Source organism: Sebastes umbrosus, chromosome 12 (assembly GCF_015220745.1).
Source record: "Sebastes umbrosus isolate fSebUmb1 chromosome 12, fSebUmb1.pri, whole genome shotgun sequence".
Classification (NCBI taxonomy): Eukaryota; Metazoa; Chordata; class Actinopteri; order Perciformes; family Sebastidae; genus Sebastes; species Sebastes umbrosus.
In genome coordinates this window covers 16,670,843-16,815,021 of record NC_051280.1, presented here as the reverse complement: position 1 = coordinate 16,815,021, position 144,179 = coordinate 16,670,843, and the positions used below count along the sequence as shown (strand labels likewise).

Sequence of the window (144,179 nt, the reverse complement as noted above, 5' to 3'; positions counted from 1 at the left end):
GCACACAGTATCTGCGCTATGTCTTATATTCCTGAAGGTATGTATGAATGTGTTTGGTTTCGTTTTCTCTCCCTTTACTCTCTTTTGAAAAGCAGTGACTCTTTTGGTTTATTCTGCCTTTGAGTAAGAAAATATTCTCTGTTTAGTCTCAAGATTTATCAGTATCTGTAAGAGCCCTTTTCCACTGCAACTTCACACGCATCTGTTATCAATTTCCCACAGTCATGCAGTCATGATGCTTGACTTTTCTTTTTTTTTATACTGCATTGATTCCCTAAGAATTCAATTATGGCTTGTCCCTATCCAGCGGGAGGTCAGAAAATAGTGTCAACAACTGTCTCTCGGGTAGAGAATCGGTGTCCTGCTCAAGGACATTTCCACTGGTGGATATTTTCTGTCAGTTGAGCTTGAAACTGTGTTTATAAGTAGAGGATAGTCTAACTATTCTCTTAGCCCCCCTGCATCCTTATCCTGATGGATGAAAGGTACATTTTAAAGCTATCAGATCTTTAAAATATATCCAAATCACAAAACAATCAAAACACAAAAGTATATTATCTTACCTCTAAGCTAGATCTTTCCATCTGGTCTTCTCTACATTATACTGTATATAATTGTGTGTATGGGCAGAAACATGTGTCACTAGGAACTGAATTTGAAACATTTGTATAGTTTAATTTGAATAATTACATTAAAAACTCAATTTAAATATAAATAAATTAAATATGATAATTTTAAATTGAATTCATTAGTTTTAAATTATTAATTCCAATAAACTTCTCACTGAATGTAATATTATGAAATTGAATTCAGTTGCTCTAAAACTGTATTTGATCCTCACGGAAAATTCAACTCTCTTTATACTTTCACATTCAGTTCTCGCAATTCAAATTCAGTTCTTGCAGCTGTTTTACAGTTTACTGAGACACACGTCGAGTCGTTGAGGAAGAGCAATCAAGCGCAGATTCACAGAACTCCGGTCCGTGTACGTTTTGATAGTTTATTTATTGGATTGAATCCGAAGTGGCAGAAACAAGAAAACCATTTGTATCTTTGTTTTGTCCAGAAGGCGGGTGGCAGCCCTGAGACAGACCTTCAGTTAGCAGCTGTAGCAAATCAAATTCAGCCAGCGTAGACTCAAATTTGCTGATCCCGGACCGCCCCGACGCCCTGCCAGATCAGCAAACTTTGTATTGCTGCTGTTACACAGGTTAGACCCGGTGCTGCTGCTGGCCACCAGCCCGCTGTGACCCCAGGAGCGAGGGTTTGCGCTGGCTGAATTCAAGTTACTACAGTCACTAAAAGAAGGTCTGTCTCTGGCCTGCCGCCCGCTCTTCTCCCTACGAGGTAGTCTCCTGGGGAGGACGAAACAAAAATACAAGTGGTTTTCTTGTGCCTGCCTCTTTGGATTTAATCCAATAACAAATTACCAAAACGTACACGGACCGGAGTTCTGGAAATCTGCACTTGATTGCTCTTCCTCAACGATCGGATGTCTGTCTCAGTAAACTGAAATATAATTACAAGAACTGAATTTGAATTGTGAGAACTAAATGTGGAAGTATACAGTATAGAACAGTGGTTCTCAACCAGGTGTCCGGGGGGGTCCCCATAAAAATGAGGAATAGATTATTTCCACTATTTAATTCACCATAGAAGTGAGTCCAATGAGAGTAAGAGTCGTAAGAGTGAATATTCTAATCATAGTTTTCACTTCCTCCATGGTTATCTCTTCAACTGTAGTTGACAACTATAGAGTTATGGTCTAAATCATATCTAACAACCAAAATCTTCTCAGATGGAGGTCCCTTAAGTGAAATCTTATCAAATGTGTATCAATTTAGGGGTCCTTGACATGAAAAAGGTTGAGAACCACTGGTGTAGAGTCTCTTCAGTGCAATCTTCTTGAATCTTCTGTGAGGATCAAATACAGTTTCCGAGCATTTCAATTTCATAATCTTACACTCAGTTTCAAGTTTATTGGAATTCAATTCCAAACTAGTAAATTCTTAAATTTATTCTTACATTTTTAAATTAAACTATTCAGATTTAGTTTTTCAATGCAATTCTTCAGGTTAAACAATACAAATTAAAATTACATGATTCAAATAAATTTTTTTTAATGCAATTATACATTTGAGAAATTCAAGTAAATATGATTGAAATTCAGTTTCTAGTGGCACATATTTCTGCCCATATGAATGTATGTATTAGGGTGAGGCGATATGACGGTATATACCGTGTGACGATAGAAATGTGTCCACCAGTAGAGATTTGGCAATACTGTTTCCACCGCGGTAGCAATTCTCCGGTGATATTGTGATTTGCGTGTGATCGTGCGATTTCGGGAATCCAGCCGCCTTGCAAGGTAATGTGAATTTGGGCAGACATGGAGGAGGAGAGTGAAGTTGTGAAAACAGAAAAAGGAAAAAGAATTCTGGTTACATGATTACCAGACATTTGCACACTGTAGTTTATTTTGCACAGTGTTTAGTCAGATGAAAGAAAGAAAGATGAGCATATCCTTCAGTAAAAGTCAAGTCTTTTTGCTTTTGGTATGACCTTAAGTAATTTGTGTGATTTTTATATTGCACTGACAGGCTGTATTTATTTGCACTTGTTAACCTTGAAGCTAATAACACTGAAATAATAGTTCTCAGGAACCTTAAAGCTTCCATTTTGAAAGTCTGAGTCTTTTGTTTTTAGTGTTGTCTCGTGAAGTTTTTGTTTTTGTTTGTATGGGTTTTCAAATGTGATGAAGTACTCTATGGTTATTTCTTAATTGAATCTACAGAACAAATGCTGTATTTTGATATATACTGTTACCGTGATATAAAATGATATATACCTTGATAGAAGATTTTGGTCATATCTCCCACCCCTAGTGTGTGTTTATGCTCTGAGGGCAATGATTGCATTTTTAACGGCTTCTTACATAATGTCTGCACTAGACTAATTTTAGCCTCATTGGGTGGCTGCTTATCTGATGTTTGTCTGATGGAAAAGATAAGTTTCTATTATTACCACACCTGTAAATGACCTGCCATGTAATGGCTCTGTTTCAGAGTGATTATGTGTTTTTCAAATCCAAGAATTATATTCATATGCAACTATTCAGAATTATTGATTTACTTTCAGTGCAAATCTAAAATGCGTAGACAACATCGACATTTATATTATCTATCCATCATCGTGACCTTTTGTGACCTTAACCAAATGATTGATGATCTTTACTTAGCTTTAACGGAGACATCTGTCTAATAACCATACTTCAGTTGCCATGAGTGGAGACATTAATATTGAAAAAACCCAAGCAGTGAACATTCATGCAGATATGTTCAATATGAAAGTTCTACATGATGCTCTTTGTAGGAGAAAAATGTACTCCAGGTGGCTTCACATGTCCCTTCAAAATGTATTCTGTTAGAAATATCAAATGTGGGAGATACGGTTGGTGTTTTCAACAGTCCTACACTTGTGAAGGCCTCTCTTGCTTCTTGTCTCTTCTACATCACAGTAGTGTCAAAACCAACTGCTTCAAATAGTCACATTAACAGCAATTTAATGAGGGCTCGGACTGCCTAATACTATTACTGCTCTAATTATTCTCAAAGTGCTTGGTGTGTGAATATGATCTGATCTTCCACAGAAACACGCAGAGGTTCTGGAAGTGCATAAAATCTTAAAGGAACTCAGCCTCTTCAGGGGATAGAGACTTAACGAGCTCAACAGCCTTTGAGTTGCCTGGAGACAGTGGCAGGGTTATAAAGCATTAAGGAAGGAAATCATGTCCCCCTGAACACGGGAAAAAAGAACAAAGCTGCAGAGGTTCAGACTAAGCTGTGGGCGGTGGCTGCAGAGGCTACAGGGCTGTTGAGGACGATGAAGGACCCTGAAGAAGAGGTAAGCATCAGGATCAATACAGGCAACATAATCGACAATCACTAAGGCAGTGACATTTAAATAAAGCCCATTTAATGCCATATCCGGACTTAAATCTTTAGGAAACAATTCCCCATAAGATAGTACTGTTCAGCGAGTTGGAGGCTTAGAAATGACATTTCAAAGTGCCATGCTACTGTGCGGACCATTTCCTCTCTTAATTATAGAGTGAATCACAGCAGTGTTTAATAATGTGCGGTGTCAAGCACTGTCAAGAGGTATATTTCTATTACTAATCTCTTTTCCCTTTTTTTTCCTGCTTCTCTCTGTCTTCCACCTTTACTTCTCTTAACAAAAACTCCTAAATGTGACAGTTGTGTTGATGGGATTGTAGGATTCTGTACTGCCCTACAGGCAAATCTTCTGTAGTTTGGCACCCTTCTGGATTTCTCCCTCCCTCTCTGATGATAAACTGGAAAGCCTTTGGTTGAAAAGTCAAATCCTATTCCTCCTCCTCCTCCTCCTCCTCCTCCTCTTCCTCCTCCTCCTCCTCCTCCTAATTTTCTGTACGTGTTACTGGAAAAGCCAGGAGCATGAGAAACTTTCTCATTTCACATCACTTTTAGCCAAGCCAGCGGCTCGTCTCTAGGCATGGAAACGTCGGTCAACTGGTCCACCACTTTTGGTCCAACTATCTGATGGATTGCAATGTCATTTTGGACAGACATTCATGGTCCTCAGAAGATGAGTCAGAATTAGTTTGGTGATCCCTGACTTTTCCTATAGCGCCACCATGAGGTTGACATTTGTGGTTTTCAGTGAAATGTCTTAACGGTTACAGTATTTAAGAAGCAGTGTGTAGGATCTGACGGTATGTAGTGGTTAGGTTGCACATTGCAACATGTCTGTAAAGGGGAGATCCGGGGTACCCATAGAACATATTTTCATTCACATATAGTATCCTGAGGTCAGAGGTCAAGGGACCCCTTTAAAAATGGCCATGCCAGTTTTTCCTTGGTAAAATTTAGCGTAAATCTGGAGCGTTATTTACCCTACTTCACGACAAGCTAGTACGACATGGTTGGTACCAATGGATTCCTTTCTAGGTTTTCTAGTTTAATATGATGCAAGTATCTTATCCTAATTATTTGTATTCAAAAGAATAGATTGTTTTTCATTTAAATGTCTGGAAGAGCTCAATAATAAGATTGTCGAATCATATTTTAGTTGCATTTTGTGAGTTAAATGTAACTGATGGTGTTAAATGGGCATATGATATTGTGTCATATCGATCACAGGTCCCTGAATTGAATCAAATTGAAATTATATTGTTGCTTTGTGATATCAGCAAATATCATATCGTTGTCCAAAGAATCAATATAATATTGTATCGTGATGAAACTTGTGATTTGCCACCCTAGCTAGCATTTGAATTTAGCTCAGAGCTTGCAATGCAAACATTTCCTCACAGAGCTGCTAGCATGTCTGCAGACTTCTAGTCTTGTTCTATTATGTTTTCATTTATTTTTAAGGTTCATGGAAAAGGCTAACTGCTGATACAAATCCTGGGGGCATTTTCTTCATTAAATTTCTCAGAGGCTGTCAGTCGTTGCTGCTGTTGAGCTCGTGCTTTCCTAGAAATGCCTCGTCACTCTGTATTATATCCATGAGGACTGTTGTTTAAAGGTTTATTTATCATTTCTAAAAATAGTTGATCTAGATTTTAATATTGTATGGGGTCAGTTTTGATGACCGCATATTGTCTGAAGAAAATGAAACCAATAAATCAGAGGGTGAAGAAACCTTCAGGGGATGATTGTGTAGTCTTGTCTTTAGGGAGAGAAACAAGGGAGAAACACAGACCTTAGCTAATTTGATTGGCATCTATTTTGATGGCTGCTGAAGTGTCCAGGTGCCCTCTTATCTAATTCTCTGTTCGGCTGGGAGGCTGGAGTCTATAATGGCCTCGTTATGGAAGCCTGTTAAATTCATTATGAAAGAAGGAAGCAGGAGCGACAATGGGGGCCAGAGCTCAGTAGTTCTGACATTCTTCTGGCAGAGACTCTGCAGGGGGAATTGTGTTTCTCATTTTCATTAGATTTCATTAGATAACACCTCGCTTTTCACAAGCAGTTAAAAAGATGAAATGCTATTTTGCACTTTTGCTTTGTCCCCTGCCCACACAGAGCTGCTTCCAAGGCTGTGTCATTTGAGAAATGGAGAAATATACAGTATATTTAAGATTCAAGAAACTAAACTTGTCTTGGTTTTGAATGTTTGGGGAGATGATTTGAATATCTCTTTATTTGCTGCACGTAAAAAACTAACAAGCAGCACAACTTTAACAAATGTATTAAGCTTAATATATCATCCGGACAGAGCAAATGTAAAAATGTATTTGATACAGCCGCCCACATTGTATCACTGAATACATGCCACAGTCTGCACCTCCTCAGTCACTGCATAAATTATCATGGTTCCTGCCAGATGAAGATGGCACGCTGTCTTTCTTTTGGAAGAAAATATGTTGGATTAAGTTTGACAAGGAAAAATCATATTCCTGTTTTATGAGCACTCTGGTCCTGTCAAACACACTGAACAGTTCTCAGTACTGAAACTACTGTAAATGTTATTAATTAATTGCATGATTGTCCAAGTTCGGAGCATTATTAACCTCCTTCGTGACAAGCTAGTATGACCTGGTTGGTACCAATGGATTCCTTAGGTTTTCTTGTTTCATATGATACCAGTATCTTCACTGTAGCTTTAAACGCGTTAACACGTTATTATCACATTAACTTTAACAACCCTAATTTGTAGTGAAGCAGAAATCATTATTTCAGTTAGCCTGTATTTTACATGTTCTTGGGGAGTACAGTTATAAACTTTATTTGCAGGTAGCAACAGGCAGCACATCCAGTTGGTCCTAGTCCAAGCAAACATTCATTCACATTTCCCCTAAAAGAAAAAAGAAAATCTCCTTTGAGAAACTGTTTTAACTCTTGCATCTTTAACCCACATTAAATGCAAATGTTGAATTTAGTAAAAAGTGAAAAAGAGGAGCTTTGTGTACAGTATGTACTACGGGGCAGAAATGGCTGCTAACTGCTGGATGAACATCAATGTGGTCATAAACTAAGCCATGAATGAGGGGCAGTAATTACAGCCCATAAAAATACATATGTCCACGGATCTTCAATTATCGCTGACATGAGCAAAACCTTTTGCTTAGGGCTTGATCAGACTCAAGAAGAGATGCAACAAAGGAAGGACTTAAATAAGAGAGCACATCAGCCCAGATAGTAATTAGTGACAGGACCAACATTGGCACGAACAGGCATAATTACATGACATATGCAATAAATACAAATACAGATATGGCATGTCACCAATTAGTATCCCTACGAGGAGAAAAGATGGCAGGCACTGTGTGGAGCCATCACTAGCAAAACACATAATTATTCTTCCTTTATATTTCCATGAAATTAAAGTTTATAGAAGGAAGTGTAAGTTCTATTACCCTAAAGGCTAATCTGTGTTCTATATTTGTATTCATGTTACATTTAAACACATATGACTGGCAATATTTAATGTGTAAAAGGTGGCCAGAGTTGAATATGTGTTGGTGTTATTTGTGCTTACTGTGTAACTTTTGGTGAACAGCAGCCACTGAGGCCACGTCTGGTAGTTAGAGAAAAGCAGAGCATGTTCTCCAGTAGGTGACCTACCGGTCCATTGGAAAATCCTTCCTGCTGTTTTCTCATCTACATTGGTCAAGAGCTTCTTCACTGAAGAAAGGCTCTGTGGCATCCATAAGCGCCAAACAGCTTAGCCGACTCATTTCCTTCAGTCCAGCCGGCTACTTTATTATATTAAATTTTGACAACAAGTTGTGTCACAAGTTGTGATTCACTTTGCGTGCACATTTTACGACCACTAGCCTCCGCTTCTAAACAATGTGTGTATAATGATAAAGAAACATGCCTCTCTGTCTGTATCAGTCCCAGTCAGCTGAGAGGTTGTATCCTGCCGAGTAGAGCGCAGAGATGTGTCTTGTCAGTGTTTGACAAATATTAGCCTGTCATTAGGGTCTGCCGGTGACTGGGGGAGCGCTGAGAGGTTGCTGCACTCTCACTCAGACAAATCTCAAAATAAAAGTGCTTCAGGTTATTGGATAAATAAAAATCCAACTGAATATGAATTGCAGTATGTTCCACTTTTTTCCAGCTTTATGTTTTCTTCACTCACACTGAAGAACTTCCACACCGACGACATGATATGTGTGCATGTTGTGTATGTGTGTGTGGCTGGGATTTTACTGTCTGTGCCGCTGTATGTGCAATGTAAAACCATGATGCGGCACGTGTGTAAATTTGCAAAAAATGGATATATGAGACTGATCGGCCGGTCACTGGTCAGGGCCGATCAGCTGACAACCGTCTGGTTTTGACCGGTGGCCGATTGATCAGTGCATCTCTAATTACAAGGTTATTTTGTCACTGGCATTGGTCATTTACACAAGTTACATTATTAGATTTACAAGAATTGAGGGTCAGCCGTCAGAAATAAGTCAATCTTTAAATTTTCTATTAAGGGTGCCCCAGTGGTGTAATTGTTAGGGTGTATACCACAAAACTACAACATCACTGGTTTTACTCCTGACCAGGGGATCTTTGTTGCATGTCATACCCCTCTATTGAGCTGGTAGAAAGGTGAAATCTATTCTGTTTAGCTTTTACCTATCAGAAAAGGGTTCATGTTATGCTGTAACAATTAGGAACAACGTTCCCTATCTGTTGGTTTTTATTTCACATTACATTTCACTGCTGTCATACATACATTATGCTCCTGTCTGTATGCAACTGAAACCTGCAATAGGCAGAATGTTTTTGGCATCAATGGGCAAAAATTGCCCAAGTTGCAAGTGCTCTGAGAGATAACTAGATTTCTGCACCGCCTCATGGCTCTGTTGTCAGACTTTAAAAAATCTAGCTGGTGACAGGGGGACTTTGGCCAATCACAGGTAATTTCAGAGAGAGCATTCCTATTGGCTGTTCATTCAACGGAGGCAGCTGTGAAATCCGTTCAAACGGTCAAAATAGGCAGCATTGATCAAATATGAATTAATATTCTGTTACTGTAATGCTTTTTTCTCAACTCTAATGTTTTCAGAAACATATGTAGGGTACCGTTTAGCTGTAAAATGAGAAAGTTTGCTCCAGCTGGCGGGCGGTGCTTGGTATTTCCTCAACTGATCTCAACATGGCTGCCGGGTCACAAACTTTCTAATTTTACAGCTTAACAGTACACTACAAGATATTTCTGAAAAACATTTGAGGAGAAAAATAGGCGTTACAGTAACAGAATATTGATCTATATTTGATCAACGCTGCCTAGTTTGACAGTTTGATCGGAGTTTGCGAGTGATTGACAGCTGCTCAGAGACTGCATGCTCCAACTCGGCTCTGATTGGTTGTTTTCCTCCAGTCTGTGAAATCTTGCAGATGCCATTAGGAGCACCGGAGGACACCGGAGGACACAGAGGCACATGATTTTCTTCAGATTACCTGTCTCTTGCACTACTGTCAGGATATATTGGCCGTTTTATAAAAATAACTTTTTTGAATCATATTTGCTCCAGTTCTACCCACTGCTGCTTTTATGTTCCTTTCAGCAACGTAGCTTGTCTTTCAAAACAAACTTAAGTGTTGCCCATTGAGCCATAAATAACAGCCCTCTCAAACATCTCTGAGAAAATATCAACAGAATTCTTATTAAGGAGAGCACAAGTGCTGATACAAATCCTGCCTCAGCACTTTGTGCTGCTGCAACCCTCTTAACCTCCAAACACCAACCTTGGTTTCCTGGTGTTGCCTTGTCCTGCAAACCACCTAACCTCTGCAGAATATCAATCAATCGGGCTGTAGCGTGCTTCATCATTTGGCCCTCCTCTACTTTTGCTCAAGCAATCAAATTGATTGTTCTCTGGCCTCCTAAACCGTTCCTGAGTCACCCCACAGACTCGGGCTGAAATGTCAACCAAATTAGCAGCCAGACTACCTGCGAGCATCACTAGCACACAGGAAGACATTCTCAGCCACGGAACTGCTATCACATGGAGCTAACAACTGTGCAAGACAAAACAACTACGCAGCTACACCACTTGCCATGAAAAAGTTCCTGACAAGTTGCTAATGTCAAAAGTGCGCCTGTTCGAAAGTCCAAACAACTCCTCTGCTGCTATTGACAGGAGCTTCCTCCATCTCAGCCTTATATGAACCCTGGTGTCTCTTTATTTCTAAGTTTATTCCCATTTGGGGATTGTTTGCAGTGACCCCTTGCATAATATTTATTATGTTATTGTTTCTCTATGCTGCTTTGCTATGTTGACGCAGCAGGGAGCCAAATGTAGAACCATACTGACATGTCATAGTGTGTCAACATCAATATCTACAGCCTGGCATGAGATGTAAAAATGTTGTAGTCATATATAATGATCAAAAAGGTTATCTTTCTAAAAATAGAAATTATGAAATGAGAATTAATGTCAATTTTCTTTTCTATTTTGGGCTAAATAAGCTCATGGGCAAAGCTAGAACTGTCATGCACTTCTGATCATTTGAATGGAAAATGAATATTTCATAAAATGATTTAGTAGTTCTCTTAACTTTAATTTGAGGTGTGTTTTGAGTTGTAAGGAATGAATCCTATTTTTGTCTCCTGATATATAATTTTCCTGTTGCAATATAAATACCCATATTAATAATAATGAATAGTACTTATACTAAATTTGAACACTATGAATGATTCAGCTGAATAAAGAAATGCAGCAGCATTGTATTTTAATTCATTCTAGCCAGCAGGGACACATTTTCTTACTTGTTTATGCTTGTGCCATAATTCTCAAAGGCCCTGTTCAACCCCCTCAACATGTCATGTTTAATCAGCAGTTTATGCCATGAAAAACATGTAGGCTGGTGGTTACCTAAGACAAATGGCGCCCCTTTACATCCTTAACTTACATCTTCTAAGTTTGGCACATGAGGCTGCCGTTCCATGCTATTCCATGTTTTCCAATGCCGTAAACAAAATTATCCCACGGCATTTGTTCCCTGCCATAAAATGTCTGACAATCTGTCCGATATCATGTTTCACACAAACAGCAATTTCTTGACAGGACTTGCTTACAATGACAGCCATATTTCATAAAGATCGAAGCTGCTATCGGGATTTCAGTTCACAGTAACGCTGTTTATGTTCCTGCACAGCAGGGAAACAAGAGCGTTTCATGTTGTGTGTTTCATCGAGGGCTGCTTATTTTTTGATGGTGGGGGGAAAAATTGGTGCTTTACTACAACAACCAACCTATCTCAGCTATTGAAAACACAGAACCACTGAAGTGTAAAAATGCAAGCTTCAAATAACACACCAGCAGGCTTCTAAGCAATAGCCCGATGGCCTGATGTCCCGGGGGTCAGTAAAACAGTAAGTCGGGCCAACGACGGTGTTTCCGCCAAACAGTCACGAGTCAGTTCACCTGTTCATCTGTAAATGCGTACATAGATCTGTAAATGTGTAGACAAATCTGTAAATGCATACAAAGTAGTGATGCACGGGTCGACCCACAACCCATGGTTTGGGTGGATTCGGGTGAGCTTACTAGAAAATATTGTGGGTTCGGGCGGGCGGGTCAAAAAGTGACAAAGCAGCATGACGAGTAAGTTATTAATAACTTACATAAACATTGCATGCAATGCAATACAGCGCTGTGAAGAGGTTGGGGTCATTTCACATATTCCTTTCTCACACAACTCGTGCAGTATAATCAAAGTCTCATTAATCCAGTTGCATCTCATTTCTTCCCAGACACATGCATTTTTCCCAAAATCGTACTTATTTAAAATACTTATGCCACTACCGTCTCATGCTTGCACAGATACACTGCGAATCCGGACGAGTAGTGCGTCTAGACGGTTATCAAACAATACTGTATGTCTCTGAAGTAATGAATTAATCTGAAGTGATAGAAAAACAATCTGTATCTGTGAAATATAGCACAGGCTCACTATAACAAGTGGTCATTGAGTTGTCAGCACAATTTTGTTCTCGGAGCAAATGGAGTTCACAATGAAATGATGCAATAAAGAGCAACAATGTTTTCATTATCAGTAAGATACCTAATCTACTGTATGAAGGTACTGTGATTTCCTACAAATAGTTCCCACACAAAAGTGCCTAATTAGTAATCAGTACAAGTGCTCAGTGCTGATAAAATACAAAAAGATGATCTGCAAAATACCTTTCATTTTTTTTTTTTGCTTTTTTTTTTCACTGTATGAAGCCGGGGCTTTCAACAAAGTGCTGCTATTTAAATCAATACATCCCTCATTACAGAATGATGAATATTTCATCAGCAAGACTATTACTTCAAATGAATAATTTAACTGTGTTATATCAGTCAGGGTTGGGGGTTCAGCTGGTACCCTGGTCCCTCAGCTTTTAAACCCAACCACTCATTATGAAGCTCTTTAAAACACTGCGTAACCCCACCAAAAAGGTCCAGGATTAGGTTCAGAGATTGTTCTCTCTGTAAATGCCAGGGTAGCAGTTCAAACTACTGATAGTAAAAGGTATCCTCAGCTCCAATTAGTCATGATATATACATTGTATTGAGAGCATATCTCTTTATTATAATGAGCTCCATTCATGGGTAAATCCTATATGGATGTATGGTTTTTGTGCTCATTATAAATACCAAAACCCACTCATGACCTAAAGCAGTAATCTATCAAATATTCAAAGGACTAAAAGTAATAACCGCAGCTGGCACTGGAACAATTTCTGTGCATTCTGGTTTGTAATGAAGACTGTATTATTTTTTCAACTTGAAGATTTTTGTTGTTAATTTCTTTGTTGTTTCAGACACACAAACAACATATTGTTGGGACTTGTGTCTTTTGTGCAAACGGATGACAAAAATGATCAAATTCAATTATTTTTTGACTTGCTTAATGGAACATAGAGCAGCTGTAACAATGAATTATTTTGATAAGGGATCATCCAGATTACTCTGACAATGATTTATTTACTTCATCTTCCCAGGTCACTTTCAAGGAAAATTATTGGTTTTATTCAGTGCTGGGCGATATGGCCAAAATCTTCTATCCTGATATGCTGTAGGTCATTTCATATCTCGATAAAGAGTATAGGAAGAGGCAATAGTTCCCGATACAGTAAGTGTCTCCAGAACCACATTTTGCCATGATGACTCACACACAGACTCACAAGGTGAAAACAATAGCAGCATCGTTGTCGCGGATGGTAAAAATACACGAAACTTACAGGCCAAAAAGGACCTTTGAAGCTCAACCATTTGAGTGTAGTTTCAGTGGCATATACTATACCACTGCGTCACTGCCCTTACCAGAAAAAGCACAGCATTGTTCGATTGTCAAGTCAATTTTATTTGTATAGCCCAAAATCACAAATCACAAATTTGCCTCGAGGGTGCTTTACAATCTGTACAGGATACGACACCCTCTGACCTTTACAGTACAGCCCACTCTATCCTAAACAACCCATGTTTACGACCTCTTGTGTCCGTACCAATAATGACAGAATCAAAGGCAAAAGTAGCCTGATGTTGCTGTAGTGCTGCAAAAAGCTTTTAGAGAGGAGTGGGGTTTGGGTGAGTGGACGGTTGTGTGACTCTGATGTTTCCTACCAACAGTCAACATTTTCTTTTAATCATTATCACATTTATTCCCTAACCATAACCAAGTAGTGTATGTGTCTTACCCATAACCAAACCTTAACTATAGCTGTGGCAAGATCAGAAAAGAGCCACATTAAACACGATTTCTTTCTTTTTACTTCCTGTTTCTTATTTCCGTTCTAGCCCCTTTCTAACCTTTCCCAGTTTTCCGCTTACGGAGTCAATACAGTGTCAGCTCATGTGCTGCAGAACCGCTCCGTGATGAAATGAAGGTTGAAAGCGGAGAATTTAAATACAAGATTTGAAATGAAAATCTCTGAGTTAATCGTTTAAGCCCTGAAATACAGTACCGATGCAGTGCCAAAGCAAATTCTGGTACCCTAAACATGGACTGAGCACGGTAATGATACAAAGAGGATAGCTTTATTATCGGTGACATCAAATTCACTATCATACATTAAATATCGAGCGAGTAGATTTTAACCTTCGGGATTTCCACAGGGGAAAGGGATGAATCCACTTACCCCCTCTGAACTTCATCAAAATGGAGATAAGAGTTCTTTCAAGTGTTGAGCTGTGCTGGGTATTAAGTAACACAAGGTCAAATTCAGTGTTCATGTAAGATTATGGAAATGTCAGTCTTTTCCCTTCCCCTCCACTCTGTAGTTAGGAGCACTGACACAGAGCACACTGGTTAAGCATGTCATACACAGATAGTGTGTGTTGATTGTATGAGAAGCACCTATTTCAGTCACATGCCTGCTCGTTTGTAGTCTTTCACTCAGACAGGTTATAATTTCTGCGTAATTGCTTCCATTAGCTTGAATTGCTCTTCTGAAGCTCGAGTATGTAATGACATATTGTGAATGCAGATAGTGGAGCATGGGCATCACAAGCTCTGCAATCTTCTCCTTCAAAAGGCTGCACTGCCTCTCTGCAAATAAGGCATTTATCGAGTTAATTCCTCAGTATGGAAGCACAAAAATCTAATATATCTGCAGATATGCAGGAACTTTATCCTTGCGGGGAATATATAAAAATGTAGGCTGCGGTGGATGAAATAGCTGTCTTCTTTTACAAACATGAAAAGACACTCACATTCATGCCACATTTAAATCACAGATCTACAGTAGCGGCCAAGATGTCGTGCTACCAAAGCTGATCCCTTTATCCTAGGATTTTCATAAGAATAATTAAATGTGTTATTATGCTTTCTTCTTATTATCATCATAATTATCTTGAAATTATCATGAATTTTAGCTATGACATTCCTTCTTTTTGTTTTAATGTGAAATAAATGTTTCTTTTTTTAGCATCAAGTAATGGCTCGCGGCTGTAAAAAAGTCAGTTGTTTCCGCCTTTGTAGTGAACAGCAGCTGTGGTGAGCTTCTAGGTTTTTACAGTGGAAAAAAAGCATCAAAAGGTCATTGAAACATCTCAAACCTCCCCTGCAGCATTATAAACTTCTTGTCCATCTGTAAGCTCAGTATGTCATCATGATTTCATCAAAACATGGCCTTTGATGGCTGGTATAAGAAAGTGTTTCACATCAAAACAATAATCTAATATCTTTTCACAAAGCCGTTGTAAGAGCATACCTTTTAATATTTATGGCTAAATAATTATTTTATGAAGAAAAATCATTAGTTCAGCAAGTGTGTAGAGAAGACTTTTAAAAGGGACAGTGTGTAGGATTTGGTGGTATCTAGTGGTATAGTTGCAGATTACAACCAACTGACGCGGCTCATGTTACCACGGTCTCACAAGTGTGTTAGAGAACTACGGTGAGCTTCAGGTATTTTAAAAAACGTGAAAGGCTCTAGAGCCAGTGTTTGGTTTGTCTGTTCTGGGCTAATAATGATAATAATAATAATATTTTTTATTCATATAGCGCTTTTCATGAAACTCAAAGAACTTTACACGGTTAAAATGATCCTAAATAAGAACATCATAATATATAAAACACAAAACATGACTCACACATTAAAAGCATTTTCTAAAAAGGTGAGTTTTGATTTGTGATTTGAATGTGGACAGGTCGGTGCAGTCTCTAATGTGTTTGGGGAGTGAGTTCCAGCGGGAGGGGGCAGCTATGGCGAATGCTCTGTCGCCCCAGGTCCGGTGCTTTATTCTGAGTGGTGGGGACAGGAGGCTGGCATCAGAGGAGCGGAGGCAGCGGGAAGGAGTGTGATGGTGGAGCAGGTCGGTGAGGTAGGAGGGGGCCGGGTTATGGAGGGCTTTGTAAGTGAGAGGAAGGACTTTGAATCGTGTTATCTTACTTCATGTATCTTACTTTATAGTTATTCTATTAGGCACTGGTGCTAGAAGTAGTACTTTTTATTTTATACACTTGAACTTGTAATTTTGAGCAATCTCTGGCACAAGAATTTCCTTCGGGATTAATAAAGTTCTATCTTATCTTATCTTATATTTAATCTAAGGAAATAACTGTCAAATAAACAAATAATAAACGTCTTAAATTACAAAAAAACACATGCCATTGTCTATGTCTGCCAAATAGTTCAGACTCTGACCCCTGAGCATCTAAACCAATCTATTTAGCATTGCTGGCAAATCTCTTTAGCGGCGAGTCATTCATATCCTCTCTAACAGTATGTCCTCCTAGACTGCTCTGATAGCGATGGCGGAAGTAACTTATCTGGATCTATCTCTCCCCGGATTCCCCCCTATCTCTCCATCCTCTGTCCGAGAGACCTACTGAATGACAAACTGTACTGTTCTCTGTGGATCAATGGCTCATAAGTATAAACCAATTTCCTTTACAAACGGCACTCTGGGAAATAAACAGACACACTGCCTCAGGAGTCTGACACTGTGTGAGCTGCAACAGCCCATTATTCATTTTAATGTTGTGGAACTTTGGCAGATACGCCAAACTTCTTAGATTAGGTTAAAAAGTAAATCTTGCAAAGAGTACAACTCAAGTAAAAAATTATGTTTTTTTATAAGGGACATCAAGAAGAAATAACTATTGTACATACAATCACAGCTTTTTACAGATTATCTCTCAAAACAATAGCTGTGGTTTTACATGTTTACAATCATTTTTTGATTTTCATCCAGGAATCCATTTTCATTCCATTTATTTCACTATAGCATGAGAATATAGATTCAGAGATTTTAAATGTGCTTTAGATTAGGGATACACCAATCCGACTTTTTCAGTCCCGATACCGATAGAGATACCTGGGCTTTGGGTACCGGCCAATACTGAGTACCGATCCGACACTGGTGTGGAAGTGATTGGGATCACTCTTTTTTGTGTAAGCCAACATCAGGCTTGACTTAAACATTGCTTTCCTAACTTTGTAATACAAAATGTAACCAATAAATGCATAGTATATAAACACATAATACATTTAATAGATCGGCCCCATTGTCACTGATACCCCATCCAGCTATTTTAGTCAGTATCGCCCTGATATCCGGTCCAGTATCGGTATCGTTGCATCCCTACTTTAGATGGTTCACAAAGTTTTCGTGAGCAGAAACTGTTTTCGTGAGCAGAAACTGTTCTGAAAATGTGTTGATGTGTTCAAGGATGCTCTGACATTTGAGACTTGTAAGTCAGCTGCTGAACATAAATCTTTTAATACAAAAAAAACAATAAATTGATGTCATCCTCTTCACAGCAGTTTTGTTGTTTAGCCTTTTGAGTTGGACGTTCTGACAATATAGCTCATCAGTGCAATGCTCTCTGGCTGTCAACAGCCTGTTATGGAGAATTGAAGAGTCCTTGAATGCACCACCAAAGAGAGACTTTCTGCAGCTGCAATACAGTACCACACAATACGTCTCTGTAGATTAATCTCATTTATACCAGTAGCACAATATTGAATCAAAATGAAGCAATCCACTTGAGTAGACTGTTGTGGCAGAATTGGATGTTTTGCTGTTCTTTGTCAGTTCTACTAGAATAGAGCTTGATGTGGTTTGTTTTTTTCCTATTCTTTCATTTAATAGAAAGAGGGGTTTTGGTTTGGCTCTGTACGAGTATCTTCTCCCCAATTGTTTCTTCCTATGTCATCAGAATAGACAGCTGGTGGATGTAATTGGTGTTTGTGTTTTTTTTAGAAAGCCTTTTTTATGGCCAGGTTTTACATTCCCAAGAAATGTTGCTGATGGGCGGACATTAAAAGAATGTCCGTATTTTCCAATAAGACTGATCTGTGTTTTACACGGTTGTCTTGGGACTAGTAAAAAACATATATATCCAAATATTGCTAAACAACTGCTTCTGATGATGCAATAATGATGAAATAACTATGTGGTGATATTCTTTGACTTCACGAAGAGTGTTTGAAAAATACAGACATTCAGTTGATTTTATTTTATTTAACTTTCATCTAGACAGGATAATCCCGTTGAGATTTTGAATCTCATTTCCAAGGGGATCCTGGGCAAGATGGCAGCGTAAAAGTTTCACACAAGCACCACATAAAAACACAAATATCTGACTAAAAAAACACAACATAAAAAGATTTTAAAAAATCACAATAAAGAGACAACAGACTTAAAACAAGCAGCAAATTGCATCAACCAAAGAATTGTCATTCAGTGGTCAAATCATCCTTAATCCTGTTTTTACAATCTTGCATGCATATGAAATAATCTATTATCTATATATTTATCTATATATGAATGACGTACCTAATTTATCCACATGATCAGAGGTTTCCGCCTCTGATGGCGTCAGTAGAGAACATAGATAGCGAAGAAGTGAATTATGCGTATGGTTTTTATAGATATTTTTGGTCTGTTTAAAAAGTAAATGGTAAGTGAACTTTAAATTATGGCTCATATACAGTGTATATATATATATAAAAAACTATTTAACACCTTTTGTTGGGTATGGCATTGTTCTTTTTGCAGCTTAAATCACCTCCACTAATTAGTAGGAAACTCTGTGATCTTTAACATCCACCTACACATCATCTCTCTCCTTGTAGATTCACTGTTTGACAATTATCATCACACTCATACTTAATGCTCATCTATTTTTTCACCAGTAATAATGCTGAAGCCAACTTTAGATTATTAAACACAAGTCTGTGTCAAATAAATATCTTTTAATCAAGACTTCATTATTACCTTCAAATTCACTATGGATTTCTGATAATTGAATTGTGGCTGAGTGACGGAGGATTTTTTCCCCGATCGACTGAAGTTACTCTTAACTATCTAGGCTATTTGTTCATGTGGATGGATGGATCTTAAATGGTATCCCTTTGTGCTCATTTTAAACGTCTCATTTGAGTAATTTGATTTATTGATTAATGACTAAATCCCTTTGTTCTGGACCCCTAAACTAAGAGCCATAGCATTCTATATAGTCTCATACATTCAACATTTATATGTATTGACTTTTCCAATGGTTTTTCAATTACTGCCTTTTTATTTTACTGACAGTTGTATTAAAGACCATATCATCATCATCATCATTTAAAAGTAAAGATCTTTGACAGTAATGCCATTTGGACTCACCTAAATTAATATTGAACTCAAAGACATATGTGTAGCTGACCATATGGTTCATTGTTTTTAGTTGTGTGGTTGCCCAGCCTCTCCATGCACCTGCCTAGTCCTATAGTTTTAACTCTCCGTCTGCCAGCACATTTACTGAAGCTATTTGAGCCCTTTTTCTCTTCCAACACTACTTCAGTGCTTCCACTCAGTTCTGAAGTGTTTGTTGATTGCTTTAACAGCATTTGCTTGAGTTCTCTTGATGCTGTTGCTCCTTTTAAAAAAAACAAAATTATCGACAGCAAAAATCGCTGCCTTGACTAAATGAAACCACTTCAGCCGTGTAGAGAGGATGGCTTAATGTTATATCATGGATTGACATAGTGTTTTCAATTACTCATGAATGCTCTTCTGAAACGGACATTATTGTTGGGGTGACTTGGGTTCAAAATACTTACTGCCGTATTTGAAAGCATGAAGTACAAACATTTTCGCAGTTATGCACAGTTATCGGCTTTTTTCCCTCAGCGCCATTAACATAAATCAGAAAAACTCATCCTTCTCATTTACCTACTTTTGCCACTACAGAATGATAGGTGTCTTTCTGACATTGCAAACCCAGCGGCGAAAACATCCACTACCTGCTTCAGAACGGGTATTTACCGATTCATAGCTTTGTATCATAACTCTATGATCACAAGTTGACCCCCGTGGTGGGAATCTCCTCCTGAGCCCAGAAAAGAAAGAAGGACCGAGATGACTCCGGGAACTTTAGCTGCTCATCCCCGCGTCTCTGCGCACAGCAAGATGGCAGTCTGTGAAGATTCTCTGTCTTACAGATCACAGGATATTGAGAATATCAAAAGGTCTGGGGAACTGGACTTGGAAGTTTGGTTTTGAAGTTTGCTCATTAAAAAGGTTTCAATAGCTCTACACCACTTGTCCTTAGAACTGACTGTCCAAATTGGGACTGTCAACATCATTTTCACAAAGATGTCATCACAGGGACATTAAGACATAAGAAGCGATGATGATGTCTTCCTTACTGTGTGCTATGACGGCTCTTCAGTACCTGATCCTTTACTGCAAATAGAACATATTCTTGAAAGATAGTCAACATAATCAATTGCAGAACTCAATATGCTCATATTATTTACAAATGAACATTAAGTTGAAAATAACTTGGCATGGTCTGATAAAGACCATAAAGCAGTCGTAGTGATGAACCATAGACTGTATATAAGAAGTGGACGTAGTCACCGTAACGTCACCCATTGGTTTGTGGACTGACGTTTTGAAGCTTCAAGTCGCCATCATGGTTTTTGGCTGTCACCATCTTGTTTTTTTTGCAACTTGAAGTGACACGAGAGGGTGGAGCTAATTACAGCCAAACGCTGAATAAGACATTTTTAGGCAACCAAAATGTGCTGTGAAAGTGCATTGGCTTCACTTTTCAGACCGGGAGGTTGCCCACTGTGATGAACCCACTGAGGGTTACCACCCGACTCTTGCAGTTCCTCTCAGCTCTAGGAGCTTAATGAGCATCTTCCAGACCTTTAATGTCATCGCTCTTGTAGAGTTGTTTTTAGTGAAAAAGCTCTGAAATCTGACTACTGCTACCTGCCCAGCATCAACCAGCAGACAGACAAAGTTAGCAAGTGGCTGGTGAACAAAGTGAAACATTTAGCTGCTGATGAGCCAGATCATTTTGTCAGGGGTTGGTTGAGACCAAAAACTGAGCTGAAAAGAGAGTGAATTTTGGACTTGTATTCATCAAGTGGCATGAAACATGACTCCAAAATGGATGATAATGTTGGTCTGAAGGCAACAGTTTAGGTAGACGTCACTGTTGTACAGTTACTGTGATACAGTTACTGTGATACACATTATCATTTCCATCTTCATAAAGCTACCGTTGTAGTTGTACTGGCCTGTTAGAAATGGTAGTGTATTTTTTCAATTTCATTTATTGTACTGTAGGGTTGGGCGATATGACGAAGAACTCTGGTTAAATGATTACCAGACATTTGCATGCTGTAGTTTATTTTATTTTGTCAGCTTCTTTAAATGAAAGATGAGCAAATACTTTTCTCTTCAGGATTTGCTCTATACTAATTTGTGTGATGTTTATATTGCACTGACTGAAGTCAGGCTGGTATTTATTTGCAATTGTTAACCTTAAAACCTGTAACAATTGAAATTCTTGTTCTCAGGAACATTAAAGCTTCCATTGTGAAAGAATTTTAGTTCTGCTGTTTTGAGTCTTTCATTTCTTTCAAGTGTTTTCTCATGCGAGGCAGTTTTGTTTTTGTTCCGAATAAAAGAAGAAAGTAATCAAATGTGATGAAATACGGTATGGTTGTTTCGAACCATTTCTTAATTGAATTTACAGAACCATTACTTTGTCGTGATATATACCATTACCGTGATATAAAATTACATATACCATGATAGATGTTTTTGGTCATAATGCCCACCCCTATTCTAGTGCAATAAATACTCTTATAGTGCAAAATCACATTGTATTGTTTTTATTTTACTTTATATTTTATAACCTTGTTGTTGTCGGCTGTGGATGTTTGTTTTTGTGGTGTTTTTCCTGTGTCTATTAACTGCACTGATCAGGAGTAGTGCTCCTAATTTAGTTGTATTCTGTACAATGTACAATGCTTTCTATATATTTCTATAACTCCTGTATGTTGCATATCAATTTAATAGTTTGTCGATGTCTGTTGCAAATGACTCATCCAAAGTAATTGGATGGAGAAGGGAAAGAGAAAGTAAGATAAACTTCAAAACCCTGATATAAACACTGCATTTTTTATGAGCATATCTAGGTTACACAATGCATTTCTAGACTTAGGGGGAGACCAGTTCACACAGAACACTGAGAGGTTTTGATATCCTGCAAGAGCCATTTTCTCTGAACCTCCTACTTAATGCTTTGACACCGTTATCCATGTAAATGCTCAGCGCAGTGCTTATGAATACTGAGAGCTCTCTTTTGCACATGAATTGTCAGAGTGGTTGGAGATCATTTAATTCTTAGGAGATGGTGATTAACACATGCATTCATTTCAGGTTATGCATCTCTTTGATGCTAGCGGAGGGAGAGAGACCAAAAGAGGAAGAGGGGAAAGATGGAGTGGGAGAGAGGCGAGGAGGAAGAGAGGGGAGGGAGGGAAAGCCGAAAAGAAAGAAATACAAAGAGACAGACAGAAAGCCACGCGGGGATGAAGGAGGCAAATCCCTCATAACCATGTATTACTGATGTGTGGCAATGTGCAGGAAAGAGTCTTCATTAACACTGTTGATACTAAGCACAGCCTCATTCAAAAGCACAAAGAGCACTTTGCATCGGCAGACATTATCAACACTGCTCTTAGCTCGACAAAGAGTGGAATGAAAAGAGGCAACCATGTATTGTACAATAAAAGCTGCCAGTAATTGCGTTCCAATTTCCTCTTTAACAACATTGTCCTTCATTGACATCATGTTCAATTAAAAGCAACATTTCTGCACATTTCTTGCACGCAGTAAATGTGGTATTTGTGGCGTTTGTCTGAGTGGGGGAGGGGGCATTTTGAATAAACACATCTGAATAAATTATGTGTATATATATATGAGAGGGAGGATACATAGGAAGTTCTTGATTGTATGGAGAAAGGATCAAATATGGGCAGATGAGAGATTTGATTGGTTGGTTTTTGCATTATAATTATAGGATTCAACCACTTAAAGAGCTGTTGAGACAGTCATTATCCTCCTCGTAATGCTTTTCAGCCAATCTCATACTGCATGGAGATATTTTCATCGCTTCACCACTGATAATATGCCAACACCTTCCTTTGGGTAAATATCTCATTGTTTTTAAAGGTCATGTCCCAAATACCGATTCATAGCTCATGCAAAAGGGCAGATGTTCTTCAATGAAGCCACAGCTAAGGTCATTTGCACGGAGTAATATCCATCTATACACTGCATCTGCTATCTGTAATCTTCTAATCATCCATGCAACTTATCTGTTTTCCATCTATACATCATCTGTGTGGATCAGTGGCTTGCAGCAGGTCATGGTCTGATTCCAGTGAAGCACTTGAGTTATGTTTCCAACTGCAATAGACAAAATACTTTATTTATTTACTACTTTAGTCTTTTGCTCTAGATCTCATTTGGTTGAATTTTATGTATTATGCTATAGGCATAAAATTATGGGAAATGCGCCTTTGTTCATTTGCTGATGTTAATTTAGAGCTCTAAAAGCCCAGACACACCAACCCGACATTAAAGAACTAGCGGCGACAAAGGCCGCCTATTGCGTCGTCTCACGTCGCCTTTGTCTTGGCCAAAGTTCAAAAGTTGCACTTGAACGCAAAGACTGAAATAACTCTCCACACCAACAGGAGGCAGTAGTCTGTATTTGTCATTCAAAAAGGGAAACCGGAAGACCGAGGACGGCGGATAAATAAGCCGTTGTTATAATACGTACATGAAACGAAGCGGCGCTTGCCGACCATTTTCACACCACTCTCACTCACCACTTAGCTTCATTCCAGATGGCCATGTCGTTGTGAAAATATCCGTGTATTGGAATGATCAGATGAGATGAAGATGAAAATTGAGAAGGGCCTCCTGTGTTTTTCCTCTTGACTTCACTTGTTTGCTTGCTTTCCTCACTTCCGTTTCTCTTCTTGTGCACTGATTTATTTAAGCTGAACAGCCAATCAGAGTGATTTCTCTCACCGACTAGCTCGGTTGAAGAAACTTTGACACGGGCAGACTACAGCCAACGGTGCGGGAAAAAGCGAAAATACTAGGCCGCTGGACGCACACCGACGGCCCAAACTGTCCAACGGACGACCGTCGGCCTGGTGTGTAAGGGCCTTAAAGCTTGTCGTTCTACAGTAAGTCAGACAAATTCTCATGCTCACCGAGACAATACAGGAAGAACTGACTTGGGCTCCACTCAAACTGTCAAACTGCAACTTTAACTTGTTTTTACTTCAGTAAGTGCAGTCTCTGGTTTTGCCTTTGAAATGACACACTGCAGATGATTCACAGATTTAAATATTCAGCCTTCACATTTAGTCACTTGTTTATGAAAAAGGTTTGTGAGGGAGTTGTTTTTAAAAGCTGTTCATGAATAATGCACAGGAAAAGATGAGGCCGTAATAGAGCTATACCGTATAATCCCAGTGCAGTGGCCCTAGTGATTTAAATTATAAACAATGCCAATTTACAGCCTTGTACAGTATTCTCCATGATAAAGAAACAACTAAGCCCCGCCCCCTTAGTTACTGTTGCTATACACACGTCAGTCTTTCCATTCTTGCAAGTTATACGGTGATAATGGTGGCAGATTAACCACCCAAAATTATAAATACAATTTGAAACAGTTGGTTCTTGCTGTCAGACAGAGGACGACAAAAGAGGTTTCTCATTTCTAGCTAGCTAACTAATTAAGCAAACATTAGATTAGAATAGAAAAGAACTCCTTTATTGTTATTGCACAACGAAATTAAATAGCAATCCTGACAGTGCATACACATATACAGTGTTAAACAGTTATACAAATAAAGAAGAATAAAGAAAGATATTTTATAAATAGAACATATGCATATTCTTGACCTATAAAAACAGTAAGATATTGCACGTTGCTGAGTTGCATTGGCTCTATATACAAGTAATAAATAAATACAGGAGTAAATATGTACGAAGGAATAAACTAAGGTGCAGTTTGAATGTAAACATCTGTAGTTCTATATCCACATAGAAAGGGTGTAGTTGAAATGTAATGTAAAGCTGTAAAGACAGGTACAAAGTAGCTTTAACTGCAAGTATTGTAGTGCTGATATTATTGTTGGCAGACAGTCGGTGTCAGTGTTTGACAGTGTTCAGTTCACGTATGGCTCCAGGGTAGAAACTGTTTTTTAGTCTGTTTGTCCGTGATTTGATGGACCTGAAGCGTCTGCCAGAGGGTCAAACAGATGGTGTCCAGGGTGCAATGGGTCTTTTATTACGTTGGCTGTGAGTTGGTTGAAAACACGGTCTTCAGACGACTTTTTAATGTTTCCAGCTGACTGATTTTTAAACAAGAACCCTGTAAAAGGCGTCTTAAATATGCAAGTAATGGCTACATAGATAACATGCTAAAACAAAAGCATCATCACCAGCTGGTTATTCATATAGAAGACTTGTAAACAAAGCAATGTTCTTGTAGGCTATCACTGGGAAGAGCTAGTTAGGGTTAGTATTATAAGTATAATAAGGTAAACTCTAAGACCAGACTGTTGTTAGGCTGCTTAGTTTAGTAAGTTTGTTTGTATTTTTAAATAATGTTTCTACTTTTAATGTTACCAGCAGGAGCAGCTAAGCTGTAGGCTACAAAAAAAAGGGTGCGACCAAATCATGTGCTGGTGCGATCAACTGGGAAATTTGGTAGCACCAGTACTACCAGTGGAAAAGTTAGTCTGGAGCCCTGAAATCTATGTCCTCTTGACAATGAAAAAAGACACTGACTTTATAGAGAATGTGATAGAGCTATATTCTGTGGATGCTCATTTTCTTCACCCTCCTTGCTGTGGGTGTAAAAGCTCAGACTGCCAGTTCACAAAGTCAGCCTAACGTGCCGTAAAATATTAATAAATAGTTTTATCATAACTTCAAAAAAGTTGCCCCTAGTCTTGTTTGGATTTTAGCTCTTGCAGGATAGCTTTTTTGCCTTGAGTGACTCACATAAAATAATTTACATTTATATATATTTTTTTCCTCTAAATTATACTGTCACAGTCGGAGCTTGATACTGTGAGTATTACCATAATACTTGGGAAGTTCCAAAGACAATTTTATGATAGATGTCTTTTTAAATAAAGGGGGATATTTTACCGGTGAACTTGTACTTCCAACGTCATACATTTTGATCTGGATCAAGGGATGACATTAAAATATTTATGATGAGACATTTCGGCTTTCACATAACGCTATCGCCATTTGCTCTAATTTGTCACATTCTCTGCTTTCTAACGGATGCCTCAGAGCATTCAGTGCTGTGTATCTCTTTTTCCGTGGGTTGGTAAAAAATAAAATGATAATTTGTAGCGCACCTTTTAGTGAGAAACCTCTTTATATTTTACAAGTGCACTTTGACCAACTGCAGTCTTTATAAACCAAATTACCCAGTCGTTGTCCTTGAATGTTGATGTTAGCTTTTACAGAGGGGGAGGTGCAAAAACTGCCAGCGTGTGTTAGCGTGTAGTGCTTATTTATTTGTTAGTTTGCAAAAGAAATCCATGCTGAATGTTTTTATTGCTTTAGAAAAGAGAAAAATACAATTTCCTTTCATCAGTTGCACTCTGCTATATCTGCATGCAATGGTGCATGGAGGAAAATACGATGGTGATTGGGGACTTGGGGAGCAGGAGAAAGAGGTGACGGGGCTAGTATCATCATGACTGGCCTGTCACTATGTGTGGACAAACTGTGTGGGGATGATAGGGGACAAAGGAGGCGATTAGTTGGACAGAGCACTCGTAATACACTCTCGGGGGACCAGTAAGTCAGGCAGCTCAAAGCTGCAGCCAGGTTCACTTGGCAATTAAGAGAGCCGGGTGAGTCAAAGTGGCTTAGCCTGATGCTCTGCAGCTCTGCGCCAGTGTTGAGAGCAGAGGGTCACTTTCAACCCCTATCAGTCCACCTGTGTGTCTTAATGTACCCATCCACTCTGGCTAGACGAGCCGAGAACAGAGCCAAAGGGACAAGTGGGGCCAAAGCAGTACATGGGGGGAATTATTCTCCCCTTTCCCCATAATAGTGTCTGACATATCCTTTGGCTTCCCTCCCAGATAGCTAGCAATACATATATTTTTCTTTATACCCTTGTTATCCCTGACTCCTTAATGAATTATTTATAGTGGGGGAGAGCATAGAGAGCATTTCCCTCGGAGTAAACATACCAATAAAAGGAAAGATGACTGCAATAAAATGATATGGAAGGCATCATTTGCCCTTTTACCAAAATGGGTTTCAAAGCATTATGGCCTACGCCCCATTTTTGAACTTCAAAACCAGCCAAACTCTTCACCGACATGATTCTCGGGAAACACATGAGTGGAATTGTAGAAACCTTGAATCAAAATGGATGTATTAGTATTGCAGGGGCTTTTGTAATAAACTCCATCATAATTAATGAATTATTTAAGCAATAGCTTACGACGGGTTGCGGTATGTTGTGATTATATCACAGCTAAGGGGCGTTGTTCGGTCATCAAGTATGGCAGTATGAAAGTCGGAGACACATTCCAATTTGAATATTTTTTTTATTAATATAGTCGTGATGACGCTGCCACCTTGTGGTTTCCCGGCGTGCCCTCGGAATATGCGCATGCATGAGCAAGTTGCAGTATTTTTTCCATCATATTACATAGCCTCCAGAATAATATCAATGTTTTAAAAATGCCCGTTGCTCCCCTTTAACTGTAATAATCCTGGCTGCTGCATAAACGGAATCGATTAAATCCTCTTACATATTGCATTTTCTAATGCAGTTTGACCTCCATGATAGAGTAAGTTCAAACATAGTCATCAAATTTGCAGGTTTCTCCCAATTCTAGCGCGAGTGTCAGATACTACCTGCCATGACTATACCTGGCGATCAGAAACACCCATTAAAACCTTACTCTACTGTAAGCATTTTAACAGCAGTGCCCGTGGACAATCGTCAAGAGGTGTTTTTTTTTATTTGCTTTGTTGTCTCTCCACCAGTCTGCAAGATTACAAGAATAAAGGCAGTGATGCCTTGAGGGCAACAATTTCCAACTTACTGGCAGCACATTCATGAGCGCTGTCTTCACCTAAAGGTCCTCAGAGAAATCTGTGCACCAATTTACAGCTTCCACAATAATGTGAGAAATAACTGTTTCGAAATGAGGAATCAAGCTCTTTGTTACATTTAATTTATTTGGAGGAGAAGCCATCAGCTTTCATAGAAAGATCCCAGAGTCCAATTTGAACAGCATTCAATGGCTCCCCCTCTCCCTATGCATGTATATGTTCTGAAGTGTTAATTTACAGTCATTCTCATTCATTCTTAAGTCCCCTCAATGATACGAAGTGAGTTATTCTCCCACACATTAATCTGCATCAAGTTTTTGCTCATTGAGACGTACTAGCTTGCAGAGTTCCAGTGTTCCAGTATTGCAGGGGAGGGCAGTGATAGGTCAAAGCAGAAAGGCTGCTAATTGAAGTTGTGCATAATAAAAGAATGGAGGGGGGCTGGGGTGCATGAAGGGGGGATCTGTTCATTAATAATTGATCAAAGAGCCGTTAAATCGAAATGTGTTTGCATCAATTAATCATCCCCCCAGATGCCACTAATCAGCCTTTTCCATCGCAGCATCATAGCAGTCCTGCAGACTACACCGGTTGTGCTGAGCCTAAGCCATCATTCATCATGTCTCACTGTGCTCTTAAAGCTGGCCTCAAGTCTGTGACAGAGTGATTAAAACACTATTGCCATTGAGCGCTGCGGGCTTTACTCACAATCTCCTCTGAAAATTGGCTGCAGTCTACACTGTGTACAGTGTGAAACTTGATTACCATGTTTCTCCCAGTTATTGATATTCTTTGAACTTTAACAGGGCGGTGAGGCGTTCTGCAACAGTCGGCAGCGACAGTTTTACTTCTCAAAATGTTCAGTTCGATCACTGTCAGGCTCTACAATGACCTGGTTTGTTGAGGGGGTGGACACCCAATAGGAGCTAGTGAACAGAACGAAATAGAATTCAAAACAATGACTTTAAGGATGACTCAATTATAGCTCAAGATGAGAGTAAGTGTAATTCTACCCACGCATATGTTTAAAAAAAAAAGGTTACATCTATTAGGGCTGGGACGATACACCTATCTCCCGATTCAATACTATCATGATACTTGGGTGCCGATTTGATATGTATTGCAATTCGATATTACAATTTATTGCAGTTTTTGTTAACTTTTTTAACAGTAGACCGTTGGGAAAAAGTTGAATCATACACTTCTAGGGACTTTTACTTTGGAAAATATCTCAATGAATACAGTAAAAATGTTTGATTTTCAGCATATATGTAGTCAGAGATGTCCTGAAGTCAAATATATCAGTCATTGTTTAACCCAAAACCCCAAAATCTAAGAATAAAGATATTTCCCTCACAAATTAATGATATTTTCTTTTTAATTTATAAGGGACATGTAATGTTTTACACCTCTGGTGAATATAGTCCAATCAATCTTATTTCCATAAATGTATTTTGTATATACAGTTCCCTTTGTTAACACCTTATTTTGAAAAATGGATGTAGTCACACGTGTATATGATACTTCTGCTAACTTGGCCAAGTCCGTCGCTAGCTCGCCCTCTTTATACATCCATGGTCAGCTGTTGGAATGCATTTAACATAAATGTCAGTATATGGGTGCTCAACAGTTGTAGCGTTTGCTGATTTGACCACAGAGATGCGACTGGCGGCTGGCTTGACCGCACGTTACCGAAATACGATAACGTTTCCTGTCCATGACTGAGTTAGCATGCAGCTTTAGCCATCATGTCTAGCTCTGCTTTTCCTTACAATGTGTGAAACCCAAAGTGTTTCCATTCTTAACTGTATGTGTAGTGTTTACCACTTTGGATTTAAAATGTGAAGGTGCAGGTCGTATCCATGCAGACCCTCTGCCATTTTCTGCTTTGTGGTTTCAGCCGGCTACGGTTTGTTTTGGTTTAGACGGATACAGAACGGATATGATGTCACGTTACTCAGACTACAACAATAAAAGTGGTAACTTCCTTCTACCTACACATAGACTCAAATGAAGCAAATAAATCTATTCTGCCATTAAAAAATCAATTTCAAAATCGTACAAAAAACGATACATAGGTGAATCGATTTTATTTCCGACCTCTAATATCTACAGTACTTAAAATCAATGAATGTTAAATGCATCATATGCCGAGCATTCTGCTGTACATTACCCAAATCAAACACACCCACAATGGTATTGTGCAGTTAACAGGGGCATGCATCAACAACCACACGCGCTACTGAGCTGTTCCTTAAAAGAGCTACGCTACTCTAACATATGCGTCAAACTGTGTCAACACCCTACAAATATTGGATTGAAACACCACGTTTGAAACACATATATAGGAAGATATAAATTTATACAGAAAACATAGCGGCACCAAAAATAATGATATTTTAGAGCTCCCCAATGAGGCTTTCTGGAGAGCTCATGTATCTTTCAGGGGAGCCAAGCTCCCAGTAACTCCCCCATATTTCAAACCCTGTTTTAATGGCATTGTATCTTGTGCAGTTTTATGTCTTTTACGGTTGAAAAATAATTTGGCCAGCAATTTCTTTTTCAGTTTACCAGCCATTAGACCAAAAACGTCATTTTGGACCCTGGCTGCAGCTGATGTGGAACTCTCTGTTGAAGCCACTATCGTTTCAGCATTGAACAAACTGGACAGTATATTTTTGCTAAAAGAAGAACAAATCAACTGCCAATAACAATCACCTTTTATCTTCAATAGCTAATGGCAAAAAACTCATTCACAGACATATTGATGCTACACCATCACAGCTGATCACTGCACGCTGTTGTCTGTTTCCATTTTTCCATCACTCTGCGCTACGTCACATCTTTTGTTGCTCTAATTGGTTGTAGGTTTCTGTGCTTGAAATTAAAGATGTCCCATTTTCCCGGGGACAATAAAAATAGCACCTGTCTGGGACACAAAGATACAGTGTGTTAGACAGTACTGGGACAGTAGAGAAACGTGTCATTACAAAATTATTACGTTCATGCCTCATGGTTGTTTACTTTAGAGAGTGAAGCCCAATTACATCCATTACTTTGGTGGATGCAAAGTTTTACCAAAGGGTAACGGACATATTGCAACCTGCAGAAGGTAAACCTATTTCACCTACCTATTTCAATGTAGTAGCAGCTAATGTTAGTGTGTTGCTCGTACAGTATGTGTTAACGTTGTAATGTTTAAAGCTCAAAGGAATCCGGCATGAGAACTAAAGGAGCTTTGGGATGAGTAAAGTGACTGAGACTGAGAGTCATTACGCACGGCTGTGAATACATTATATAGCTCCTGTGCCATTAATTCATCACATGCACACGCAAACCATCACCGTGGTGATATCTCGGTCATCATTATTAAACGTCAGAAGGATGATCAATGATTAATTTGTAGCGCTCATATTAAAACAAATGGCTTCACAATTTAGAATAAAATGGAAATATTATTGAAATGTACTATGACTTATATTCAAAGTGTGTGTAGTTAAATATGCATTGCTATATACCAATCAGAAACAGGTTTGCATTTTTGCACTGCAGATTGCAGTGATGCATTTATTAATCAAACAGTTAGAAATAAAAAGAGACAGTAACTCAACCAATGACTAAACAAATAATGAAAAGTGATTGTGGCTACCTAGAGTGATTTCATTTTTTTATTCAGATATAAGTGCAGGAAACAACTATGAAAACTTCCATGGTGAACCAGAGTGAGTCATTGAAGTGATGCGAGTTAACTTGCATAGTTTATAATAAAACTATATTTATTATGTAGAATGAAAGAAAGAGAATTTCAATTTGGGACATTGGTTGTTAAGTCTGGGACAGTTGAATGTAGAGTTCGAGCCTTGGTAGATCTATCCAATTGTGTCCAGAGGCATTTTGGTCTTTGCCTGTTGATGATGCCCCTTGGAAATCAAAAATGAACTGAAAGGTTCCAGACCAATTAGCATTTGCGATTTGGTCTGGCGATGTCAGGCTACCTTACATTCCTTGCTGAGAAAAGTAAGCCCATTACTTTTACAGCCCAACACTGTTGTTGATGAGGTGTTATTTAATCAATGTATTTATGAATGTTGGGACCACTGTGGTATCCATTGCCTTTTTTATTGATTGCTATTTAATGACATGAGCTGATTAATTCTAGTAAGGTTATACTGAGGGAAGGCTGTTATAATTTGTAGCATGTTGTATGCATAAATTGCAAAGTGCCCATCTATGTAGAATAAATGAATATCTGGTTTGGACAGATGGCCCTGTGGTGCAGTTTGCAAAGCGTGACATTGTTCTTTTTTGTCCACACAGAGAGATAAACACATCTAACAGCAACAATTATTATTGTAATTATTACGCTACGTCTTTTTATGATAAATATTTTTATCTCAATGCTGCTGATTGCTACCTGAGGATAAGGTCATGACAGATGTGATGTGTTCCAAAGAGTCACCTCCATCTAATCTGCCTGAAATCAGAGCCCCCCATCTTTAATTAAGATGAAAGCACAAACTGATGCCTTTTTATATTTACTACATCAGTGAACATCCAGGTTAATCCAAGAAGGGATTATCTCCGCCGACTGAGAGTGACCACTCATGTAATAAACTCACAGGTATGGTGACTCAGTTTCGGAGGGCCTGTGGAGTCACAGGATTGCCCAGCCACAAGTCGTAATAGTCAGTCCCACTAAGCCATGTTAGGAAATGTCCCCATCATCTTTATTTAAAGTTTAATATCTCCAGGCTGTGTCTCGGGCCCGTTGCTGTTGACATGAAAATGATCAATGACAGTAGATCAGCCCCACGGGAAGTGCAAGATACACATCACATGATTAATGGCTTTGCTAGCTGTCATGAACTATACTGGTCCAATACAGTGAAGGCTTCATAAATCATAAGTGTTCTGACACATGAAGTTTTTGTGCACTTTATAAAAGCCACCATTTGGTGCGTTTTCATTGTTCTTTTTTTTTTTTTTCCCTCCTTTTTTTCTGCAGTACTCTCAAGAACATAACAGGATCAATTTTGCTTCCAATTTTGTCTGTTTATAGTTACTGTATTCTGTTGACAGTGTTGCTATTGCAAAATGCCTCCGGTCTAATGATGAATTAAACATGAAATTTAAGAGTACAAATAAAATGTCCCTCAGGAAAGTCTGTCATGCGCTGTCATGCGCTAATGAATGTCTCTTAAACCTGCATTAAGTGTTTACCACTAGAGAGAAGAAAGATTCCTAAACAAATTCACAACAACAGAGTCCTGATATACCATCAGCTTATCAAGTGCTTCGGGCTAAAGGATGAAAATTGGCTGCTTTCACATCCAACAGACACAGAGCAACATGGGCGTCGCATTCGAGTCTTTTTTCTTTATACCTGTCAAACGTAGCTCACATTTCAGCCCTGGATGGTGCATGAACCCCTGAGGAAAATACATGGATTTTACTTGGCCTTCTAGATGCTTAAATGTAAATGAAATGATTGCTACTGAAAGCTGCAAAAAGCTTTAGAGCTGGGTTTTGATTTTTTAAAGTTGTTATCCTTTAGATTTTTGTCCCAGTTGATTTGGTTATTGTGATATCAGCAAGTGCAGTTTAAGGGCCCTTTCGCACATACCTCGTTTGGTCTGGACGTTCTGACTTTTCAATTTGATCTGAACCAAAATTACAGCTGTGAAACCTCCCCCGGACCACGGTCTGGACCAAACAGCCGGACCTTGGTACAACGAAAAGAGATGGTCTCAGTCCGCATCAAACTGAACCATGGTCCAGTTCGTTTCTAGCGTGTAAGCATTTTTTTGGATGGTTCTGACTTTCGGACCGATAACAGGAAGTTCTGGTAGGCCAGTGTTAGGGATGCACCGATCCGACTTTTTCAGTCCCGATACCAATAGCAATACCTGGGCTTTGGGTATCGGCTGATACTGAGTACCGTTCCGATACCAGTGTTTAATTAATAAGCTTTATGACTCACTGTGTGGACGTGACTGGGATCCTTCTTTTATATGTAAGGCAACATCAGGCTTGACTTAAACATCGCTTTCCTAACTTTGGAAAACAAAATGTGACAAATAAAGACATAGATATACATTTTTTTAATTGTTCTTTATTATTAAAATAATAAATCATACAACAGCACCTTGGTAAAAATATCTTCAAAATTAACAGGAATTAAAATTCAAGTGTAAACCTTTTTAATGCAGCAAACAAATTGGTCAAAACTTAAACAGGATTTAAAATTACAGTATATAATGTATATAGTATATAAACATAGAATTGAATTTAATAGATCGGCCCCATCGTCATCGATATCCGATTCAACTATTTGAGTTAGTATCAGCCCGATATCCAATCCAGTATCGGTATTGGTGCATCCATAGCCAGCTCACGGTATCAGAGTAGCTTAGCTCCTTTAAGGAATAGCTCAGTGCGTAGCGATTGTGTGGTCGAGACAGAGAGAGACTGTGGATGCGCTCAGAGCAGACAGCTGTTGCTGATCAGAGAAGAGGAGAAATTAGCAGTAAAGTTGTGAAGTGGAAGTAAGTGTACGGTGTAGGTTTCAGTTTGTCCATGAATAAACACTGCAGCTCCTGTAAAGTAAAGTTCCCGTGTCTTTCTTCTCATCTGCCGGGTAAAGTGAAGGAGATTAGTCCAGTTGGAGAAAACTAAAATCATTTTCCAAGGGAATTAGAGAGAGATGGAGGATACTAGAGGACGGGAGAGCCCATTTACAAACCTATCTAGTACAGGGAGACGCAGCTCACGTAGGTGATGACAACTTTGTTCGTTATTCTGTACATGGAGCAGGTAGTTTAAGTTTTCCACACAACTGCAGGGCACAGTAAAGTTGGTTGCCTTGCTGAGGAAGTGGAGATGTTCAGCCCGTCGCCTGCAGCTCTCCATCTAACAGCTCGCTATGGCTGCTCTGACTGTTCCATTACTCCCTGCAATATTTTTGTGAAAAAAAAATGCCAAAAATGGCCGTTGTCTGGTTTTGTAGATGCATTTTTGATGAACGACTGCGGTCGGCGCTAACCTAGATGACAAATACATTGCGTTTTCTGTGGTTGCCTCACAATAAAAGCCACCCGTGTTTTGCCGGTTGAATGCTTTTAATGTTAGGCAGCAGCAGCGGTTAGGGATGCACCGATCCAACTTTTTCAGTCCCGATACCGATAGCGATACCTGGGCTTTGGGTTGTCGGCCGATACTGAGTACCGATTCGATACCAGTGTTTCATTAATAAGCTGTATGCCTCACTGCGTCGAAGTGACTGGGATCCTTCTTTTAAGTGTAAGACAACATCAGGCTTGGCTTTGCTATTTGCTAAACATTGCTTTCTTAACTTTGTAAATCAAAATGTAACAAATAAATACATGGAAATAAATTTACTAAATTGATATTTATTATTAAAATAATATATCGTACACCAGCAACTAGGTAAAAAATCTTAAAAATTGTCAGGAAGTACAATTTAAGTGTAAAACTTAACACATTGCAACACATTGCTCAAACAGGAATTAAAATGCCAGTATATAATGTATATGGTATACAGTATAAACATAGAATTGAATTGAATAGATCGGTCCCATTGTCACCGATACCCGATCCAGTTATTTGACTCAATATCGGCCCGATATCTGATCCGGTATCGGTATCGGTGCATCCCTATCAACAGTAGGAAATGTACCGTTTGCATTAGCAGTAAGTTTTGCTGTAATGTAAAGAAAGTGACAGTAAACAGTGCAGTAAAATTACGGCAGATTACATACTGCATCGTTTCCAGTGAATCCAGCTACAGAATGGTGGACTCCGCCCCTAACAACGAAAACTATTAGAGAGAGAAGTGATAACTGAATGTAAATACATTGAGTGGCTATTGCAGAAAAATGCCGGCCATAAATAGTATCAAGAATGGTGTTATTATTATTATTATAACTTTAAAGTGAGCAGCAGTAAAAGCCACCCCATGACATTTCAGGAAGCCATTTGATTCAGTGTAAATCGAAAATGGAGCTTTAAATGGTCTATAATGCTTTATCAGTAGTCATTTATATTCCTTCAAAGTGCAAGGTGTTAATTCCCCAGATTTCACTGGTGATTATTAGTTTCTAGAACCAACTTTCTGCATTCTTCTGTGTCTGTGAAAAACATTTTCTTGCTCCTCATTATGATAATGAACTTGAGATGCTATTCTATTCCATTTTTATGCATTTGCATTCCACACGAATCGTTATGCTGCCATGTGGTCACAGCATCTCTCCTTAATGGCCGTATTAGTAAGATAGGTCACCAGGGGTACAACTTGGGAATGATTACATATCCACCCACCCACCACCTACAGGACAGTACACATATGTATGCACAAGTTCATTACTCAAACATGCATGTGTGCACACAGTCTGCACAGACACTAAAAGGATGACAGGAGAGAGGGAATAAGAAAGAAGGAGAAGAGATAGAGGTCAGAATTAATAGAACATTGAACCTTTACTAACACTGTACAACAGTGAGGCCATTACGATTATAATTATGCTCATTAGCCTAATATCTCCTCCTCCATCCTGTCTGGGATGATATGCAACTCTATTGAGATCCATCAGCCTCATACCCGTTGGGACTCTGTGAACATATGGTGCATTTAACGATGTGGAAAACAATTAAATAAATAAAATAAATAACTTCACATGAATCGGAAATAATTGTTTATCTGACCATGCCTTCGGGAATGCATGGGATTTCAATTAACACTGAGAAATATAAAAAGAAAAGTTATTCTTTTTTCCTGTGCAAGCCATCAAACCTACTTATTACTTTCCTCTGTGTTGATTGCATACATCAAATCTGTTACTTCACTAATTGAACTTTGTCATTATCGTTGCTTCATAAGGAAAGACATGAGTGATTGTTTCAGAATGGAAAATGAAATATGTGAGGAACTCTTAAGGATGTTTACTTGCTTTTAGGGTTCAATTCATGATTTGCCAATTTCTACAGTACAAGGTTACTCCTCAAACCGTCTCTTTCCACCCTCTACTCAATCCAAACAACCGCTTGTGGGAATTTACCAGTGTTAAGTTTGAATCTAACACGGCAAGGTCAACACACAATGAAGAGCAGCTCTATCACTAAGTGGATCTACAAAAATATTTGCCAATGCCAAGAGGCAAAACAAAAAATCACTGAAAAGACATCACGATATTAAATAAAGCATGTCAAAAGCAATAAATGCATTTCTCTGAGACCTTGTAAAGGTAATACTTTCAATCTGTATGTTTACCTTATTTTAACAACAGTGTATCCGTGTCAGATGCCCATGACTGAACCCATGGTGAACTTGGTCGGCTCTTTTTAGCTCGTGTTTTCACCTTATATATTTTTAGAGCCTTGTGATAAACTTGCAACCCTGTCCAGGGTATATGCTACTCTGTCTCAAGGCCATTGCATGCTGGGACAGGATCTAGCCCCATTGGGACTCTGAAAAGGATAAACTAGTATTGAAAATGGATGGATGGTTGGATGCAGTGGAGTCTCCCAGGAGAGAAGATGTGTGCTATCTGTTATGAGAATGACAGGCAATCTGTTCTTACCAGCGTGTAAGGCTACAGGTATTCTCAAACATAAAAGTCTGTGTGTTTATTATATTGCTATGTTACATGATATGTTACAGAGAGAAGGCTGGTTAGTATGGGGCTTACCTTGGGTTGGCTTTTGTAGCAGCTAGCACAAGCAAGCAGCAGCAAAAAGCAAATAGTAGCAACCAGCATATACCGACACGTCGCCAGGGAGCAGATCTATAGAGCACATGGCAGCCTACTGATATTGCAAAGCACACAAATATCACAACAGAGCCAAGAAAAATGACAGTTGCATGTTAGCACAAGCAGGAAATAGTTTGGTGAAGTGGGCTTGGTGATGTGAAGTAGTGATCCCTGGCATCTCTGCAGAGAGCCATCTGGTAGTTGCATTTATCTTAAATTGCCACAACACAGAGAGAGGAAAACGGTCTTCTGTCTTCTTGAAGTGCGTCTTTGAGACTGAGAGCTAATAGAAAGAACAACAAATGGAGTTGAGGAACTCCGAGCAGCAGCTATGGCAAGCGAGGTGCAAACACAATTATTCCTCCACAAAGCACAATTATTTCCTCCAACAAAGCACAATGATTTCTTCCAACAAAGCCACCCTGAAGCAACACGATTGTACTCTTAGAAGGTGAGGTTTGTTATGATAAGCAACATGGACAGTAGTGGTAGCAGCAAGTGTTACAGGAGACTTGGCTAATAAGCAGGGCAGCCCAACAAACTGAAAGCATATATAGACCACACTCTGGTTTGCTTTGGATGTATATTTCAGCCAGTAGAATAAGGCAATGTGGGGGCATGGCAGTGCAATTTAAGTTGTTTGTCTGAACTAGCTCGCTGGCTTTTCAACTGATATAAAACAGAAAAAGAATTGTTCTAACTTTGGGAAAAAGACCAATTTGCTGTGGCTATAGGCATATGTATTTCCCATGAGTCACAACCATGCCTTGCATTCTGCTAGTTAGCTTTATGCTGTTCACATTGAACATATACCCTAACAGGAAGCCGTTCAGATGATTCTGAATGAACACTTATTGCTTAAATGGTCAGTTTATCCACAGGTTTGATACATATTCTTTTAATTTATTGGCATAAACTTACTAACAATTGACCGATCCTAAGTCCCGCCACCCTTAGTTACTGTTGCTAGGTCGGACAAGCTTGACAAAAAGAAACATGGCGACGCCGGTTTTGTTTAGCCTGGCGCCGCAGTGTGTAATAGTGTGTTTCTGGACGCCAGGCAATATAGCTTCAGGAAGCCGACAGCAAGGACTACAGTATGCACGATGGAAGGATATATTCACGATGATAATCTTTACTCGGGTGTCGTAAAAAAGGTCAATTATTTTGAAATGCCAGGTCTTGCACCACAACAATGCTCCATGTGAGGAATGTCCCGGTATTTGGACATCCATCATGATAGGTCTTCCTATCAAAAGTCCGTAAAAACTGGAAAATAAACTGCTGTAATCTGCACTATTATGTGTCCAGTGGCCGACATTGAAGAAAGCGTTAGTAAGACTGAGGGAGCCCGGACACAACATCCTCATTAAATGTTGTGTCTCAGGCTGTGAGCAGCAAGGCCTGACCCTTTGATTACACCGGAGCCGGGGACAAAGGCAATCCAAAAAACCTCCCTCCCCACAGTGATTAATACTGCAGGAGCCGAGGCTTCCACCGTGCCTTTTTGATCATATCAGATCATTTCTGTCATAGTGGGTTCCAAAATAAATAAATCAATAAAACTGAAAATGAAAATATAAAAACACTGAACACCATTAGGAAGCACAGGGGGGAAGAGAATACAATCTTGTAGGTTGAAACAACTGTCATTTGACACTTGTCTTTGTAGAATCTTCTGGCAATTGACTTACTATGTTAATCAAGTTCAACATACTGTATATACTTAGTGTATTCAACAAGGACCGTGCATGTTAATCCATTTTGTCAAGTAAAATGTACCCTAGATAGATTACGTATACAACAAACGTGATATTAAACTATTACACCAATTCTAAAAATCTTGATGACTTTAAAACATCGAAAAAAAAAACCCCACAATTGTTTATAAGTTGAATATTATCTTCCAGACCGCCTACAGCCACAGCTGGATATTTATTAAAAGCCACTTTTTTTTGGCTGATGAATAATCTGAAAGAGAGATGAAAGCAAGAGGGCGAGATAACAAATGTCAAGGAGTTCAATGTAATACAAAGCAACGCACAAAACAGACGTTTTTTTAGGGGTAATTACAAGCTTCATCCCCACAGTAACAACATGGATATACAGTATGAGAATATATAATGTGTATATGTGAAGTATATATGGATATGTAGTTCACATGTGATAAAAGGCTGAAGATCTCTCGCCAGTCCAATATTTCTGTATCATAATATGGGCTGCTTACATCTTCTCACACATCCATAATTAAAAACTAAATGTATGCATCATTTTTCCCTGGTTTATGTGCTCGTGTTTGCTATAAATTATTAGCTTAATCCATTAGAAGCATAAACTGAGGCTGCTGTCATAAAGCTTGACAGTTTAAGCTCTTCTGATTATTATGCAGCTCGATGCTAGAAAGCAATTGACCAATGCAGCCTATTGCATGAACTCTCAGTCAAGAGATAATGCTGAAGTGAGAGGAAATGCTGTCATGTTACTGAAAGCAGGGTTCTGGCATATCAAGTGATACTGAAGAAAGATTACATAAGGCCCCATAGACCGTAGGCGTAGGACCACTGTTATAAGAAATTATAGTCTGAGATTTTGAGAATTAAGTCATAATATTACGAGAGAAAAAAGTCTGATATATCGAGAATAAAATCACTTGTCTATTCGTAAAATGACGACTCTATTCTCGTTAAATTATTACTTTTTTTCTAGTAATATTACAACTTTTTCTCAAAATAGTACAATTTTATTCTCGAAATCTCGGAGAACACAGATATGTAGGCTATGTTTTGAATATGCAGAAAGTTTTGAACTTGAGCAGAGCTATTGAATATGAGCTATTAAAGCCCAGGGTTTATATACATTAATTAAAACGGCTTTTTATTGTGTTATTGACACTTGTCCCTGCTGCCCACTGCTCGGGGACAATAAATTGTTGACGATGACAGTGCCGGTAGATGGGTTACCACGAAAACACTTGCATGTTATGGATTCACAGTGTACGGAAAATTTACATTTGCAACACAGACACAGTCTTCTTGTACTTATTTGCTAACTACCTAGCTTTTTGGCACTCAGTAAGTGTGATAAACATTGTTTTACCAGTGCTTATTATTGTGCATTAGTAAAGAACCAGTTCCGACCCAACATTCTAATGGAAGAGATGATTTCAAATCCCCCCCAAATGACGTAACGAAACCTACGCCCATGTCTGAGACCATTTAGAAACTCAATCACAATAAAGTAAGGGCAGAGATTCATTTGTTTTTACATTCAGAGAGTGTGCTGATTGTTTTCACTTTACACTAACCGCTCAACATAAGGAGGGAAAATTACCAATGAAAGGCAATTATACAGTAAAAGCTTATGTTCAGTACATTCAGTTAGATGAAAATGTCCGACATAGGAACAAGCTCTTAGGCCGGAAAAGCAACAGGGAACATTGTAATAATCCCAGATAACTGAGCAGATTTTCAAGCCAATGGACGCTGGAGCTTTGATAAACATCTCTGTGCTCATAATTCAAATTCAAATTCAATTCAAGCTCACAGATGTTGCAGTATATTCTTCTGGTTTAAAGAAATATGCAGTTTATGTTTACAAATTGAGATGGCCTTTTGGAGACAGCAATTTGTTTATTTTAATTGACATTTACCACTAAATGTGAATTTTCTTCCCCTCTAAATAACCGATAATGGGTAAAATGTTTAGTGTAATTCAGATGTCTTTTTCTACGGCTCAAACCTGCTCTTTTCCACAAATGATGATAAGATGAACAGTCATTAACATGTCAGTGCTGGTGAAGTACAGGGTAATTTTTCTCACTAATTGCTCTACTTACATACCGAACCGATTTAGAAATATAAAGTCGTAGCCTTATTACTTCTGTTAATGGTACATAATAGAGAATAATAGAATAGAATAAAAAGTATTATGGATCTGTGGGTTTATCATGTGCACACAAATAGGACATTAATTCTCAATTTGATTATTTTAAGATATATAAAATGAATTGAACTCGTATACAGAAAAAGAAAAATTTGGAATGATGGTTTTTTTTATACAGGAATTTGAAAATTGTTTCGAAATAGATCTATATTGTAATAAATATGTTTTTATCCTTGACTACGGATTGTCAGGAGGCTCCTATATTCAATGTTTAGCTTTCACTGTGGTTTTGAAAAATGTGTTTCATCATGTCGTCAACTAAAACAGCCTCACCGTTGCAATCGATTATTGCTTTGTTGTCGTCTGGTAAAACCGTGCAGCATCTACTCTTTGATCATTCCATTTGTTGTCATTTTTTGCTGTAAAGAGAAGTAAGTGTATTATTGGTATTGTCTATTCATCACTGCAGTGTATAATCACAGACAGAGAGCACATGCGGGCGGCCCTGTGCGGATGTGGTCAGGTAATTCATGTCCACAGAGAGCGAGCCACAGGAATGAATGAATGGGAGAGGGGGGGGGGGGGCGCTGTCTTTCTGTTCATTACTGTGAAAAATCATCTGTGAACGTTCTCCTGAAAGCAGACAAACAAAATGATGGAAAAGGTGTCAAGGCTAATGCTTTGGGTTGTTAACACTGCTGATTTTTGTGGCCAGACTCTGCCCCCCCCACCAGCCCACATGTGGCTCTGATTATAAGAGTCCTTGTGGTTTTGAAAAGCCTATGACCCTAACTGCTTAAAAAGCTGTTCTGAATCAGGGACGAGGAAATACCCTTCCCAAAATGTTTATTTTGCCTTTGCTCTAAAATCTCTTAATATGGTCATCAAGATGCTCTGAAACCCACACAGCATATACGATTACTAAATACATTAGTGTGCAACATCTGGAATCATTAAATTTCACTTTTTGGGGGTTTTGGTGAAAGAGTTGCTAAAGTAACCAGTGCGGTATAAAACTTGAAATAAGTTGACAGGTGGATGTGACATGCTATGTATGCTAATCGCTCCTCCACTGTGAAATATGAATGAATGTGAAATATGAATATGGAGGAGTGCCATCCGCGCCTGCTGTTTCAGGACACCTGGCCATTACGTCGCAACATAGCTGCTACTTAGGCAACTTTCTTCAAGGTTTCTTCTGTGCTATACCTGTACTCGCAGGCTGCACATCTTCATTTAGCATTTTAACATCACAAAGGCTTTCATCTTATACAATACAGTACAGCTTGGTACCTATCAGAGGATGACACATAATTGTGAACACATCATCTATTTTCAGAGATATCATTATACGGTGTTGACGCAGAAGCCAGTAGCTGAAATTAATAATAAAAAAGGGAAAATAGATGTTTATACATTTTGTTTGATTAAGAGTCATCTCAGGGGAGCCGTACAGCTCCTCACTGCTCATCATTAAACAGACGAGCAGCGAGAGGATCAGAAGAGTCCGAATGAAAGCTAAAATCTTGGAGTAATTATCATCATTCTGTAACTTTTAAGTCTCCCCAGCGGAAGCTCACACTTGTCAGTATCCCTCCACACAAGGGCAGGTTAGTTTGCAGGAGACAGCTGTACCATACACGATGCACTGTATGGCCTCCTCCTTATTTACCGCTTTCTATAATCTCTTCTGCGTCATAATCACTGTCTGAGTACTCAGGGAGGGCTTTTTTTTTTTTGGGAGTAAAAGTCATTTGATGGTGTAAATTATTAATTTAGAGAAAAATAAATCATGTTGGCGCTGGATTTACAGCCTGCTCGCCAGGACAATAAAAGCACAGATGCACATGAATGCGTTCAAAACAAACACACAATGCAGATGCAGGAAACAAGGGCCATGAATGGGCCCAAATACCCCCCCTAATCCTGGCGGGATATTTTGTCATTGCGGGCTCTTGTGTGAGCAAGGATGCAGGAATGCAGCATCCAGTAAGTGGTGCCCTACAGCCAACGCTGGGAGAGCCCCTGCTAGCCCAATGTGTTCTGTTAGCAATCACAGCCCACTGAGTCACGGGCCAGTGGAAAATGTCAGATAAACATCACACTGGGAATAAGCTTCCTCCCTCTCTCTGGCAGTATGAGTGGTTTAAGAATAGCACTGGAGATGGAGCTGCTTATTTTAAGTGACACCATGAGAGTCAAAAGGTCAAATGAAAATATATACAAGGTTAGTACAGAACGAATATGGTGCTGAGTAGATCAGATGACTGAGGTTCATGCCAGGCAGCGTTGTGAGTTTCGCTCTAATTCAAACGCCATGCCGCATGTTTTTCTGTCTCAGCAACATCCCTGCTGTCATCCTCTATTATGTACTGTGCAATAAAGGAGGAAAGTGTACATGGAGGAACTGAAACTTGAGTGCTTAGAGGTCTGCTGCACTAGCACAGCAACACAGCATTAGGACTAAGCTGAGACTTGGCTCACTCTCAGCCATCTCAATTCACACCTTCACACAAACAGTCACAAAAGCTTGTCGTAATTTCCTGCGAGACCTTAACAAAAAAACACAGTCAGGAACAGCTCTCACTGCAGGCTGCTATTGTAAATCACATGAGGGCAGCGCTGATATTTCATTTTTGGTGTACATTTCTCTGCTCATCGACCGGTGGGAGAAAGTAGCCTGTGAAACATCTCTTCCAATTTCATGACGTATTACACAGACTCTATGCTGCGCTGCAAGTGGGACTTACACCATGTAGGGTTTTTGTTGGATATAATAGCTTTTTGTTAGAGGAGATGTGAAAAAGAATTCCCAAACTTCTAAGGTATTATGCAGTGCTGGAAAGTATCTTTTACTCAAGTACTTTTGAGGAACTTGCACTTTACTTGAATATTTCCATTTTATGCTATACTTAAAGGTTCTCTGTACGATATCCAGAGCGTTAATATAGCAGCAAACAACTATTTGCTATGTAAAGATATAGAGGAGTAATGTCTACGTGTCTATGATGCATAGCACCCACCCTCCAGTTCTCCCTCAGGGTAACAGTGTTAGCTCTGTCAGCAGTGTTGCTGTTGTTTTCACCGTTAGCACCATTAGCACCGTATAGACTCAGCCGTCACCATGTTGAGAGCCGTGCTGAGGAAATAGAAATGCTCCCAATCTTGCATGTAGCACCTTTAATACTTCCACTGCATTTCAGGGGGAAATATTTTACTTTTATTCCACTACTTTTATTTAACTTTAGCTATTGTTTCATGTTATTTGCATATCAATATCTTACATACAAAAACGTATTAAATATGATATTATATTGTTATGGAATAAACTGGAATAAAGTACTTAAACAGTAGCTTCACCTCAACCATCTATTCTACAGCATTTAAATGCCAGGGATGCACCAATACATGATCGGATATTGGGCTGATACTGACTCAAATAGCTGGATCAATGGGGGCGATCTATTCAATTCAGTTCTATGTTTATATACTATATACATTATATACTGGGATTTTAATTCCTGTTTAAGTTCCGATCAATTTGTTGCTGCATTAGAAAGGTTTACACTGCAATTGTAATTCCTGTTAATTCTTTTGATTTTTTACCAAGTTGCTGGTGTACCATTTATTATTATAATAATAAATAAAAATTCAGTAAATTTATATCTATGTATTTATTTGTTACGTTTTGTTTTAAGAAGTTAGGAAAACAATGTTTAAGTCCAATCTGATATGGCCTTACACAAAATTAATGATCCCAGTCACGTCCACACGATGAGGCATACAGCTTATTAATAAGACACTGGTATCGGATCGGTACTCGGTATCGGCCGATACCCAAATCCCAGGTATAGATATCGGAATCGGGACTGAAAAAGTCAGATAGGTGCATCACTAATAAATGCTGCTCACATATAAATACAATAGTAATAATAATTTATCAATATAATATACTCTGAAAAGCTCCATTTTGTAAAATAAATGCTTTTTAGTTTTGATGCTTCAATATAATTTGTTGCACATACTTTTTTACTTTTACTTAAGTGTAAATTGTAAATGCAGGACTTCTACTTGAAATTGAGTACTTGACAGTATCACACACATATTGTGTATCGCCTTGTTCCAACTTTTAATTGAAGCACTATTATTTTAGGCTGCACACATTCGTTTTGGTTACTATCATTTCTGGTAATTGGCACAGGGGTGTGTTTTGTCACTTGATTTAAGTAAAACATCTGAACTCCTAAAACTATACTGAATAAAACAATTGTAACTCCTTTCCTGAACTCAAAAAGACTTTGCAAAGCTTCATTAGGTTCCTCAGCCCCAGTTATTTTCCTGCCTTAAACGATTCTTTTCCAGTCCAGATGAAATAGCAAAGTTTTCGGTCCACTAACACTTCCTCAGGACTACCTCATTGCTGTGCTGACTGAGTACTGCCCAGCCGTCTACTGTGTAGCTGCTGCACAGAGAAAGGATGAGCTACTGTAAGTGCCTTCTATAGTTCCTCCTCCTCTTCCTCCCTGGCATTCACTTGCGGTGGCAGCCGGTGATCATGGCAACGGCGGGTCTTTTGGCGGGGGCCAGTCAGGTCTAGACTGGTCCAAGATGCAGTAGTGTGCTGGCTGCGGTGCTAAGGCGCTGTGTTTAATTAGGCCCATCCTGCTGAGCTGCTGCTGTTTATTTCCCCTGTGACACTCCGCTGATCTCTGCTGAGCAGCCACAGAGAGAGAGAGAATCATTATGCATACACTACTGCAGAAAAGCACCTATACACTAACCGCTATATAGACGCTTCAAGTTACTCACACACACACACACTCACACACACACTCACACCCAGACTTAGCACAGCAACATTCTCATATGACCTGACTATGCTTTGCTATATACACATTTATTTTCTGGCAGATTTCATTCTGTGCACACACAACCACTTTCCAAAGAGACAGTATAGCAGCTCATAGTGCTCAGCCAGTGATCCTCTGGTCTTAGCCTTCCATATTATCACACTGCAGCAATGTGCTAGCTTCTCACATCTCTAAAAGGCACCTCAAAAGTCCTAGAGGCTGAAAGTGTGTGCTTGATATAAGCTTTATCATCACTTGGACTCGTGATCCAAATGTCTAATGAATTAGTTGCGCGTCATGTTTCCTGCTAGGAGAGAAAATCTATCATTAAAAGACATTAGTTCGACATTTTGGGAAATACACTTGGCTTTCGTGCTGAGTTAGATGAGGAGATCGATACCACTCTCAGGTCTGTACGGTAAATATGAAACTATAGCCAGCAGACGATTACTTTAGCTTAGCACAAAGACTGGAAACAGAGATAACTGTTGACACCCTGAGGTTGGAAGCAACACATTGCCCGGCACAAAATCCACTGGAAAACCACAACATGTTTTCACACTTCAGTTTTTTGTACAGATATACAACAAGATATACTGTGTTAAATTAGAGAGCTTTAAACTACATTATTGTACGACATTCCACGTGAAAATGGCTGAATCTTTTCTTCTTCATCTTCTTTTCAGTTGGCATCACAGCCAACATTTGGGAAGGAGTGGGACAGACCGCTCACCTGACCAAATCATTATTTTATGGTCACGACATCATCTGACGAAATCAACATTATTTCAGGTTAATGACAACAGTTGTGCTGTAAAATCCGCAACATGGATGTTTAAAATGACCAGTGGTGGAAGAAGTACTCAGATTTTCTACTTAAGTAAAAGTGGTAATACAACAGTGTAGAAATACTATCTTACAGGTAAGAGTCCTGCATTCTAAAATTAATTTAAAGCTGCAGTGGGTAGAAATGGAGCAAATATGATTAAAACATTTTTTTTTTTTAAAACAGTCTCCATATCCTGACAGTAGTGCATGAGACAGGTAATCTGAAACAAATCATGTCCTCCGGTGTCCTCTGGTGCTCCTAATGGCATCTGCAAGATTTCAAAGACTGGAGGAAAACAACCAATCAGATCTTTAAATCTGAGTTTCTCCACAAAGAATCACACAAAAGCACAACTTTAAATCTGGTGTTAACCAGAGATGTGCTAATAAGTTTCTTAGAAATAAGTCATTCAGCATGAAAAAGCATAAAAAATGACTAATCGACTAAAGAAATCTTAGTTGTCTAAGACCAAAACGACCATTAGTTGAATAAGAGGGGGCAGCCCTAGTTACTGGTATTGATTTTCTCATCTAACTCAAAAATGTGAATAAGTATTTCTAGGGGTGTAACGATTCATCTACTACATCGATTTATATTCCTATGATCCAACTCCATCAATAAGCAAGTTGTCCTACACGGGAGACGAAAAGTAAAAAACAAAACAGAAATTCAACTAACGTTAGTCTAACGTAGTTTTAAAATGTTTTTCTGTATGTTTTCATGTACGAAAAGATCCCAAATGAACACTGTAGGTGGACTACTTGATTACTACAAGCAATTATTTAAACAGCATTTGTGTAGGAATGATTCTGTCCCAAGCTTATTGATCAAGCGGTTGATCACTGTATTAATGCTCTACTGTTTATATTGAAAATTAGGACAGAAGCAGCAGGTTAAATCACTGTTCATTTAACTGGAATAAAAGTTGGTTTATTATATATTTTGTTAAATATTGCACTGCCTTGTATCTTGAGAACTGAATCAGTTCACTTTTTATTATTTTCAAATAAAAAGGTGTATGTATTTACCATTAATCGTTGTTTACTTGTTTATATCCATAATTAATTTATCCCTGATTCCCTTACAGGAAAAACTGTGAGGAATCCTGACCTGCACTGTCCGGTATCCAGCTATTTATTTCACAATTACACTGATTGAATTTTGGGCAAAAAAAAGTTACTGTATCGATTTCAAAACATTAAATCGTATCGTATCGCTCTAGATGAGCCAAATATCGTCCTTGAATCGTATCGGAACCATGGAAATTGTATCGTATCGTATTGTTGTAAAAACATATCGCTACACCCCTAAGTATTTCTCATCGCCATACTTTGGCAGAAACCTGTATGAGAACATCACGTGGGTGTACAGTGAAGGAATATGGTATAAATGCAGAGATGTTTTAGTGGCACTTTTTGCCGCACAAATGTATGTACTAGTGCAACTGGGACACCTCTTGATGGAAAAACTCTGAACTTCTTGTACAAATGGAAAAACATATATACACACACACACCTCTGTCTCACATACACAACTGAAAATGGAGTACACATAATGTGGGGGAAAGGGCAGCATGTCTCTCTGGTACAAAAAATCAATCCAACAAAAAAAACAAAAAAGCAATAGCCCTTGACAGAAGTTAAGTTGGGCATGTGAGTTTCTCGGGATCCCTGCAGGACAGAGACTCCATTGAGTTCTTTCAAGTATTAGCTGTTTAATTTAAGTGTGGCTCCAGTGAACTGGAGGAGCATTACTGTTTATCTCTACTGGGTCTCTATGCAGCAGGGAGAAGCATCAGGTCAGCACAACACTGGCGCCAAATGGAGAGACAGAGATGGATGGTTTGTCAGAATATACCTCCGGTACCAAATGGCTCATATACTGTAGGACACGTTTTCCCTCCGTGCCATTTAAGCAGCTTAGCTTAACAAATCTGGGAGGAGCAAAGATAAATGATAATGTGCTGTCTGTCCACACATTTTTCTTCTGGCTTCTTACCTTCCTCCTTGTGCTTTCAGGAGCTGTAAATTGAGAACAATTGGAACACATGGCGTGTTAGAAAATCAGTTTGACTACTCTGGCACCTACCAAACTGTGAAAAGTAGGACTGGCAGAGCAACCATATGCTCTGTGCCAGATCCTTCCTGTTACACACTCACACGCTCTCACAATTATTTAACGGAAACATGATCATTTCCTGCTTTTAAATATGAACATCCACTTATTTATGCCCTTTAGTTGGGATGTCAGGCGAGCTTGATGTGTAAAGGAAAGCATATAGGTTGCTTTTCTTACAGTTATAATGACATAATATCAATACCAAGGTCATTTAAATGTTCAAGTTTATAGCTTTTTGAATCTATATTTCAGCTCCAGGTGTTTAATTGTTATTACATTACAAATTACTTTTTAGTTCCTGGCAGGCAGTTCCCCTGGCCCCCAAGATAAGGAGGGAATATTTTACTTGTTAAATGGAACAATTTCTCCTCTTTAGGCTAAATATATGTGAAGAATAATTCATGAGACACACTTTTTTTTATAGGATCCGCCTAAGCTTGTAATTCATTGGCCACATGGTGTCATTGTGTCTGGATGATGAAGTGACTGAAAAGCAGCAAAAAGGACATCCAGGAATTCTTTTGAAGTGCACAGCTGTGCTCATATCGGTGGTATATGAAGTGTAATGAGGGACCTCCTTGTCACTGTCACCTGTGATAGACTCATCACACTCCAAATCACAGGGCTAATGGAGAGATCGCCCAGCGGGACACAAAGGAGAGATATTGTTGCGCGGAGCTTACGGTGGCACCTGAGCGTTGCAATGGGGATGCATAATGGCGGTTTTATTTATAGTGTTAATGTATGTGAGAGGAGATCATTTGTCTGTCACTATGTATACTTGACAGGAGAGGATGGAGATAAGCCGTGGAGTCAATGTGACCTTTTCGTTCCGTCATTCCTCTTTCATTCTCGCCGTCTGTTGCGCCCAGCTTTGGTATTTGTCTCGGGCGCTGAGTGACCGTGAACTCGGTTTAAAGAGGTCCTTGGCTGGCGTTTCTGTATGATGACAAAGAGACGGAGAATGCCTCTAGGAAGGAGCTGATTGCTGGACTTGTGTTTACTTAACCTGATTAAAAATCACACTTATCATTGGACAGGCATATGGGAGCAGTTAGGATTTGGAAAACGCGAATGTAGCTCTCGTAGTGTTTGTTTGTTTTAGCCTGTCGTCGCTAAATGTAATAAATATAGAACAGATAAGAAAAGATGAGATTGTCTGGAAAGCCTCACAGCTCATGCTTTTAATGATCAGAATGATAAATCATGTGATACCCCAGGTAGTATCGTGATATCCAGACTGTTTTATTACACCCAATTTATCTATGTTTACATAATGTTTGGGGGGAAGACTCCGAAAGACAAACATTTGTTCAGTGCCCTGACAGGCGTCACAATCCGAAGCCAAAACAGATTCATAGCGCGAGACCCTCTTGCCAAATGTTTGTAAAGATTAGCCACAGTCTAACTGGCAGTTTAATTATTTATTTAATTGCACCATTATTAGCAAACGCTCTCAGTACATATTTCTGTGTCTCTTGTTTGGCAAATGAGCCCCATTGTTGATTTCCCTTTTTTCTCCATGTCACCAGAGTTCAGGACAACACTGTTGGCTTTGAGAATGATTTGAAGAAAAAAAAAAAAGAGAGAGCAGCGACAGGCTCGAGCAAACAATCTCAGCATGATCAAAGCTGCTGAGTGGAAGAGAACACTGTGTACAGTGATTGGAGCGGGGCGGGAGGAAGGGCACTGTAGTGAAACAGATCACCTCAACACAAAGTTTCTCTGACACTGCAGTTCATGGGATGGAATGGGGGGGTTGCAGTTACATGCCATTAATCATAACTATCATACTAATGTCAAGCAATAGCTTTGTAGCCCCCGTACTCGCTGTGCAACTTTACAGCGAGCCAGGACGCGATGGCTGCAACTGCATCGTAATTAAACTGCAGCCTTTATTCCTTCACTTATCTTATTATTACCTGAGGTGTGACAACAGGAAGTGACAATAACAACAAAACAAGATGTCAAAGGGTGAGGGCAAGTCATCAAACTGACAATGTAACAACTGTCATGTTCACAATCTGCCTACTTGTATATAATTATCACATTTCTCCCCTGCGGCGAGCATCGCCGGTAGGAGCCGCATCCCCGTAGAGGAGAGAAAGACATGTGACACCCATACCCACCAAGCACAGTCATTAGACACTGAGTGGAGGCAAAGTTCAGCACACGACTCCCGTATTAGGCCTAATGGTTGTACACTGGGATGAGGAGCTGATTGGGACAGGGCAAGTAAAAACGTATAATGAGGTGATGGAATTAAATGGAGGCAGTTAACTGGGTGTGGTTTAGAGTTAGCCAAATTGCGCAAAGCTGTAAATAATGCTTACTGATTTTAATCCTACAGTATGATGTCATTCTTAATACAGCAGCTTGAGGCTTTTCTGATTATTACACAAGCCACAGAATTTGTTTTGGTGGTGTATTTTTCACTCACATCAATTAGGGTTTGACTGATATGGTTTAGTAAAAGGCAATATCTGTTCACATCAGTAACATTTATTTACACATACGACTAAATAGGCTTTTATTTTATGTTGTATTCATAGACTGTATATAAGAAGTGGACGTAGTCACCGTGACGTCACCCATTAGTTTGTGGACTGCCGTTTTGAGGCCTCAAGTTCGGCATTTTTGCAACCAGAAGCGACACAAAAGGACGGCGCTAAGTACAATCAAACGCTGAATAAGACATTTTTAGGCGACGAAAATGTTACAATTAAATTTCATGAACTGAAAACACACTTTGAAAGGGTTAAAGTTGTAAGACGAAAACGCGGACAACTCCCAGACCGGACAACGCCGTGGTAGCGACCTGTCAATCACAAGGTATCCACGCCCTAAAGCATCCCCTGCTTTATGGTCTATTTGACTCTAAATGGGATCATAATTTACTAAATGAACATCATGCTGTATTGAAGAAGACTTGAAACTACTGATTGAGACCATAAACTCATGTTTACAATGTTTACTGAGGTAATAAATCAAGTGAGAAGTAGGGTCATTTACCACATAGACTTCTATACTATCAGATTCTATTTGCAACCAGAGGAGTCGCCCCCTGCTGGCTATTAGAAAGAATGCAAGTTTAAGGCACTTCAGCATTGACTTCACTTTTCAGAACTGATTCTGATCTGCTGAGAAACACATAATATACATTTTTAATCTATGAGTGAATTCAGTTATATATGTGAATACAACTTAATATTTCATGGCCAAAAAATTTGGATTTACCTTTGAGATAGAAACTCAAACATTTGGGGGTGAAAAGTCTATATATTTTGGGCTCATGCTAAAAAATAAAAAGGCAAATAGAAAATAAAAAATCAGATGAGAGCTCAGGGTTCAGTATATCTACCGAAAAATGGAGTCATGACAAGTTGAGAAAACCTTGCAGCTGAGACACATGGGAACCTAAAACTCACTAAAGCATTCAAATCTAAAATAATATCAACAGCAGTAATAGGAAAGCATGAATATGTGCTCCTTGTTGTACAGTAAATATTGACACAAACACACGTCAAGAGATTACATCATATTCATTATATCAAGACTGACTGATTATTCAGTGAATGTTCTGAATAGGAAGTTTTATCCGTTTAATTCTACATCAACAGAACGATGTCTAGACATAAAGATTATGTTTGTTTTTCTGTTCTTTATTCAGTCTCATTTAGTTGAGGAATATGCTGTGTCTTGAGTGTGCTTTTGTGCACATTTGTGTGTGTATATGCATTGTGTACACCAGTCTTGACATATATGCATATAAGCTAATTTTCAGCGGACACTTCTGGGTCAGTTCCTCGCCAATATTGTAATGCAATCTGTTCCCTCTATGTACAATTAAAAACACAGCTCAGGAATACTGTACCGTGTCCCAATTATATTCCGCCAAATGTTCCCCGGCAACATTTTTTCTGCAGTGCGCACTGCTCTCCCACATCCTCCCACTTCTAAGTTTGGGTGACAGGCGTCTGAAATACCTGGTTTGCCTGTAGAGCTTTTCACACAACGCCCCAGATCCATCATTGCAGGGCCATTGAGGCTCATTGTGTGCATCCATTAACTGTATCTATGGCGGCACCTTACAAAGGGGCCATGCTTGAAGAGGGTCACTGGTGCGTGGGCTCCCGCCGTCATAAATCTGGTGCAGTCCAGAGCTGAACCTCCCCTGCGCTCAACTAATGGCGCTCTAATCGCTGGTACCACTTCTTGGGTGGGACGGAAGGGTGCGTGCGTGGGGTGGGGGGTTGGGGGCTTACGAGGGGACGGCGTGTATAAAGCATTGCTCATTTGTTTCCAAGCTCTGAGACCAATGAGCCCTAACTAATCACCCGGCTTTTTGTCTTTTCCATAAAAGTGTTTCTGTAGAGCACAAATTGGCCAACCGTTTTAGAGACACTTCCTTTGTCAAGATATTGATATTAATCATTGTCTTTATCCCCACTCCAGCACAGTGTTAATATCCATATGAATAAAATATAGACTGCGCACAAGGGATAGTCAGAACCCCCTTCCCTCACTGGCTTTTGGATGGATCTCATTGTTCCTCATTATTGAAGTGGGTCAGTGCCTCTTCACCTCTCTGCTCACCTGTAAAAAAACACATGGGTTTAGAGACACCTGCAATATTAATGCCCCCCATAAAGGAGGCAGGACCTTCTCTACAACCATATGCTACCATAAATATAGGTTCATGTTTTGTTGCTGTACAGGAAACCAGCCCTATAGACACTATAGTTAGTAATTTGTTCCCCTGTGCTTGTAGACAAAGTTTTAAAGGAATTAGATGGTTGTTTACAGCAGCTACAATATAAAATCTCCTGAACTTCATATATGTTGATATAAAAATCTATTACAATGTGTGATGATTGCTGCTAATCATCACATGTGTTATAATTTCTGAAACTTTCTAAGCATAATTTGTAGTATGTTGCAATATATTCACCTGAAGCAGTTCATAATTGGAAGAATTTGGAAATATATGAGAAAAACAGGCTTTTAAAAACATGTTTTTCACACTCTCTTTCACTTGTTACGAAGAAAGCATGTGTCAAAGTGTGGAAACTGGCATTGGTACCAAAGTCACAAATTGTTGACTTGTTTAATGTGCGTCCCCGCGCTCCGAATGCTGAGCAGCATCCCTGTAAGCGTTTGCCATGCAGGTACAAGTGTCCCACTAATTTGCCTGCAGGGCCCTGGGAACGGCTAACTCCCTGGTGCTGGATCACACCGTCTAAATTGGGTTATTTTGAGAAAGCTAAGCAGGATATGACAAGAATCTTTAACATTCGGTATCCAACAGTTTGTCCTCTGTAGATTGGGCGAATAGTCTACATTTTTTCTTTTTTTCTTCTTCTTCTATCCACCTCCGGCTTTGTAGGCAGCTCAGTCAGAGCATCTCCCACCGGTGTCTGTGGGTGTCCTCTCAAATAAAAGGACCTCCTATTGGTTTTCCTACTGCATCGCACCCACACACATCAAAAGGTTCCCCCTCTCTTCGCCAATCAGTCCCTGCAAGTCCTGGCAGCCATCACAGTGTCTGAAACACAAAAGAAACGTGTCCACCTTAATACTGTCTCTGGGTGCAGGGAGATGCAGCAGACTGCCGGTATTGGCAAAAAGAGACGAGTGCCTTTGCTTAAGGGCCCTCAGTCCTCCTCTCTCCTTCATATGGTGGATGATCAAACCTCAGAGGAAGATTCAAGTCAAGTGCCTAGATGACAATGTTTGTTTTTGTCCCCTGCCAAACACTGCAGGGTAACCGGTGGAATGTAGCCAGTCGTATTCTCACATCAATTAAACCATTTAGATAATAGACTCTGTACACTGCTTGATGCCCAATCATGGTGTTCAATATTAGATAAATACATGAGATAAACATTTAGTTGTGTAAAATACACAATTTTATCAATAATTTGTGAAAAAAAAGCAGCTATTCACTCTCCACTCTGATGCCCAGTAATAAATCAAGCTTACAACCCAGCCGAGCTAATTAGCTAGGTAGGTAGGCAGGTAGGTAGCATGTGTGGCCTTGTTAAAGAAGTATTTCACTGCTGGAGGGATGGTCTTTTCATAAAACTAGGATGTCTATGTGCAGTAGAAAGGCATAAATATTTTTGGAATTGGTGCTGCATGACCAGAGAAAACAGAGTAAAGGGGGCTGTGGTATTCCCTTTCACTCAAAAGGTAGATTCAACACCCAGAATGCACTGGGCTCGTTTTAGAGGTGGGGGAAAAAATCAATACAACATAGTTTGGCAATATTTTGTTTGGCAATATTGTATTGATACACGAACGTCAAGGATCGATCTTTTATTTTATAAACTATTAACCTCTTAAGAATCCGACGACCTGCTGGTCGGCCTGGCTGCTAGTCTGTCTTTCAGATGTTGTATTGGGCTCAGTCTTAAAGCTAGAGTGAAGGAATGGAAGGAATCGATTGGTACCATCGATGTCATGTTAATTTGGGAAGAACGCTAAATAACGCTTCAAGTTTATGTTAAGTTTTGGCGGAGAAAAACTGGCATGGGCATTTTGAAAGGGTTCCCTTGACCGCTGAGCTCAAGATATGTACTCTGAGATGAACAGAGTGAAAACTGTGTCTTATTAGATAAAACAGATGTTGACAAACTGCATAATTTGCAATGTAGTATATAGTAATATATCTTATTGCAATACTCACTGTATCGTAAAATGTTTAAAATCACAATAAGATCATATCGTGACTTAAATTTCTTGATAATATCGTATCGTGGGGCCTCTGGTGATTCCAACCCCCAGCCACCACTGAGTAGACAAATCATGATAGACTACTAATTTCAGTGATAAAAACGTTGGGCTTACACTAACTGACATTTCAGAGAAAAAAGCAGTGTAGCTATTGCACTTACTCTATCTTCAGATGTCCGTTTTTCCCCACTGGCTTTGGTTGTGTTTCTTTTCTGGATCCTGAACTATGTCTCCAGCACTCCAAAGCTTGGGTGTAACTTTACACATGCTTGTGCCCCTGACTCTGTAACATTTTCAGCAACTTCATCCAAAAGAAACTGGCCTCTGTGAAATTCGCTGCAGCACAGCAACTTCAGCTTCCATCTGTGCACATTTACCACAGCGGCACCACGAGTTGTTTCCGGCACGCAAGCTCTGAGCCATTATCCTCACAGGCTGGCGGTGCGTGACTCTCGGCTGTGGCGGCCTCTTCCTCCATACTTCACTGTACGCACTGTATTCTGGTTTCAAGCATTACAATATTAAAATTGCCATACATTTTTGCCATGTCTTCTGCCATGGTCTTGTGGTTATTTTAGTGTAGTTTAGTTTAGTAGTTTGAACAAACAGCCCTAGAGCCGACAGAAGAGGTAAAAGAGCGGGGGCCTTTGGGTGCTGGCAACAGGGGAAGTTCCACATTGTTCATTTGCCCACATTGTAATGATGCAAAGCTGGTTGAAAATCGGTTGAAAATCGGTTGAAAAGTATCCCTAAAAGCTAAATAAAAATGTTAATAGGCTCTAACTTGCTAAAGTTGGTAGCAGTTGTTTATAATTATTTATATGATAATTGATTTCATCAACACTTGAACACTTGGCTCCATATACTTGCTTCATTCTACTCAGGTAGTCACAATTCAATCTTCAATATGTTGAAATGCTTATTTTGCTCTTGCAATACCATCATTAGCATCAACAAAATGACCTACCATGATAGCCTTTATGCCTTGGGAAGTGTGTGGGCGTCTCCATATGGTTAATTCTAAACCATACGGAGATACTTTGACCCGAATACTAGCACCTACTGTACTATTTGGTAAATGCATTTAACTAATGCATGCCGTCATCTGCATCTAAATGAGTAGTTATTTTTTCTGTTTTCACATGCAACCATAACTAAAAACATTTTTAATAATGCATTGTGCGCTTTTCTCCTCATGACATTGTGTACGGGGCTTTAAGAAAATGTTTTCTCTGATGCAATCTTCTTTAGCTATAACACTTTATTATCAGTGGAGCGAGTGTAATACACCAGAGAAAGCCATATCAGATATTCATCTGAGGTAATTTCCAATGTGTAAACATGAATGCCGCCCTTGATAAGGTTGTGCCCAATAGTCCAGCAATGATGATAGATGGCCAGTGATCCACCCGTGTGTTATTCAATGCTCCTCCGAACGTGCTCATCAGCTGCAGAGATTAGCATTCTGCTCAGGTCCTTGTTCTTCTGTGTACCCGGACAGGAAGCTCTGCAAAATATTAAATACATATGCAAACAAGCTAGCGAGCAAATTAAATAAATAAAGAGAAATATTCATGCCTACCTGTTGGATGTTGTTTGGTAATGATTTCAGAATCACTCATGCATACAGTGGGTTTTATTAAATGGGATTCCTACAGTGTACTTAAAGCAATTTCACTGTGTGCATTCGGTTGGAGATCAGATTATCTGTGGTGTTGTACAATGGCTCATTTTAAAGCTGGCAGAGATTTTGTCAAAAGAGATTACATTATTATATTGGGTAATCCATTTTTCTGTCTCTCTTCTTTTGTAAAATATATTAAATATACCTAATACACACATTTCTGTCTGTTTGCTGAAAACACAGCACACAGCAGGATCATTTCCCCGGAGAAAACGTGCCCGAGTTAAAGTTGGTTACGATTAGTAAGAATTAGTACGATTTTTTATTGCAAACTCTAGTTTGCAGCAATATATTCACACTCCACTGCACAGGTAAGAAGGGAAAAAAGGATATTTTGATGTTTAATAAATTATTTAAACATCAGTCTTTCCAGCCCATTCACCCGAAAATGCCTATTAATGACACAATAATACGCGAGGCATTTAGCGTGCAGTAAGAACGCCTTTCTTGCTTTTGGCGGTGCCATTTATACGCCATGTACTGACTGCATTGTAAACGCAGCTGCGTAAAAATGCCATGGTTAGAGTTAGTAATGTAGAATAAAAAGTGAGAAAGACCACTTATTGCGGGCGGTAGAGGAGGTGGAGGTGGATGGGTCCAACAAACAGGATTTTTCAACGAGGAGACCAGTGTTCAAGATCGGTGTTTTATTTTGTAAGTTAAGTTTGTGACATATTTTTCGTATTTATGTTACGTTGCTTCCGTACGTATTTTACTTAGTTTACGTACTTATTTTAAGCCCAACCATGACGTTTTTCCTAAACCTAAGTGATTTTGTTGCCTAAACCTAACTTACGCATTTTTTTGTTGCGTACAAATGACACGTGAAAAGCTTAAAATACGTCTTCATGACATGCGGAATGTCCGTGTAATGTCATGCTATTTATACGCCTTCCTGTGAGACCGGGTTGCACTTTCTTTCTGAATATTTATGTTTTTCTAGTGTCCTCTTTCCTCCCAAGCTCCTTCCTTCCAAGTGACATGACACTAGAAGCCACAGTAGGTCTGTATGACAGGTTGCTGTAGGTCTCAAAATGACACCTGCATCTCCATAAGAAAAATCCACAATACAACTCAGAAATGTCGGGGTAAGAAATATCAATTCATTGTTAAAAAAAAACACTGCGGTACAATGAAACTATAACACCAGCCGCTTCAGTCAGAAAGCAGACAGAACAAATAGAATAGAGATGCAGGTAAAAGAGGGAATCAGGTGAAAGACTGAGACAAACTTCACCTCTTTCTTATTATAAGGTGTGATTGATCCCAGTATCATGCCATTAATGGTGTTGGAGCTCACATGGAGACGCCGGGATAACAAGGTCATGCTACCACATTATTGTGCAGTGCTGTTCCTTGACAGGGCTGGCAATATCCTCCGCTTCTGACTCACACTCCAAAATCTCTCCAGTTAGATTGACTTGTGTTATTATTACAAATTTGGATTCTTTATGATATTTAAACGGGGTTAAGATTCTTTTGAAAGGCCTATTTTGCATATGAATGTTTAATGACTAGCTCCCATCCAACTACAACCAAGGAATTATTGGCTTTGCATAGTCATTTCAGCACTAATGTGTCTTAATGACATCTCTATGGTTCCTATTTAAGACACTTAATGGGCAGTAACGGATCTCAAACCGTGGTGTGTTATATTAAATTAATTATCGATCCCCTCCTCATATGCAGTTGATGTCTTAGTCCTTGGATACCTTGTTATTGATGATTTTTCACTGAGGTTGTGGCCGACATGCATCAGGCGGTGCTGTCATGCAGACACGCTACAGATACTCAGCTGCGATGATGCAATTTGTTGTCCATGTTGAAACGGGACAAATCGATGAAACGTACGCGTGGAGTTTCACTCACAACGAGCGGCTCAGCTGTGGCGTCGATACGTGAGGATAATGAGCTGATATTGTTATGTTCCGTGTTAATGGTGAGCATCATCTCCGCCATATTCTACACTTAATTAGAATGAATTTGTGTTATTGTTACAGTGTCGGCTCTCTAATTGAACAAGGAATTGCGGATGTAAAGGGAGTCATGAGGTCGTAAGACTTCATGTAAAGGATGTCACAAATATTCAGAATTTATGAGGTAGGGAATTAAATTAATCAGCGCATTTCAAACGGTTTGTTTATCTCCGTTCAACCATACGTTTAATGTTTAGGCGTCTAACTCTGGAGCTGCCTCTGCTCACAAACTTCATACTATTGTGTGCATAAACTGCACATTTGTATTTATTGGCTTTCTTGCACTACGTACTGCTGCCAGACACAATATTCAAGCGGCAATATAAAAAAGGCACGCTTGCATTGTTGTTTCTTTGTCTTGTGCATTGTTATTGTTTGTGCATCTGACCAAAACCACTTCCAGTATGTTCTACATACTGATAATAAAGTGGTTTCGGAGTTCTGGGTTCTGTGTTTGGGGGCTTTAAAGCCATGAAGATGATTTATCCATCTTGGCAGGCATGCATTTCTGCTTGTTTATAAACTGAACGGTTTATGGGGTTCTTAGCTTTGGCTCTGCTGTCTTCATCTGTCTTATGGTAGTGCTTTTTTTCTTTTACGGAAATAGTCTCCCTACACAGCAGGAGGAAACAAAACATCTAAACATTGCATCTTACAGTCCGTGAGTGTCGGCGCTTATAGATACAACCTGACTGAGCCAGCAGCAGTTTTGGACAATGCTGTGCAAAAAACAGTTTGACCAATAAGATGATATAAAACCTTCTGTAAATATAGATAACCTACCAGAGTGGAAAGGTTAATCTTGACAGTAAACTCTTGTGCCATAATAATTTCAGCCTCGGCCTCACGCCGCACATCTACCTCAGCATTTTTGGGGCCGGGCAGCATCTGGCCCGCCTGTGTATTTGTTTGCCCATAATACAATTCTTCGGTGCTGTAAACAAGACGGGTGAGGCAGTCCTCTCGCTGCTTTGGTTGAGGATACTTCTTTGTGCTGCTGTAGTCAGCCCTGTTCTTTTTTTTTTGTGTGTGCTAAAAATACTTGTGTGGACAAACAGAAAACAAAAGGGAAAGGAGAAAAGAAATTCATATTCCGTTGCGACACTTTCAGCATCCAAGAAATGTTTTGAAATATTTAAAAGCGTGGAGCAGCCACAGTGTGGGAGTTATTAAGGTGTTATTATAGCTATAAAAAAAAAAAATCAAGACATATTCCATGGATGCGACTTAAAAAGTAATTTAGTTCTATAATGTAAAGGCTGTATACTGTACCTACATAAATCAACCTCTCTGAACATTTCATCTAGTGCAGCAATAACTGTATTTATATATATATATATATGTATATATATATATTTTTTTCTATCTCTTCCGCCCACAAGAGACATGCAAATGAGCCGGTGACTCCATGGCAATAAGGCCCAATGTGACACTTCTTGAAATCTCCCCCGAGTAAAATCTGTGCTTGGACTTTGGACTTCTAAAGGACACAGCTTGTAAAAACTTCCCGCGACAGAGAGGAAAGACGCTCCCAGTATAAGCCACCCTGCTTTTGAAGCTCCTCTCCACTTAGAATTGAGGGTAAAGGGGTCAAATCAAGAGAAGGAGGCATTTGTAAGAACGACGGCCCGAAGAGAGATTAGTCAGCGTCGGGTGAAAACTCATTTAACATCATCCAGTCGCAGTGTAAATCTGTTTTACACCTTTTGAGAGTTGCTGGGGCAACGTCACATTAGCATGAACTACCGGTTTGAGCTATTTATTATATCATGGGAGAATTTTCCTCAATTGAATTTAAAGTGTAAAAAAGGATTAAAGGGAGCTTATAATCGCGCGTGTTTATCACCACTTAGCCAATCACAGAGGATGGTTTTGACATGCATGTCAGAGCCGACTAATGATTTTCAGCTGCTAATTCATCTCTGTGGCACAGTAATGAGATGCAATTCATGTATTTTACAGATGTCTAACAAATAATAGGCTGATTAAAACATACTTGAACTGATGTGCGCTCACATTTAGGATTCTTTTGAGGACGTGTGAATGAAAGCTGATGTTCTTTAGACTCTGGAGTTTTGCTCCTGCCTGGCTGATGGCTTGTCACTCCATCCCCCCTTGGCTATCCATACAAATGGGTGACTACAATGGAGCCAGTAGACAGGAAAGACTGGCCTACCCAGTGGCCTCCTTTCTCCCCCCATATAGACAATAATATAACGACCCAGTTGTACAATCAGCTGCACATTGATCTCGGGGCCGCCTAGCCTTTAGCACATTTATTAGCCAGCGATCATGGAAGTCCCTCACTAGTCGACAGCAAGAACCACAAGAACGGTAACATTTATTTGTTCTCATTGGAGGAGAATTATCTAGTTATTGTGTGGATGTGGCCAAGGGACATAAAGCCTTAATGACAAGAGGGTGATGGAATGTCAAGTGTTTAAAAGCATGAATAAATCTAAAGGCTCTCGAGGGAGTCTTTGTTTCCCCCTTTTTTCCTCGCCGTCCTATTTCCCGCTTTCCATTTTTGCATATTTTATTTCAAAGGAGAATAAAAAGTATTTCTCTAGAGTGCGTAGTTGCCACTTGGTTTTTGCTCAATGTAATTGTTTTGGGGGCTTTTTTCCTGTCATTTGCAGGTTGTGATAAAGAAGGTGCATGTGTGTGTGTGAGACAGAGCAATAGAAACACAGAGAGAGATGGCCTGGGTGTGTGCAAATGTGTGTGTGTGTGCATGGTTTATGATTACATGTCCTTTTGTGGAGCACATCAACCATTCATGCAAGAGAAACCACGGCAAGATGAGAAATTCCTTCCGTGCGCTCGCAGGCAACAGAAAAGTGACATTGAACGTTCATATACAAGCTGAAGATCTCATGCTCAGCCGATATGCATCTTATGAAAGAAACGGCGTTCATCATTTTCGTCTCAGTGCGCCCCGCCCTTCCCTTCCCCCCCTCCCCCTTTCAGTCCTGTGACCGCGGTGTCACGGCTGTGCGCGGACTGAGAATAACGGCAGGGATGGGGCCTGATAAATGAGAGCTGATAAATCAGCATCGCCAACAGAGGCAGAACAATATCTGCTGAAACAGAGGGTGAGCCATTCGAGAGATATCTGCCTGCAGTCAGTGAGAACACAGGGAGCCGTAGATCAAGAGCTAGATGTCGGTGTGTGTCGCGGCGCAAAGACCTGGGACTCGAGAACAGGTCCCTTCCAGTCTCCCTGGGTGAAGCAATCCAAACAAATTGATCTAATATTACACTTAGAGGGGCAACGGTGTAGAAATTAACTAGATTGATTCTACACAAGTGACTACGTCTATGCACAAATACATTAAAGACTGCATGTGCCCGGTGTGTGCACTCCCAGTCACCCAGCCCTGCTTACTTATTCATTCGAAGGTAGCATGCAGGGACTGAGAAACCATAAGAAATATGCTCTTGCTGCTGCGGGGCCAGAAATTTCTATCGATAGCCTGGGTAGCATCCATCTTCCCAAAGTCCACCAAAGGTCAGGAGCAGCATAACTTAGAAGCTGGTTTGCATCGGATCCTAGTCTGTATTCTGCATGTTTACTGACAGTTCCCCCACGGAGGCTGGGTGGATCTGTGACACTTGCTCAGCCGTCCACACACACACACATACACACACACGCACACACACCGAGGAGCTGAGGAAGGCTGTCGAGTAAATCTGCGATGGTGAGGGGGTGTTGGTGAAAGCATTGTTTCACAGTCAATAAAAGGGGCCCTGGGGTGCTTGTAAGAACAGCAATCTGCAGCCATTTTCCAAAGAGAACATCTTGGGAGTACTCAGGGGGTTATAAGTTGAGTTCCTCCTCGCGATCGGAGTTAATATTTCGGATGAAAACTAAAAACAATAATGTGCCCGGGCACATATTGCAGCATCTAATGGGAAAACGATTTGGAGTCACTGGAATGCCATGTGCACACGAGAGCCAGAAGGATGGACAACAAAGCCCACGATGCCAGCCAACTAAAACGATAGCCACATTCATTATTTATCTATCTGTGTATTCCTGAGGTGTTATGTGCATTTTATATGTCAAACACATAAACTGGCAGATGAAACCAATGTCATTCCCATCCAACTTAATTAGCTTTTTGTAAATAATTGCTCTGCATATTTGCATTTCCTTGCTTTACTATTTTTATCCATTTGTCAGCTAGCTAAAATGTGCAAATGAGATACTATTTCCAGCAATTATTTCACCCATCCTTGCTGGACCATATGGCACATAAATGATGGAAAATATGCTTCTCACACAATAGTCATTCCAATTACCGCTCAGTCAGTCAATGTCAACGACTATAATCCTCAAAATACATTGTCCTTTAATTTCCCATATAGAAATCACTCTAGCTGAAGCAGACTCTCTTCCTTGCATTGTGTTTAACAACACTACAGTACATGTCTATAAATGGCACCCAACTGTATGTTTTTGGGTGTGGGTAGTGAAGGAGCCGCGCAGCCGCTGCCTTTATGTCCTGGGCTCTCTTAGATTGCCAGCTTTCCTTCGGGGATAATCCATGTTGTGAAATTGAAGTGCAGAGCTGGAATATCAATTCTTTTTTTTCTCCCCCTGCTGAGGGTTAAAAAAAAAAATGAAACAGGACTTGACTGCTTGGTGGATATGAACCCGTCGGAGCAATCTGAACATCAAGGTGACAATGCAGCAGGGTGGGAGAGCCTGTAGAGGAGTTAAAGCTTTGGGAGAGACGGCGTTAAGAACTGGACAACTATGCTGCAACTATAAAGCCATTCATCTTTTGTGTTTAATTTAAAGGAATGGTTTGACATTTGGGATTTTCCGGCGGAGACGTAGATGAAAAGATCGATTATCGCTCCTCAAATCCGTCTGTTAAATGTGTGGTGGGCACATTTCCCAAAATGTCTAACTACTCCTTTTAATGCTGTAAAATCTTCCTCTGAAAACATGTCCTGCTCGGCTGCACAGTTGGTAACGATCTGAGCCATAAAAGGGATTTGATGAAGCCCTTTTGAGATGTTGAGTCACTAACCACATCTGTGGCTGCCAGAGATCAAAGCAGAGAGAAAGCAGTTAGGCGAAGGTTTAAGTGGTGTAACGCTCCTATTGGCAAAGCAGAAACAAAAGGAAATGCATGTCTGGTTTTGAAAAACCACAAAAGTTCAAGGAAGTGATTTGGCGAAACAAATCTGACTCAGCTGCAGTTGAAACAACAACCTCGAGGTCAGACAAGTTTGTTGTTTAACATTTCACCCGACCGGGCGATGTAAAATTTCATGTTGCTCCTGGCAAACGGAGTGCGCAGCTTTGCATACTCTGAGATAAGTGATATGCACCAGACAAGGTCACTTGAAATCAACTCTGTAAAAATAACTCCTCGCCTCACACGCGGGAGAATGTATGAGAACGAGCGGTGTTCTTAAGAGGGTACAGGATGTGGAACACGGAGCGGCTACACTGATTACACCGGCTGAAAAACAAAAGGCAGGTACGGTTCGCTGGTTATTCTCTAATGGACATTCATTGCGTTTTGTGTGAGGGCTACAAATAAACCAAAACTCCTGTCTAATTTGGCTGAATTAATAAGCCGTGTCCACATCTATTCAAGCGGGTGCAAGCGGTGGCTCTGTGAATTACAAGTCCCAGAGTAATAGAGGAGAGAGGGGGAAAGGAAGGGCAGGTGAAGGCTAAACGGCTGACGTTCTGTGACTTTCATCATTCCAGATTCGCCGCACACGTGACGGCTGAACAGATCGTTACCGCACCACCACATACAGTACACACACACACACCCACACGTCAATCTCGTCTTCATCCTTCCACCACGTCCCAGGAGTGCAGCTACAGGCGGACTCCCTAGAGGCAGTTTTTGGAGGCATTCCTCACTTTGAGGTCAAGTCCAATCTGACCTCCAGTACTTTACAGTATAAATGCCCGATAGCAGACAGGTGCTGGATGGATTTGGCATTTCCACGAGCTTCTGACCTTGACTTAGAAACACACAGATGGTGTTACAGAATGAGCTTATTGTTTACTTCTTAACCTGCGAGCCACACAACTTATCATCTATAGACTTGTATGGGCATAAAGAAGTTCGCTTGTGTACAATGCGTGCAAACAAATAAATAAAGAGTGTAAATGATTTATTCTCCCCTCTGGACAAATATTGTACAATGAACTATTTTCTTTAGAAAGCATTTGTCCTTAGAGATATGATTGCACAACTCAAATCTAATTACGCCTCTGCAACAATGCTGAGTTTGAGTAAAAACAAATAAAGAGGCAGTTTAGTTTTTAGCTCCAAAATTAGCATTTTATTTGGATGGTTGGGGTCAGAGATGTATAATTTGTTTTCCAGTACACATGGTTATCCTCAAGGCTTAAAGTCCAAAACCTTTTCCAGTCTTAAAGCTGATTCAGTAATTAGTGCCTAGCATCCCACCCCACCCACCCCCTTTTTGGTACAAACAGTTGTGCTGACAAGATCACTACTTTTCCATTTTTATCAATGTGTTTTCTTTTTTTTTTCTTCACGTTTTTATACAAAAAACTCTCTTAACTTCTACACATTTAATGTCACCCAGATTTTTATTTTTTTATTTTTTCACTTTGTAAATAAATTTGGGGAACAACATTTTTCATTTTTGTTGTCATGAAAAGATAAAAACATGCAAAAAACTTTTGAATTTGTAGTCCAAATTATACATTTACAAGTTTGGAACTTTTTGCACTTCTTCATATACTACATCAAAAGAAAAAAAGAGAAAGAAAAAAAAAACATTATGTACACACATCTTTTTACAGTGAAGTAAAGTCTAAAATATCAGATGATGACTAAGGCAAATGAAGTGTACATAGATTAGACCAAAACAGTTTTTTTGTTGTTTTTGTAAAATACTACATCACTTCAGAAACAAAAGAAAAAAAAAATCTGCTACAAAAGTATGATTCATAACTCCCTTTATTTGCAACCAGCTGCATAATTTTAATTTTTTAGTGAAAAAGTCTAGAAGTCTAGCGTACTGTACAGTGCTGTTCTTAATTGTTTTTCTTTCCATCCAAGCTAACAGATGATCCTTCATTTCTTCGTCTTTGTTTATTTAAATAATCTTCAACAAACAGGAGCGTTGTGTAACCAAAGAAAAAAGCATGTAGAAGCATACCAGAGTGTAACATACTTTGTTTGAAATCACTCCAAAAGTCAGTACCATTAAAGCCTTGAACATAAAACTAATCATTTAGATCCAAAAAAATGTACAAAAAGGCACATTATATCCCAGTGCTTCTGTACTGTGAAATTCAAGTGTAACTGAGCGCATTCAATACCAACAATCCAAGTGGCAACAGTCCACCAGTGTTCCCTCCCACATCCTCCACGACTGGACCACAGCCTATGCCTAAGCTTTCAACAAGCATATGTATGCGTAGACTACAACAATAAGCCTAGGTTGGTTGTTTTTGAAAAAATTTCTGAATCAATGTTTATTTTTTTGTTTATTTTCTGTCACAGTTCCGTCACTCTCTTGGGGAAATATCAGAAGCTGTCCATGTCCATCAACAGGAAATCTTTCCTTTTCTTCATTTTTTTTTTTCTTTTCAATCTTCTCATTCTTCGCGGAGTGGCTTGTGTGTCTTAGTCATCACTTCCACCGTACATGTCTGCCAGTTTTCTAAAGCGAGGGCCCCAGTCGTTGAGGTAATCGTAGTCCTGGTCGCCCCCGCTGCTGGAGGAGTTGAGGGAGCTTAGGGAGCCAGCTGTGGAGCCGCTGCCCTCGTAGTCGAACACTAGCAGGGAGTCGTAGGGGGGAGCGGTGGGGTCGTTGTCTGCTGCCTTAAGTCCCTGTACAGAAGGAAATAAAACCGCGGTTAGATGAGAAGATTAGTCTGCACAACAACACTGTCTGCAATAAGGCGTGAGCCCTCCCCCCCATCTTACTGCTCCACACAAACACACTAATCTATCCTAAAACCAGTCAGTGGTTCTACCTCTACTTGTTCAGGAAATCAGATTAATCAGACTCTAGTGTTCCTGCGAGTTTCCTCTGTGTTTGGGCTGGGACTCTCCTGATGTTTCTGGGATGTCGGATTATCTGCTGCTTGATCAAAAGCCAAGATTGAGCAAGTCTGTCCAGCAGCCTCGGATGACTGGAATTCCCCCCCCCCACCCTTCTCTTCAAGAGCAGCAGTACAACTCGAGCGTTGATACTTTGTCTTTTAATCTAGATAGCAGCGTCTTTAATAAATCATATTTATCGGAGTCCTGCCTAAACAATAGCAGTAAGCACTGAGCTCAACTGCTGCAGAGATGAGAGGAGTGTGTGAGTGTGTGTGTGTGTGTGTGTCTCGAGGCTGGTGGTGCTGATGGGGGCGGTTCTATTCTGAAGATTGTGCTCGACATTCCCAGAAATCCTCATAGCGTCACGAGAGGTCCTTATGGATTGTTATCGATTTCCAGCCCCATTCCCTAACGGGACTCTGGAGACTTGATGGATTGCTAATCTAGGAGTTGAGATGTGCTTTGGCCATGAACCACTTTGGATCCACGCCTGGTTTGTGCCAGGTAGTAACCCAACAAATAATAAATGAATTAACAGAAGTGGAGCAACATAACACAGAGGGAAAAAAAAAAAAAAAAACGAGACCTCAGCTCATTGGGAACTTGTCAAAGATTTATAGTATCCTCTATGCTGCCATTATAGCGCTGAAATGCTCTCAAATAAAAAGATGGATTGAATTAAAGTGCCCGGGCACTTAGCGATTATTTTCCACTTGTTAGCTTTCGTTAAGTATTTGCTCAGGGCTGTGGTGCTGATAATTTGGTGGGAAATATGACAGATGGATCGTTCATTACAATTACAACCATAATCGCACTGCTGGTTATAGCCCCCTCCATCTACAACCAAAAACCCACTGGCAGTTTCATAAGGTTAGTCAATCACAGAACTCGTAATTTCGTAATAACTGAGTCACCCACTGTGCTGGAGACAATCACGACTCTCAGTGAAATGGTGAACTCCTCACTTTTTTTTTAGAGCCGCTCTGTCCCACGGATAACAAAAGAGATGTGTAATAAAACCCACTGGTATTTCTATTCAGAGAACAACCTTGCCAGGGCTGAAATGTGGCACTATGCAGAAAACAATGAACGCAACCGCTTCAGCTTTGTCTCCCTCTGTGGCACCGTGTCCACCTGTGACCAACAGGGGTCAAGCTGGTGCTGATGTATCTAATGTTACCCCTCCCTTTGCGGGAACGGACCAGGAGCTGACTAATAGACCTTTGTTTGTCCGACTGTGAGGTTAAAGTCCTTATGCTAAACCTCTGCCTCATTTTTTTGTCCCTCTAATTTAATTACGAGCCACAAGCTCCGGGGGCGTGAGCACATTTTCAGTTTGGAGATCAGACCCCCTCCGCGCCCCTCCCCCACCCCTCTCTAGTCTCCCTCTCCTCTGGCGGCTAACCCTTATCAGTTAGGTCAGATTCCAGCTCCATGTGAGTGCCGGAGCTACCATGACTGAGCTTTAGCGACAGTCAAATCTGGGACTAAAAACAGATCAACGTTGCCTGGTTGCAGTGAAGCGTTTTTCTGGGTCAGGATGCTTGAAGTGTCTCAAAGGGGTCTTGCGAGAACATTAAAATAAAGTCTGATGAAGGGACGGTGTGCATTGTGAGACCGCTCCTTATTGAGCAGCGCGAAACATTAAATGTCAACCTCGATATCGGCGCCGTTACGACGAATGCATTATGTGTATTCATGACGCGCGGCGAAAGAGTGAAAATGAGCGGCGCCCGGGTGAAGGGATCTGAGAGATAGATTGTCGGGGAGCAGAGCTGAAAGAGCAAGTTCTAATTTAAAAACATGGGCGCCATCCAAAAAACCAGGAGAGAACTCCATTTGTAATGCTGTGAAACTCTTGTCTGTTGGAGCTTGTGAAAAATACATGACTGCTCTTTTCATTTTACATTCTCCCTTCATGCTGGAGTCAATGATGGCCTCAGGCAAACGAGGGCACTCTGAATGGTGCACTCCGATGGAAAGCCAATGCATTGCTTCCCTCATCTCCTATTTCTATGCTGACACATCTATAACTCTACTTTGGTGGAAAGTGAGGAGGAAAAACAATTATATCCAAGTGAGTTAGCATCATGTACGTTTGGGGGCTTTGTGTATGTCTGAGTGGATATATGTGTGATGAGAAAAGTTTCTTCTTTCTGCTGGGAAAAGATGAAAACTATTCTAATAATAATTGATTCATTTTTTCCCCCCCTCCCTCTACAACTGCCTGATGAGACATATAAACCAAATTTATTTAGATACAAGTTTATTATAAGAAAGTCATTCAACTTGAAAATGAAATTCAAGCTTTTGTAACAGCACTGATTCTTTCACTTCAGCTATTTCCCTGGGATTTGATCTCACCAGACAACAAAACAATCTCCGTATTCAATAACTCTGCGTGCTGGATGGTGTTTTTTTTTTTACCTCATTGATGAAGTCTCCGATGTCTCCAGGGTGGGGTGCTGCTGACCTCATGGGGTACTGCGGCTCGGGGTGGAGGGGTCGCTCGTCTAGACGACGGATTCCAACCGGCTTGATGGCATCAGGCTCTATCGTGTCCGGCTGCTGGAGCTGACTCAGGTCGTAATCCTGGTGAAACACGCAAGACAGATGGGAGTTAGCTAAGCGGGCGTGACGAGAGACCCCCAAACGGGGTGCGATTATCTAAATAGGTAAACACATCCTGAGCTGCAAAGAGGAAGAGAAGTTCAACTGAGTGGAAGAGGGGGGAAGATTTTAAAAGTTGCGGCGGGAAGAGTTGAGAGTACACAAGGGGAAACTTTTAAATCTTCTTGTCTGTGAAGCACAAGCCCAGGGACAATTTGACACATTAAAAGAAGCCAGCACTAAGGGGGTCCAGGCTGAGGACCACATCATACGCCTCAGAGTGTTTGTACTTGTGCGCTGTGTGCTGCAGGAAGGATGTGCAGGCGACTGTTTTGCTCTAATCAATGCCCAGACACGGGATGGTGGATATGCATAAGCCATTGCTAATCCTATTAACATTACCAAGGCAACCTGAATGGCTCGCAGTTTGTGCAAAGTCATGGACAGGGGGAGGAGAAGCAACAGTGAAGGAGAGAGAAAAGGAGTTAGGAGAGAAAGAGACTGGTGGTGAAGAGCAGAGCTGAGCTGAGCTGGATGGCTGGATGGTATCGCGGTGGCGGCAGATATGACAAAGAAAATGCCATCTGAGAATCAGGGTGTGTGCCTAATAAGCGTGCATGATGGATTGTCCCTCTTTAGAAGATTTTCGGTAATCCATCCATCTCTAATATCCCCCTTCAAAATTGACTTTGCTCTGTTGTACATGTACCTACACACGCATATGCTTGCACGCTCACTCCTAGGATAAAAAAAGAAAAAAAAAAAGGCTGCAGACGCTCCAATGTAAAAATAACCACGAGAATGAATATAAACCCTGCGACAAAAACAACCCAGATATACAAACACGACGAAGCACATGGGCACTTGACAAACACCTACTCAACTCCACACTAATAAGTATCATCTCAAAACCAAAAACAAACACATTGATTATTCATGTGTAATTTGATTTCATGGGGAATGACAGTAAAACCCCGAGGCTAGCTGGAGAAGAACAATGGTCATCACACACCGCGCGGTAACGCCATCCATCATCTTTGGTCCATTTTAGTCTGACTCCTGTTTGACCTTCTCTCACGTCGCACACCGGAGGGGTCAGGAGTCGGTAACAGGGATGGCAACAGAGACGTATAATGGCTGAACTCAGCAGGAAGGTTTAATGACATACCAGCCCCCTCCGGGGAATTGACTCCTCGCACGTACATTGGCCCGGTGAAATGGCTGCTCCTGGCCCTCATGACCCACATTCGAACACGGGAGACTGAACAGTGCTAAGCCTCACACACTTAATCTCTTGTGAGACATAGCTGAGCAATTTAAAACTGAACTGAGTTTATTGATTTTGTAGTTTTTTTTTTGCCATAATTCCTACTGGTAATAATAACATTAAACATACTTATTTAATTCTTGAATATGGGAAAGCAGCAACATTGCTAAAAATAAGTAGTAATAAAGTAGTCAGGTGATCACACAGGATCCACCACAGATTACAGAGGGATTTCCAGGTGCAAGTCTAGCCTTCGTACGTAATATAGTCAATGATGGATTATTACCAACCAGTGGGTAACCTCCAGTTCTGAGAAGTGAAGCCAACGCTGAAGTGCCTTAAACTTGCATTCTTTCTAACAGCCGGCAGGGGGCGACTCCTCTGGTTGCAAAAAGAAATCTGATTGTATAGAAGTCTATGAGAAAATGACCCTACTTCTCACTTGATTTATTACCTCAGTAAACATTGTAAACATGAGTTTATTGTCTCAGTTGCTAGTTTCAAGTCTTCTTCAATACAGCATGATGTTCATTTAGTAAATTATGGTCCCATTTAGAGTCAAATAGACCATAAAGCAGGGTATGCTTTAGGACGTAACTACCTTGTGATTGACAGGTCGCTACCACGGTGTTGTCCGGTCTGGGAGTTGTCCGCAATTTCATCTTAGAAATTTATTACATTTTCAGTGTGTTTTCAGTTCATGAAAGTTAATTTGAATCTTTTTGGTCTAAAAATGTCTTACTCAATGTTCGGTTGTAGTTAGCTCCACCCTCTCGTGCCACTTCTGGTTGCCAAAAAACAATATGTTGTGACTACTACGCTACAAGTGGTAGTGTAGCGGTCTACTGCGTATATGTGGAATGCGTCTTCCAAACGGACAGAATAAACAGAACTACTATGCGTCTGCGTGGTGTCTGCAGCTGTCCGTGTACGCGTCCGTTGTTGTGGTGATGTCGCCGTGATCCCAAATCTTGGCAATTACTTCCTTTTGTATGATGTTATAATAATTTAAATAATGACCAAAGGTGCAAAAAATAAGCCCCAGTTTTTCGATAAACCAGAATTATCTTGAGATAATATTAAAGATGTTACAGTTCTTCTGATGTGTTAAACTGGTCTTGTGTTGACAACATGAGGCACTTATACTATCTGCATAACTAGGTCTGATTTGTTTTGTTTCACTTACTGCATGGGATTGAAAAACAAATCAAATATTTGTCAAAGCCTGCCTCCAAAGCCACGCCGTGTCTAAGGTTAATGTGCATCAAATCATTCTTAGGTCATTTGCAGAAGCAGATGACTCATCCCCCGTCTTACAGTACGCTTTATTTTTTCACCTGTGAACGTGTGTGCGACAGCTTGATTTGCTATTATTCCTGCATTATTTTTTTTCCCATGTCCGCGGAGTGTCGGCCTGATCAGCTGTCTGCCTTTTGAAGAAATGAGTGCTCCACAAACCAATACAAGCCGGGGCAATGACAGCAGCAACTAAAATCATATACTCGGAGAGCACCCAATGGTCTGACACTTCAATTTCCTCCCCAGCGGGAGATAGGGAGAACAGAGGTGGACATTATAAAGACCACATCGCTGGGAAAGCAAGAGACATTTTTTACCCAACACTGACTCTCACTGATTCCGCAGACAAGACCATTTTCTCCTGGCGCCCTGCCCTCCTCTATGCCACTCAAAATGGAAGCTTGTTTTCCCTCTATAAATTGAAGTGTTATATCATTGCAACAGTTTCCTTTTCAGCCTGTTCTGGTCTGCAAGTTTGACCATTTTGTGTGTGAAAAATGAGGATGTGAATGCACAAGTGGATGCACTCCCTCCTGCCTAATCATTAGCGGATGTGCAATGGCTTTTCCAGTCATATTGTTACCTTAGACAGAGCTTCATTATGGTGCCACAGCAGATGTCTATCTCCAAATGACATCAGCTTACCAATTACACGTCTCCCAGGCTAATTTGTGCACTGTGCTGGGTCAGACCGGGGTCTCCTGCTCATATCTGCTATACCTAAGCCACCGGAGCACTTGGGCCGGCAGCAAGAAAACAGCCCATTTGGTACATTACTGCCTGTTTTTATAAAATGATTCCGTTCTGCTAACAAGGGGTCATTAGGACAATTGAGTTTGTGTCTGTGCGCGCCTGATCAGTGCATGGGGGATAAAGAGATGTGACTTTATTGATGCCTGTGGCAATGCATTTCTATTGTGTGAAGCGGGAACCAGTTCCAGTTGAGGAAACAGTTCCAATATCTCCAGAACCGATTGGATCAAAATGTGTTTGTCTTATTGATTCCAGTTTTCGATTCCCAGCTCCTTTTCTTTCTTTTTTTTTTAAGAAAAATATACTATTTCCAGTTTTACAATGAAAACTGTGACTGTGAAGTGTATTTTGGAGCAGCATAAGAAGCAGGACTAACACTAGAAAGAATGTAAGTGCATGCATGCTTACAGGAAGAGACTCGGTGGTCCCCTTTGTCCTTATACTGCTTCAGTTATAGAGAAACGGCTACTCTGCTGCATACTGTAGATGTGACCTGAATGTTTCCCCGACAACACAGACCACTCACTCGCCTTATGTCATCCTTTCAAGAAACACTGCACCGCTACATGATGTGTAGGGCTGGGTGTTGTTTGACAATTTTTTTTTTACTAGTACCAAATGTCTTTGCTCAAACCAAAACAATATTTTTTCTGAAATACAAAAATGTCAATGTCAGATTCTGATTCAAAATGTTGCAATTGGTGCTCAGACGTATGCGACACCTCACTCCAAACCAATGAGAAGAGCAGAGAAAAAGCAGCACGGACTGAATTTTTTCAATTCAAAGGGGACATATCATGAAAAACTCACTGGCCAAACGGTGGTACTACAACTTCCGTGTCCGTCACGTGACGCCATTGGGTCCAAAAATACTTTTTCCAAAGACTTACATTGGGAAAGAGACGTCTGTAAATCAGCGGATAATTTATTTTTTAGGTAAATCAACTTCCCAGTACAAACACTTGAATAGCTCTTATTTAATTCATTAGGTCCTAAAAGTTGTAAAATGCACTAATAGCCGAATCCAGAGTTATTTTCCTTCCTCCGTTCAAGTGAATGAGACCCAGACAGCGGCTGGAGTGAGGGCTGGGAGGCGGAGTTAAAGAAAAAGCTGCTGCGCCTGCTCTACGGGCCCAATGGATGCGGAAGATCGCCGGATGATCCGGGTACTTTATCACTCGGCAGTCGAGCCATTTTGGCTTCAGGCGCCACAGAGCAACTTTCACAGGGATGAACGCGAGCCCGTCTCTGACGCTGTATCCAGTTCTCTTAATACATCCATGTTTTACATAAATTTGGCTATCTGTAGTGCCTACCAACCCACAATCTGTGAAAATAAGACAACTCAGTCAGTTTTTTATGTGCTGCCTGGATCAGAAAACATATGATTCAACAGGCCATTCACTGTGCGCTCCAATCCCCATACTACTATTTAGTATGCCAGAAAAAGAATTAGTACGTTCCAATACATAGTATGTCAAATGCAGTATGCCAAAAATACCAGGATGTCCTACTACAACCGGTTGCAATTAGTAGTATGCAAGCCAGCATGCTTTTCTGGCTATTATGACCCGCAGTTCTCTGCACAGTGGATATACAGTATGAGCAAGGTCAAAGTTCAAGATGCAATGTTATGACGAAGTATGTCCCAATTGTGTGCATACTGCACGCAACAGTAGGTACTCCGTAAGCGCAGCTGCAGTACGACTAAAAGTAAAGAGAAAAAAGTATATGATTAGGAATGCAGCGCTCTAAAACTGCCTTTGCAAATGTCTACCATATTTTTTTTGCAAGCCAATCAGAGCAGCCTGGGCTTTTCAGGAGGGGGGGCTTAAAGAGACAGAGTGTTTCAGACAGAGGGTGAATACAGGTACAGTATATTCAGACAGACAGTATGAGGAAAAGAATGTTTTTTTTAACATTAAAGCATGTAAACATGTGTTAGAAACCCAAAATACAAGTATGAACTTGGAAATGAGCATGATGCTGTACGTTCCCTTTAAAATAACCAAAACTATTCTTACTTTGGCAAAAACTAAAATTGTGTTTATGTAGGACACAGCCGCTTTTAGTAAGAAGCAGATTGAGAAAATAGGTTTTCAGTTTCTTTAAAAATGACAACATAATTGTCTTCTCTCATTCTCATTCTTACCTGATCCTCCTCTCCTCCACCTTCCTCATCATACTTGAGAATGTTGTCTCTCACATCGTCCTCTGGGTCGATGAGGAGCTGCTTGGCCTGACGCTCTTTATCGCGGCGCTTCATCCACACCACAAACATCAGCACGAGAACTGATAGACAGACAGACAGACAGAGAGAGAGATCTCATATTACAAAACATAATAACTTACATGTTTTCAGACAAATGTAATCGGATCCGATGTTTTAGAGCTTGGACGGGGGCCTGATCGAGGCTATCTTTTTGGTAATCCCGCAGTAATCTAACGGTATCTCGGATAACGTTTAGCCGTCTTTATAATCCCCGCGTGTGTTCGTGTGATGTGCTGTGTTTGAGAGGGGCACTGAGACACTCACTGAGGAGGATGATGATGCAGAGGAGGATGGAGATGATGGCCCCGGTGCCCAGACCGGCAGCCATGATGTGTTGCTGGTCAGTGCAGTCTCCATTCATGTCGCACTGGCACACTTTAATCCGCAGATAGGAGGTGTTGGACATGGGCAGGTTGCCTGAGTCGGTGATTATGATGGGGATCTCATAGATGCCGGTTTCAAGGAAGCCAATCTTCAGGCTCACCTGAGCATAGTCACCTGGGAGATGAAGAGGACAAAAGCGTGAGCGGGTGGATCCACGATGGCTCCAAATACATAAGCAGTAGTGAGACAAGAGATTAAGTTACTCAATGTGTATGAAAATAAAATAACACCATGTTTCTTTAGCCGAGGAGTCTTTCAGAGGGGATTAAATCAAAACTCTGAATAGTCCTTTGTATAGGCCGTGTTCACAGTACGATTACACTCCTATTACCACAAATATACAGCATAAATTCCTACCTGGAAGTTGCATCAGCATATCTAATCCAAAACATGGTCGGGATTTAGATTTGGAGCTTATAAATTTACTGAATACCTTTTTGATAATGCTGCTTAGGCTAAATTCCCAGCTGCAATAATCCAAATGCCATTATCCTATTAAGATATATTCACTGCTTTTCAACTCACACTATCTAATAGCGAAACACACGACGAATGAGCTCCTACCACTCGTGTTTTTTATTTCAAATTAGCATAAACAATTAATGACTGCATGGTACTGTTAATATAATATTATATTGTCTCTCCCTGCTCTACCTGACCCCTCTGCAGTGTGCTGTTTACTCATGTTTCCAAAGTGTTGTTCAGAAGAATCACAGATAGCTCGAGCTTTAATTACTAAAACAACAGACTGCGGGATGTTTTATCTATATTGTTACATATTTTACAGTTTTCTTTCCAATTATTATATGCGACTAATTGAAAAAAATGCTGAAAAGGGGCATCTCTTATTTCATTTTCCAGTAACAAATTAAGCTGAATCAACGTCAAATGAAGATTAGTGTATAATAGTAGGGGTGGCATGATACGATATTATCACAATACTTAAGTCACGATACAATCTTACTGTGATTTTAAACATTTTGCGATATGCTTTAGTATTGCGAACAGATATATGGCGATATATTGTGATTTATTGCCTTTTTCCAACTACAAATTTTGCAGTTTGTCAACATCTGTTTATCTAATAAGATACAATCTTCACCGTTAATCTCAAGAGTTTTTATTCACATGTCTTGAGGTCAGAGTTCAAAGGACCCCTTTGAAAGTGACCATGCCAGTTTTTTTCCTCGCCAAAATTTAGCGTAACTTTGGAGCGTTATTTAGCGATCTTCCAGACAAGCTACATGACATGGTTGGTACCAATGGTACCTTAGGTTTTTTTCTAGTTTCATATGATACCAGTATCTTCACTCTAGCATTAAGACTGAGCCCGCTACAACCTCTGAAATAAAAGATCGATACTTGACAATATTGCAACGCAAACTATCGCCTTACTATGCTCCACCCGTATAGAACTCTGTGTCTTACCGCTGACTCTCGTGATGGTCCAGTTTCTCCTAACATCAGAGGGCCGGTGGGCTAACTCGAAGGCAAACGGCCCACCGTTGGGGTTCAGGTCTCCGTCGAGTGCAGTGATGTTGATGGCGTTTGGCTCCGGCTTCTCGCATATCTCCGTCTCCTGAGGGAAAACCTTGGGAGCGTTGTCGTTGATATCCATCAGGTAGATCTGAACGGTACCTGTGCCACTGGCTGGAGGTACACCTGCATGGGCCATAAAATGACACACACGACTCAGCACATACATATTTATGGGAAAAGGGATTTTTTTTTTTTTTTTAATTTACATATGGATGGGAATATATGCTATTGAAATGCCATCTCTCATTTTTGCAGTCATTATTCAGGCGACAGGGAAAAGTAAAGTATGGAGTTTATTCTTTGGGTCTCATGCTGTAATAAGACACTCTAAACAGCTATTTGCCGTAGTGGGAGAGGACCCATCCAAACTGCATACTGATCTGAGAATCTAATCTCAAGTGAGGAGGTAGGCAGAAAGAGGGAGATATCTGAACATTTGGGTAGTATGTGTGTGTGTGTTTCCGAAGAACGTCTTCCTGACGAAGGACACAGGATGGGAATACTAAAGCAGACAAACAGAGCCCACTGTCGCTCCTCTCAGGCTCCTCTATGTATTCACTCAGCTAAGAGGCTTTTTTACCATTCAGGCCACGCTCAAAGGAGCTAGTCATCCAATCCTGACCCATTAATGCTGAGAAACCTCTTTATTGGTAGAGTTTTTAAGCCTATTGGCCTAAGCTATGCTCCGCAGAACAGGGTAAACCTGAACAGAGGTAAATCCCGCCGGTGCAGGGAAGAGGTGAATGTATCCCCGCATGCTGGATGGTTCTGGGATTGCTAGCACATTAACCTTCAGCTAAGGTGGTCAGCGCTCCAGACACGCCAAGTGCCTGGCACTAGGTTGACCTTCAAGCTTGGAGGATGTCTTTGTGGCTGTAACAGAGTATGTTTTTTTTCCCAACAGATGCGGTGCATTTGTGAACTGACTTCAGGTGAAAAACATCAGAGTGGAAGTCAAAGTGATGCTAGGTGGAAGATTGACCTTTGAGAGGTAGGCTACATTAGACATCCGCTCGGATTTCTTTTGAAAAAGGCAGCATTATCTCCTCCTGAATGCTCTAACAATAATGGCCTGGAATAGAGTGCTTGTGTAACAGTTGGGCTAAAACACCCAGACCATGTAACCGGCGCATCACAGGGCTCAACGAGGAATTTTTTTGGTAACTGCAGCATCATTTGAATGGTTACATACCGCTGTCAGAAGCCAGGAATGTTGCATTGTACAAGCTGTTCTTCACAAAGGGCGACTCTCGGTCCAAGATGGCAATTGTTGATATACGACCGGTGTTGGGGTCAATCCTCAGCCAGTTGGCTGGATCTGAGAGTTTAGAGTATCTGAGGGGAAGAAAAGAAAAAAGAGGTTTACACAGTGATTTATAATCCTTGCTATTCAATTTAAGGTCAAGTCAGGAGTTATCTGCAAATAGTGAGAATCTGCAAATTCCCTATTTCCATCATTTTCACATCTTCTAAAAAAAAAAAATGCTTTTGTTTTTATTTGTTTACACAGAATAAATCATTCAGACGTCATGCATTTTACATAATTACTCTAACTTTTGAGAACCGCCTCACAGGGGAGACCAAACTGGCGTGTTGTTATCAGTAGCTCAAACTAATTTGTAGGACAAACCGAGAAATTACAAAGCTAGCTTATTTCACACGGACTGTTTTCAGGCTGATAAACTCTATCACGGCCAAACAGCTGTGAGGCAAACGGCGTTTGATGATGAACGGGAAAAGAAAATAGGGCTTGTTCAACAAGAATGAGATGCTGGCAAATGGTGTTATTTGAAGCAGGAATGATGCAGGAAGTGGCAAGTCATCTTAACCTCATCACGTCACTCCTGTTTCACACATAGAGTACAATATACAGGCAGTGATAAACCTACCAGCGTCTTTATTGCTGCTGTTGCCAGTTAGTTCAGCTAAATGTGTGATAAAACGTGATTTAAACATCTGTGCTGGATGCTTAAGAGAGAACAGGTATTCTAGGAAAGTACGCTATAAAACGGACTTAATTCCTATTTACTATAAAATCTACCTGATGTTTTGCTGCATGAAGCGATCAGGGTCCTGTGCAGAGAAGGTGGTCAGCGTCAACTCAGGCATCATTCCCTCCTCCACTCTAACCAGTTTGGGGTTGGGCTCGAAGTAGGGACTCTCGTTGACGTCTATCACTCTGATGGAGACGCTGGCGGTGGACTGGCGAGGAGAGTGGATGCCTCTGGCCAGAGGAACCTCGTTCCTCGCCTCCACTGTCAGCACATACGTCCTACTGAGCTCAAAGTCGATAGGCTGGAAAACAGTAACAGAGCGTATGTATAGAGAGAGTGGATCACACATCAGGATGCAGGATGAATTTTAACAAAACTGATTGGCGTTACATTTTTAGTTATGTGAAAGTGGTGAGAGTGCAACCCAAAGAACTAAAGCTTTTACTTCCTCTCGCCTGAAACATCTTATTGTGAAAGCTCACAATAGACAATGAGGTGTGATAAAGAGACTGTCTCCTTTTGTGGTCAGTTGAAGGATGCACAGCAGCAAGAGAGCTGGCAAAGGAGTTGTGCAACCGACCATTTCTGCATTTTTAAAATCACGTTCTGAGTTTGACAAATTTAAATTTACACATAATCCAAGCGGAGAATTCACTAGTCGCACTTAAACCATACTAATCATTGTCAGAAGTTATTTATTTTTTAAAATTGTAATATAGGTGACAGATCTGCTGCAGTGATCTTATCAGAACTGATCTCCTGGGAGTTACGTTACGCATCATTTAGAGACGCACCGATCGATAGGTTACCAGTCAAATCTGGTCGGTTGTCAGCTGTCAGTTGTCATTGTCAGCTGTCAGTTGTCATCGGCCATGACCAGTGACTGATCAGTCTCATATATCTGATTGATGGTTGTACACACTTCGGCACAGGCAGTAACACCACAGCCACACACACACACACAACATGCATGGCGTTGGTGTGGAAGTTCCTCAGCGTGAGTTTTTAACATCTGCAAGTCCAAAATAAACCGTGGGGGAAATTAACTGAAGGGAAACTTTGCCGATTTTCAACCGGCTTTGTATCGTTGCAATGTGGGTGGTGAGTACAAATGGCGGACTTCTGCCGCCGAGCGCCGGTAACACGGAGGGAAGCCGTTCATTTGCACATACCACCCACAAAAACGGCAAAGTTTACCAGTGTGTTGTTATATAGATATGTTGCACCTGTTGTCTTCTGGGAAAATTAATTTTAAACTAATGTCAGATAAAGTGGTTTCAGTTGGATTTTATTTGACCAGTAACCTGGAGCACTCTTATTTTTGAGATTTGTTTGAGTGAGAGAATGTCTTGTAACTTGGTGCAGTTTGGGAGAAAATGTAAGTTATTTAACAGTCAATGTTTTATTATGAATATACTATTGAATTCCAATTTTCAATGAAAGAAAAGTCACAAAAATGTCTGTGTATGCTGCCAATTATAGTTCTTAGAAAGAACGAAAATTGGCAAAAATTGGAATCGGCCAAGAAAATTACACTCGGTGCATCTCTAACAAAATGCTTCTATTCTTCACAGAACTGAACAGGACAGTTGGATTATTAACTCGCTCTCTTCATTAATGGACAGCAACATAACGAATATTCTAACTGCCAGATATTAATGCAGAGACAACATGCTCAAACCTCTCAATACAGCATACATATATTCACTATGTATCTCCAGGGGATTACAGAGGTGGAGTTTGAAGAGGAGGCCTTACCTTGACGACCGTTACCAGGCCCTCGTTAGTGGTCGGATCAGTGGGCACGGAAAACCTGCCAGTGGGGTCGCCCCCGGTGATTTTGTAGACGGCGTTCCAGGCCGGCGTGTTGGGCTGGTCCTTGTCAGTCACCGTCAGGTTGGCCACAATGACATTCACACGGTTTTCAGGCACCTCGCCGAAAAACTGCATGAATAAACCATGAACATACAGAGCAGCGAGCTGTTAGTGATACTGCTGTGGCAGCAGAAAAATACTCCGAGCACTGCCTCGCACTGCACAGCAGGACCAATCTCGGGTAAATAGACATCTAAGGTAACTTATCATGTCGTCATGGTCATCTCATTCCCTGTCCTCCCCTGATGGCACAACAGTAGCATTACAAATTTCAGCGATTCGCGAGCACAGTAAGTGCCTCTTCCACTCGGGCAGACATCCCAGTAGTTGCATGTGTCAACATTTGGAGGGGGATATAGCACTTTACGCATGGCTGGCTACTTGTATATCTGTATGGCTTCAGAAATGCTGGTCAAGCAGAACTAGGTAAGTGAGCAGAACCGGCGGTTGAGTGCATATATGGGGTGAAATAGGGGTCCTTGTGGTGCTATCCCCTTCGCTAAGATTGCTCTGTTGACTTCTCAGTTATGAGTTTGTTTCTTACCGTCTCAGCAGTAAACTCTGGTGGATTGTCGTTAACGTCGGTGACTCTGATGACAGCGGTGGCTGTGTTGGAGAGGCCGTACATGGGGTTGCCCTCCATGTCAGTGGCCTGTATGATTAGCGTGTACTGAGGCACTTTCTGGAGGGAAAGGGAAGAGAAGCAACAGCAGGATTAAAACACAATTCTTTGATCTTTGAACAATATACAGTAAGTCAATTCTGTAGCCATGTTGGGAAAATGTGGATTTGCTCACTGAATTGTCAGTTTGTATGTAAATGAGGTCAAAAGATTAGAAAAACCATTCGATATAATGCAGTAGAGCTGCAACGATTGATCGATTAGTTGTCAATGGGGCTGTCAATCGATATTATATATTCTATATATTTAATCGCGATTAATCTTATGATTGTCCATAGTTAATTGCGATTAATGGTAAATTAATCACACATTTTTCATCTGTTCAAAATGTACCTTAAAGGAAGATTTGACAAGTATTTAAAACCCTTATCGACATGGGAGTGGGAAAATATGCTGCTTTATGTAAATGTATGTATATATTTATTATTGGAAATCAATAAACAACACAAAACAATGACAAATATTGTCCAGAAAACCCTCACAGGTACTGCATTTAGTATCAACAAATGCTCTAATCATAATCTGGCAAACTCAAGTCAACAACAGCTGTCAGTGTGTCAGTGTGCTGACTTGATTATGACTTGCCCCAAACTGCATGTGATTATCATAAAGTGCGCATGTCTGTAAAGGGGAGAATCTTGGATACCATTAGAACCCATTCACATATCTTGAGGTCAGAGGTCAAGGGGACCCCTTTGAAAATGACCATGCCAGGTTTTCCTCGCCAAAATTTTGCACAAGTTCGGAGCGTTATTTATCCTCCTTCATGACAAGTTTCATATGATGCCAGTATCTTCACTCTAGCTTTAAAACTGGGCTCGCTAAAACCTAAAAATCACGAGTTGCATTAATGTGTTAAAGAAATTACTGGCGTTAAAACAAATTTACATTATCGTGTTATTATCGCGTTAACTTTGACAGCTCTAGTTCTCAACTGTTAAATTAATCGCCAACTATTTTGATAGTTGATTAATCAGTTCGAGTTATAAGAAAGTAAAAATTATTTGATTCTAGCTTCTTAAATGTGAATATTTTCTGGTTTCTTTACTCCTCTATGACGGTAAACTGAATATCTTTGAGTTGTGGACAAAATAAGACTGTTTTTGGGAAACATTGATCGACATTTTAACCATTTTCAGACATTTTCTGGACCAAACAACTAATCGGTTCATCAAGAAAATAATCGGCAGATTAATCGACAATGAAAACAATCGTTAGTTGCAGCCCTACAATGCAGTTTAACACAACACTGCCACAAACTACAGCTTCCACAATGACAATAGAGTTGAATCCACATCTCTCCAACATTTTCATTTTCATAAAGATGGGATTTGTTTCTGGCCTGTTGTTTTGAATTGTGTCAGACTTTATAATTGTCTCTAATAAGCTGGCAAACTCAATGCACATCAGTATAAATGTGAAACAAATCTGGCTAGCTTCTTAATTATGATGACTAATGGTGGCTTTTTATACAAATCCCATTCATTCTCTATGGGGGGATGTGAGTTTACGGGCGCACATGTGAAACTTGCACCTCTGCTATGTGCACCATCATGAAGCGAACAAATGACTCTTTTCACATTAAAAGCCACTCAGGTGACGGACCAGTTGCTAGGTAATGAGAGTCGGGCAAATTACTTTCATGGTGGCAACTGGCGGACATAAAACGGCGGCCCCAGGGCGGAAGTGATTGAGCAGCCACCTAGCCAGATTGCCCTCACAAGAATTGCACCAACTGGCTCCAGCTTTCTATATTATTCTATTTATTTTCTCAAACAGCCATGCGATCCAATTAAATGAAAGAGAGGTAACATTTACAGCACAGGAAATAGAGAGGAAAAGTAAAGCTTCTGCTTTGGAGAAAGAAAAAGACAGAGAAGGCGAGAATGAAGGAAAGGAAACATTTAGCTGCTCGGTGATGCACGCTGCCTCCTTGTAAGAGTAAATAAGTGTGAAAACAGCCAAGTGCATTTTCTACTTCTCATTTAGTTGGTAATCAACAAAATTCACTTTGGCTCATTAGTTCTCAGACAGTCTGGATATTAGCAAATATACTCCAGCTGTGTTTTGTCATCATATTTAAAAAACTGTTCAGCCCATTTATGTAAACATGAAAAACGGATTTGATGAAATACATCTACAACAGGCAGCAAATGCCAGATGAAAATGAAATGATATAATGGTTGGCCTTGCTAATGAAAGTCTCCCTTAAATGCTGCAGTAATTTTATTATTAGTCTGCATCCATAAACATTAAGTTGGGAGTGTAATGGCACCAACATTAAGGTGTATGAAATCAACAGAAAGAAAGCCAAGTCATAAACCAATGAACGAGAAGAGTAAGAATGAATGAAGGAAAGAAAGAAGCACCTCTCTGTCCAGGCCTGCCGCCACCGTAATGATGCCTCCCGTCTTGTTGTTGATGGTGAACATATTGGACGTCGGGCTCTCTGGATTCTGAGACAGGATCTTGTAACGCAGTATCCCATTAGATGTTTTGGGGTCGTCTTTGTCAACAGATGTCACCGTCATAACAAATGTTCCTACGGGACAGACAGGCAGAGACAAATACTTTTATTAGAAGTAGCGTGAATAGTAGCATATTGAACACTACTACATTTACAGCTTTGTAATATAGAAAATCCAATGTTCTTTCTTGTGATCTTAAAATCCCACCCAGTGCTTTAATGCAGCAGAAGCGATGTTAACAAAGTGGCCACCCCAGGAATGCCATCAATGCTGTTTGATCTGCTAACACTACGGCAGCGTGTGAAGCCGGAGGCTCAGACTACAGCCAATCGGTTGCTCATACAGTGAGACGCCGTGCTCGGCTTTATGTGGTACATTACCTGGCTTGGAACCCTCTGGAACGGTGCCGTTCCAGATCTGATGAGTGAACTCGGGCCTGTTGTCGTTCATGTCGATCACATTGATCACAATGTCAATAGGGTTTTCTACTTGGTTGCCGTTCAGGTCCACTGCGTGAGCTCTCAGCTGGAGGAAACACAAACACATCTGGGCTGTAGAACTGTTCAAGCAAGGACGATTCTCAACTGTGCAAACAATATATTTGGACAAAGCGCGAACTACTCTCTCAATGTCATCCCATTGAACTGCTGTGATAATTAACCCCACTAACTCATCACTATGAGTTGTTTACTGTATGTAGAAGAGCAAACGGTTCAGAAAATCCAATTTAATCAGAACAGCGTGAGAGGAGGAGAGGACTTCTGGTTTTGTAAAGACTGAATTCTTCCCACAACAAGCTCTATCACATGTACAAGGCCAAAGAGAAACACATTATTAGATTTACTCAGATACCTGCCACGGAGTTGACAACAACACGAGCATTTCAGCTGGTCGTCTCTTGAAACAAATACACTCTGATTTTATTCAGTACTGTTGCCTACACTGGGTCAGCACAGGTTCACTTCTGTTTTAGGAAAACAACTCTGATGTGCTGCATGTTTTTGCACTTCAAGTGCATCTTTCCTGCTTATGCACAACTGCAGGGTTGGTGCCTTACACAGGATTTCACTTCACTGACTTCGTGCTCTAGAAAATAAATATAGGTAATACAGTATATATATATATATAGAAAATCTACCAGCTATGAACCGTACACATCATATGCATTTGCGTGTAATGCCTTGCAGTCTAGTTAAAGTGTAAATCAATCAGTGAATTATACTGTATGTTCTCGACCTCTTTCCTAAGCGGCGTTTGTTGCTCTTTATACTTCATGGCAAATTACAGTGCATTACTTTACGTAAATATAGCTATGAACGGTGTACGGACGAACGGAGAACAGCCTTCAAACTCACACCACAGTGACAACTAAAACAATACTGAGCTGCTCCTGTATTGCTCTACAGTTTACAATTCAGTATGGACCTCTGTGAAGGTTTCCTTTTGTGAAAGTCTTTCGTGATCTTCAAAGATCGCGCAAGTTAAGTAGACTGTCTAATGCTGAAGTCTATCATTTAATTTTAACTACAACCTTGCTTGTCCACTGGTTTGTCTTAAAGCACATTCTTGAATAACATTAAAAACTAAGACCACTGCAGTGTAATGGGAGAACCACTAATGAATAAAGCAGCTCTGAAGGAGCTGGAGGTTATCATAATGTATCTAACACACCCACAGTTCAGTCAGCAACATCATGCTAAATCCCCTACATTCTCAGACGGATAAGTCAGATTTCCTGGGAGACCCCAGTCTTTATTAGGTCTGAGGAGACTGTTCAGACTACACATGACTCCTGAGCACATGACAACTGGCAGGAATGTACAGCACCTCCATAGAGAACACATTTCTCTTGATAAAGCAGGCTGGAAACACCATTTGGTAATATAAGGATCATTAATGAGAGTTTTGTTTTAAGAACTATTGTGTGTGACATACATGGAAGTTGGAGATGTGCTCTCGATCCAGGGGCTTGTTGACGGATAGCTCTCCGGAGATCGGGTCGATGATGAAGATGCCAGTGGGGGGCTGGTCAGCTCCAGGGCCTGTCACACTGTATCTGAGGGACCGGTTTTTGTCGTGGTCCGACCGGATCTGTGGGTTGAAAGATTTATTAATGAAAGCTGCAAAACAATGCTACAGTTAGCATAATACTGGATTTTGAACCTGAAATCATATCCACTGATATTTCTCTTTTAAAGATCCCTTAAATGTGGTAATTTATGTACTGACAGTTTATGTACCTGGGATGTTTACTCCATCACCAATCAGTATTAGTTTAAAAATATGTTGCTGTGTAAGTAAAAGAGTGCATATGAAGAGTGTGTGCATCTGACGTTCTGGCTTGGCTGGGCTGTCTATCCTGTTTGCCATGTAAGCCGAGACCCTCTGTGCCTACAACCCTGGATCCGTGCTGAGCAAACAGAGCATTTCCTCATCCTGATATCATCCATTAAAGCCCAGAAACATCCCCTCTAATATGGCCGGATTAAATATAATACATACAAATAGCATGTACAGGACTTAAAACTCGGTTAGGAAGTCAGCTTAACATGCTGAAAAAGGATCTACTTCTTAGCTGTCCCGAGTATTGCTTGTCCTCCGTTAGCCGTCCACCCACACCCAGCCCTGACCAGAGAATGGCTACAAATTAATTTGGCCGTGCGTGTCCTTGAGCCATGATAAAAGGAGTATAATATCTCAACAGGCAACCGAGGAACAATTGCGTTGGTGGGCTGGGCATTTCAGATTTCTCTCTGCTTCTAAATAATGCCAGGTTACATTAGTACCGACCGCCCCCTGAAACAAAAGATAAATAATACAGCGGAAAAAAAGTGTCCTAACCTTTAGCAAAGTGCTGTAAATATGAAGCATTTTGTTGAAACCGCAAGTCTCATGTCTGTGACCCTCTGAGTGGGAGCTAAGGGCAACGGGGAGCTACAAGGTTGTCATATCAAGCAAAAGGCATTTTCTTTCAAGTATTGAGAGTGGTGTGTGTGTGTGTGTGTGTGTGTGCGTGTGTGTGCGTGCGCTTGGGTGAGCTACGTTACCCGGACAAGCTCTTGCGGGAATGGGCCTCGTGAGTTCTCTGGGACATTGATTGGGGGGATGACCCAGTCTCTCTTCATGCGTTTGAGTTGGCTGTCCGTGTTTCGTGATGGAAACGCTATTTCCTTCAAATCCTTGGACATGACTGGAGGGGCAGCAACTTGCTGGACCTGTGAGAAGGAAATGATTTAGTTCAAGAGCTGAGTAGTGATCATATCTTTGTAGAAAAAATATGAGTACATCCATTTTGAGCCATGCTAGCAGCATGGCTCTACAGTATGTAAGGCAATGTTGGTCGGCTGATCGGTCTGCCACAGACTGAAACATCTCAACAACTATTGGATGGATTGTTGTAGGAACATTCAGGGTCCCCAGAGGATGAATCCTATGACTTCAGTGATCTCCCAAATTTTCATCAAGCACCAACATGAGGTTCACATTTGTGGTTTTGAGTGGGAATGTCTCTACAACTACTGAATGGATTACTATAACATTACGTATACAAATGTATGTCCCTCTCAGGATGAATTGTTTTCACTTTGATGATTCCTTAAAGGTGCTAATTGCAAAATTTGGAGCATTTATATCGCCTCCGTACGACTCCGTCCTAACATGGCGACAGCTGAGCTGGTGGCTCGCAGCTGATAGGGCTAACAATGCAAACAACGGCAACAGTGCTGACAGAGCACACGGCGTTAACACGGGGGGAACCGGAGGGTGGGTGCTACACTTCCGCGACTTCGCCGTTTGTCGGGACGACGTTATCAGCCTTAACCGCCGTATGAGAGCACAGTGCAGAGTGGCGGCCGTGAGCTAGCCAGTGGGGCACGCTCACATGCATTAAAAGGCACGTGCACCCGGCTATCACAACAACAAATCACAGAGAAGCTCAGATTACAACAAACACAGAGGGAGAGACTTCATTCTCTGCTCAGGTAGACATTACTCCTCTATATCTTTACATAACAAATCATTTTTTTGCTGCTATATTAACGCTCTGGATATCGTATAGAAAACCTTTAACGTTTTATCTAGCGCTATAAACAAGTCACAATTTCAATTTGTCCAATACCTGACTAAATTATTGCAAAATTTAATGGCATGACATACATCACATACAGTAACTGCTAGCATTGCTATAGACTTGTTATTATTTTTCCCCTTCGTCAATGAAAAACTCTTAACCCTTAATCCTGATCGTGTGACCATTAAGCTACAAACAACAGCAGCCAATGCCAACCCACATACTGAAGGGATACCTTACTACAAATAATAGTATCGTAGGCTGACTGATGATCCTTCCCTCTTGGTTATACCAAAGGAAATTGATGCGGTGATCAAAGGAAACAGGCTGCCATGTCCTGCAAAACTAATAAGCTCTTCCAAATGTCATTTAATACGCATTCAAAATGTGTGTTCAATCAAACATTTTATGACTGTCTTTGTAGCTTAAAATACCTACAGTACAACATGCGATGATATGCCTTGAAATGCTTTGGTGTGGCTACTGCAGCTGCCGCGCACCGCCGGCGCCGGTTTGCTTTAAATGGCAGACCTCCTCTTATGTCCTGATAAAATGCACCCACACAGACAGACCAGCTTCCATAATGGATCTGCCATCCTCCCTCGGCTGTAATGAATGAGATTTGAAACAAAGGAGGATGGTACCTGCAAGCCAGACACTAAACACACAGATGGCTCAAATTGCCTATGCCGCTCTAGAGACTGAGGAGACTGAAGTAGTGCCAGAGAAAGTTAAAATAACCTTGAACAAAACGAGGCGGGAAGGAAAACAGAAAAACAATATGTAAAATCCGTCAATGTCAATGAATGATAGCTGGAATTTCAATGGAGCTGTCACATCCCTTGAAGTGTCTTCCTTACTGTTGCCTGTAATTATTTGAATGTTGATTGGTTGTGAGGTAGTCCAGTCCTCCAAAATACTACAAAGAGTCCTATGCAAACACAGAAATTAATTACCACTTTGTCACCTTATAGCGTGACCCATATCCCACATGTCCCCCCCTTCTAACATCTGGGGAGCTGTCGCAGAGCTTCCACTAATCATGTTTGAAATCCGATTATACTGCTTTCACACATTGGAAATGCAGAGGGGCGAGCGGACTGATAGCGAAGGAGCACGCTTCAGAAATATCTATTACCCTATTAAAATGGGCGCGAGTGAGAGCAGTAATTATTTGCAACCTGCGTCTGGAATGATGAATGGCATGGTGGGTTTGCTCAGCCCAACACGCATCTATCTCTGGTGCGTTGGAGGTACCGAGCCTATCTACACTCTCCGAAACCCCCTCCATCTTCTGACTACTTCAGAGTCCAGGAGAGTGCTCGGCTGAGTGATGACCTGTGTGTGTGTGTGGGAAGAATTAGGCATGTGTGTGTATTTGCCCTTTTAGAAAAATTCTCCCTTTCAGATGTTAACAAATTTTCTCCTCACGGACAGCAGTGGAGCAGAGGTTGTAATAGAGGTGGAGACGGTGGCCGAGGACACTCTCTCGTTAATGAGGATATTGTTTGGTTGTCATTGATTAAAATGTTTCCCCAAGGCTGCCGCATTCATGGACTAATAAAAAAAATGTAATCGCTGATGTGATTAAGAGATGCGTGATGATTCATGACAATAATTGTGCTGGGGGGGAAGATAACCACTCGTGACCTCATAAACGTGCAAGATACAGGAAAGTCAATCCCTGATTTCATTACGGACAAATCAGGGCAAACCCAACAGCTCTCTGCATATACAGATCACTGTATGGCTGTTGATGATGCAGCTGATAATCTGTATGAACATGTACAGCCAATGTGCGGTTCTGTCATTTATTTAAAAACTTAAAAAAACCTGAAAGTCTCTGTTAACCTGTTTGGGACCGGTATGTATTCGCTTTTGACCAACCGACAACAATGACTAATGGTACCATTAAAATCACATACCTGCAGGAGTCCCTATAGTAAATGAGTGTCAGTGGCTAACGATGGTGTTTTGAAAAGCCACGAAATCATTACCGGCTACAAGTTTAATTCCGGCCCAGCAGACCGCCGCGCCCGCAGCACTGACAGTAACTACACATAACTGTCGGTATTAACTTTTAATCGGCACCCACATAAAGTACAACACCCCGCCTTTCCTGAGATTATCTGCCCATTCAGGAATGGCCACTTGTGGCCATTTGCTTAAGTGTATTATAGGGATACAAAAAAGACACGCACATTGGTCTTTGTAAAACAAACACGATTATTGTATTTGGGGGTGTTCATTAAGACACCACAAGGCTAATGATTTAAGATCTTACAGCAGTCATTATTAACATATGCAAATAAAGGCTCACTTATACCCTATGGGTTGGGTCAGGATAGAGAGCAGCACACAGAGTTGAGAATAGCAGAAGCACCGTTTCAACCGCAAGAACTTTTCCCCGGAAATAAGAACCTTTTGAGGAACTCATTGCGTTTTTAACCACAGGGACCACGGTGTAAACTAATTTCCAGGGACTTTTTACCTTCCATAAAGGCCCTGGTCGGGGGGGTAGTGCTTTCTGAAAGTACAAGAACTTTTGGGGTGGGGTTTGCAGGGATGACCTTTGCTGATTATGTAGCCGTAAATGTCACGGTGAGACAAAACCTAGCGTTTAATTTTCATGTTTTTCAACATGTTTTTTTAGATGAAACGGACCACCACCAGCAGCCCTCATTCCATGTCATGTGACTTTTTCATATGTCTGTGGCCGAATCTTCGCTGGTCTTTAAACCGCTATGGAAACGTAGACAACAGTAGGCTGAAGGAACCTTTTAGTTCCTTGAAAAGTAATCCCGGGACTTAAATTATCTGTTTCGGCCATAACCTGTGACCGGCCAATCAGTCTCAGATATAGCCGATTCTGTGCCGGTCAAATTTACAAGCATGCGCCGCACGATGGTTCACGTCGCGGGCTTAGTGGCGCATACCGTAACCGGCTATTGTCACAGCCACAAACATACAGTGTTGCCAAATTGCTGACTTTCTCGCTAGATTTAGCGACTTTTCAAATCCTCCTTGCAACTTTATTTGTAAAAAACGAGTAATGACAAATTTAGCGACTTATTCAGACCGTCAGGGAAAAGGTGAGAAATATATTCATATAGAGTATATTATAATTAATTTCCTTGCATGCTGCTCAGAGTAACTAACAGTCAGTAGGTGTGGGGTAGGCAGGAGGACGCCGCTCGCCGCAGGAGTGTGAGTTAATATAATATAATACACACACCTTTGCATTCTTTTGAATAGATACGGATTCATAAATAATTTTGTATAAATAAATACATAAATAAATACATAAATAAATAAATACATAGTTTAGATAAATAGTTGAATCTCTATAAAAGGCCTACATACACAGTATAGAATACATTTTCTTCTCTGATGTGTAAATACTATTTAGATATCATGTTCATAATTCATGAAAATACAATTGAATTTTCCATTAAAGAGTAAGTTACAAAAATGTTTGTGAATGCTGTCATATGGAGTTGCAGTTATAGAAAAAAAAAAATTGGAATAAGCAGGTCAGACTTTTATAAAAACATAAATCGGTCAAATTTGCAATCGCTGCATCTGTAGAGAATAGCGTGTGTGTGTGTGTGTATGTGTACGTGTGTGTGTGTAGCGTCACTCCTGTTGGTTTAAAGCAGCAGATATTATCTAATTGAGCAGGATCACATAATCCACTGGCACTGCAGTTAAAACCTCTACAACAACACCGCCTTCACCGGAGCTTCTTTTCATTTCCTGGTTACAAGGCAGACAGGGAGGACATGTGCAGTGCTTTTTCTGTGCACTTCCTCTGATCCTCAGCCAACCACAATGTTGACATATGAGCACACGGTCATTCTAACTAATTGCAGATGACTGCGCAACACGTCCAGCGGAACGGTTAGAACGGCGCTCTACAGCTCAGACAGATGCTTCCCGTCTTCCGAAGCGCTGAAAAGAGGTGTGTCCCCCTTTTGGATGATAAGGCAATAACCTCACAATCACAAGGCATGCTCACTGAAATCAACTTTATGAGGAGCTATTTTGCATCTGCTCTTGCTACCCACTGACCGTGTTGAGTATATGTTTGTGCTCCTACTAAATTGACACATTAAGTTTTAATTAGTGAGCATCCATCCAGTCTCTCGGAACACCTGCTACAATTTAGGGAACTAGTCATCTGTGAATGTGCAGTGTGCCTAATAAGCGTAAGTTATTTGGATGCGAGGGGAGAATTGATCATTCCACCTTTCTACAGCAGTAACATCAGTCAGACAATCAACAAACATGTCAGAAATGTGTGTGGGAGTGATGGAGGGATATTCACCTGCTGGCTGGAGAGTGTCAGCCTGACTTGGGCCGACCATTGCTGCTGAGTGGTGGCGTCACTGGCCTTGATCAGCAGCGGTGACTCAGGGAGCGTAGAAGGCTGAAGCCTCCTGGCAGCATAGACTACTCCGTCGGCCTCTATCCGGAAGTCAGATGGGTTACTGCATTCAAACCGCACCAGACCACCTCGGCCACAGTCCACAAACCTCACTGCAAGAGACGGAGACAGATAGATTTGAGTTATTTTTTAAAATTAACCCAGAAGTGAGAGGAAAAAACCTAGAGAAAAAATAGCGATGGAGACAAAGGAGGTGGAAGACAGACAGACAGCCAGACACAGAGGGTCCACAAAGGTTTTCTGATTCTCCTTCTCTCTCATACATTATTCACCTCAAGCTGTGCCCCAAAGGTATTGCTCAAAACAGGTGCAGTGGAGGAGAGAGTTGGAGGGAGAGAAAACTAAAGAAAAAAGGGAAGTATGGCCCCTTAAGGTCTATTAAAGAAGAACCTAAAACCCCCCAAAACATTACAGTAAATTAGACTGTCTAAATGCCCCACTGCGTTTGCGAAAATACACACAGCAGCGTGTATAAACATGTTTCTAGAATTCAACTAGATAAGTCTCATTTTATTTCCAGCTAAGGCCATCTCATGCTAGCTTTGTCCCCCATGACATACAGGGATGCCTTCCGCGGATGACTACCGATCCTCAGCTCCTCGAGAGACAGAAGTAAGTCCGTGTGATGTTTATTTCATCAGCATGTTTGCGCTGAGAAAAAAAAACAACACAGAAACTCGCGCACGCATACATACATACACGGCAGGCAGGTGGCTCATGGGGGCTCGAGTCCCACCGGTGCCTCAGTGGCAGAGGTACAACACCAGTTCATGTTACAAGTGAGTGACAGTGCAGCACAGCCTACGTAGCTCCTACACAAACACAAACACCTAAGAGCTGCATTGTGTGATCCTTTTGTGTGGAGATGTTTCCCTGGCAGGCCCCCCCCTCGTGTTTATAGCACACAAAACGGCATAAAGGAAAAGATAAAAATTCCTTCCGGCCACAGAGATCACAACGTTACCATACATCGCTTGTGTGGAGGCTTCTGCTGGTGCCGCTTTGAATTATTAAAAGGAGATGTGGAATTACTTAACAAAAGCCTTGGAGGAGGGTGCCTAATCTTCCTTTGTGCTGCTACCTTGGAGACCCACAGATGTCTCCAGAGTACTCGGAGCGCATCGAGTTCCTCTGGGCTCGGGGAAGAGGATGCAGTAGACCAGTTCGGGGTCCAAAGGAAGTCATAAGTTTAGCCTCCAGGCCTAATTTAATAGCATCACCCAAACACATGCAATCAATTGTCCTAAAGTGCACCACGCCTTACTACTAATAAATCTCTCTGTGATGACGGGTGAATTAAGCACGTTTTTCTTGCTGCTTGTAACCGCAGTCGAGGCAGATGTTTTCACGTTGATACCCGTAGTTCCAGATGTACCTGTTTGTTTTTAGTGAGCAACTAAAGGCAGACTGGCTGAAAGTAACACAGCAGAAGGAAAATATTCCTTTTAAAGTGTGTTTTTTAATGATAGCATGTGTGAGAGGTACAATGCAAGTAAGATAGAGAGAGAGAGAATGAATCAAAAATAGGAGGTTACATAAGGGAAGTTTGTCGTGCCGTGTAGTCGCAATGTATTCATCCTAAGTGAAGAATGAAAATGCAACCTTGCTATACTTTATCAAAAACCAAAACAGGGAGAACAAATCGTCTGCGAGGACCACGAGCTGCATTCCATTACAGCTCCTGCTAAAAGATTTAAACACTGACGAAACAAGAAAAACAGCATTGCAAACTGCACTTTTTTTTTTTTTACCTGAAGAATTGCAATTCCTCTAAATATTGCTCAACAGCCCCACAAGGTGAGATAGCATCGCGGGAGAGCCGGCGGGTTCCAATAATGAAGATGGAAGATGACAAGATCTTTCTTCCATACTGGAATACACTTGATATTGACCATCTCCTTCCTGGCTGCTTTTGTTCAATTACCCTTGACCAATTAGCTTTTTTTTCTCTTTGAACCTTGCAAAGCTGGCATCAGATAGATGACCTTCTCTCTCTGAAGGTTTTGCCTTAAAGCCAGCCGCCTGTAAACTCAAAGCCTTCAGGCAATCACCAGCAGCCCAAGTCAGCAGCTATTCAGACAGAGGGAGAATACAGAGCAAGGGACTGTCAAAATAGCTTCACAATGCAGCACAAGACAGTCCATAGATTTAAGGATTTCACTCCGAGCTGGGAAATGTCTCACTCACACACTATTCTGACTGAGGTGCTGATGCTATCAAGTGTTGCTCAGCAAGTCTAAGTAGTGCTGAAACTATTTGTTGATTAATCTATGGCTGCAACTAACAATTATTTTCAATGTCGATTAATCTGTCGACTATTTTCTCAATTAATCGATTACATGTTTGGTGTTTAATATGTCAGAAAATAGTGAAAAATGTTGATCAGTGTTTCCCAAAGCCCAAGATGACGTCCTCAAATGTCTTGTTTTGTCAATCACTCAAAGATATTCAGTTTACTGTCATAGAGGAGTAAAGAAACCGGAAAATATTCACATTTAAGAAGCTGGAATCAGAGAATTTAGACTTTTTTTTCTTCAAATTTACTCAAATCGATTATCAAAACAGTTGGCGATTAATTGCTGCACGACAATTGACAACTAATCGATTAATCGCTGCAGCTCTAGATTAATTGATAATTAAGCATTTCATAGTTCTACCTTCTCAAATATGAAGATTTGCTGCTTTTCTCTGTTTTATATCATTGTAAATTAACCATATTTGGCTTATAGACTGTTGGTTGGACAATAACAACGAATTTAAAGACATCCCTTTTGGCTGTAGGAAATTGTGATGGTCATTTTTCAACAATTTTTTTGATGTTCTATAGACTAAATTTTACATGAATCGTGAAAATAACCGGTATATTAATTCATAATGGAAATAATCATTATCGCTTATATAAATTAGTTGCCTGCAGGTAAATTAGATGCCTGCAGGTATGAGTTTGAGCAGCGTTTGCTAATGATTAAAAGGAACGGTCTGATGTTTTTCTCTACTTCTTCTTCTTCTTCTTCTTCTTCTTCTTCTTCTTCTTCTTCGTATTTAGGAGCATTCATCATTTTGTCAGTGAGTAGTAACAGGACACCAGTAATATGACATAATACAGTAATTTATAGACTACAGATGTCAGTCTGGCTCAGCTAGTTTGATATAAAAACAATAAAAAAAAAACTAAAAATGCTATTAACTCACTACTTATCAGAACAACCAGGACTGAACGCATTTAAGTGTCTCCTAATCTGAAAATGGGATTTGTGTCCACTGAAGCTGCAGCCCATGTGCTTCCATTTTCTGTCCTACTGGCTCTTTTGACTATATATTTTGTGTGAACATGTGGAGCAGTGCACTTGACAGCAGCGTCTCCCCCCTGTGAGTTATTTTAGCCCGAGCCTCTCGTTGAGCTAAGCTCCAGCCCTTTAACATTGTCTGAAATTTGGCCATCAGGACACCTCTGAGAGGCCCTTCAACAGTCGGCCCCCACGGCAATTGCCACACAAACTCCCAGCAGGCACGGCCATTTCCAATGATAATGAATGAGCATGTCCAGCATGCGTCTATTCATTTATCTGACACACTCTGGTGGCTTAGGAAACCACAGAAATGTGTAGTGTGGCACCGGTAAAAACCCTGGCTGCTGCAACTTATCTATATATCTAGATATATTGGCTCCCCAAGGTGCAGGGCTGCCACGCCCTATCAGACATGTCGTCATGGGCACAGCGATAAAGGCCTTTGGTTTGGACAAAAATGCCGATGCAGCAGAGGAGGGACTGGGGGTTGGGGGTTAAAAAAAAAGGGTGGGTGGGAGGAGGGGAAAACAGGCCTGTCAGCAGAAAGGCCCGTCCAACTAATGCCCTGCACCGGGGCCCAAAATTACCTCCGACTCAATGATCCTATTCACAGCTTAGATGCCCCCCCCTCGCTGACAAGCAACACAAAAACCCCGGCTAACCTCTCCGTAGTGCCAGAGTGCCTCTCTATTGTCTGCTCCATCACGTGATAACTCTAACTCAGACAGACACAAATAGTTAGAGAGAGATAGGGAAGAGGCAGAGAGAGAGAGAGAGATACATTTAATTTGGAGCATGGAATGTGGACTCCGTGACTGCACGGAGGCAAAGAAAATGTTCCACAATCTCAGCTTTTTTATGCCTGCCTGCCAAATGCACTGGCTGCAAGTGAGCGGACTGAGAGTCGCCTCTAATGTGCTGTAAATGTGACAAGACTCAAACCTCTCATGTGAGATCATCCCAATATAACCAATCATTCATTTCTGGAAAGTGAGGTCATTGACAGTTGAGAAATACTCAGCGTAGGTGTTTCATCAGTGGATAAATGCAGACCGAGGCAAATACCCCAGTGACAACACCCCTTCCCCCCCCCCCCCCCCCAACCCAACCCAACCCTGGCAAATGGTACGACACCGCCTGACAAAATGCATTATTCACAAATGAATGTGACCAGGTTTAGTACAGTGGCCTGCACTGGCGATGAGACAATGCAATATGAAGCAGAGGCTCCAGCTGAATGGTGCTGTGTGAGACATCCATGCCAGCGCCACTGTTTATAAGATCCTGTTAAGCCCCAGTGGAGCTCGCACTCTGGTACCTCAATTCAAACTGCTGTGATATGAAATTCTAATCCGAGTCCAAAATTGGGGAGAACATGCCAAATTAAGGTCAGCGTTCTCCAACAGCGTGCAGACTTTGTGCCCGACCACAAAAAAACACCCTTCACAGCGTATTCTGTAATTGCCCAATTATTGCACAAAACGCTAAAAGCACAATACACTAATGTTTTTTATTTATTTTTTTTTTTAAATAAGATCGCTGCTTTTGCTTTGCGTAATTGTGCATGCATATGTTATTCTCTCTAACTGTGCTTTTTTTTTTCTAATGCTATTATTATGAATGCTTATTATACAGCTTCAAGGCTGGCGAGTACACAAATGCTATTGTGCAACTTATTATAACCTATTCTTCACAATTATGGCTATTTCCATGTAGACACTTAAATAAGACGATATTTTTTAAGTAAGTTACAATGAAAAATTAATTTCGTTGCTCTCTGATCTGATTCAATCAATACAAATTTATAAACTATGCACATTTAAATGCCTAATTATAAAAATTACTATCAATTGTGTCAAGAATTAAGTCGATAACCATGTGGGAGTGATGGCATCATCAACCCCTTTTTACGAAAAAATAACCAGCACTGGTAGAGGAGGGATCGTTAAATTACACTACTGAATCAAGACATTTCTAAATATCCATGTATTCAAAGAAGGTGCGACGCAGAGAGGCGAGAAAAAGATATATTTCTGTTTTGAGAAAAATAGGGTATTCTTCAGAGAAAGTAAACTGTTTGTAGCTGCAGCTTGGATCTGGGGATGATGATACTGCCTTTTGCCAGACTAAGCCCTTGAAGGCGTTTTGCTAATGCACTGCACATTAAACGCGCAGAGCATTCCATGCATTTATAGCCGAGCCTAAAAATATGTAAGGGATTTGCATGAAAAAAAAAAAAAAAAACATGCAGTGTTTGTACTCCGTTCAGTGTCTCTAGCAATTAAGAAAACTAAAGAGGAATTGCATCAGAGCATATAAACACATTTAACAAGCAGCTGGCTCGTTTTCCTAGCTTGATTGCAGTGACCATTCCCTCAACACTTGGGTTTGTGTAGCTTATGCATATTGTCGGAGGTATGTTTCCTTCCTAACACTGCTGCCTCAATTAAAGAATTATGAGGAGGCCCTCAAAAGACGTATTGATACTACCTTCCCTTATCACACACACCCACATTGGTATACACACTGAGACGTTTAAGTAGCACGGGTGTCTAAGGAGGCGGCTATAGAGATTGCTCAGATTTTTTAAGCTCCCTTGATCTAGAAAACTGTCCCTAAGTAGAAAGGAAACTATTTTAATGCGTTTTGACATGTTCTTTCTTTTCTTTTTACAGTTGCATTTATATCACATTTGCACATGGTCATTTGCTCTCCCAGGGTGCAGCAATCATGTTTGACATCCATTGTATTTAAAGGACAATTACAAGGTAGGGCAGACTCCCCACCAGGCCAAGAGTCACCTCCATTTCTTTCATAGTGCCGAAGCTTCTCCCCCCCCATTCCTGTTGTGTCTCAGCGATGATTGGCCTTTTAGGACACTACCATTACCCTCTCCGCTGGCTGTCCCATGCCTACACTTCAGCTACATGCTTTAAAGACACCTGCTGGGCTCTGACTGAGCAGAAAGCTAGCAGGCTGCTGTGATCTCTCTAAACTGACATTCGGTAAGAGCCTCTTATTCCTGTGGCAAAACAAGAGGAAAAAAAAATGCATGATGACAGTTGGGCTCTTTTGAATAAGTAATATTTAGCTTTTTGAAAATTACCAATCTCGACGGGTTAGAAGTGGCGGGGAAGCACGGGGGGACATCACAATTATTCCCAGGCCTTTGTTGGGCAAATGAAATGATTCTGTGTTTTCCAGTACAATGACAGCTGAGCATTGTGTGGATTACTGTGTCACTGGAGCCAAGAGCTGATAAGGCTAAGCTACATCCTTCTGCAGTTATCAGCGCATAGCTACTGGGATTTTGTTCTGCGAGTTATTGAGACGAGCGGCTTGATACGCGGGCTTTAGTGGGGTATTAAACTGACCACATTACCAGGATGTCAAACACTCTTACTGCTCTGCGACGCTTACAGGTGTAGCTCATTATGTAAAGCATCACATTAACACGCTGGTAAAAATCGAACTACTAAAATGACTTCAAAGATTGCCAGATAATCTGTCTTCCAGTCTGTTTCACCGTTTCTCCCTCGAGTTCAAAGAACAATAATTGATGCTTTTGTGAGGAGTGAAACTTATAATTACTGTGATGAGGCTAAGTGTTAGGTAAGTGTGACCATATATACCAAAGTAGTCTCCTGTCTCTAAATCTTTGAAGCCTTTCTGTCTACAACGCCCAGTTGGCTCTCAGATGTAAATTATATGAAATGAGGGTGTTGAACTTCATGACCATAACAGCTCTTCTTTGACCTCCTCCTGTCCTCCCATAAGAGGTCGCAGGTTTTTAATTGCTCTCCATACCCTTTCTCACCTTATAACTGCTGGCATTGGTCACTTTGTTCAGTCTACAAAAGGCTTTAATGATTAACAGAGTGAAGGAGAAAAGGGATGGAGAACAAAAGCAGGTATAGGGGTAAAATAAAGTAATCTGTGAGAGGTTGGAGGTCAGAGGCAGGTTGAGGCGCCTTTTAGAAATCAGACGGTGAATAATAAGCCATTTAAGGTGGCCACATGCATCATTTTTTATTGTTCCTGTATCACAGAGGTCATTCTCTGGTGACCATACACTGCTGTAATGCACATTTTAGGGGATGCTCCGCTGCACCGTGCATCCATCTCTGCTGTTACAGTGCTTTTGCGTCTCAGGCACTTTCAGCTCGGGACAGGAGGTTAACTCAAGTCTGAGGCTCTCGTTGGGTCAGGAATAACCATCAATATTAAACATCAGATATTGATCGCTATCATTTATTATGCATCTACTGTGATGAAAACAACGATGCTACTTAAAAGAAAGAGCTCAAGTATTATAATATGCACAGTCAGATTCCATAAGAATATGATTTAATTTTTAAGTAAGAAACCCATCCATGTCATCACTTTTATAGAAATATATATATATATATATATATATTACTAGGAGTGGGAATCACAAGAGGCCCAACGATACAATATGAAATAGTCACAATACAATCTTATTGCGATTGCGATTTATTACCCGATTTCAACATCTGTTTTATCCAATAAGACACAGTTTTCACTCTGTTCATCTCAGAGTTTTCATTAACATATCTTGAGGTCAGAGATCAAGGGACCCCTTTGAAAGTGGCCATGCCAGAATTTAGCGTAACTTTGGAGCGTTATTTAGTTATTTATTTATTTCTCTAGTTTTAAGACTGAGCCCGGTACAACCTCTAAAAGACAGAATAGTGTCTGGTGGATTGTTAAGAGGTTAATAGGTTATATCAGAGATTCTCAATCTTTTTTCAGCCAAGGACCCCTTACAAGATAGAAAATATACCGGAGACCGGAATAATTTGACGTGGCCCATTTTTTTTACATTTCTGTAGTCTTAGTTATGTGAAACAACAACACAAGAGAAATGTATTAAAAAGATAATAGACATATATTAAAAATACTTATAGATTCTAAGAGTTATACATTTGTTAATTAGAATGTAATATATTAACTATTATAGATTTAAACATTTAAATATTATTCGTTGAACTATGAAGCCTTTTGTAAAAAAAAAAAAAAAAATATGCTATCATGATAATTTAAATTAATTAATCAGAAAACTTTTCACAGACCCCCTGGCAGAGTGCGATGGACCCCTGGGGGTCCCCGGACCCTACTTTGAGAACCACTGGTTTATATAATAACAGCTCGATACTTGGCGTCCGTATATCGATACAATATTACCAGGCAAAATATCGCAATACTATGCTGTATTAATTTTTACCCCAACCCCTACTATATACAGTGAAGAATTTGCTTAAATTCGATGAAAGATGGTATATAGGTTCATTTTTCTTAAATACACTTGGTGGTTAATGTTCAAAAGAAGTCTGAGAAAAAAGAGAAAAAGATGAGTACAAAAGGGCAGCAGCCAATGGCTACATCAGCTGACTGTGAGCCTCTGGTTCCACGCTGAGCTGATATTTTCTGAGCACGAGGGCCGGGCACTAAAACTGCCTCAGTGCAACCTGTAATGTGACATTATTAGGTCTTTTTGATCTCAAAAGCTCAGACTCCAAGCTATTTAGTTCTTCCCCTTGATCATTCCCATCAAAATACCATCATAAAAATCAAAGAGACAAAGGAGGGGGCCGCGGCCAGTGATGAGGTAACCTCTGCTGGCATGTTCGCTGGGTCTTGTAAGACTTTTTAATCACAGCAGCGGAGTGGGTCCTGTCTCGGAGAGAAGAGACACAGAAATATATCTCTCTGGCCCAGAACTGCACCAATCATTGTTCCGCAGGGACAATCATTATCCCGGGCTTTTGGTGGGAAAACAGAATAGGTGACTTATGCAATGATGTCAGTGCCTCCTTCTGCTTTCACCAAGTGGAAAACTAATAGTGTTAAAACCACACATTGTTAGGGTACAGGCTGCCGCTCCACTGTCTCCAGCTGTAGTAAATACTATCTGCATGGCTCAGCACCGGCACGGTACTGTATCTCTCTCATTTTAACCGAGTGCATGTTTATGGAAATTATATCAACAATCACTAAAAGGTACTCCCTTATTGTAGAAAGAGAACAGAACTGTCATCACTGTAGAAAACACACTATTGGTGTCTCTGTGGTTGAAGATGGCTGATGCCAGACAGAAATGCTCCAACGACAGTTTGTGTGCAAACATTGCATGATTCAGTAAAGGGTGGGAACATATTGTATCAATCAAATCCTGACCGCACGCATATTTGTCATTCGTGCAGTGAACGAGTAACAAACAGAAGCTGTGTATTTAGCCACATTTTGACATACAGATGGACAACTGGGGATTGAATTATGCTACATGAGTGCTTTGGGAAGTTTCAACTGCTTTTTTATACTTTTTAAAAAAACTTGTAACCAGTTCTCTGTAAGGCTGCTCCCTCTTAGTCGATTAGTTGACTAAACGGTCGTGTTGGTTTTATTCAAATAAGATTTCTTTAGTCCATTAGTCGTTTTTTATGCTTTTTTCATGCTGAAATACTTATTTCTAGAAACTCATGTGCACATTTCTGGTAAACACAAGATTTAAACTGGTGCTTTTGTGATTCCTTGTTGGAGAAACTCAGTTTTACAAATCATATCATATGTGTGTTAGTTAACTAAGAATATCTTTGATTGAGGACCGCCTTAGTTCTCTGTGAAGCAGAATATATATTTGAAAAGATGTATTTATAAAAGGCTGATTTGTGTTTAAGTTTTACGATAAAAATGGTTATGAAAAATTGAATTAAGACATAATAATTTGATCTTAAATACATGTATCTTTGCATATCATTCCACATTGGATGTATTCCAAGACAGTTAAAAGAACACAAACAAACACTTCATTAAAACTTTGATTTGCGCTGCTGGACAAAGGCTGTGCAAATGAATGTTCAAGAACACAAAGACATTTCCCAGGAGATTTAATACAGAGGATGCTATTTGTACCTTATCAATTTTGATAGAATTAAAAACAGATGTATGTTAGGATGTGATTAAATTCCGACAAATTGTCTAACCTCCTGTGTCATTACAATTGATGCTGAAAGGAGGCAGATCCAGCCACCGTAAATAACCATTATGTGTGACAGCAGTAGGCGACCTCTCTTCCTATGTAACACGACCCGGTGCATAGCTATACAGCTATACATACTAAAGTCTTCAAGTGCCTTCTGCCTAGTAATAAATGTAACCATCACTATATTCAAACTCATTTAAACTTTCATTACGTGGTGCCACATGAATGATCAGCCAGGACAAACACAAAGGCAAGGACATTCATGTGAAATTCAAGGCAATATAACACACAGTAATGTGAATACCATTCCAGTTAACTACTTCCCACTATGCATTTTGTGAGTCATGTTCACACATTTGCGAGTGACTAGAAGTCAAGGCTGCTTATTACCATGGTGTAGAAAAACATCCTTCGTGTATTAGAAATGTATTTTAGAGAAAAGTACATGGCAAAGCAGGATGGCAATTATATTTCTGTGTTTAAAGGCTCTGTGCACACCACACACAAAAGGAGTTTTCTGTTTTTTAATTGGTTTGGTTTTGTCTGGATGTCTTTAATGTGTTCTTGATTGATACCCCGCTGATGTTCCTCTTGTTCAGTTTTGCTGCACTTGTTAAAGTGGACTTGAAGGTACAGTGTGTTTGGTTTTTAGAGATCTAGCGGTGAGGTTGCAACCAACTCAAACATCTCCCGTATGCCAAGTGTGTAGGAGAACTACGATGGCCGATGTGAAAACATGAAGGGTCCTCTTTAGAGTCAGTAGAGTCGGCTCCGTGAAGAGGACTCGCTCCGTATGTAGATATAAACGGCTCATTCTGAGATAACAAAAACACAACGGTTCTTATTTTCAGGTGATTATACACTAAAGAAATCATTATATTTAAGGGCTGTCAAAGGTAACACAAATTAATTTTAATGCCACTAATTTCTTTAACGCAACTTGCGGTTTTTAGGTTGTAGCGCGCTCATCTTTAAAGCTAGAAAGAAGACACTGGTATCATATGAAACTAGAAACCTGAGGAATCCATTGGCACCAACCAGGTACATGTTATACTAGCTTGTCGAGAAGGAGGTTAAATAACGCTCCAAAGTTATGCTAAATTCAATCATAGTCAAGTCAGCTCACTGACAGCTGTTGTTGTCTGTTGGGTTTGAGATTGCCATGTTATGATTTGAGCATATTTTTTTACTTAATGAAGTATCTGTGAGGGTTTCTGGACAATATTTGTCATTGTTTTGTGTTCTTAATTAACAAGCATATTTGTCCACTCCCATGTTAATAAGAGTATTAAATACTCCACAGATCTCCCTTTAAGGTACATTTTGAACAGATAAAAATGTGTGATTAATTTGCTGTTAATCGTGATTAACTATGGACAATCATGCGATTAATTGCGATCAAATATTTCAATCGATTGACAGCCCTAATTATATTATATTCCATTTCTGCCAATAGATCTCCCTAAATGCTACACACTGTTCTTTTAAATGTTTATCATTCTTCTGAGTATGTTAAGTTTGATGACTTAAGCAAATTTCTAGAAATGTCTCTCTATGTTTAACCTGAGGTGACATCTAATCTGCCAAAATACACACTGCAGTAGATGGGCAATAGCTGGATAGAGTGATGCCTTCATGCAAATGAAATTTCAACCATTTCCTTAGCAGTAATGACTCAATACTAATTAACAAGAAAGTGATAGCTATGAGAAAAGGCATGGTTTGTGCATCTCTTTCTACCTACATAGGGAATAATACTCGCGCCTGCTTTGCATAGCTCTGTTGTCAATCAAACCCATGCAAATGACTAGCTCAGGTAAAGACTGATACGGTCCACTGAATCCAATTACAAACCTAACCACACACACAAACATGCAATTTCTGTTCACCCCCCCCCCCCCGACTCCCACCCCTTTTTAACATGCACACATGGATGCGTGCGCACACGCTCGCACACATATACAGTTTCCCTTTATCCTTCCGTGTGCTCAAAGCAGAACAGCGCAGCAATTTGAACCACATTGAAAAACGAAGGATTTTATACAACACAGAGTGTCTGTGAAAAGAAAAAAAACATGGAAAGATGTTATGCACTCACCTACAGCATAAGATGTAAAATAAAAGCTGTAGAAAATAAAAAGCGTCTGGGACCAGTTCTGAGGCCATTATGTCATATGTATCACAGTCACAAGTTCACGCGGAGTTTTTTGAGAACAAAGCTAATGGAATTCCTGCTTCCCTGCCTTTTTCTTTTGGAGAAGTCGGGGCACGCGGAGAAACAAGGAGAAGGCATGTGAATCCTCTTTGGCTGGGAAACAAAGCGGCAGACAAAGGAAGATGAGGCTGACAGCCTCTGGAGAAGACTATTATACTGTAAGATAGGGGGTTGCTGCCTCGTCTCTCTCGAAGTAAAGAAACGTGATTTACTGAGTCATTTGCACACACAAGAGCAATATATACAGTATATTCTTCCTTACTGCTTATACCAACCCGTGTTGAAATCTAAAAATGTATATTTATGTGGTAATCAGTTAGAATATTTCTGGATTAAAGAAAGAGGAAACAAGAGGCCGGGAGGATATGTAAATGCTTCTTTTTCAAGCTAAACAAAGCAAATGAGTCATTGTGGTGGGCAGACTATTACAGTCACAGCTACCAACCATTATGCTCGTTTTACTCACTTGCCCTTTGCCACACATCACGAGACACTTAAAAAATCTCTCTCTCTAAACCCCATCATAAGACCAAACCAACATATTATGGAAAAACCCCGAGGCTGTACAGTCACTGGGGTTTAGAAACCTGCCTCCTGTGAAAGGTTGGGGAGTAGAGGAAATGTAAAAAAAAAAAGAAAAAAAAAAGAAATCTATCCGCAAAACAATGACGGCAAGGAAAAAGAAGCTTCTTCAAAGAGAGGGATTAGGGCAGCTGCCAATATACACGGGGTGTGCGCATTTGCTATTGCACGTTTGAATCAATATGTTTCAAATTCTGCTTGAAACACAATTAGCCCGCGCTTAAAGAGAAGACGAAAAATACACAGAAGCAAGATTAAAGACAAGCCCACTGTGTTGCTCTCACGAGCTCTCACGTTCAACACATGCGAGGCTTTTCAGACGCATGACAGCTTGTTATGTGCTGCTCCAGTTGAAGAAAGCAAACAAGAGAGGAAAGCATGCATTTGTATGAATATACAAACGCTGTCTTAATGTGTCAACCGAGCTTATCCCTTTTGTGCCGTGTTGGTTCCTGGAGATGTCGAGCTACGACTGAGATGCCAAATGCATCTCGCTGCTAACCTACATTGACCTGCTTGACCCTCCCCCACACCTAGTTTGGTGCTCAAAAGAGATCAACTGGGTGGAATGGGAAAAAGGGGAGGCAGGTTATTCTAAGGTTGGATCTGTGCAAAGAAACTAATGGCTGTATCTCAAGGCTGAATGAATCATATTTTTCAAATTGACAGCACAAACATATACTTGCAAATAAATCCATCTGAATGCTGTTTTCAAATGTAGCCAGTTTTGTATGGGAACTGGAGTTGTTTATCTATAGTTGGATGGAAAGTTGGTACGTTGTGTGATACAGACATCTTGTGCACAATCCAGAGCTGTTATTGATCCCCATTGCTGTTTTTTTTTTTTTTTACTTTAATGCAGAAGTTCAGCCTCTGACGCTCAATGCGGCAATCAATTTGTAAGAGAGACACATCTTTCTATTAGGGCTGCTCACTTTCATATGCATGACTTCTTATTTTATTTCTGAGCAGAAGCAATTTAACACCATCCAACTCGACAAATTGACATTTTGCATTGGAGACTCGCCTTCACATAATGCGGGAAGAGTAGCATTATAATTACACAAACTATTTGATAATTCAAAAAAGTTTTCCATTAAAATATGTGGGGCTGTCCCCTCTTGGTCAATTAGTCGACTAATTGGTCCTTTTGGTCTTAGTTGATTAAGATTTCTTTAGTCATTTTTTATGCTTTGTCATGCTGAAAGACGTATTTCCAACAAACTTATGCGCACATCTCTGATAATCACAAGATTTAAAGTGGTGCTTTTGTGTGATTTTTTTGTGGAGCACCTCAGTTTTACAGATCTATCGATTAAAGGTGCTCTATGCGATATCCAGAGCATTAACATAGCAGTAAACAGCTATTTGTTATGTAAAGATATAGAGGAGTAATGTCTACCTGAGCAGAGAATGAAGTCACTCTCCTTTTGTGTGTGTAATCTGAGCTTCTCCGTGCTTTGTTGACATCGCCGACCCGGCCGAACGTGCTTTTTGTGCATGTCCGTGCACGTGAGCGTGCCGCACTGGCTAGCTCACGGCCGCCACTCTGCGCTCCAACGGCGGTTACAGCTGATAACGCCGTCCCGACCAATGGCGCCGTTGCGGAAGCGTAGCACCTACTCTCCGGTTCCCCACCCAGGTTAACACCGTTAGCTCTGTCGGCAGTGTTGCCGTTGTTTTCACGTTTAGCGCCGTTAGCACCGTTGATCCCAATCTTGCATTTAGCACCTTTAAAATCAACTAATAATTTAGTCATCCAGAATTGATTTGGTCGAGGACAGCCCTAAAAATATGCCTAGACTGAAAAATATGTATAAACATCTGTAATCTGCAAAGCTAAAATAAGAGTTTTAACAGTTCATTCAGATAAAGAATGAACGTGGTTTTCCTTATGTCAGCAAAAATCTCCGTTACACATTACAGATAGAAATGGGTACAACAGTCCCTCAAACTGTAACAGTTGCCCAGTGCAAACGCCACATCAGGTGTGAACAATTAGTCTTGGCATCCGTCCAGCACCGGGAAGCGTCTCCTCTCACATGTATTATCTGTGTTAAGGGAACAGTAGAACATTACCATGTGGGGAGCGTGGTTGTGTGACTGGACTCTGTGAGCGGAGAGCCCTCTTTTACTCCCATGTAATCAGCTGAACTGAGTGGGTTCAGAGAAGGATCTGTGCAGCTGTGCTTTATTACAGACACAATGAGTCCCAGATTAGGGGAACTGGAAGGAGAGAGGGAGGGGATAGCGGATCACGGGGGGAGGAGGAGGAGGAAGGAGGGAGTGAAAATGACTCCAAACACATCTGTCCTCAGTTTGTCTGCAGCTATAACACCAAACCGCAAGCATGGCCATGTACAAATCTGTCTCCGCTTGGAAAAGCCGCCTGCGGAAATGTTTCCAGACCTTGGGTTTTTAACGTGAGGACTCGTGGGAATAGTCTGTCGCCTCGCGGTGATAGCAACGTTCGTCAGGGTCACACTAGCATCGACAACAAGCAGGTGGCACCGACGTGAATCGCTGTGGACAGCTTCTGGTGCTGTCGTCTCCCTGTTTGTGTCTCAAGGAAACAATCAGTAATGTATTTATCGTGGCCCCTTCCTGCTGTTTCCACTTGTCCTGCTGTTTCCTTGCTTTAAAAGCAGCCTGATCTGTCATTAAGCGGTGTAATTGTTGTCCAATTATACAATGCTTTCAGGCCAGGTCTGACAGTGACTCTACACTGTTGTGAAGTGGCGCTTTTTCACTTCAAAAAATGCAAGCGATCCCAGTGCGTCCACATGAGTCACCCTAACCGACCCAGAGAGACGGATGAGAGGGAGAGAAGTGAGGTGCTATGTTTGGTCGGTGCTGTCGTATCATTCTGCTTCAGTGCAGCCTCTCAGGCAAACAAAAAATGCAGGTTCACAGCGTGTTATTCCAACAGAGGCAAGATTCACCAGGAAGACATCCCACTACCATTAGAGCTTACTGAAAAGCTTTTCTATCCCCCTTAGAACGGCTTACGCATAAGGAGTGTTTAAACATCAAACCGCCACTGTTGCACCCTAATCCACCACCCAATTCCTGATGTGCCTCCCTGTTTGTCTTGCCTTTCTTCCTTCACATATACATAGGTAGAGGCGAGCTGATTCCTAACACTACTTAGAATTAATCCCACAATAAGACGTTGTGTTCAAAAAGTGGCAGTAAGACTTTGTTACACAGTTGGGAAAATGTTCCTTTGTTATAGTTTACTTACTCACAAGAAAAGCTACAGCTAACTTTACAGACGGATCCATTATATTTGGGGTTTTCGAGGTTTATATATCAATCTGTAACTTCCCAGTGGTGTTCCTTATGTATTCAAATCCAAACACTCAAATTTTGGTCAAAGTATGTTTTAGCGTCAAAATGCTATTTTCCACAGCCCTTCTAAAAACTATTTCCCATGTGACCTGGCGTAGGTTTCTGCTACAAATACAGTATATACAGCCTTATAGTCAGAGTATTAACGTTACATACATTAACTTAGATGGCGGTCGGCACGCTCCCTGTTTGGAGAAGCAGACAGGAGTACCGGCACTACGTTAGTTCGAACACGAAAGTCACACAATAACACAGACAAACTAACCGATTGCGGCGCTACAGCGGGAGACCAGCAACTCTTGTGTGCTGTGAGGTAAAATGACTGTCTTTGTGAATGGAGTCTGGTATCTTTGAAGACAGCGATATAACAGCTTCAGCTTCCTCGTCTGAAAGAGCTGTCTGAAGGCCAGGTAAAGCCACAAGACTACATTCATAAAAGCAGTAATCTTACCTCGCAGAACGCAACGGAGTATACATGCAACCCCACTTCAAAAAATACAAACTAAACTTTCCAAACTTAGCTCAGTTAACTTTGACTCAGCCAGTGCTTTACACACATTACTTATACTCTTACTCACATTATTCATAACCTTATTAATTAGCTTACTTTGGAGTCCTACATAGTACATCACTGCTTTTTGCAACGGCTGAGTGGGCGTTTCCATTTGAAAAAAACACATTACGCATATACATTGATCAGCTTTTTCATTACTAAGGAAACACCACAGTTGGGGGAATTTTAAGTTAACAACAACTGGCCAACAGGCACATGACACAAGAAGGGTGCCTTTGTTGGAAATAGAGGATTAAATGTTCCAGGTGGGGTTTTATTTTCTTTAAAACTCCTCTGCTAGGCCTGCAGGTATACAGTAAGACTGGAATTGATCCTATTTCTTTTTTTTTAAAGCGCATTAACAGACCAACAGGAATGATGCTGGTTTGTGGCTGGTTTTCTTACTTACACTGCTTCTCATCTAAGGCTGTTCTCCCCACTCCCCACTTATCCACATGCCTCCGATTCACTGGAGTGGGTACAGGAATTATGTTTTTTTTTTTTTTTAATCTCATTACTTTCATTGGCTGATAAAACCCTGCACTAAAAGTAAGCTTATTATTTATTGTTTTGAACAAAATCTATCTGCACCGGGCACGTGAGCACGCTCAGATGGGTGCAGGGATTTAAACGAGCGATCCAGGGGGTGATGATAATAATAATAATAACCGTTTATTTTTTGTTCATATCTTCTGCAGTCAGGGTATGGCACAGCTGCTTATTAACCAATATGATCTCCTCGGCTACTCTATTTCCTCCAGGACCACACCGGACAGATCCGGCAATATACATGGACACTCAAGATGTACGGCCTAATAACTCACATTATATGAATTCAATAACACATGTCTGCCTTGCATGGCTGTTGATGGGAGCAGTAAAACAAACTTTAATATCCCAGTGTGTTAGAACTGTTAATGATCAGCACTGAGGGCAGTTAGGCTGTAACTCACTGTCCACGGCCACCTCACTGCCAATGCAGACTGTAATTCTCATGCTAACCCTATATATGTGAAAATTGAAGAGTTGTTCCTCCGCAGCGCCCGTAAAAAACATTGATTTTTATATGTTTACCAGATCTGTGACATCAGCACTGAACTTGTGGATTCCCAAAACTCACGACAATGTCTGATTCACCACCCTGTTTTCTCAGGAAAACATGACACTGATTACTTTCGAAGGGTATTCACGTGATTTGGCATCCGAGGGCAAATAATTAGTTAGCGGAGGTAGGGCTTTGGCAAGGCTGACGAGTACAGCAAAATATGGCAAACATGGCATGCTATGAGATCACAGACCGCCAGCCAGCTGTGTCTGTTGATGCTGTAGAAGCCTTTCAAGCCCCGTCAACATCTGGTTTGAATCAAGTACATCAGAGTCACACTGAGTTTTAAAAACAAGCAAAGGTTCCATGTATTTGCAAATGCTGGATTAATTAAAATATTGAAGAACACATCATAAAATGCATCTTGACATGAAGAAATGCTGACACTGTACTTATAGGACCACATAATTCAAAAGCACAATTCAAAAGGAAGGGGAAAAAAAATACTTGGCCAACTGTTTCAGTGTAATCCAGCGACTGTTTTAGATTAAAGTCTAAACAGCATTTGACAATGAGGTTCACTGCAACTGCTCAATGCTATGCATTTAAAATCAAGGATTTTAGTGCTGAAGTATCTGGAGACGTTTTTCCAAAAATGCTGTTCAGGTGGGAAATGTTCAAGAACTAAACGTGGTTTAAATTAAATACAGCGATCACAGCCCATTTTCATCAGCACAGGAAATTGTTGTGTTTACAAGGCCTTACATTGTTAGACTACATCCACACTAATACGTTTTCATTTTAAAACCCATAACTTTTGCTACATTTATTCCTAGCGTCCACAATACTACAGCATTTTAAAACCCCTAAAATGGAGATGTTTGAAAACGCTGACACTGTTTTAGTTTTTGAAAACTCTGTGGTTGCGTTTTAATTGGGAGAGGCAGAAACATAGACCTTTGAAAATGATGACACCCACGTTTGCTTCTAGATTGGGTCTCATCAGTCACGACTTGTCCTTCCCTGATTCCTCATGCCCCTATCATGTCACACTTTTCCTAAAGCAAACAATGACATCAGCCATGATTACCGTGTGACTACCAGTAGTTAATTCAACATGGATAACAAATTACTGGTGTTGCTGACCTTGCAGCTATTGTGCAGTTAAATTCTGCATTTTATAATGCTGCTACTGCTTGCATGCGCAGGAGGCAAGCTATTATTCGAGCGATTTGCGTGTCCAGCAGCGTTATCAGCCTTACGGAGCAAACGTTTGAAGGCACCGTTTGTGGCTTTGAGGAGGGCTATGGACATGAAACCAAGGACTTTCCTTTTGTTACTTATTCTTATTTTTTTTCTTTACAACCACTGTGAAGTTCACAAAGAAACTGTAAATGAACAAAGCATAAATTTGCTCTCCAGTACGACGGGGACTTCCAGCCACCTGGCAGAGATATGAGTGTGAGAACAGACCACAACAAACCCGAGGGGAAAGGAGCGAGACGTGTGTTGACCACATTTCTTGACTTTTTATTATAGAAAGTACAATAATACTCAAAATGCATTTTCTGTAACTAAGCAATCAAAATCTGACAAATCAGATTCCTTTTTACACCGGCATGCGCATGCCCAGAGAATGTGAATGGTCATGTAATATGCATTTTCAGGCGTGTTAGTATGGACGGAGATTATTTCTAAAATGTTTTTTCTTGTGTGTACGGAGATCGTTTCAGTTTTAAAACGGCGTTTTAGCAAATTAGTGTGGATGTAGCCTGAGAGACATTTCGTCCAGCTGTGCAACTTCCACTACTGAAGTGTGAAAAGAGGTGCTGTTGTAATCATTAACCCTGCACACAAAAGGCAGGGGAAGACTGGTTTTCAGTCTCTTGTAAGACAAACTGCAGCAAAATGGTAAATAAATGTTTCTTTTCTTGTGAGCATGTTAAAAAGACCATTGTCCCTTTGACACTCAAAACCAGAATATGATACTGAACACAGGTTCAACCCAGATGTAATCCATATCAGTCACGTGTAAGTGACCTCACATCACCTCTAAACCATAAACATCACCTTGTATTATGTCCCGTTATGTGCTACTGAATCAGTTTGTCACATCTCCACATCAGTTAAAATGGTTGAGGTTTGTAGACATCTGTTGTTAATAAGGTTTATTCCCTTTGTGGCTGATGTAACATAGAAGTTGTCACCGCTATATACTGCGGTATGGTTATACCACCTAGAGGCTTATTATAATAAACACGTTGCAATGTTATAGCTGCATTACAACCACCTGTCCAAAGCAGGCAGACAAGGACCCGAGTCCGAAAACTCACGTTGAACCCGTTCACAATAATGACAGACGCAGTTATTTCCCCGGATTGTTTCTTTGCTGTGAAATTAGAAACTTCTACGACCAGAAATGGTCAGTTGATATACGGAGATACAGTCTGGGAAAGGGCGTTGTCCATGAACCTCAGCGTGTTGCTCCATCTTGTGTTACACATCCCCCCATCCTTTGTGCACGGGGACAATAACAGCGTTTGGGAGGGGAGGGCTTATGGGGGGGGGATCTGGTTACCTTCCCAACCACTGGTATAACAACATATGGAGGAAGCTCAGTTACATGACAACAGGTCTATCTTCCTATATTTCTCTCCATGCTGTTTAGATGCCTCAGGACACTGATTTGTTAAGCAGTAAACACACAAACAGGAAATATTGAGCTGTTCATATATTGAGAGTTAAGGCGGTAGTATAGTAGAGACAACTGAAATTGTGCATGTCCGCTTTAAAGCGTGACATTGTGCCAATATCTAGGCACACATACTGAAAATAAATTGTGTTTGTGTAGGAAAATAAATTGTATCATCCCTCTCTTTTGTACTTTCATTTACATAATGTGGGCGTAGAGGGGGTCAAAGATCAGCCCCATCACAAATCCCTTTGAGTGAGGACTCACAATGGGCAGGAGCCGAATGCTTTTAGCCTAGCGGCAAAAGGGGAGAGCGGCTCCTCCCTTGGTGCTACGTTCCTCCATCCCTATACCCGCACCTCTACTGCATGCCGTTATTCAACCGAGTTTACCATTTGAAAAGAATCTCGCAGCCTGCACTGTAACCTGAAGCGGTCTATTGCATATCGGTTTTCGACCGAGTGTAAGGAGAGCTGTGGAGGAGAGGAGAGGAAACAATATAAGGCAGAAAAAAATACCTTGAGAAACAAAGAGAAAGAGGAGGGGGGTAGGAGCAGAGCTCTACTAGTAGCTGCTTTATTGTATCCTGGTCCATGGCAGAAACTGTGGGGCTTCTTTCAGTTGTCACATTAAAAGACCCATCCGTCAGAAACAGCTCAGTGTGGTCCCTGCAGACTGGCAAAGAGGGGACACTTTCCACTGTGCTGGCCAACACTCCTAAACCCATCTAGTGTAAATAAGATTTCCATTGGCACTCATTATGACCAGCATACAAACAAGGCCATAACATTCCACAGAAAGGAGAACAATGAAATTAAAGAGCTGGTGGGAGGGAGGATTTTTTGCACACTAGGTAAGCGCAGCTAAGCAGACAGTTTACTACCTTTCACCCTGAATCACATTCAGAGTGCACATTATGTAAAAATGTGTAGTTCACGTAAAGTCCATTCAGCATTAATAGGAGACTGTGGCATATGAGGGCATTGAATCAGATTCCTTCCTTGAAAAATACAGTTGTTGTTTTTCCCGGTTGGGACTTGAGCCTCAAAGAGGGCTATTGTGCCCGAAGGCTAATGATTAAGTATGCAGGCTTCTGTCAAAATAACAGCAGATATCTTAAAGTGTCTGCAGCTGGGACGCACACTAGCAGATACTGTGTTGCATCCTGAGCTGGAAGGTTTCGGGTAGGAAGGGGGATAACATGACAGCTGTAGCGACCCGGGATACCAGGAAGACCTGGAAGCACAAACATTTGCCTTTCTGCCTCACTGGAATCCACATTAGGAGGTCATTGGCATTACAGAACCACCCCCCCCCCCAGACGTGCCCCGGTGGCAGCTGTGCACGGGAGTTCACAGCCCAAACACAAACAAGAGATAGGGTGTTCAGAGAGGGATGGGTGCTGCCATGCATGTACAGTATGACACTGACACACTATCCCTGACGGTGTGTGCTTGGATTAAATTATATTACCTTTTCATGACAGCCAAGTACACTTTTAAGTATATTTACTAGGGCTGTGTATATCTGGTGATACGATACGTATCATGATACAGGGGGAACGATTCAATATATTGAGATACTGTAAGCAAGGCAGTATATTGCGATTTTTAAAATCTAATTTTAGGAAACCTGTCATAGTATAAAGAACACACCAGAAATACACCATTTTTAGAATGGGCAAAAATAAAACATTTATACTGCATTCAAAAAGCTGCATTGCTTTTGTCCAATACTGCATGTGATTATCGTAAAGTGGGCTGTAAAGGGGAGACTCGTGGGCACCATAAAACCCATTTTCAAGAGGTCAGAGGTCAAGGGACCGCTTTGAAATTGGCTATGCCCATTTTTCCTTGCCAAAATTTAGCTTAACTTTGGAGCATTATTTTCGCCTCTTTCATGACAAGCTAGTATGACATGGTTGGTACCAATCAATTCATTAGAGTTTTTAGTTTTAATATGATGCTGAGCCCGCTAAGACCTAGAGTTAAATTAAAAATCGATAAAAACAGTTTTGGACATAATATCGCGATCCTATACTATTGTCTTGCACCCCTAATATTTACAGGGATAACAATGAGAACTGAGGCGAGTGGTAACATGAGAAAGCCCATTTGCATCGTAAATCAATCAGGATAACATCACCAGGGTCATGTGATCTTACACCAAAATACAGAAATGTTTGATGTTGCCCCCTCGCATATGTCCCACTCAATCAGGCTTAGGTCTTCTGCTCAAGTAGACCAGTGGGAGCCGAGCTTTTTAACATCAATCTAACATATGGAACACACCAAACCGAGAGGCGAGTGGCGCCCAAGGGTTGGATTTTAACACGGACAGACAGCTGGTGCCGTGAGCTATGACAGCAGAGAATTCATATGGAATTCAATTCCTCTTTTCTTTTTTTTTACGGCTGTGGAATTGTGGGCAAATTGTGGAGCTTCTCTGGTAAGAACATTAAAGGGTTTTTTTATGGGTCTCCTAGCAGAGAGCAGGTCCCATTAATGAGGGGCAATGTCCAGCCCGTGCTCCTCCTCTCATGCTACCTCAAAGCCCACGTTGGACCCTCAGCCACATCGGGGACATCTGGCCCTTCCATCTACAAACACGGCCCATAATGGGCAATTACAAAGCCCAGGGCCTGGGAATATGCTACGATTTATAGTTCCAATGTATCCAAACCCAGAATCCTCTGTCTATCATGGCCACATTAGGTTATATGAGACAGGAGGCCCATCAGACCTAATAAGCCTTATCCTTTCCAGAGGATGGCCATTAAACTCCCCCCCCACCACGCCGGCCCCAGCCATCGGCTCCCAGTCTAGTAAATTAAACAAATGAATGGCGTCCTCAGTATTACAATTAAAGCATAGAATAACATGAAACTATGGAGCTCATTAAAGCTCGACTCCATCTACACTCCAAGCAGAGCCCGGGAAAACTCAATTATAAATCATTTATAAAAGGCAGACATCCAATGTGTGTATTTTGTTTCATCCTTGCAGTGTCGGGCTCATATTCAGTCCCTCTATATGCCTACGTCTGAGCTGTCTTGAGAGGGAGGGGGGGAGGGAGGCAGAGCCATTTTAGTTGCCCCTGACAACCCATGGCTTTTGCCAAGTTGAGCCCTCTTCATTTAAGTTCTTCGTTTCACTCTTCCTCCCTCTTTTTTTTCAGACCGGGTCTCCTGCTTTTATTAAGTCCCCTCCCCCCCTTTCGTTACAAACACAACCGCGTTATCCATGTCAAATCCATTGGAGACAGCCTGGGGAAGTCAATATGGAGCGAATAGATTCTTTGCTTTCACTGTGGAGCTCCTGAGGCAGGGAAGGCAAACACAGCTGAAACTATCACGGACAGCTCAGACACAACTGGTACAATTCTTTTTAATCTAAGGCGAGATTCTTTTTGAGAGAAGAGCTGGTATTTTGAGAAAAAAAAAAATCAACTGTAATCTCTTCACACATCAGTCTACTCAGATTTATTCAGGTGTGACAGAGATGTTTCAGTAAAATGTTTCTTCCTAGCAATGCACAAGATAAAAAAAGTTAAAGCCCCCAACGTGCTGAAATGAAAAACTGGACAAGTGAGAGAGAAGAATGAAACTCTTTTCAGAGTGTTGATAAGCTCAGAGCCACTGAAAAAAAAGAGGATTTTTGTACAAACATATTAATCTGTGTACTTTATTGATGTGCTTGAGCAAAGAGGAAATTCAAAGACCAAGAACAGAACAACTGATTGTGAAATACTTCATTCCTTTGGGATGCCAAAATAAAACTACTGGTCAGAAATTATTCTTAGCTGTGTGAAATATCTGCTCAGGTAACCCAGTCTCGCAGGAGGGCGTACCAGGCTCAATTTTAAAGCTAAAGTGAAGATACAGGCATCATATTAAACTAGAAAAACTAAGGAATCCATTGGTACCAATTATAAGGTTAGGAGGTGAAATAACGCTCCAAACTTGCACTAAATATTGGAGAGGAAAAACTGTCAGCCATTTTCAAAGGGATCCCTTGACCTCTGATCTCAAGATATGTGAATGAAAATGGGCTCTATGGGTACCTACGAGTCTCCCCTTTACAGACATACCCATTTTTTGATTATCACATGCAGTTTGAGGCAAGTCATAGTCAAGTCAGCACACTGACACACTGACAGCTGTTGTTGCCTGCTGGGCTTGAGTTTGCCATGTTATGATTTGAGCATATTTTTTATGCTAAATGCAGTACCTGTGAGGATTTCTGGACAATATTTGTCATTATTTTGTGTTGTTAATTGATTTCCAATAATTTGCACAAAGCAAGCATATTCACCTTACTCCCATGTTGATAAGTGTATTAAAAACTTGACAAATTCCCCTTTAAGATACATTTTGAACAGATAAAAATGTGCAATTAATCATGGACAATCATACGATTAATTAAATATTTTAATCGATTGACAGCCCTAGTATAAATAGCTCAACATTACACGGACATTCCACGTGTCAAGAGGACGCATTTTAGGCTTTTTGTATCATTTGTACGCCACGCAACAAAATTACAGTAACGTCCGCAGTTAGGTTGAGGCAACAAAACCACTTAGTTAGGATTAGGAAAATCATCATGGTTGGACTTAAAATAAGTACGTAAACTAAGTAATATACGTACGGAAACAACGTAACAGAAGCAAGCATCACTAAAAAAACATGTGATAAATGTAGCTTACAAAATAAAGTACCGGTCTCTAACACCGATTTCCAGGTTAAAAGTTATCCGCCATAAGCGCTCTTTCTCGCTTTTCATTCTACGTCACTAGCCATGACCATAGCATATTTATGCGGAGCGTCTACATTGCAGTCAGTACAGACTACACAGCGTACAAATGACACGCAAAAAGCAAGAAAGGTGTTTTTATTGCACGCTTAATGCCTTGCGCATTATCGTGGTCCAGCAAGAATATACTGCAAAGACATATACTGTACAGCATCATGCCTTGTTTTCTACAGTCTTTTTCAGCAATTAACACCTGCCAACAGCCTTTCCCCCTCCTGTCCTGAGCCGCAGGTGTGAGGAGACCAATGTGTGTCCTGATGAAAGACACACTGCCAGTGTAGTGCCAAACAGTCATTTCCCCTCACTGATAGGCCATTCTTTATTTAGCGTAGCCTAAGGAGGTATGCTTAGCCACCCCGCAGACCAACACACACACACCGGCACAAATACTAAAAATAAACCGTCACCACCAGCACAGCCCACTGGCCACACATTAACCACAGCAAGCTAAGTTATTCCCCTGCCTGATATGATAATAGCGAGTCTTGGAATTAAACACATCAGACAGAAAACAGGAGAGAGGAAAAGACTGAACATGGTGAAAGTATGAATCACCACCTGTACAGCACTATTTCACCCACTCTTCCTTCTGCTCACCCAATGGCCGGAACTCTAGAAGTGACAGTGAATACTAACAACGTGAGCTAGTGTCTCCTGGGCTTCTGTACAGCAGGCCCAGCGTAGAATCATAAATGAGCGACTTTGACAGAAAACACATAGGCTTATAGAAAAAAAAAAGGGGGGTGAAGGATGAGCAGCAGAGGAGGCAATGAATTTAGAGGTTGGGGGGACTTTCGATATGTCGGGGGGTAGTTATTTGCTGGCAGCAGCAAGCCCTTTACCAACAAAGGGCCTTTCATATTTCCTGTGAACAGAGACTCCCATTAATCCCGGAGGGAGGGCTCATCTCAGGCTTCTCCGCACATAAATTACTCTTCTTATGCCCTTCCTCCCATTACTGCTCAGTGTTTACAGCATAAAGAAAGAAAGTAAAGGAGCCAGCCGCACATCTTTAAAGTGTTAGGCCACTCTTAAAAACAGTTATGTCAGCGCTAACTCATAACACATGTGCCAACATTTGCTTTGCCCCAAGCCGCAGTCGGGAAGCTGTGGCAACCCCACTCTCTCTCTCCATGTCCCTCATCTCATCCTGTCTCTGTAAGTCTCATTTCTGTCCGTCTTTCTCATATGGGAGGAGTGAAAAAAGCTCTGCCCAGCTGTCGCATTTTTGAGCAGATGAAACCCGCTCTGACGGGCAGAGTACACGCCAATCCCCACTTATCCCACACAGAGTGGAGTTGAACAGTGGTGCACAGCTGCCTGTGTACACATGCTTAGACCCCTTGGTGGTCTGGTGGAAGGCACGATAAGCGGCTAAGGAACCATCAGCTCGCCTGTGTGGCACACTGAGTATGGAGGTGGAGGAGACAGAAAGGGAAGGGAAATGGACATCACCTAAAAATGACGTTCCCATACGACTAAACTGCATTCTCAATTACGTTTGGAAAGCAAACGTATTTTGTCGCGTATTACGTTTGTCTTTTATGTATCAGAAATACCTTTGTAAGTATGCGGATGGCCGCAGCGAGTGACGTAGTACAACGAGCGTCGCGCATAGCAGGTGACGTAGTATATCGAGCGACCGTGAATGAAAATACGTTGAATAAAACGTTATTGAATAATAACGGGTTGAACAAGCAAGACAGTCCACTACTGGCGGGGTGGGAAAGCATGTGGATGGGTCCAACTAACACTAGACTTTCCCCCAGGAGACCGGTGTTCGTGTCCCGTGAGAACAGCAGTCATTTTTTGCGTTTTTGTTTTGTATTAAGCCAAACCATAATGTTTTGTTGTCAGTAGTTCTGTTGCCTGAACCTAAGTTAGTAATTTTGTTGCATTTTGGTTTTGTTTTGTTTCAATGTCGTAGTCATTTTAAGCCAAACCATGATGTTATTTACTAAACCTAACCAAGTAGTTTTGTTGCTTGAACCTAACTAAGCATTTTCATTGCGTTTCATTTTGTTTTGTTTCCATTTAAAGTGTTGATCTTGTGTTTAAAACAGTTTAAAACTGCGACCATATTCTGGGAGAAAATACGTTTCCCTCAAAACATATTTTGGTTGTATGTATGGGAACGTAATGTTGTGGGAGACAAGGTTGAATTGGAGATAGAACGAGAGAGAAAAGGGGGGTAAAAAACTCCCACTTATGCATGTGCCCACTGTCTGGACCACCTTATTTCAAACAGACACAAATCAATGCTGGTGCAATTGCATTTTCCAGGCGCACTGCTGCAGACGGACCAATAAATGAAGGCCGGGGATCAGAGAATACGTTGAGGAGAGGCTAGACACTTCATTGGCTGTGGCCAAGAGTTTCATAGAATGCTGTTCCAGCTGTCAGCAGGGTCCAACACCTACTGCTACACACACACACAAACACACATAGCCTTTAATGCCTGCAACAGCCCTGTTCATAAGGTGCTCAGCGTGAGAGGGCTCTGGTTGTTAGCTTGTCTGCCATTAAAAGCAACAACAGCCACACTGTTTTTCCTGTGAGATTGTACGGATTATACTTGTAAGTGGTGCAAAAATGTGGACAAATCATCTTCAAAATGGGATGATTTGACAGCCTTATCGCTCAGGATAGTCATTTACGCAGCTGTACTTTAGTGCCGTCCCCCGGAGTCAACACTATGAATAATATTCAAGTCTGAAGTCATTCTTGCATGTCCATAGTCTAAAATATCAAACACAAAAGTGGATTTTATTGTACTCCATCTTGTATCATCAAATATCCATTACTGACAAGCCACATATCTCATCAGTATGTAGCTACTGTGGGTCATGAATCTTTTTTTTCTGTTTGGATTGTTTTTATGTCCACGAAAAACCCCAAAATGCACAACTTCAGCTTATTCCAATTTACGAGACAAGAATGTGTGACTATCTCGTCCGTCAGGAAGAAATAACATTACAGCATTATAAATCATGAATAAATATTCTCTTCCAATCAGCTAGCCCATCTTTCAACAGATGTATGAAAGAACAATGTGTGCCAGTGTTGCCCACTGTAGACGCTCTGCACAGAATAAGCCTGGTAAATGCAGAACAAAGCCGTGTTTGTGTCTTTTGACCTCGGCTCTCCTAGACAACACATTCTTGGTAGGACAGAGGGGAAACATTCAAACGGGTTCTCCACAGTTGTTTTTCTGCTATTTATCCAATAAGATTCCCTTTAAAGGACAGGCTGTGTGTGTCTGTGTGTGTGTATGTGTGTGCACTAAGGGTGGGGGAGTTGCTCTAAACAAACACTAAATACTCAAGTAATAATGTCATGTCAACCTGAATGGTTTACTTTCTGTTCTTGTTCTCGGCTTAGGAAGTTCTTTGTCTACTAGTAATGAGTCAATCTATTTTATAACTTAACTGGAAAGTTTCAAAAACATTACTGTAACTGAAAGGTTTCCAGGAAGGAATAATGACTAACGGCTCATTCTTCAGAAAAACTGAATCTTTTCCTGAAAATGTGTTGTTGACTGAAACCCAAATGACTAATGGACTACAGGGGGTGCAGCCCTGGTGTTCATCCTGAAAGTTTATGATTGACAGCTCTAGCAACCACATTCATGGATTTTAAATGACTTACTACATCAGAGCAAGAATTAGTGTCGTTATCCATAGAGTGTTGCAGGGATGACGTATTTTTGTAGGCCAATCCAGAAGTAAGCATCGCCCTGGTTCCTTCAACAAAAAGCCAATGGGATTTTTCCATTGGACTTTGGATTATTGCAGAAAGTAAGCGCTGTGGCAAACAAACGTTTATGATACTTGCACAAAATTCAAAATTCACGAGCGCAGTATTTACTGACGTATTTTATATCGTGGAACAAAACGTTAACATCTCTTAAGCTTGTGTTAACCACAGACCTTATTTCAGGCATCTAACTAAAAACCCATTTAAAAAAAAAACATTGACTTTGAGACGAGGGAACTGGAAGATCAAAAATGCTAACTCATTTCCGGGTTTCAGGACTCATTCATGCACCACTCTATTATTAACACCCGTAACCACGGCAACATTTATACCGACCAAGAAATGGCGCCATCTCTAGCTTTCTGAAGTTGTTTTCCTCAGCTTGGCTTGATTGCTCAAACGGCAAAAGGTGTGATTTTATCCATCAGTTTGTGATAAACTGACTTTATGTGCTTTTCCTCCTGTAAAATTGAGTACCTTTTAGGAATGTGCTCAGTGTAAAGTGCAGCATTTGGTACCAGACCACAAAGTCTCCCACAATGGGAGCAACAGTAGTGGAAAAAGGCAGCGTCTGGATTGAAAATGGGAGGATGTTACACCTCATCTCTATCGCATGAGTAGCCCGCATCTTCCATGGAAAAAGGCAACTCATGCCTCAAAGAGGAAGGAGGAGGAGGAGAGTGTTAAAAAAAGGCCGACTGTGATGTTGCCAACTTCTGGTTTTCAGTACATAATGCGGAGTTCAAATATATACACACTCAAATTCAGCTGTCAAGCTTTGCTTTTTCAGCATTTGGTGGTCATCCTCTTTTTGTAACTGAACTGTGTGTGAACTTCAGCTTTAGAGTGACAACCATATTTGGCTGCTGTGTGATCATACACCCTGAGTGCATGTTTTCCCCATCAGCTGGCACCCACTTGTCCACAGCCGCCGCTCGAGGTATAAGCTTTTTGCGATATGGAGCTTTTCGGGTCCAAAATAGCCCTCCCACTCATACGTACCCCTGTTACCCACGGGCAAAGATAACTTTTTTTTGCTGATAAGTAGTCCACCTCAGCATGCAAATAAGTAGACCCGACACACAAGTACGCATCGCATTTTTCAAACTCTCAAGCGCACTAAATTCTCCTGCATTGGTCCTTTTACCTCATCCTCTGGCTATCTCGCTGCAAATAAACAAACACTTGAAAAATTCCACAAGCTGCTCTAAATGAATACTACAGAGGCTGGCTGAAGCACCATCAGTGGTTCTGTCTCTGTTCTTGCTCTCTTAATGAGGTTATAGCTCAGCCCACTTGAAATATCCGAGGTATATGTATGAACGGAACAAATGTGCAATATTAAAAATGTCCTTAAAGTTGGACCTCACCGGGGAACGTCCTCTAATAACTAAAGCACATTTACGGTACAAGTTCTCTGTTTTTTATGTATTGCTTATTTCCACTGGGATCTGATTGTGGCCCTATGTACAAACAATGCGTCAGGCCGAGATAAGCTTCTCCAGAGTCAATAAAAAATGGTTTTAGTTGATCCCCATAAGGGACCGGGTATGATTATAAACACAAGTAGTGGAGCTGGAAAAATAACATCATAGCATGTTGATCCAATATAAATGCATGCCTCCCTTGCCTCCCACCAGGTTTTACAGACTGGGAGCTCTGAGGGGAGGACAAGGCTGAAATAACATGCTCTCAATCCTCTCTGTCCGTGGCTCTGTTCCTCTGCAACATTCTTTACATGCTTCATTTTATTCAAATTCTTCTCTGCCCGTTCGGCTTTCCTCCTTTGTCTTAAAGCTACAAATGTACAAGTACATCACAAGCCCACAAAGACAACAAAGATTTGCGATTAAAAAAGAAAACTGTGACGTCCGTCTAGTAAAATCGCCTTTGCAACTCCACTTTGATTAGTGATTCTAAGTCCACAAAATCCTTTATCTGATAATAATGACCTCAGTTGAAGATATGCTGCTGTAATGCGTTTTGTGCTCCAAGTGTTAATCCGTCAGGCATTTCACGCACTGCACCCCTGATCTCTCCCGGACACATTCAGAGGAGCATTATAATTCAGTGTAACTCCTGCCTGTATGCGCTCTCAATTTCTATGCTGGCAGAAGACAAGTGGTCAAACAGTGTAAAAAAGTAATGATTTGAATGAAAGAGAAAACTGGAGAATAAAGTTGCCCCCTCGGTTTGATTCAACGGCGAGCTCCTTAATCAGCCCAATTCATTTTCCTGCTGGCTCTGGCTCCCTCTATCACTAGTGACAGGCGTGAAAGGTCAATAACCTTGGCTCATAGCCCTCATATGGTTAGCAATGCCATAAATTAATGGTTGAGGCCGTTATTCCAAACTCTTCAAGTCAGCCGAAGGAAGCTTATCTTCTACAAAGGTCACAGTGCTTAGAACACTTAGTGCGAGAGTGAAGGGCTGACACAGGGCCTATAGAAGATTGAGTGTATCGCACTCGGGTGGAATCAGATGGGAGGTAGGTGGGATGCTGGTTAACATTTGGAAACCTGTGTTACTGTTGCCAAGCGAACAGTGTGCACAGTGTTAGCACATAAAACACAAAAATCATTAAACAGGGCTTTGGCATTTCTGTTCACAGAAACAGAAACATATGTTAAGGGTTTATTAAAACTGCAGTTGGTAAGTTTGAAAATTATTTTTAAAAACTTTCATTATATCCTGACAGTAGTGCATGAGACGGGTAATCTGAAAAAAAAATCATGTTCCTCTGTGTCCTCCTGTGCTCCTTGTGGCATTTGCAAGATTTCACCGTTGTCAATCACTGCTCGCGAATCTCGCAAACCCAGATCAAACTGTCAAACTAGGCAGCGCTGATCAAATATGAATCAATATTGTGTTAGCGTTAGCCTATTTCTCTCCTCAAATGTTTTCAGAAACATCCTGTAGTGTACTGTTTAGCTGTAAAATAAGAAAGTTTGTGATCCGGCAGCCAAAACCAAGCACTGCCTACCGGACGGGTCAAAACTTTCTCATTTTACAGCTAAATAGTACACTAAATTATGTTTCTGAAAACATTTCGGGAGAAAAATATGAATTAAAGTAAGAGAATATTGATTAATATTTCATCAGCGCTGCCTAGTTTGACCGTTTGATCGAAGTTCGATCGAAGTTCGATCGAAGTTCGATCGAAGTTCGATCGAATTTTGCAAGCAGTGATTGACAGCTGCTGTAGAGACTCCTCAGCTCTGATTGGTTGTTTTGGTCTGGGCACGTTGAAATCTCGCAAATACTATTAGGAGCACAGGAGACCACAGAGGGAAATTATTTTTTTCACAGATTATCTGTTTCGTGCACTACTGTCAGGATATAGTGACAGTTTTATAAAAATAACTTTTTATAATCATATTTTCTCAAAATTACCAACTGCAGCTTTAAGCCCAATTTTTTTTATATCAACACTGAATCAAATACCTCTCTGGAATGGGGAAAGGGTAAACTTGGTTGAAACCCGTAGTAGAAGTTACCAGAATATAGCAACACCTGTACACTGTAATGCAATGCAATGTAATAACCCTCCTAAAAGTACTACCTTGAAAGTTTTTGTTGAGACTACTTTTTTCTCCTCCAAACACCAAGAGATTAGATCCTCCAGGCAGCAGAGATTCTCCGGTAGTTTTTATGGCCTTGATTGCTTCATCATATTGAACACATTTGCAGTGTTAGCTTCCAATGCTGCAACTATGATTTGCTTGCAACGTGCTTTTGACATGTCATCATCATTTTATAATCTAAAAGTAACAGCAAAAAAATGTAAGGCTTATTTTGGTATACTGTACGTTTATGTCAGAACTGGATCGGAGTTCCTCACCATCGCCAGCGGGTTTCCTTTTTTCAAACTCATTTTGATCCCAATTTGCAATTTAGGGAGAAATTATGAGTGTTTGGCTTAATGAAACCAATCTCCTGCTAATCCAAACACAGCAAAATCATTGTCATGTACGAATGAGATTTGAACGTAAATATTGATTTTAGTACAATTAATCATGCAGCTCTAATGGACAGCTCCTCCCAGCTCACAAAAGGAGATTTTACCTGCACGGGATAAAATAGCAGAGAGCCAAAGAAAACAAGAAACTAGTGAGGAAATTGAAATTGTTGGGAGGTTTGTGATGGAGTCTTGCTGTTCAGAAATCTTTAGTGCGACTTGATTAATGAACACAGCCTTCTTCTACTGATAATACAACCGTTGTATTATCTCCACAATTCAGTCCATTGTGCTCACAACTTGAGGCAGGAAGTCATTTACAACGAGAAATTTGAATCAAAATCAAACCGTTATGCCACGCGCCTTTGTCTAAGCCACCTCATTTTGTGCAGACTCAGTCAGACTCAACATGTTTTTTAGAAATTAGCAGACCCTAATCTTGTAGCAGCAGTTATACCCTTCAGTAAGAATATACCCCCCTCAAGCCCCTGTCCTGCTGAGCAGGCAGTGCTACAGGAAATAAAGTGGCGACATGCTGCACGCTCTTTAATGCCTCAGTAAATATCGACAGAGGCAGAGATAATATAAACTCAGACAACGCAGGGCCGCAGAGCGATATGTTGCTCGCTTGCCATAGTGTGCGCTCAAATGGACTGGAGACTAGAAATTGCTGCAGGTCAATCATAATATCTGTGTGGTGATGGCAGACACTGGTGTCAGCAGGGCCTGGTAACAGTAGATCACTTGAGACAAGTAATATGGCGGGCTACATATGCTTATCTGATGAGCCGACAGTTTGGGACGGGGTGGGGGGGGAATGGAAGGCAGTGTTCCCAATCAACAATCCAATCAAGATTAAATTAAAAGATTAATTTACTGTAAATAAAAGTAATGATGTTCTTTATTTTGTAAGACAAGCAAAACAATTGAAATAACCATCACCCCGCAGGTCCCTGGGATGATATGATCAACAGTGAATGGGACTTATTTATATCCAGTCTCTCGACAGATGCGGACACACACGGCACAAGTTAAGCCCCAGACGCACCAACACGACATCAGAGAACTAGTGGCGACGAATGCCTCTAGAAAAAACGCCAACACGGGCAGACGAGAGCCGACGCTGCGGGACACACCAAAAAAAACTAGGCCGTCAGACGCTCGCCGACGGCCGATCCCGGTATGTCAGGGCATCTATCAAAAAATATTACCAACACCACTAAAATGGCACATCACATTCATGACTGAAGCAATGAAGCAACCAAGGGCACTCCAAGAGACAAACTCAGTTGTAGAATAAAGGACTAAATGCTGCAGTACTGTCCTTGCATTACTCAATTAAGTCCCATCAATCATTGTATAGCGCCAAGGGAGCTCTTCCATCTTAAAGCTCATGTGTGGCAGGGGGGGAAGGGAAGGGAAGTAGGTGATAGGAGGCTGGATAAAAAGCAGGATGCATGGACAATGTCACGAGATATGACCTAGCGACTCATCGGAGGCCAGTGTCCAAAGAGGCGCTGGTGCGTTGAAATTGAAGCCCCCGCCGGAACACAATAGTTGGCGTGGCCCGCAGGAGGTAGACGTCTCTCCTCCAGGCAGGATATTGGCTTTTGTGAACATGGTTACAGTATCTGGGTCAATTAACGTGTCCCTGCTTCAAATTTCTCTTTTGTTGGCGGAGGAATAATAGTGCGCCGATTCATGTAGCCTCTTGAGCACAGCATGAGGTTTGAAAAAATGTGAGCTATACGGTATGTGTGTCACTCGCATACAGAAAAAAAAAGGCTAAACACAAGGCTAGTTCTGTTTCTATTTTCTGCGTTCGCTCCAACTCATTAATATATTCATTTGAGTATTAGCTTCCCGGTTTGACCCTGCACAAAAAGACTTGTCTGCCTGTTGTCTGTGGTTCAATTCAGTTGGATTTACATCTGGGCAGCCAGTGAATGCGTTCTTGTCTAAAAAGCAACAAAGCTGAAGCTAAACGTATTGCCTTAAGAACAAAAGATTTAACGAGAGAGGGAAAGTAGTGGGGACTGGGAGTGGCCAAGGCTCTCTACACTCTCATGTAGCTGCACATAATGAGAAAAACAAGCACGGCAAGAGAGAGAAACTGGGCAAAATCGAACGGGGGTATTGCACAATAAACAGCTGGGGCAACACCACAAACAGAGATTTCTTTGTAGAGACAGGATCTGTGAAAGAGATATGGAGCTGTTTGCTCTACCAGCCTAAAAAGGGCCGTCCCACAGAAGAGAAATGGCAGTGAAATCCACAAATCAGTCCCAAGTAAAGTAAACAATTCACTCCATAGTGCTGATGTATTATCTTCTAGGGTGCAAGCTGGCATTTTACTTTTTTCCACACTTGTTCTAGCATTTGTAAAAAAAAAAAAATAACACTAGCCTAGTTATAAGGAGGCATATGCAGAAAGTCAGGTCAATACGGCTATTTATACACGGCCTCATTACATAGTGGGGTCATCTCATGCACTTCCTGGGTGTTCTTCACATTAAATAAAACAGAGTGCCAGCTACACAAAACCCCATTACGAATGATTCCAGCTCCCTCTCATGTCACGACCAAACTGCAAACAGGAACGGATTGTTTTAGACTGATAAATAAATCTTTTCTCTTTTGACAGTCTTTTAGATGGAAGCACATACATCAATTTGAAAAACCTTAGCCAATACAGCATCACGGGCGGAGGGGCCCAGGTGTGATCTAGAACCAAATAACCTATAAAAGCCCTCTAACCTTCACATGACTGCAGTGTGAAGGAGCAATACAGTGAAAGCTCTGCTTTTCAAAATGTGTCCCTGTGGATCATGACAGACTGACATTTTCAAATTTGGCAAATCTAGTTACATGCAACCTTCTGAAAAATAAATGACCATCTACATTTAACTAGTCACAGTCAGGTTATACTATACTGCGGGGTCTGCCTGCGGATTTTCCGTCAAATTGTGTTGATAGAGGCAGTCTGGGTTAATTAACCTTTACCAACAGCTAGTTATGGAAGTCTCTGTTACCAGAAGCTGCCCTTCAGCACCACCACCGAGAGCCGTCTGGGTTGAACAAGCTAATTATATGCCAAGGACAACCCCCCTCACACATTCACACAGGCATCAGAGAGGGACACCTCAACTACTGCCCAATATCAGAGCCACACACTGTTAGGTGCCAATAGCAGAGGGCAGGGCCTGTAGCCGATAAGAGCGACATGAACGGAGGTGATGAGAAGCCATCAGGATAATGTCAGTCCTACTTTATCTACATTCAGGCATTGCTCAAGTACCTGTCTGCCTACAAATATGGAGGGATTATTTTCAGACTACCGTTTGGTTTAGTTAAGAACTCAGAGCCTAAAAAGGTCAGACATCAATAAAATACGTCTCAGGCTCAGAAAGCACACCCACAAATTAGCCACAGATGGGTGCGCTTGTTTTAATACGCTAACATTATCGTTTAATTTTTTTACGACATGGCCTTAGGACTGCAACAGAGCTGCGATCGTCTGACAAATGGTTGCGGTGGCCCTAACACTAGCACTCGACCAACTCTGCTTCCTTGTTATACTGGAGGCAAACTGCATCAAAGGTTACTTCCCAAAAACCACGCACTGCCAAGATTCAATCTGCCGTCACAATATGTGGCGGTTATCTAGGCCATGGCGCTCCCAGGAAAGAAAAAAAGAAAAGACACAGTGACGGGAGATGAAAATAAAGTTATGCAGGCTGATAACAATAAAGAATAAAACAAATTCAACTTCAACCCGCCAGTGATGCTTTAGCTGGGAATTGGAGCACAGCCTTCATTACAACATATTGATCCCTGCAAACAAAGACCCTGGATTCATTGATTCACTTCATGAAAAAAAAAAAAAACGATGGAGGGGGCGGGGGGGCGATGCACTGCTCTTACAAACTTACACTGAAACTGCTGCCTTAGCTAATAAAAATAGAGGAGTTGGATTTTGAACCCTACCAAAAAAGGGAGAATGATGGGGCTGCTCTTGATGTCCCACATTGACAAAGAGAATATGTGAAACATGCAGCAGCCACTGTACGATTAAAAAGGAAGAGCTTCACACCATTTTTCTCATCTGCTTTATGACGGCTCTTCTGCGCTCATGGATCTCATCTTGAACAGGGATTTGAATATTAAGAAAGTCATGTTTGACTATTGAATTATTCAGGGTTAGCACAGACATCAATGCAGACCTCATCCACCTCAAACACAAAGATCTCATTGGCAGACAGTGCTTTTTTTCTGACACTGGGCTTCAGCAGATACTCTATTCCAGGCTATTCCTCAAAGTCATCAACCTTAGACTGAATATTTCAATAAACAACGGCGCTATATACAAATTGAAATTCTGAAATGTTCCAGAGAGTCTCTTAAAGTCTTTGGTCCATACAACAAGGGCCATAATAGTGATTTACTGTCCAATATGCTGTTGGACGAAAACTACTATCAAAATTGCTATGCAGATTGCCTGAAAACTAGGGGAAAGAAATTGATTCACCTATATATATTTTTTTCCCGAAAACGGCGGAGGTTCCACGTGGATACGACCTGCACCCTCACATTTTAAATCCAACGTGGTAAACACTACACATTCAGTCAAGTATGGAAACACTTTGGGTTTCACACATTGCAGGAAAAGCAGAGCCAGACATCATGGCTAAAGCTGCATGCTAACTCTGTCATGGACAGTTAACGTTATCGTATTGTATTTATGTGCGATCAAGCCAGCTGTCAACTGTAGAGCACCCATATACTGACATTTATGTTAAATGCATTCAAACGGCCCCGATGGATGTATAAAGAGAACGGAGCTAACGGGAGAGCTAGCGACGGACTTGCAAAGTTAGCGGAAGTATACACATGTGACTACATCCGGTTTTCAGAATAAAGTCTTAATAAAGGGAACTCTATATACAAAATACATATATGTAAATAAGATTGATTGGATTATATTCACCAGAAGTATAAAACATGTTACATGTCCCTTATAAATTAAAAAGAAAATACCACTAATTTGTGAGGGGAAATGTTTTTAATCTTTGATTTTTGGATTGCTGGAAAAAATGTAATAATGCCTGACAATGACTGATATATTTGACGTCAGGACATCTCTGACTACATACATGCTGAAAATCAAAAAAATCTGACTGTATTAGTTTAGATATTTTCCAAAGTAAAAGTCCCTAGAAATGTATGATTCAACTTTTTCCCATGGTCTAGTGTTAAAAAAGTTATAACAATAAATCGTAATATTGAATCGCAATACTTGTAGAATCTCAATATTTAAAAATCGTAATACATATTGAATCAGCACCCAAGTATCGTGATAGTATCGAATCAGGAGATAGGTGTAACGTCCCAGCCCTACTGAAAACCATTTTTTTTTTTTATTTGCCTGTCCGTTTCTCCAAGTGATGAACGATCTACCTTGTAGGTTAGAAAGACACGAGGTAAGGGTGCCTCCCTGGTGACGGGTCAGGACCTCTTCGGCTGGTCTTTAATTCATCTATACCTCACCAGGAAACCCCCACCAGCCTCATCCCAAATCTGAGAGCAGGAAAAAGGTTTGAGTGCGTTGCTGAGCACTCAACCTAGTTTACAGGAGAGGGTCGAGCAGGGTCACGTCTCACCAAACACTGGGGCCCCTTAAACACATCTGAGTGGCCCCAGCTGTACCCGGGGCCATCAGAATCTCAACAGAGCGCAGAGAACCAGAACAACATAAAAAAAAAAATGGGTTCAGTCGGTGTAACATTTCAAGAATACCATGTTTTTCTTGTCAAAAGAGTGAAATTTGGTTTGTTTAAAAGGTTTGCCTTAGACAAACACAGCAACGAGTGGTAATTATACCTAATGATAGATTAACTGAAAAATCTGAGATATATGTAGCCCAAGAGCCCTTTCCAGTTCATGTTCTCATTGCTGACGTTGACACTAATTGTTTCAATCACATATTAAACTGGTCAACTGTAAATACCCCCCCATTCATCTGTGGAGCCGGTTCCCTGGACACTCTTGACACGCTCACATTTAAAGCACTTGAACCGAGGCTAAAGCAGACTATAGACGTACTTCTCTTTCATCTCCAGAGCTCCCATAATTGTCATAAAAAGAAGCAAAACACAGGGCTGTTGGGGTGGAGGAGAGAAAAATGAAAGCAGAATGCATGGTTGGGGGTAGGGATGGCAGAACAGCAGCATAAGAGAGTTTATTAAGCTCAATTAGGCTTTTGGGCTTTTCATTAACCCACTTTTTAGGGAGGGAAACCTCTGCTGAATAATGCTCCGACTGACTCACTTTGCAACCCCGCTCTAAAGGCCTCATCTGCAGAAAAAAAAAAAAACTGTGCAATGTGTGTCAGCCCTCCAAAGCCACTAGAATTCCATTAGACACCCAGAGGCGAACCACCCGCGGCTGCAGCCTACCTGAAATTAAATGCAATTTAGTAAAACAAGTCACTTTATCAAGCGACCAAACAAGATAAGAGGCCCCAATGTTTAAAGACGTTAGCTGCTTTGTATGATTGTCTGATAATAAATAACCATGTTTGGTCGTTTCCCTCCACTCAGTATCAGGCCAGAGCAAATATTCCAAACTTAAAAGCAAGGTCATACGAGCCCCAGAGGGTAGACAGTGGGTAATCCCCTAATCCTGACGTGGTTTTGCATCTGCAAACAATGAGCGTAACCTCCCTTTAATGGATCATCTGTGAGGAGTTCTCATAAAAGACTAATTGTCCTTCGTGGCTTTTCTCTGTGCTGCTCTGCCAAACAACTTTTAAGAAATGCATTTTAAAAAAATCTATTGAGAATAAGCGGGGCGTCACTCGGCCAACTAACAGTTATAGAGTCTATAAAGTCGAGTTTACCCCCCTGGGGAATGTGATTAAATCTTACTAAACCAGATAGCTATGTTAACTGGTTGGCCACAATTGCCATCATCAAATCCACAGGATGTCTCTCATTTAGCACATACAATGTCAGCTGTTTTACGTGTGAATAGACCCCCATTTCCAGGTTTTACACACCGCAGGATGTGTATTCTCTTGATCAATAACAAAAGGAAAGACTGCAATTAGATGGGACAAAGATATCTAACAACTCACCCCTGCTGCATCTCATGCATATACTGGGGTCAAAAGCAATACAATACGAGCCAAGGATTCACATTACTGACACCTTACTCAATGTACAGATAGTGTTACACAGATATGCAAGCAGGTCCTATTTCAACTAAATTACCAACCAATAAGAACATTGTTTTTCTACGTACTGGAATTAGCTGGTTATTTATAACATCACAAAGCCTAGGTTCTAGGGGTGGGGGAAAAAAATGTATACAGCATAGTAGCGCAATATTTTGCGTGGCAATTTTGTATCGATACACAGATGTCAAGTATCAATCTTTTATTATATAAACTGTCAACCTCTTAACAATCCGAGCGCTATTCTGTCGTTCAGACGTTGTTGCGGGCTCGATCTTGAAGCTAGAGTGAAGATGTTGGTATCATATGAAACTAGAAAACCTACTGAAACAATTGGTACCAACCTTTGGAGAGGAAAAACTGGCATGGCCATTTCCAATGGAGTCCCTTGACCTCTGACCTCAAGATGTTTTAATGAAAACTCTGAGATGAACAGAGCGAGAACTGTATCTTATAAGATAAAACAGATGTTGACAAACTGCATAATTTGCTGTTGAAAAAAGGTAATAAATTGCAATATATCTTATCGCAATACTCAGCATATCGTAAAATGTTTAAAATTGCAATAAGAACATATTGTGTTAATATCGTATCGTGGGGTCTCTAAGTTCAGGTATGGTTAATAATTGACTCCAACCAGATTTACTCAATGCCTTTCTACTCATTATCTAAAGCCTTTCAGGGCACAATTGACAAAGTTAATGAAATGCAAGGAAACCTAGAGCATTAGCCCGCTACATGCGGCTATAGAAGCATCAATATGGAAAAAAAACCTCAGCTCCTGGTCAAAAACAATATCCCAAACCAGCATGGCGAAAGCGAAGTTGAAAAACTTTGGGCATGGTCTCCACACTGTGGGGGCTTTGTCTTTCAAAACATGCCACAGGAGCTTTTCATTAGAGAATGCAGTTTCATTAACATCATCCCACGCTGCTGAGCCCCGCTGCATTACAATGACACAGGAGTGCCCTGGCCTCTCTGTCAAGGAAACCTCCACAGAGCAACAACTCGCTGGGGGATGGGAGGGTAGAGAAAAGAGACGAGGGGGTAGTGTGTGTGTGTGTGTGTGTGTGGGGAGGTGGGGGGCAGACAAAAGGGGAACCTGATTACCCCAGGTCACGGCTCATCCACAAGCCAACAGAGGGAAATCCATCACCTGCAGGATCAAACGGAAACTTGTGCACAAGGTAAAGCCCAGTGAAAGCTGTACCCACCCATAGTAAGCACTCTCTTCCCTTCTCTCCTTTCTTCTCTCGTCATTGCTCCCCCCCATCCCCCCCACCCACCTCCACCACCTATCTGACTCACACCAACGGCAGCGTGCAAGTTTTAGGCACACACTGTGAAATCCAACACAAGCGAGAATGTTTTCTGGTCCAAATGACCTCAAGGCTCTAACCTCTCTAATAGCACACTGGTGATATATTCCAGTTTTTATTGCCGTCTGTAGGCCGCCTGCGTACTCTTTCATGCTAGCTGCATCCTCATTTTGCCAATATTAAATTCCAAAGAGGGAGTATTGGTCATGCTCGCTGCAACGTAATGGGCTACTGCGAAAAAAACATTATTTTTCACTTTCTTGTTTGCACCAGGTTATATATATTATATAAACCTACTACATCTGGGTTTTCCCACAGAAAGACTAGCGCTGTAACAAACATTTTGAAAGATAATTAAATCGCTGTTATTGCTGCCATTGAGTGGGCTACGGATACATGACCATATGATTCCGGCAGGAGCCTTTAGGCATAAAAGTGTTTAAAGAAATAGACAGAAATACTACTTTAAATCTGTACTGCAGTGATGTTAAATTAGCACAAGGCGAATGCAACATAATGGCATATGGTAATGGGAATAATCCAATGCACCAGCACAATGTATAGGATTCTTAAAAGCTAGGTTATTTGCTTGATTAATGTTGTATTCAAATCTGTGTGTAATCGAGTTTTTATTCATCGCAACAAGCCCCCAGTGCAATCAACAAACTTTTCCTACGTCTAACGACAAAGCCAGCAATTAATACTCGTCTCGACGAAATGCAAATCGCAAAAGCACAACCTGTTTAGCCACAATGTACGATCTAGCATTTCAGTAACAATCTGCGTCTGCTGCCAAAGGAAAAAAACAGCATGTAAGCAGAATTGACAGGAGCTATATAGTTAAGTTGAACCACATTTGAGCTGGTTTTACAAGGCAAACTACACGACTCGCAGTACAACACGGCTACACCGAAACTAATTGTTTAAATATGTCAGGCTTGTTCTGATCCTCCCCGAAATGTAACACATGGAGGCACGCACGCACGCACACACACTCAAACAAACATAGACATAACAAGCATCCAGCACGGAATATTTCAGCACTCACCGTTGAAAAGGGGATGTCCTTGCTCTGTGATATCTGGCACCACAACCTTGTATACATCTTCAGAGAAGCCTGGTCTGCATGGCGGGGTGCCCCTGCCCTCTGCTGCAATCTGTAATGGTAGGGGGGGGGGAGACAATGAGTCATAAATCAACCTTCAAAAAAATGCACTCCAAAAAGCCCTCTTGGTCACGTTTCTCAAGTCCCCACAGTTGTACAAAAGCATCTGTTGTTTTTATAGCAGGGGGACCGCAATTAGGATAATGAGGCCAAAAGGGTTAAGCATTAGCCAAAAAGCATGGCTAGGCAAGAACAAGCTCCATTTGTACCCCTGGAGGGGCCCAGGCACAGGGGAGGGTTATGACCAGTCGGCCACTCTGACCAGCACACTACTCTGGACAAACACTCCACTTTGAAGGACAGGAACAAAGCCATAAAAAGGCAAAAGCTAACGACCCACTGGGAATAAACATGTTCGTGTAAATGTCTGAATAAACAAGAAATAACAAGACGTCTAAGGAGAATGCAAGGCGGCGTGATCAATATAGTGCCTAGTTTTCAAAAAAAAAGACTCTGCTTATAGGGTGTCAACACAAAAGATTCAGGGGAATAATAGGGGGATGTTGCAGAGCAAAAGAAAAAGTGTGCATCACTGGTGGGCTGGTGTTTCCCGTAAAAGCATAAAAGAAAGAAATCACTAACAGAAAGAAACCACCAGCAGAGCATAACTGATGTCCAAAATATACATCACACAACCCTCAGCATTGATTCAGCTCCTATATAGGAACAAGAGGGCCTGGCTCTATTTCTTTGCATGCACTAGTCTCTCCAAAAGGAAGAATGTAAAACGAGAGGAGTCCTGCTGAAAAAGAGCATTGTGGGTATCCGTGCCACTTGCCATTTTTAATCAGAGGAATTTAAATGGAAAATGCTTTGCAGAGAGAAGAGGAGGAGGAGGAGGAGGAGGAGGAGGGAGCAGAGCTGGGAGTCTAGTACATTACAACAAGGATGTACATTTCTGGATATTAACACAGACCAGCCAAATAATCCTTTACAACTTATTTCAGCTGCCAAAAACTGTATTATATTTCACTGTTTAGCTGTTGCTCAAGGGGACACAGTTTGAACAAAGTGGCCACATAGTGAAGAAAAGAAAATTATTCCCAAAAAACAAAACACTGAGGTTCCTTCCTTAGGATTCAAAAGCAACCCATCACTTGTGCTACACATAGTTAAGCTATACATTATTATTATTTAAAGGCTACTTTTCATTGTTGCTCATGAGGGCTTTTTATTTAACAGAAGCAATTAAGGGACAGGGACACGCTGCAGCAATCTACATACTATATATAACTAAATATAACCATGTGAGAACTAGGTTAATGTGGGCCTGAATCATCATCCAACAACTTCCCAGAAAAGAAAATTAAAAAAAAAAAAAAAATATTCAGCTAAATATGAACTCTTTAATTCAGACTACGTCATTGGAAATGTGAACTCTATAAAAAAAAAAAAAAAAAAATGTAAAATGCGCGTGTTGTAGTTTAACAGAACCTCGTGATGCCATACCTACAATGGAAAGAACCGTGCTGCTGGACCTACTTTATCGTGTATGTTTTTGGGTGCTATATGTAAAGTGCCTGTTGGAAGGAAAGCTGGCTAGCAGCTCGACGGACTGTGGCTCGTAACTCAACCGAACAGCATCTCCAACCGAACAACAAGCAGCTAAAGTGTCCGGTGTATAACTCCGCTCTCCTCCTTTTTTTAGAAATCACATTACCTGCAGTCCTGCCAAGACCGCCAGCAGAAACAGACGGCTGCCCTCGTGTAGTGAGTACATTGGTACGCCCGTAAATTTCCCCCTTCTCTTCGGAATCCGTGTAAAAAAAAAAAAAAGAAATAAAGGAAAAATAAAAAAGAATATCCGTGTGGCTCAAGGAAAAAAAAAAGGTCCCTCTACGACAAAGGCAGGAGCAGGAGCACGAGCGGTGGTGGTGGTGGTGGTGGTGGTGGCAGCATGTAGCAGCCTCCTCCTCTTCTCTCTCTCTCTCTCTGTGTGTGTCTATCCAGTCAGTATACTGAGGGAGAGCAGTGCCTGGTACTGAGGCTGCTGCTCCCTCCCATCCAGTCCGACACAAACACACAAAAAGGAGCCCCAGCCAGCCACTAGTCTATATAAACCGCCCATCTCACTGTCTCTCCCTACTGGTCACACAGCCAATTTCACTGTTCACTGCTGGGACGGAGCTGGGGTCCCCTCTGTGTTAATAACCAGCATCCCCAAATGACAGAGTATTATAATATTCACACATAATAAGTTATGTTCATTCACAGTGGGTGGTAGAGTTGGTGGTGGTCTAATCTTACATCATGGTGTATTTATTAGAGCTGTCAATATTATATTTAATTAATTGCATGATTGTTCCATGATTAATCACGGTTAATTGTTTTTTTTATCTGTGCAAAATGTACCTTAAAGTATTTAATACTCTTATCAACATGGGCAAATATGCTCGTCTTATGCAAATATATATTTATTATTGTAAATCAATTAACAACACATACTGTAACACATGACACATATTGTCCAGAAACCCTCACAGGTACTATATTTAGCATAAAACAATATGCTCAAATCATAACATGGCAAACTCAAGCCCCAACAGGCAACAACAGCTGTCAGTGTGTCAATGTGCTGACTTGATTATGACTTGCCCCCAAACTGCATGTGATTATCATAAAGTGGGCATGTCTGTGAAGGGGAGACTCGTGGGTACCCATAGAACCCATTTTCATTCACATATCTTGAGGTCAGACGTCAAGGGACCACTTTGAAAAATGGCCATGTCAGGTTTTCCTCACCAAAATTTAGCGCAAGTTTGGAGCGTTATTTAACCTCCTTCCCGACAAGCTAGTATGACATGGTTGGTACCAATGGATTCCTTAGTTTTTTGTTTCATATGATGCCAGTATCTTCATCCTGGCTTTAAAACTGAGCCCGCTACAACCTACGAAAGATCGATTGCGTTAATGCGTTAAAGAAATTAGTGGCGTTAAAACAAATTTGCATTAACGCGATATTATCACGTTAACATTATATTTTTCTGTTGTAGCCTATTATAAAGTATTTAAGTAATATTAAAGGAACAGTGTGTAACATTTTGTGGGATCTGTTATCAGAAATGTAATATAATATTCATAACTATGTTTTCATTTGTGTATCATCACCTGAAATTAAGAAACATTGTGTTTTCGTTAGCTTAGAATGAGCCCTTCATATCTACATAGGGAGTGTGTCCTCTTCATGCTCCCAGGAAGAGCGTCAGGCTGTGGAGCAAATTTTCTTAGTGGCCAAACGGTGGAATTACAACATCCGTGTCCGTCACATGATGCAATTGGGCCCAAAAATACTTTTTCCCATTGACTTACATTGGGAAAGAGACATCTGTAACTCAGTGGATCATTTTCTTTTTAGGTAAATCAACTTCCCTGTACGAACACTTGAATAGCCCTTATTTAAATCATTAGGTCCTAAAAATTGTAAAATGTACTAATAGTCAAATCCAGAGTTATTTTCCTTCCTCAGTTCATGTGAATGAGCCCCAGACCGAGGCTGGATCGAGGGCTGCGCCTGCTCGATGGGCCCAATGGATGCGGAAGATCGCAGGATGATCCGGGACTTTATCACTCGGCAGTTGAGTCGCAGTCTTGGAAAGGGAGAAGTTAGTGGAGGGGTACTGACTAGCCAAATCCTACACACTGTGCCTTTAATCATTTTTAATTAACTAATTTATCTGTATTTCTTATGTTTATAGACTATTTTATATTTATTATATATAGTAGGGCTGCCCCCTCTTAGTCGATAAGTCGATTAATCGGTCGTTTTGGTTTTAGTCGACTAAGATTTCTTTAGTTGATTAGTTGTTTTTTATGCTTTTTCATGCTGAATGACTTATTTTCAAGAAACTTATGAGCACTTCTCTGGTAAACACAAGATTTAAAGTGGTGCTTTTTTGGGATTCTTTGTGGAAAAACTCCAGGTCGATTAAATCAGCTAATCGATTAGTCAACAAAATCGTATGAGTGTTAGTCGACTAAGAATTTCTTTGGTCGAGGACAGGCCTAATATTTAGAACTGCCTAAAAAGGTATGAAATGCAAAACTGCTGATAAGGCTTTGGTATCCTGATTTAAACTACATAATATCAATACCAACCAATGGTAATATGGTTCTCATTGATATGACCAAGGCCGTCCTTCCAGTCCAAATTAAATTAACTCTCAACGGACAATGCCTCACCATTTCAGATTACAACACGCTGCAGTAGATTTCAACATTTTAAGGTCAGTTTGAGGTCGCCATTTTATTGCTTATTGTCCAGTTTCAATTACTCATGCACACTACATTTAAATGAGACATAGAAATGCAAAGAAAGACAAACCAAAGCAGACATTGCTGTGTGTAAATATGAATTTCTTACAGCTATGAAAATCTCATCATACCCACTTCTTGGTATTGTCAGTGTTTCATTTTGAAGTTAATTTTGAAGTTATCAAATAGTAGTGTGTTATTTCTGATCATGATACACTGGGTTGTATGTATTTCTCTGTTGTTTTTCATCTACATTCTGTGGTTATTAGCTCCAGACTCCTTTGCTCTCAAAATGCGTTTTGAATGTCATGGGCGTCAGTAATTCAGGATGCAATCAGTTGTCTGTCAGTCTGTATAGAGAGTAGCCTCTATTGATCATAAGGTGGGAGATTTTGATCACATTGCCCTCAGATAATAGCTGTTTACTGCACGTTTGATCTTAAGGATTATTAATTGTCGATGTTTTAATGTTAATCTGTGTATGTTTGTGCGTGTGTTTTCCTCTCACATGCACACAGTCTCCCTCATTGCTACCAAAATAAGCTCACTGTTTCACAAATTACTATCACTGAGGAATTTTGCATTCTGTCCATTCATCTTCACTTAAGCTTGGAATCTGTAAGTAAAGCTTTTTTCGTGTTCCACTAAAATATGCAATGAATAATTCCCTCACATTATCTTCTCATGTGATACAGGCTGATGAAGGTTAAATTACGTTGGTTGTGCTGCTGACATCTAATTAACTATCAAGAGATGGCCCTATGGAATAAATTGCATCTGTGACACACAGATATTTCAGTTTGTTTAGACGAGAAAAAATACTTATTCCATCTTCAAAATAATAAACAAAGCGATGACTTTTCGTTCACCTCCTCCTGGGCAATCTGTTGTTTTCCAAGTTATTGGCGTTTTGTGGCGAGTGCAAGTATGTGATGGGAGCGATGCTGCTCCCCTCCTCCTACAAATCAAACCATCCGCTCCTGAGAGTGATCATGTAATCCTAAACAAACAGCAAGCACTATCACATCCCGCTTACAGACAGTACACACACAGGAAGAGAGGGCTGAATAGTTTTTGAAAGTGCTTGTAATAAGAGACTCATGTCACTTCACGCTCTTGTCATTGATTAGCGTGCCTGATCATCCATGTTTTTAAATAATTAAACTGTCTCTTTGGTGGAAATGAATGCCATCAAAAGAAGAAAGAAGGAGCAACAAATTGAAGATAACGTTAAAGAAAGTCTGGTTTCACACAGCTAGTTTTCCTCACAGCTATTAAAGAGGACATATCATGCTCATTTTTAGGTGCATACTTGTATTTTGTGTTTCTACTAGAACATGTTTACATGCTTTAATGTTCAAAAAGCGTTTTATTTTTGGCTGGACTGCAGAATGCCAGCCATAAAAACGCAAAAGTTTGTTACTGAGTGACTGACTGACTTACATGATTGGTTGGCTGAGTGTTGGAGTTTCATCATTGGCAGTTGCTCTTTCAAAATGAAAAGGCGGGAATAGTACTTTGTTTACATTTTTGGTGGGAGTGGGGTGTCAGCAGTTCCACTCACAAGCGTGAGTGCTCATCTATCAGTGCATTTCCATCAGATTCAGTGGCTGATGGCATTCCCATTCATTTCCTATGTGAAGCAGGAGAAGAAGTCACCCAGTGCATGATGGGCGTGTTGCGGCGAGTTGGGATGGGTCTATATTTACATTTAGTTGAAAATCTCAATTTTATACAAACAGGCCCATCCAGCGTGGCGCGGTCGGCTCACGAAACTTGGACCAAGCTGCGATCTAAAATGAAACAAGATTCAGCCGTGGAATAGCCTATTTCTCGCATAAAATGTTTTCAGAAGTAGATTTTGGTGGTAGGCGCTATATAAATCCAAGTTATTCTTATTCTTATAATTGTTTAGTTTGCTTAGAGTCTTGTTTTCAACCGGCTGTGCTGCAGCATCTCTTTTCAACCCTCCCGAAAAGCCCAGTCTGCTCTGATTGGTCAGCTGGCCCACTCTGTTGTGATTGGTCAACCAAACCAAACTCTTCGGACTCCGCTCCAGCTCTGCTCTAACTAGTTATGTTTGATGGCGTGTCAAAGTAGCTGCTGGGCAGGTATTATGCGAATGTGTTACTTGGTGACATCACCACGCTACGGAAGAAAAGGCGGGACTTCAAGCAAGGCGTTGCAGGCAGTTCAGGAGCAGTGTTTCTGTTGGGGAGAGTAACTCCCTTTGTCGTGGACTTTGGGCTTTGTTACTTTGCAGACCTTTTACATGCACAAAAACTATATAACACACTAAAGGAAAGGGAACAAGCAAAATGCATAATAGGTCCTCTTTAAGGAACATTACAAAATCATGTTTTCACCAAAGGCAAGTCAGATTCAATGTGCACTTTGGGAGAATAGGGCAAGAGATCAAACTGAATGACCTGTTGATAATTGATATCGCATTTTGTACAAATTTATGTAATCTAATGTAATTGAAAGTGGGATCAAAATGCTCCATCTCTTTGATTAATGCGGAGGCGGTTATCTTTCATCAGCACTTGTCTAGGCAGGGAGGGGAGGAGGCGTTAGCGGGAATCCAATTTGGACTTGGTGCTTTCAATCAAACAATATCATGTTGCATGATTCATAAGACCAATCTGAGAACCCCCGAGAACTCTGTGTGCAGCGTATACCTGAATTTGGCATGGTCCAAAATGTGCAATCAAAGGAGAAATGTACCATTCAAGGTCGGCTGTGCAGTTTAATATATTCTCTGGGCTGTACTCTGTGTGGACAGATAACGTTGTTTCGCGGGCATGTGTGAGGCAGCTGTATGATGCATGTTGGTTCGTGCTGCTGACACTGCTGTTGACTCTCATAAGCGTAGGTGTCCGAGGGCTGGTGGCCTGGAGGTGGCCTCTTGATTCCGCACCTTTTACTCTGCACAATTGGAGCACTGCAGCACGGTGTGGCCTTGATGGCACGGGGAGAAAAATGGAGGAGGTCAGCAGCACTTTCACATCCGCGGCACTTCTTCATGCTGACTTAGTGTTGATACAGGAATATCACACAGTTTGCATTCCCGCTCCCACATACTGTAATTCAGAGCTGAGTCGTTTCTGCTGAAAGCCAAATATAGACAACAACATTCGGTGACACACATGCACATAGCCTCTTTCTGTTGAATTCATCGGCTGCTTATGTAAATTGACAAGAGGCACAGATCCAGTATTTTATGAAATGACACTCAGTATTCAATCAGCGAGGGAGAATGTATTCTCTTTGGGTTTAAGCACACATGTTTTGACCCCTCTCGACTGTCGGCTCATTACCTTGTCACTGGCAATCCCGTGCATGTCAAAGGTTGCTTTGGAACAAATTAGTGACGGGAAAGGAGCAACCATAGTCCTCAAAGCCATTATCAATTCCAATCAAGCTTCATTGTTATGCATTCAATAAAAGATCTCTGAGGACCACAGTAATGCTC

General features: G+C 40.8%; 1 protein-coding gene across 1 annotated transcript; it reads right to left on the bottom strand.

Annotated features, from left to right (window-relative positions):
• Nucleotides 1–66,047: 66,047 nt before the first annotated feature.
• Nucleotides 66,048–138,489, bottom strand: cdh2 (cadherin 2, type 1, N-cadherin (neuronal)). The gene is made up of 16 exons (XM_037787142.1): nucleotides 138,114–138,489; nucleotides 136,337–136,445; nucleotides 93,357–93,568; nucleotides 88,008–88,175; nucleotides 86,896–87,051; nucleotides 85,341–85,485; nucleotides 84,862–85,034; nucleotides 82,355–82,492; nucleotides 81,694–81,879; nucleotides 79,983–80,236; nucleotides 79,134–79,276; nucleotides 77,831–78,064; nucleotides 76,283–76,516; nucleotides 75,899–76,038; nucleotides 70,245–70,409; nucleotides 66,048–67,601 (listed from the first exon to the last, which is right to left on the bottom strand). The coding sequence occupies exons 1-16, from the start codon at nucleotides 138,171–138,173 to the stop codon at nucleotides 67,395–67,397; spliced, it is 2,724 nt and encodes a 907-aa protein (XP_037643070.1). The 5' UTR covers nucleotides 138,174–138,489; the 3' UTR covers nucleotides 66,048–67,394.
• Between the last annotated feature and the right edge of the window lie 5,690 nt (nucleotides 138,490–144,179).

Excerpts from the sequence above, each read along its gene's own strand:
- cdh2 (XM_037787142.1), bottom strand. The coding sequence starts at position 138,173 with ATGTACTCACTACACGAGGGCAGCCGTCTGTTTCTGCTGGCGGTCTTG. Across the intron at positions 93,569-136,336 it reads AGGACATCCCCTTTTCAACG|TGAGGTTTGTGGACTGTGGC; the intron begins GTGAGTGCTGAA and ends CGTCTCTTGCAG. Across the intron at positions 82,493-84,861 it reads CGGCAGGCCTGGACAGAGAG|AAAGTGCCTCAGTACACGCT; the intron begins GTGCTTCTTTCT and ends CTTTCCCTCCAG.